General features: G+C 40.1%; 1 protein-coding gene and 1 pseudogene across 1 annotated transcript; both read left to right on the forward strand.

Annotated features, from left to right (window-relative positions):
* The first annotated feature begins 34,380 nt into the window (after positions 1-34,380).
* On the forward strand, positions 34,381-97,353 carry HTR2A (5-hydroxytryptamine receptor 2A). Its single transcript, XM_007102517.4, has 3 exons — positions 34,381-35,736; positions 38,715-38,915; positions 94,530-97,353. Exons 1-3 carry the CDS (start codon positions 35,325-35,327, stop codon positions 95,327-95,329), a joined length of 1,413 nt encoding a protein of 470 aa, XP_007102579.1. The 5' UTR covers positions 34,381-35,324; the 3' UTR covers positions 95,330-97,353.
* On the forward strand, positions 69,498-69,893 carry LOC102994491 (prefoldin subunit 4-like; annotated as a pseudogene).
* Positions 97,354-114,568: the final 17,215 nt, after the last annotated feature.

A 114,568-nucleotide genomic window follows, 5' to 3' on the forward strand; every position in this document is an offset into this window, starting at 1 on the left:
GATCCTCCCGGACCGGGGCACGAACCCGTGTCCCCTGCATCGGCAGGCGGACTCTCAACCACTGCGCCACCAAGGAAGCCCTAAGCTATTCTTTTTACAAGAAATTTTGGGTTGATAATTTCCTCTCTCTTACTCTTCTTTCCTTCCTTTCTATCCTTTTTGTTCTCCGCATTATCAGCTCCTCCAAGAGGAGAGGATGGCAAAGCCCATTACTCCTCAAATGAGAGTTGCTGAAAGTAGGGTTAAAGGGGAGGTCCATTGGACACATCAATGAGAACCCCTGAATACAGCCTCCCATCAGCTTCCACTAGATGTGAAACCTTAGGCAGGTGGAAGTCTCAGAACCTTTAGGGATGTCCGCTTTACACAACATTGACCAGACTTTAGTCTGGAATATGAAATTGAAAATTACCGTTAACCTGACAGATCTCCTCTTGAAATCAAGACAGTACACCTCTGCCAATTCTCCTTGGTTCTTGGGATCTTACCAGACTGTTTCTTTGTGTTCCCATGGTGAAAAATGGAGTTACTGGAATAATGCTTAGGCCTGAGAGGCAACCCAAGTAGACCCTCATACACATTTGCTTCCATACTTGAACACTGGCTGAGTTTCTTTGGTCAAAATATACGTCTAATTGACTTGTGTGGCCTGGAGACAAATGTTAAAGAATGCTTCTGATTAACCAGGACTAGTAACAGCAAACTTTGCTGTGGTAAATAGTAAATACTGTGCTGATATGTCTACATTAGTTAGTTAGAAATGTCAGTCTTGCACTATGAAAGCATTATCCTTGTCATTCTCTAGGACGACACCTGCAGAGATAGCTCCACTCAAGTATGCTTATGTATCCAGCTCAGATAATGAGCCAATTAGCTGTCCCACCCTAACCCCATCAAAAATCAACACTGAGCAAAGACATAGGTAATTAAATCTCAGCCAAGAACACCAAATAGCTCAAAAGAACAAAGCCAAGTAATGAGGTCATGAAGAGGGTAAGACTGCAACTTAGCCTACAATTCAAGAAGTAAGCCCTTAGCACTTAAATGCCTAGTAAATGGGAGCATCAGAGTTTTGAAATCAATCAAAATAAAACAGCTGGTAACTCTCAAGAGTTCTCAGCATCCAGGCTAGATTCTGACAGTGAAATGATAAATCTTTTTACACTTCCTAGTGCCGTTCCACATCCCTACTAAACATCCTTCACTCAGTAAGCATTGCATTCATTACCTAAAACAGAGATTGGCAAACTAGGGTCTGCAGGCCAGACACGCATTTTAAAATAAACTCTCATTGTAACACAGTCATACGATTCATTTGTGTACTGTTTATGGTTGCTTTTGTGCTGTAAGAGCAGCGTTGAGTAGTGGTAACAGAAATTGTATGACCTACCAGCCTCAAATATTTACTATCTGGCCCTTTAGGAAAAAAATTCTCAATCTTTAAATTCTCAGCATAAGTTTCTGGTTCTGGGTAAGATGAAGTGAACACACTCCTCACTGTCTCTTCCACGGAATTCAGTTTTAAAACCTGGACAGAATGCACGAGCCAACTGTTGGGAAACTCTGTAAAGTAATGACAGGTAGATTGGGGTAAATACTACAATTCAAAGTAGTACCAGACCAGTGGTGAGTTTGCCATTTTCTCCCATCCATTTGGAATCCCCACCATCTGTCCCCATATGTGGATGCAGCTATGGACATCTATGGTAGACCAGGATAACTAAAGCCCCATATTTCTGGCAAAAAGACTGAAAAAGGAGATTCCCCAGGAAGCTGCAAAGTACTGAAGAGATTGTAGTGGTGAAGAAGCTCATGAAAGTGACCTCACAAAGTTGTTTATCGATTCCCGGGATACGCCCTGACCTGTGTACATATGGATAAGATCTTAATCAGAAAATAAAAGATCTCGAGAACTGATCTAAATGACCACCACCCAGATCCCAGACTGGCCATTGGCTGATGCACGCATGTAATACATTCAAATATCGCTGCAAAGGCTTTGAAAACTGAGTTAACATCGGAACCACAGTGCACTGAAGGTAGTTTTAAACTTTCAACCTGAACCTAATCAGGCTGCTAAAACAAAAATATCAACATTCACCATAGGATTTAACAAGACCCAGAATCTCACAACCTGATATCCAAAATGTGTCAGATTTAATCCAAAATTATTGGGCATACGAAGAACCAGAAAATCCTCCAGCCCCATGTCACATGGGAAGGACAACCCACAGACATCAACACTGAGATGAGATGGATGTTAGAACGATCTAACAGACTTTAAAGCAGCTATTATAAAAATGCTCCAGCAAGCAATTGTAAACATTCTTGAAACAAGTGAAAAAATAGAAAGTCTCAGCAAATAAATAAATGGATAAAAATCTGAAATTTTAGAACTTAAAAATATAATAAAAGAAATTTAATGCAAAGAACTAATAGTTGGGGGAAAAGAAAGGACTAATAGTTGAAACTGTCCTACCAGAGTCACTAGGATATATATATATATATATATATATATTTTTTTTTTTTTTTTTTTTTTTTTTTTTTTACAACCCATACACACATCCCTTCACCAAAATAGTATAATTAAAAGGTCTGGGTCTCAAATTCTACAAAATATTTTTTAAAATCCATTGTTGCCCTTTTGATCTACCTCTAAGATAAGCTTACCAACCACAAAAACTTTGTTATTTTTACTTTATACTTACATATGGGTTTGCTGTTTCCTTGCTTACTTTAAACAAAACTGATATCACCAAGCTCAGTTTTTCATCATATACAACAAAGCTTTCTGGCAAACACCTGTCGAGTGTTTGCCACATTTATTGGGACATTTTGTACCAGTTAGAATATATCAAAGACAACTGGGCTGTGTCAAGAAGGTAAAAGAGCTAATTAGAAGGAGTTTCTATCAAAAAGTATGAGTGCAATTGGTTGGAAAACAATGAATATTTTAAAATCCATGAATTAGTAATGCTAATGTTAAGTGAGATACAGGGAAAGACAAATAACTCATTGAATACCTTTGGAAGAACTGGGTCAACAATTCCTTATTCTGAAAGCTGGCAATTAGAAATTAAGAGGAAAGAATTAAACAGTCATTCTGCCTTAACCTACATGAACTGTATTTCAGGATAACTAAATAGTCTTAATTAATGATGGAAACCTGTTAAAAATCACTATTTTGCAGTCCCTAAGTGAAATAATTGAGTCAAGCAACAAACATCAATGGAAAGAAAGCATTAAACCATGGGTTCACGGGGGTCTTCACAAAGGAGGGATCAGGATTTCAGGATTAAAACAACCAGACATCACTGTCTTCTGATGTGATGCAATAGGGAGCCTATAGCATCCATCTAGTGAAGTATCTTGTCAAAAATGTTGAGCCAGAACCAAATCAAGTGTCTAATGTTAATTTTAAAAAAAAAGGAGATAGAAAAACGTTACATGACACCAAGATTAAGCAAATAAAACTATTCTAAAATTAGGATCTTCTAGAGGTTTCTGTTGACGAGTCACTGACCAGGTGTTGCAACCAATCAAAATGTCATGAAAATGAAAAATAGGAATGGAGTCAATATAGATGAAAAAAAGTCTTAGGAGACATAATATCCAATGCATAGATCTTGTTTGGATTCTGACTTGAAGGAAAATTTAAAAGAGACACCTTTGCACCTTTGAAACAATGGTATTCTATGATACTAAGGAATTAATATTTTATTAAGATAATGGCATTGTAATTATATTAAAGATATCCCTTTTAGAGATGTACACTGAAGCATGAAGGTGTAAAATGACATGATGTCTGATATTTTCCTTCTAACACTTCAGAAAGGGGGAAGAAAAAGAAAAAGCTATAGATAAAGCAATATGGAAAAATCCTGATAACATAAGTTGATGTTGAGTATATGGAAACTCGAACTAGTCTCTCTACTTTGCTGTATGTTTAAAATTTATTTATTAAAAATATTTTCAAGGGCTTCCCTGGTGGCGCAGTGGTTAAGAATCCGCCTGCCAATGCAGGGGACACGGGTTCGAGCCCTGGTCTGGGAAGATCCCACATGCCGTGGAGCAGCTAGGCCCGTGTGCCACAACTACTGAGCCTGCGCGTCTGGAGCTTGTGCTCCACAACAAGAGAGGCCGCGACAGTGAGAGGCCCGCGCACCGCGATGAAGAGTGGCCCCCGCTCGCCGCAACCGGAGAAAGCTCTCGCACAGAAACGAAGACCCAACACAGCCAAAAATAAATAAATAAATAAATATTTTCAAGAAAAGTTGCTACTGATGATATCATAAAGATATTCCAAAGTCTGTCAGCTAAGTTCAAAAAACATCTCTGAAAAGGAAAAGATTGGGGTGCATTTGCACCCTCATTCAAATATGTGGTTGTCCTCCCAAGGTGAATATTTTGAAGGAGCAAAACTCTGAGTTATAAGTTCTAATGTGTTTTCTTTAAAATGCAGTCACTTTTATCTGTAGTCTTAATAAGTCTTACTGTTTACTCCAAGGTAAAATCATCGTATCTCTTAAAAAATATAAAAGCCCAGATGCTCCATTGATAATGGAAAAGAATGTGAGGTGGAAGAGAGAAGACTGATGCCTGTTCCTCATAACCATCCCGTTCACCCAGAGATGGACCTTCTTATTACTTACAGCTGCTTCAAGGAGGACTGCCACTCCTGTTTAATATTCTGGCCTAGATCACAACGTAGGACCCTTTACTTACATCCTCAAGCAAAACTGAGTTAATACCGAAACATTTACACAAGATTTTAGTTAAAATTTGGAAAGAATTAAAAGAAAATAGGCACTAGGAGTAACGTAAAACTAGATCAGGGCTACTCAGACAGTGGGGAGGCACCAGCATCACTTGGGAGTCTGTTACAGATGCAAATTCATGGGCTCCCCACCCCAGACTTACTGAGTCAGAATATCTGGGGCTAGAGCCCAGGAATCCTTGTTCTAAGAAGTTTTGATGCGATTCTTTTGTAAGTACAAGTTGAAGAATCACTGAACTTGATAACCTCTCGAGATTCTGATTCAGTTGGTTTATGATAATCATTCGCAAACTTGGTCGCACAACAGAATCAGCTGGGGAGTTTTACAAGTCCTAACACCCAGACCTTACAACAAACCAGTTAAATCAGAAACTCTGGGTTCTATGCCAGGCATCGGTAGCTTTTAAAACTCCCCAAAGAATTCCAGTGTGCAGCCAAACTTGAGAACCATTGGTCTAGAATATGGCATGACCCAGACATCAGTATTTTTGTTTTGTTTTGCCACTTGGCTTATGGGATCTTAGTTCCCCAACCAGGAATTGAACCTGGGGCCCAGCAGTGAAAGTGCCAAGTCCTAACCACTGTACTGCCAGGGAATTCCCTGGACATCAGCATTTTTTAAGAACTCCCCAGATGATGCTAAGTGCAGCCTGAGTTGAGAACCAATGAATGATATGGTTTAAATACAAGATATATCATGTTCATTTCCAAAAAGAGGTCTAAGTCATCTCACCGTCTGCCTTCACATGCCATGGGCCATTTTTTTCCCTGTATGCCAGGAATACCCACAAGCATACCTCGATGCTGAAAAATTCAAGGGAATAAGAATGAAAACAGTGATAAATTCCCTCTTCTACCTTTTCATGTGTGCCTCCCAAGTTCTAATGATTTGCCTTCCACAGATGGGTGATGTCAGGAGTATCACCCTCATTTTGAGAGACCCCACTTCTTACTCATAGGGAAGAGAACTTATCCCTAAGATATCAATAGAAATTATATCAGAATCTGCCTCAACACAGTAACTTCAACATTTCAACATGAGACACTTAGAATATTAGAAAAAACATTTCATGTTCTCTATATACATCAAAAATAATGCAAATAAATATTTGAGCATCCAGGAGTAGAGAGGTAATTAAAGATATGCATCTACTACACATATGTGTAAACTACTCTTTAGTTTATACTTTAACTGATTATAGACCCTATGGGAATCAAATACTTTTTTTCTTAGCTTTTTTTAAACATCTTTATTGGAGTATATTGCTTTACAACATTGTGTTAGGTTTCTGCTGTATAACAAAGTGAAACAGCTATACATATACATATATCCCCATATCCCCTCCCTCTTACATCTCCCTCCCCGCCTCCATATCCCACCCCTCTAGGTGGTCACAAAGCAGAGCTGATCTCCCTGTGCTATGCATCTGCTTCCCACTTGCTATCTATTTTACATTTGGTAGTGTATATGTGTCAGTGCAACTCTCTCACTTCATCCCATCTTATACTTCCCCCTCCCCATGTCCTCAAGTCCATTCTCTACATCTACGTCTTTATCCCTGTCCTGCCCCTATGTTCATCAGAACTTTTTTTTTTTTTAGATTCCATATATATGTGTTAGCATACAATACTTGTTTTTCTCTTTCTGACTTACTTCACTCTGTATGACAGACTCTAGGTCCATCCACCTCACTACAACTCAGTTTAGTTTCTACTGAATTAAATACTTTAAATATCAGTTCCCAAGTTTTCTGACAGCTTTAGGTCCTAAAGAACAAATCTATCTCTGATGCCATTCTGAACTACCAACAGAGAGATACTACCATTTAATTGGCTTGTGTTTGAGATTTACACAGATCTTCGTTTGAACCCAAATCCACCACTTACTAGCTATGTGATCTTGAACAAGTCAAGTCATCTATTTGAACTTTGATCTCATTTATAAAATGAGAATAATACCTGTTTTGAAGGACCTTTGTGAGAATTTATGTATGTGATACACTGACAAATTGCTTAGCATATGATTTGTGGTCAACAATGGGTAGCTATTATTGTTTCCAGAATACCTGTGTCATTTCATGCCTCCATGATTTTGCCACACCATTTCCTCTGCCTGGAAAGTCTTTCCCTTTTGTCAACCTGGTTCATTCACTCATCTAGTATTTTTTGGATACTATGTGCTGGACCTTATTAGGCACTGAGAATAAATTAAGCAGACAGCCCATCCTTCATGTAAAGATAACCCAAATTGACAAATGCTATGAACGTAAAAGTATAGAATAAAATTTAAGTGTATAAAGGGGACTTCTAGTCTGAGGGGTCATCACCAAAGAGTGTAGGTTAAAAGCATGGACTGTGAACTCTGCAATTCACTAGTTGTGTGACCTTGGGCAAGTTATTTCAGCCTTTGTTTTTCTGTTTCCGTAGTACTTAACACATAATGTTGTTGGGACAATTAAATGCTGTGCAATCAACGTAATACCTGCCACATAGCAAGTACTTAAGTCTTAATCTGGTGAAAAGCGTCTTAAGTGTTACATTTTCTATGAAACTTTTCCTACTATTAGTGTACGGCACATAGTATAACCACAATAAATGTTTGTTGAAAGAATAAACTCCATATGTACTGCAAATAAGTCAGATGCTTGCACCAAGTTATATAAATAGTACTTCAGTTTAGCAAGGAAACATTCGTTTTGACATCTAGCTCAAGGTCTTCATTTTAACCTTCATATAATAACTGCTGATATGTTCCACTGGCACCCTCTCTAAGGGTTTCAAAGGGAAGTTAAGTTTTAACAGAAAATTCTTTGTTTGAGGATAGCCTTTCTAAGAATCTACTTGCAAATTAATTTTGTGCCTGTCCATAATACTATCTTTTAATGTATAAAATTATATTTATCAATGCTTAATTTGATTTTCTATGATGGGTATTATTATAATTCCAATTTTATAAAGGAATCAATTACAGCTCAGAGACTAAGTAACATGTCCATGTGTGGCTACTAAATGGCACAAACTCCCTCAAACATGTTTCTAAGTTTCATGATCTTTCACCTTCTTCCATTGCAGCTATAGAGCAAAAGACCCTTGTCATATTTAAAGCCATCAATTTTTAGTAAATGATTACCAGCATCTCCTAAAAACTCCAAAGCCTACTCTGAGTCTATCTTTATCGTACACAGATGTCAATGCTCCACTACAACCAAGCCCCCATATCATTAGATTATGTCTAGCAAATCAGCCTTGGTATAATTATAACAATAAATAATTCTTAACATTTAAATTTATTATGTGCAAGGCACCATGCCAAGCACTTTACAGGCATTACCTCCTTTAATTCTCTAAACACCTCTATGAGGTAGCCAGTACCATTACCCTATTTCACAGATGAGTAATTTGGGGCTTACAAAGGTAAATCTAAGTGACAGAATTCAATTTTCACCTTACATTTATATAGTTTCAAACCTCTAATTTTTAGCCATTGTTTTCAGTCTTCTCAGCCTATCTGTGTTCTTGGTTATGGATATAATAGCATCTTAGCTTTTCTCATTCCCAGTCTTCTCTGTTGCTTGGAACTGTAGTTCCCTGCTTCAAGGTTATTATTCTGTTTGTCATAAATTGCCTGTGAAATTTTTCCTCTAAGAAGGTCCCAGACTGGCTTTGAGAATCTCTGTATTAAATCTGTCAGTTCCCATTCCTAAAAAGTGTGTCTATCAGGGATCTGGCCACAGGTGACTGAGATATAATTCCTAAGCTATGCCTCATAGTCAGACCTCCATGAACCAAAAATACATCCTCACCATGACTGTCAAGCAGATAAACTCAGAATACCCAGAAATCAACTTGAATCAAGTCATGATGCCCCCATGGGCATCACCTACAAGCTTGATGGAAACTGTACAGCTATTTTATCACCAGCATCACAACTGCTGGGGAAATGTGCTATTAGGTATAGAGTGTTACAGATGGAGAGTCAGATACATGCATTACTCTGCGAGTTACCATACTGACGAAGTCTCAGAAGAATTTGCAGGCAGGAAATTGTGTGTAACCTAACCTCAACAGAACACAGGTTCCTAAGAAATGGAGACTTTAAGGAAGGAGAGAGGAGGAACATAGCAGATATGTCTTGGCTAATCCAACATCCCCACCCTTTTTCAACTACTGAGGCAGGATTGCTTAAAGACAGAACTATTGCTGGGGCTAGTCAGCGAGCAGACAAAGGAACCATGCCATGGCAAAGCTACATGCCATCAAAAACCTTCTCGGGAAGAACATAGCCAGGAATTAAATAAGATCTGCGCTGTGTGTGTCACTGAATTGTTACTGGAGTATTTAGTCTTAAAGGTAGCACAAATTCTTGGAAATCAGGTAAATTTTTGTAGAGCAGGACATTAGAAACTACATGTGCTCTCAAATCCACAAAAGCCTCCATTTCCCTGGCAAGACACCAAATGACATTTGAAGGATTATGTGGTAACAATGTCAAGAGTCTCCTTTAAAATAGCATGAGAGAGGTACCATGCAGAAAAACAAAACTGGATCCCTATCTTACATCACTCATAAAAATTAATTGAAATGGATTAAAGACTTAAACACAATACTTGAAACTATAAAACTCCCACAAGAAAACATAGGGGAAAATCTCCCTGACATTGGTCTTGGCAATGATTTTTTGGATATAACACTAAAACACAGAAAAAGACAAAGATCAGCAAGTGCGACTACATTAAACTAAAAAGCTTCTGCACGGCAAAAGAAACCATCATCAAAATGAAAAGGTAACCTATGGAAAGGGAGAAAATATTTGCAAACCATATATATGGATAAGGGGTTAATACTCAAAATACAGAACTCATACAACTCAAAATATGATTTTAAAGTGGGAAAAGGAACTGAATGAAAAACATACAAATAGCCACCAGACATATGAAAAAATACTCAACATCACTAACCATCAGGGAAATGCAAATCAAAACTGCAATGAGATATCACCCCACACCTATTAGAAGGGTTATCATCATAAAGACAAGAGATAATGTAACCATTGGCAAGGACATGGGGAAAAGGGAACACTTGTGCGCTGCTGGCAAGAATGTAGGCTGGTTTAGCCACTATGGAAAACAGTATGGAGGTTCCTCAAACAATTCAACTAGAACTACCATAGGATCTAGCAATCCCACTTTTGGGTATATATCCAAAGGAAATGAAAACAGGATATCAAAAAGATATCTGCACTTCCATGTTTATTTAACTTCCATGTTAAATAATGTTGCAATAATATTGCAACATTATTTGCAGTAGCCAAGATATGAAAACAACCTAAGTGTCTGTCAATGGATGAATGGACAAAGATGTGGTACATTACACACAATGGAATATTATTTAATTCAAGAGAAAAAAGCACATCCTGCCATTTGCAAAAACATGCAGGGCATTATGCTAAGTGAAAAAAGACAGACAGAAAGACAAATAAATACTGTATGATACCATTTATACGTGGAATCTAAAAAAGCTGAAATTATAATAACAGTATAATGGTAGTTACCAGAGGTTGGCGAGGGAGATTTGGGGAGAAGTTGGTCAAAGGGTACAAACATATACTTATAAGATGAATAATTCTGTATATCTAATACCCAGTACTGATTATAGCCAAGACTGTATTATATACTTTAAAGTTGCTAAGAGCCTAGATTAACTGTTCTCACCCCAAAAAAGAAATGGTAATTATGTGATGTGATGGAGGTGTTAGCTAACAGTGGTGATTATATTGCAATATATAAATGTATCAACACATTATACACCTTAAATTTACACCATGTTATATGCCAAATATATCTCAATGATAAAAGAGAGGTACTCCATATAAGGGTTTAGTATCCAGAGAACTCTGCAGGAGACCACAAGGAGGAGACCTGGTAGAATCGAGCACAGTGGAAGCACTCAGAGAAGATGCTATTCCTAGGAAAGCTTATGTGGAACAACTTGGATTTCAGCGATTGAATTCTTACCATTAGTGGAGCAAATGAGGGAAAAGAGGAGTGCAAAATTGGTTGCCCTCAGGGAATAAAACAAGTAGTATAAGGTCAGCCTTGAAGAACTGGTGATGAGACCAAAAGAGCTTAGCTCCTTATAAGTCAAATCCTTGGCAAGTGAGGCCCTTGGAACCTGCTTGGGGTCAGGTAGGAGGCCAAGCCCCATAGTCTACTTCCACCGTGACGGTGTTGGTAGCAAGCTGCAAAACTATGACAAAGTAGGCGCTAACGCCCAGCTCCTTTCAGACACAACTCACGTGGGGCAGATCCTAGATCCATCCTGGGGTTGTCCAGGACATTAGGAGGTGGTAATGCCCACCTACCTGTTTCAAATGTAATGAGAAGGAATACACGGGGACAGACAGGAACAAGGTAGTTTTCTTCTTGTGAAAAACAGACAAAAGGCAGCCTGGATGCGGATTCTGCCCACCTGCTGATGTGACTGAGTTCGACTTAATACTCACTAATTTCAAAAAAAGAAATAAATAAAACTCAATCTCCAGTCCTTGAAGCTCCCCAAGGTACTGGCTTACCCACAGGGCCACACACCTGCCCGGGGTTGTAGCAGGAGAGCTGTACCCGAAGGCGAGAGCACAAACCTTCCTAGCATCTTAACATTCTAGACTGAAGAAGGTCGCCTCACGGAGCTCCTGAGATTAGCCCTGCTCAGCCCTGAAGGAGCTGCGGAGGTAAGCGGCACGGCTTAAGACATGGAGCTGAATTAGGAATTTTCGTCAAAAGGAAAATCATGAAAAACCAATGAATATTGCATAGGCCTCTCTTTATTTTTTTAACATCTTTATTGGAGTATAATTGCTTTACAATGCTGTGTTAGCTTCTGCTTTATAACAAAGTGAACCAGCTATACGTATACATATATCCCCGTAGCCCCTCCCTCTTGCGTCTCCCTCCCCGCCCCCATCCCGCCCCTCTAGGGGGTCACAAAGCACCAAGCTAATCTCCCTGTGCATAGGCCCCTCTTCAAACAAATATATCTCCCTTATTCCCTACTCTGCACCAAGGGACATGCTGAGGAGCAAGAGGTATTCTGCTTGGGGCTCAAAGGGGTACGCAGTCTACGGTGAACAGGTGCATTACTCTGGATAATGGGGCAATTTTATACAGATGGAAGGACACATGCACGGTTGAGCAAAAACCAAAGGAACAGATTTGTTTACTGGGGAATTCTGATTCATTTTTGTTACATGGTGTATGATGTAGTTCTCTCCTGCAATTCCCCCATCCCCAAAAAGTACTTTCAGAAAAACTACGCAAGTATGGAGTTTGGGGGCTGTTTGTGGAGGAAGGAGCAGGGAAGGTAGAGCACAGGAGGCAGCCACACGGCAGCTGCGCGAGGTCCTCCCGTGGACCAGTGAGAAAATACCAGACAGGGGCTTCCCTGGTGGCGCAGTGGTTGAGAGTCCGCCTGCCGACGCAGGGGACGCGGGTTCGTGCCCCGGTCCGGGAAGATCCCACATGCCGCGGAGCAACTAAGCCCGTGCGCCACAGCTACCGAGCCTGCACTCTAGAACCCGCGAGCCACAACTGCTGAGCCCATGCACCTAGAGCCCATTCTCCGCAACAAGAGAAGCCACCGTAACGAAAAGCTCACGCACCGCAACCAAAAGTAGCCCCCGCTCGCCGCAACTAGAGAAAACCCGTGCACAGCAACGAAGACCCAACACAGCCAAAACTAAATAAATAAAAGTTTTAAAAAATAAAACCTCACAAGATTCTAATTCAGTGTTCTTGGATCCATGTCACCTTCTAGAGCAAGCACAGAAGTGAGAGATGGAGTCCCACAACCAGCCTGGCTGGGTCCTGAGCTCACCCCAGAGGTCAGCAGGCAGTAAAACAGGTCCATCAGAACCCTAGGGTTAGGAGAGGGCAGTTCCCCCACTGAAAGATGGGTAATGGGTACACAAAAAAACACATGTCCATGTCACGTGATCAGTCCTGTGTTTGGTTAAACTGGAAAGCATGTGTTAAAAGAGATAGTGAAAGAAAACGCTTTAAAAAACCAACAGTTTACAATGCATATAAAATATAAATATTTCATTCTTTTCTATGCCGTTCTAATCTAATATTATTTTGCTGTATTTTTATCCTATTCTAATCCCCATCTTATTCTACTATATGTAGAGTATGTTTAAATGCAGCTGCAACTATCTCTTCTCTCTTAGCACTTCCAGTGCCCTTGTTGTGGAATCATTACTAACCTCATACAAATATACTGCAATATTTTCCATCAGAAACAGGTCCCCCTCATCCCTCCTTATGCTCCAGCTACTGCATAGTTTCTCTGCTCCTCTTTATAATCCCAAGCTTCATACCACGGCCCACAGAGCCCTACGTAATCTGATCATTGCCTATTTCTCCAACCTCATGTTTCTCTCCCTCACGTCTCATTCTGTTCTCAATCTATGCCAACCATACTTTCATCCCACTGACATGCCCGACACCCCTCTTGTCAACAAGGTCATAAAACAATGTCTATTTTATAATTCTCAACATTGGATGCTCTCTGGTCATCTTGGAAGACTTTCTTCTATTGGACTTCACAATACTTTTCTGTCCTGAGTTTCCTCCTATCTCAGTGGCCACTCCTCCTCAGTTTCCTTCGCCAGCTAGCCCTCCCCTTCTCTTACTGACTTCTCTTCTCTGGAGCACCCCAGAGCTCAGTCATATCTGCTCTTCATCTCGACTTTTTTCTTAGGCATTTTTTTCCCAATCCCATGACTTCAAAGATCACGTAAATGCTGAGGACCCTCACATTTATACTCCAGTCCTAATCTCCATTCCAGGCTCACATGTTCAACTGCTTATTTACTATCTATGTTTGAGTGTCTAAGAAGCACCTCAACTGAACAAATTTAACATTTGCCCTCCACCCCAAAATATGCTTCTCCCATAATCTTTCACTTGTCAGTAAAAGGCAACTCTATCCTAGTTATTTGGGTCAAAAACGTCAGAGTTGCCCGACTCCTATCTTTCTCTCACACCTCATTCATGCCATCAGCAAGTCCCACTGGCTCTACCTACCTTCATAATATGTCCCAAATCCAATGACGCCTGACCATGTCCACCAATACCAGCCAGTTCATGCCTAGATTATTGCAACAACCTCCATCTAGACTTTCTTCCACTACTTTTGCTTTCTTCAATTTCTACACAGCTCAAAGCATTTGTGTGTTCTTAAGCTTCAAGCTTCTTACCAGGACCTGCACAGCTCCACGTGATCTGCTAGTTGCCTATTTCTCCAACCTCATGTCCCACGACTCTTCCCCTCACCCCTCCACTCTAGCTACACTGGACTTTTTGTTGATCCCCAAATATCCCAAGTCAATCCCACATCAAGGATCTTCACATTCGCTTTTCTCTCTGTCTGCAAAGCTCTGTTGCCCCAGTTCTCATCAGAGCTGGATTCTCCTTGTTATTCAGCTCTTAACTCTAATATAACCTCCTCAGAAAGATCTTTCCTAAGAATACCATCTAAAATACTCCCCACTCTTCACTCTCTATCCTCTAACACGGTACCTTTGTTCTTTTGGGCACTTATCATCACCTGGCCCAACATCACATACTAGTATGTATATGGTGATCTACCTTCCCAAATAGAATGGAAGCTCTATAAGGGAGAAACATAATTCCACCCTATCCACATAAGTATACCCAAATTCTAGAGCACTACCTGGGAAATGGAAGGCCCTTAAGAAATAGTTAATGGATGAGGAAAATGCCAGAAGCTGTTTAAGAAAAACGGGGGCGGGAGGGTGGGAATGAGGAACTGTCAGGGTAACTGGAACTGGAAAGAGGTTACAGAAAACATCCCTATGTTCAATTAGAGAGGTTTTTTTTTTTTTTTTTTTTTTTTTTTTTAGCAGAGACAGAACATCTCTAACCTAATTACATTTGCAGGAATCGAACTGATTTTTAAATACTGTTAAAAATGCACAGCAAACACTAGAGAATGTCAAACCCCTGACACGAAAATGACAGCTGAAATTTGTCAGGAATATGTAATGAACATCTTCTGACAGAGTAGGCTATGATTAATAGACTATATTTTAGAACTAATATGTTGAAGTAATGCATATGGAATTTGCATTTGTATCGTTTCAAAGATTTACTAAGATTGTTATGTGGTAATTCTTCCTCATTTACTATTAAAGATTATTAATATCCACGATTTATTGATAGTTTAAACTTTAGCACTTACAATCTAAAAGAAATATTCAGTCTATCACCTCATGTCACTTCATATTTAATGTGTTCATTTATACACAGTTTTCGGACGGCCCAAGTATTGCTAAACTTAGCAACCAGCATCTCTTCTCAAAAATGGAACACATGAGGAATAAGGTAATAGCTCTTAAAAACCTTAAGAGTCTATATAGTAACCATCTCCCAGAATATCAACCTATTCAAATTCCCTTTTCAGAGGCTCTGCTTCCACCATCCCAACTGAGTAGGTAATAAGCCATGGGGCTGCTGACCTCCCTAGAGATGAAGAGAACAGAAGTGGACAATTGACCCCAAAATGGGCCATTCAGATGGTCTTTGCCTGTAATTCTGAGATGGTCTTCAAAAATTCCGGCAAGAGAACTTTCATTTCCAGGAATAAAGAATAGATGTATTTCTCCCTATTCCTTCCACTAAGCATAAATAAAAGCCCTAGATGTTACACATAAAATGAACCTAAGACTCTGAAAGGTAGAAAGTGGGTGGCTGAATGACTAGGGTCCTTGAGACCCAATAGTGGAACACCACGGTTGTGAGTATCCTGGGTTTTATTTTGGTCTCATATAACCCAAACTGGGTGCTGGAGAAGCAGCAACCTGGAAACACCAATAGGGATAACCAAGAAATGCCTCAATCATAGCCTCTCTCTAGCCGAAGGATCAGAAAAGCAACAGCCTAGGAAAATAGAAAACTTAGATAATAACCACTCTACTTCACACACCACAAAATAAACTGTGCTCCCATCCAGCAAAGGCTGAGTGAAGAGACTATACTTCCACCCTAGCCAGGCTGTAGGTGAGGCACTCTAAGGTGGTGCTAGAGAAGACTGAGTAGGTCTCTAGGACATTTATTCTTACCTTAGTGTCAGTGGAAACCACACAGGAACCTGGACTTCTACCCACACCTGCAGAAACAAGTTGCCCTCTCTCTCCCCTGATGAGGTGGTATCCTGGGAGGCCTAGCTGGAGAGGAAGGATGCTCACCACTACCTACTAAAAGGCCATCTCTCCCCACAGTAGAGCATATCCTGGCCTATAAAACAAACCTCAAGAAATTGTAAAGAATTAAAGCCATACCAAATCTGTTCTCTGACTACAGTGGATTCAAACTAGAAATAACAGAAAGATAACAAGGAAATCTGAACACTTGGAAACTAAACTGCATGCTTCTAAATAATCCATGGGTCAAAGAGGTTTATTGGATATAAAAGGTAATTGAACTTAATTAAAATGAAAATACTGTATATTAAAAATTGAAGGAGGCAGTGAAAACAGCTCTGGGAGAGAAATTTACAGCATTAAAGGCATATGTTAGAAAAGTCTCAAGTCAATAAACGAAGCAAAGAAGAGCAAAATAAACCCAATGCAAAGAAGGAAATAAGAAATCAAGGGAAATGAAAAGAAAAAGAGAAATAAATCAATGAAACAAAGAGCTGCTTCTTTGAAAAGAAAAAAACTGACAAACTAGCAAGAAAAAAAAGAGAAGACAAATTACCAACATCAAGGATAAAACCCAGGATATAACTCAAACATTGTAGGTATCAAGAATAAATAACTACCATGAATAATTCTAAACACATACATTTGACAATTTAGATGAAATGGATCAATTCCTTGAAAAACACAAATTACCACAACTCACCCAATAGCAAATAGTTAATTTTATAGCCCTATAACTATTAAGTAAATTGAATTCTTTATTTTAAAACTCTTCAAAAAAGAACTCTTAGCCCCAGATATGTTCACTGCAGAACTCTAACATTTAAATAATTAACATCAATATTATACGATCTACTCCAGAAATAGAAGAGGAAAACATTTTCCATATTTTATAAAACTAGTATTACCCCAATACAAACACCACACAAAAACAGTACAAAAATGAAAAACAATAGATCAATATCCCTCATGAACATGACACAAAGATTCTTAACCAAATATTAGCAAATACAATCAGCAATATAAAAAGAATTAAACACCATTGCCAAGTGGGGATTATTCCATGGCTGAAAGACTGATTTAAAATTAGAAAAAAATCAATGTAATTTCCTTTAACAGGCTAAAGAAGGAAAATCACACAATCAGACCAATGGATGCAGAAAAGGCATTTAACAAATTTCATGACTAAAAACTCTCAAAAAGTTGGAATGGAGGGAAATTTCCTCAACTTTATAAAGCACATCTACAAAACACCTACAGCTAACATACTTCATGGTGAAAAACAGGATTAAGGCAAAGATGTCCACTTCTACCATTCTAACTCAACATAGTGTTAGAAGATCTACCCAGTGCAATAAGGCAAGAAACAGAAATAAAAGACATACAGATTGAATAGGAAGAAACAGAACTGTTCCAATTTGCAAATGACATGATCATCTATGCAGAAACTCCCACTGCATCTCCAAAAACCAATCCTAGATAAAGAAATGAGTTTAGCAAGGTCACAGGATATAAAGATGCAAAACTAAATTGTATTTTATATACTACCAATGAATAAAGGACACCAAATTCTAAAATGCAGTATCATTTACAGTCACTCAAAAAATATAAAATAATCAGATATAAATCTAACAAAACATGCACAGGACTTGTATGCTGAAATACAAAACACTGATGAAAGAAATCAAAGATCAAAATAAATGGAGAGATCTAACACATAGATGATGGAATAAAGAATTCAAAAGTAGTCCCACACCAACATGTTCAACATTTTTTTTTTTTTTTTTAACAAAGGTGCAAAATATTTCCATGAAGAAATAGCCTCTTCAACAAATAGTAACTAGAGCAACTAGGCATCTATAGAGAAAAAAAAAAAAGAACCTCTACCTAATCTCACAGCTTTACAAAAATTACTCAAAATCAATTACAGACAAACAAAATGTCAGAGTATAAAAATTTTAGAAACAAAATAGAAAATCTTTGGGGTTTAGGGTTCAGTAAAGAGTTTTTAAACTAGACACTACAATCACAGTCCGTGAAAGGAAATCTTTATAAATTTGATCTCATTAAAATCAAAAGTTTTGCTCTGTTAAAGATCTATTAAACATGAAAAGACAGGCTATGGAGTGAGAAAGTATTTGCAAGCCACGTATATGACAAAGGGACAGTATCTTCAATATAAAAAGAACTGTCAAAAGTCAACAATAAGAATTCTATTTGAAAATGGGCAAAAGATGTGAGCAGACATTTCACTTAAGAGGGTATACAGTTGACAAGGAAGCACATGAGAAGATCTTCAATATCGTTAGCCATTAGGGAATTAGAAATTAAAAACACAATGAGATATCACTACATACCTATCATAAATGGCTAAAATTAAAAAGTGACAGCACCAAGTGCTGACAAGGATAAGGAAAACCCAAACTACTCGTGCACAGCTAGTGTGAATGTAGAATACTGCAGATACTTTGGACCATATTTTGGCAGATCTGTGAGACACATTCTCCTGTGTCCTTCCAGTTCAAGTTCCTTTGGGCTTAAGCTAGTACAGGCGGGTTCTATTTCCTACTGCCAAACAATTTCTAAAGAAGACAGCCATGTTCACAATTACGTCAACACTCAGAACCAAAGGGAATATTTTTTAAATGTGCGGGATACACCACAGGTACATACCTTACTGTTTTAGTTCCACCAGGGTACTAATTTTAAGGCTAATATAGTGTGATGTAGTAAATTTACATAAATGTTTATATTACCAGTATTGATTACAGTTGTAAACATGCACCTGCCCAGATTAATTAACCTATATATTAACCTATGATGTAACTATATAATGGCATTGAGATGTTCCATTTCAGTGGGAAAATCATTTTTCCAGTAGTTGAACCAAGCTGTTTTGATTCTACCTCACTTTTCATCATTAAATTAGTTCATCTTCAATAATTAGAAAAAAAGAGGAGAATATTTAAGAGAAACATGATTGTTTGGAGGGCATCTGTTTTTCGAGCTGGATAGCATAAGTGGTAATCAATTTATTTATATTTATATTACTCGGCTGTGTGGACCATGAGTGAAACCCAATTTTTATGCTTTGTACACTTATGCCCTCAATGCGCCCACAAATAATTGCAAAAGGTGATTCAGATCCTGTCTTAGAAAGAAATGATTCAATTTAAGACGTAATCCTCTCAGAAGCATTTTTCTCAGGTTTATTTAAAATAGCAATTATCCCGCCCTCTCATAAAATCCAGATTCACAAAAATTAGCCATAACTGTTTCAGAACACATTTGTTATACATAGCGAGGAGCACTCATCCACCCAGGGATGCATCTATTTAACACGGTTGTGGTCCTCACACTGTTACACACTGAGCTAGATCTATCAAATACAGCTAGTCCTTAAGACCCTCACAGACAATAGGGTACCCCATCTGCAGTGGGCCTGTGAACTGCACCTCAGCCTTGTATCAGTACATGAGTAAGTATTCTGGGATGTGCAAAGGTAAGCAGCAAAAATTACTCCATTCAAAGTGAAACTAGTGTGGTTGTACGGATGAGTTTGTGTGTGAATCTAATAGCACTGACCTACCTCAGAGCCTGCTGTATGACAGCTGAAGGTAAGCTGGAGCCTTTAGGAAAGTGTCACGAACTAGTTCTATCGAGATTAAAAAACTCAAACCAAAAAGCAATACAATAGTTTAGAAATTAGAGACCTTGTACTATGACACTCGAAGTGCTTTTAAATAGGGAGATGTGAACCAACAATGCGTTATACTCACACAAGCTGTGAATACCAGGATGGAACTTTGTTATTTATCTGCTCGTAAGAGAAGTCTAAACCCCAGAAATTTTCCCTTCAGGCAGCTTGACATTTTAACTCACCAAATTACAAAACCATCATCCCTGACATTTTCTGTGAGTGGGACAAGCGTCCAGCTTGCTTCTACTCATGTGCAAATAAGGATTCAAATGGAACAGACATTTTAATAAGATGAGTAATGCTATCTGAGAGTATCATACAAAGTACCTTCCTTTCTTACCTCATAAAAGTGCTTTGTTATGAAAACAGATTAACAACCCTCATAATTATAATCCTAATTGTTCTGTTTATTGAGTGCCCATCACATGCCAGGTCCTCTACTCGGTACTCTCCAGGCGTCATCACATTTAATCCTCACAATAATCCTATGAGGTAGAAGAGGAAATGGAGGCTCAGAATGATTAAACTAGCCTAAGGTCACAAAGCAGAATACCAGGCTGCCACCAAGAAAAGTCAAATATCTCATGAATGCTTAGAAAAAGGGAGGAGAAAGATAGTGGCTGCCCCTGGGAAGTGAGCGTGAGAGGTGGTGGGTGAACGAGTAGAACTTTTATTCTTACCTTCTATATCTACTGCTTTTTAAAAAAAAAAAAAAAAAAAAGAGGAGAATGGATTTTTATAATAAAAAAAAACGATTGAATTCCTTGATCTGATAAGACACCTGTTGTATGAAAACATCAAATCTCTTGAGTGCTGAAAACACAGTCGGCAGTAAGTAATTACTAGACAAAACTGAATTGGGTTAAAATATTTTATTCAAGAAAATGACAGGTAGGTGGGAAGCAGCTGCATCGCACGGGGAGATCAGCTCGGTGCTTTGTGACCACCTAGAGGGGTGGGAGGGAGACACAAGAGGGAGGGGATATGGGGATATATGTATACATATAGCTGATTCACCTTGTTATACAGCAGAAACTAACAACATTGTAAAGCAATTATACTCCAATAAAAATGTTTAAAGAAAATGACAGCTAAAAACAGAAAATTAGCAAAGTATAAATAATGTGCTTGTATAATATTTATAAAGTATCATTAGGTTATACAAAAAAGTACATACTGTATAATTCTACTAACAAAATTTAATAAATGATAAAACTCATTTTTGTTGTTAGAAGTCAGGATACGGTTACACTTGGAGTGGATAGAGAGCGACTGAAAGGGAAAATAAAGTGGATTTCTTAGGTGCTGGAATTTTCTCTTTCTCAACCTAAGTTCTGGCCACATGGGTATGCTCATTTTAGGAAAAATTAATCAAGCTGCACACTTACAATATGTGAACTTTGCTGTAATATATTATATAGCAATATAATGAAGGTAAAATAAAAGTGTCCGTAGCAAAATAAATAGCAGTTATGGCACAGTTTAAAATTTAAAAGCCAAGACATAATAAAATTTAAAATATATAGTCAAAGAAAATACGATGTAATAAAAAAAAAGAAAGAAAAATGGAGACATGGGTTAAGATCCCAACTCTAGCACTGGCCTGTGAGATCAAACTTGGGCACATCTCTTGACTTCTGAGGGGCATTTGTGTCACAGACTCTTAACTTCACCTCTCTCGCAGAGTTGTTGCCAGCATTATATAACATGTATGTAAAGCATAATACTTGGCACATGGCTCCATAAGCATTCATTTCTCTTCCTTGGTTTTAGAACAAGATAAGACTATAAGTTTCATACAAAAGCATCTGCTATTATTCTTAAACGTAGCAAGAGTTCATAACCAGTAGTATAACTCAACATCAATGTGGACAAGCATATTACAAAGGAATGTTCATGCCAGCTTAGAATTAGACAATTCCAGAGGATTTTTAAATATTTCCAATTCTACATGCTTTTCTGGGGTGGGAAAGCAAATGGTAGGTGGTGACTAACCTACCAGGCAAACAGATATGGGTGTATAATGTGCTGTATGAAGGAATACTGGCTGTGATGCACTGTTTTTAACATCCAGGAGCTGTGATCCTGACTCAGTGGGGTGTCACTAAAATAAGTGTCATTGAAGGAAGAAGTGATGATGAAACTCCAGGACCCAAATTCAAATGCAGCAGGAAAAAAGAAAAAGACCTGAGTATTGTAAGATTTTGAAATGCATGGCAATCAGTGCTAGCATGTTTCCATTTAAAAGGCAAATCATCATCAGACTCGGTGAGAGCTGGCATATCGTTTGGCATGGTGCACTGACTGAACAGCTACTGTGTATGGAGCCTCTGGCCTCACCACCCAGTTCTCATCTGGGCTCCAGAACAGGTGGAATTTGGAGAAGATCGAGAGGAGCAAAGGTTGAAAGCAAAGAGAAATGAGCAAAACTTAAAATCACCCAGCATTATTCACGCAAAGAAAAGTAGTGGACAATTCAATGACCATCTTTAATTGTCTGAGTTAAAAAAATCAAGGATTTAGGGGGAAAATAACAAGTACATTGTCAACAAAATCAAACATGCTGCATGTTTAGTGCCCTGCTTATTGGTTCCATTACTGTTCTCCCAGGCAAAAATGATGCCTCCCCTACTGGCTTTATTTTGTTTTCAGAAAAGCACGTACAGGGTATAATCACTGTAACTTCTGATTACAAAAATGAAAAATATGCCTGGAAATGGAAGCCAAAAAGTAGAATGGAAAAGAAAGGCATGGTTGGGTGAATAAATGTGTTTTATGTTCTCCAATCTTCCATTACATTCCTTGGCCAATAGAGTCAATTGTAAATGGCTCTAAAAGTCATGGATCGTGACCACCCCCTCAACCAGATACTAACAAAATTTGGGGGCAGTTATACAGTCATGAAAGATTGATATATTACATGACAGACTACTGAATATCAAAAAGGATGACCAATAGTAAAATAATCTAACTTTGCTCTTTACCTTTAAACCTTTAAAAGTTTAAAGTCTCCCGAAAAGTGAATTGATGGCTTACAAAAATGTGGTCAAGTCCATGGCTAAGAAATAACATGAAACGTCTGTTTACATGCCAAATTTTCACATGCTCTCTACTGTGGGGACAGAGATGAGAAATGGAAGTTTCTGGCTTATTCTTAGAGTCACTACCATAGAAAAATTAAATGAGACAATTGTGAGGTGATAGAGAATTAGTTCTTCTGCAGTAGGAATCAGCAGACTTTTTTTTTCTGTGAAGGGACAGATAAATATGTTAGAATATGCAGGCCAAATGATTTTTTTCACAGCTACTCAACTCTGCCATGTAGCATAAAATAAGCCATGGACAATATACAAGTTAATGAGCATGGCTGTCTTCTAATAAAACTTTATTGAGAAAATGGGCAGCAAGTAGTATTTAGCCTGAGGGCCACAGTTTGATGACCCCTGCTCTAGACAGCATCACTAAGACCACCTTCCTGTTGAGTGGAATACATCAAACAACCTTTTAACTGAATCTGGCCAAGAGACAGAGAGCCAGACACAAACACACACAGAGATGGAGAGAAACAGAGACACACACAGAGAGAGAGAGAGAGAGAGAGAGAGAGAGAGACAGGGATTCAAGAAGAATTTAATCTACACATTAAAAGAGCACACTATGTTTCAAGAAAAACTGACACGGAACAAGAATAATACATTTCCTGATAAACTTAACTAGACACCAAAAGCTTAAAACAAATGAAAAAAGTCCTTTGAGCATCAAGACAGAAAGGGGAAACAATCTCACTAAACTCATACTTCTACACAGCCATATTCAACCCCAGAAGTCGGTAAGACAGTATGTACAATGCCCTCTTTACAGTAGCCAAAACACGGAAGCAATGGAAGTAAACGCCCATTGATGGGAGAAGAAAGAAAATGTGATATACACATGCAATGGAATATTATTCAACCTTTAAAAGGAAGGAAATCCTGCATTTGTGCCATGAATGAAACTGGAGGACATTATGTTAAATGAAAGCAGTCAGATACAGAAGGACAAATACTAGCTGATACCACTTACACGAGGAATCTAAGAGTCAAACACAGAAGCAGAAAGAACGGTCTTTGCCAGGAGCTGGGGAGGAGGGGAAAACGGGGAGCTATTAGTCAAAGGGTACAAAGTTTCAGTTAAACAACATGAGGAAGTCCTGGAGATCTGTTATATTGCACAGTACCTACACATAATTGTGTTGCATACTTAAAAATTCACTAAGAGGGTAGACCTTAAGTGTACTTATCACCAAAAAAATAAGAGGGCAGGAGGAATCTTTTGAAGGTGATAGAAATGTTTATGACATAGATTATGGTGATGGTTTCACAAATGTGTACTTATCTCCAAACTTATCAAGTTGTATACATTAAATATGTACAGTTCTTTTATGTCAATCATACCTGAAAATGGTTTTATATATATACACACACATATATACATGTACACAGTGTTCAAGGAAAGAAAATGTGACAAGAATTTTATACTAAAGTGTATGAGAAATGTTTTTGAGCTATTAAGCACTCAGGGAATACAGTTCCGTGACTCATTTTTAAGAACCCGCAAAAGAACAATCTTCAATCAACCAAGAAATAACTAGACAGCAATGGCAAAACAGATGTTGGTAAGCGTTCATGCCAGCAAACTGTAGGACTAAGCCTAGAGCAGATGTGAAGATTATGATCACAAAATGGATTTAAATTATAAGCCCCAGAATTGTTTAGAAATGATATAATCACAAAACTGGAAGGAAATATCAGAAAGCAAGAAGTAATGTGAGCATGATGATTTTCTCTTCCTTTATAGATGTTATGTAATGCTGATAAAGGTACACACACACTTAAGTCAGAAGCGCTGTAAAGACTGATCACAGACACAGCTCCGCACAAGTCCTATGTGTTAAAATTTCACAGTGCATTAGTAGGTGAAGTATTTTCTCCAAACACATTACAGCCTTTGACTTTAATGGCAAATCATCCAGAGAAAAGCACTTGATCTTTGTAGAGAAATTACCTGGAACCAAGTTACTAAAATGCAGTTAAAATGAACATTGATGGAAATGATAAAAGCAGACAATCTCCAAATGAGGGATGAAGATACTCCAAGTGAAAGTCAGGGTTTTTAAGTGGCTACTAAGACAGTGGCTTCCAAAAATTGCTACGTTTTTTAGGCCTCGAAAGTTGATACATAAGTGAAAAGAAATTTTTCCTAAGTAACAATACTTCATAAACGTTTATATTCATAGATATCTTCATTAGAATAATTTTGTTTTCTAGTGAGTCAAATTTTATTAGAGTAACCAAATGGTGGTTTGTAAGATGTGAAAATGTTAGAGCTGCCAATTTAAAGAACGCTGTGTTAGATGTGGGGAAAATATTAAATTGTTGGTGGAAATATAAATTAACATATTATTTTGAATAGATATTTGGTGGTATCTTTGAAATTTAGTATTTTCAATCCTAATACATTATTTGTCTATCAAGAGGAGACTGGTCAAATGAATCACGGCGTGTCCTTCAGAAGAATTCTATTGCCTATATTTTTTAAATTGATATATTTAATTAAAAATTTAATATATATTATATACATATATCACACGTATGCATACATATTATATATACGTCTATATATCGCGTGTATGCATACACTCATGCAAACACACTTGCATATGCAAAGAAAGTATGTGAGAGGATCTAAAATATGGGCAGTATGTTTGGAAGGGAGATCCTTTTCTACATGGTTTTTTAACAATAGGCATGTATTTTATTAGTTAAAATAAAAACCAATTTTAAGAGATAGTAATACCTAAGTATGACTCGGGCGCCAGAGCCTATATGACTGAATAAAAACACATGGCAAAAAAAATAGATAAGCCAAGTATGACTTTCCAGTAACAGAGTGGATAGTCATCGTTTTACTAGTCTGGGAAGAAATCCTTATTTGGGAAAGGGGTCCATTCCATACAGTCCCAAGGAAGCAGTCAATCACTTTGCCTTGACCTCTCCCCCTAGGAATGGGCAGGTGGCAGGTCCCAGACTGGCCAATTCGAGGGCTCCATTCCTCCCAGACACCATGACTGGTTCAGAAACGGGCAAGTGACCCATGCAGGTCCAGTCAGGGTCTTCCCTGCATGTGATAAAGGAATGTCACAAAGTTAAATCCTGTTTCACAACCTTCAGTTATGTAAAATCAGAACTGCCAACAACCATCTTTCCCAGTCCCATGAAGGAAGCCATGTGTAGTAGAAGAGAATCAGGTCAACTGAGAGGAAAACAGATTTCAGAGATAGAAATAGAGTCTGCACCTTTTCAGCCATTAAATCCAGCCATGCCTGAAGTACCAGTTCCATTCCTGGACTTGTCAATTACCTAAGAATCTCCTTTGACGCTTCTTCGTCTTGGATTTCTGCCATTTGCCAATAATTATCCTGAATAATACAACTGCTATGCCTAAAGAGAACAAGCTGTTGTTTTTTTTCCTTTTAACATCTCACCTTGAACCCAGTGCATCCCAGTCATGGTTAGAATAGAAGATTATCCCTGGCTCTCTTCCTATGACCTTTAATTAAATATTTTTAAATTATTTTATGTTTATAAATATAACACATACGTGCTTCAGAAATTTTATAAAATCCAAAATAAACATAAATAAGAAAAGAAACCACCATAACTCCTTGGCCCAGGTGATTACTGTGAACGCTTTCATGTATTTCCTTTCAGTTTAGGACCAGGCACATGTGTTTTTTAAAGTTGAGGTCATACTCTTTGGAGTTTTTATCCTGCTTTTATTTAACGTGTGAGTAACTTCCCACATAATGAAATGCTCTTCAACTATATGACTCTTAAAGCTTCACGGTGTTTCATTTGCCTTCTCTCCTCCTTGAAATATTTTCTTCTAAGACCAAGGGAAGAAAATATTTCTCTGTGTTTCCCCCTTCCTCACCACGCCTACACACCAGTCTCCTCTGCTGGTTCTTCCTCACTTCTAAATATTGAGGTATCACTGGATTCAGCTCTCCAACTTCTTTCTCTCCTCAGATGTGGGGAAATCTCATCCTATCTCATGGCTTTCAATACCCTCTATACACTGACAATTTCCTAATTTACATCTGCAGCCTGGACTCTCCACTCTACCCTGGACCCTTATATTCAGCATAGTTATTTGTTTGTCATAGACATCTCAAGTTTGACATGTCCAAAACTGATCTGATATTCACCCAAAACTTACTCCCCATTGAAGCACTTCAGTGAAGGGTAATTCCATCCTTCCAGTTACTCAGATCTAAAGCCTCAGTTGTCCTGTCATCACTCTTTCTCACATGCCACATCCTGTCTATCCATCAGCAAGTACTGTTGGCTCTATTTTCAAAATATACACAGAATTTGATCACTTCTCACAAACCCATTACCACTACCTTAGTCCAAGCCACCATTCTCTCACCTGAAACCAACATCCTGCTTCCATCCTCCCCGCTACTCACCCCTCATTTCATTCTGTTCTCAAAGCAGCCAGAGTGATAAGTTTAAATGTATGTCAGACACAGATGTAGAGAACACATTTATGGATATCAAGGGGGAAGGGGGGGATGAATTGGGAGATTGGGATTGACGTACATACATACATTACTAGGTATAAAATAGATAACTAATAAGAACCTACTGTATAACACAGGGAACGCTGCTCAATCCTCTGTGGTGACCTCAATGGGAAGGAAATCTAAAAAACGGGATATATGTATACATATAACTGATTCACTTTGCTGTACAGCAGAAACTAACACAATATTGTAAAGCAACTATACCTCAATAAAAATTATTTTTAAAAAAAGGTATGTCAGAGCATGGCACACTTCTGCCCAAATCAAATGGCTTCCCACGTCACTACGACCAAATGCCAAATCCTTTGCCCACAGTGACCTGTGGAAGGTTATCCACAAGACTCCCAGACCACTCATGTTGCTCCAGCCACAATGACCTCATTGTTCTTTCTCACCCACCCCAGTCAGGCCCCTCAAGGCCTTTGCTCAGAGAAATTTGCCAATCTTCACCCCACTCCCCATATATCTGCCTGGATCATTCTCTCTCCTATTTCAAGTCATTGATCAAAAACAGCCTTCCCTGACCACCTACTATTACAACCCCCACTCCAGTGCCTATCCCCTCCCCATGCTTTATTTTTCTCCCTAACACCCATCACTTGGAGACACTATGTCATTTATATCCTTCCACCTCACACTCTCAGAACTCACCCTGCTCACCACCACCACGTTGCTCTTGTACATTTTAACATTTTCGATGAAACTGTTTATCAACGTCACCGATCAACCCATGTTGCCAAATCCAACGGACCCTCCAATGCCTTCATCTAAATAGGCATCCCATTTTATAACTTAAGTTACGGTATTTCACTCCCTGAAACCCTAAGTGACTTCCCACTGTACTTGGAATATAATCCAGACTATTCATCCTGACCCAAAAAGCCTTAATGATGCCTGACGACCTCTCAGGGTTCATCCCGAACCAATCCCCCAAGTCCCAACCAGTCCTCAGAACCTCGCCTCCCCCCGCTGCACCAAGCCTGGTCCAGCCTCAGGGTCTCGCCACATGCTGCTCCTGCTGAGAATTTTCCCCCATCTTCTCATTCTCCTGATCTCAGCTCTGATCAGAAGACCACAGGAGACCCTCCCTGATCCCCTTATAAAAAATGTCCCTCATCCTTTCTATCACAACACCACTTCCTCACAGAACTTAAATGACACAAAAATGTATTTACTTCCTCCCCTAACTAAAATACAAACCTCATAAAGGACTCTGATCATCATCTGACATCAACACATCTACCAGCTGCCTGTATCTGAGCCCACATATTGTCTTCTCTCCTGTTATGATGGAGGAACCCCCCTTCCACTTGTGTCCTTGACCCATCCCTTTTCATCAAGTCAAGGACATAATTGCAGCAATTATCTCCTGCCTCTATTGCACTGTCAATTTCCCCCTTTCTACTGGACCATTCCCATCAGCACAAAAACATGTCATAATTTATCCTATCTTGAAAAAGAAAGTCTTTGCCTCTTATCACCCTTCAATTGCTACTGCATTATTCTGCTGTGTTTATTTTTTAAATCCTCAAAGTAGTTCTTTACATTCATTGTAACTTCTCCTCCCATTTTTTCTCAAACCCACTTAGGTGGACTTTTACTGTAACCACGCCATTGGAACAGGTCCAGTTAGGGCCACCAAAGGCTTCCATCTTGACAAATTTGATGGTCATTTCTTAGTTCTCATTATACTCAGACTATCAGAAGCATTTGACGCAGTTGAGCACCCTCTATTCTCGAGAGTCTTCACCTGACTTCCAGGACATCACTCTCTTTTTGCATCCCTCCCTACTCATTGGTTGCTCCTTCTCCATCGACTTGACTGGTCCCTCTACAACTCCCTAACTGGAGTAATCCAAGGCTCAGTCCTCAGACCTCTTTCTTTTCATATCCCCATTCACTCTCTGGATGATCTCGCCCAGTTTCAGACTTTAAATACCATCAACAGGCCATTGACAGCCCAGTTTATACCTCAACCCTATACTCACACTTGCTACCGCCAACAATTCCTTAAGTGAATGATTTAAGGCAGAAACACTGTCCATCTTCACGGTGTTACTCAGCTCCTAAAACAGTGTCTGACGCAGCACTTGGTAATTAACCATTAAATTTATGAATATTGTTAAAACTAGACACCACTGTGGGAAAACTGAAAAGACAGATGACAGTCATTAGCAAATTTCAAGTAGTTGTTTCTTTTCACACATGCCAATGACATTAACACAAGGCGATGCAAGACACTGCTTTCCAAGCATGCAGTGGTCAAGTGGTCTGGCTTGTTCCAAACCTCAGAATTGGAACATCCAAAGGAAATGATGGATTACATATCATTCAGGAAATCTGGGAAATTCTTTTTCTCATTCTTAGACCATTAGTAAGATTTGATTAATAGAAATCTCAGGGACATATTGTGAAGAATGAACTTCTGAAATAAATTCTATGCGGCCAATTTAGAAGAAAATCAGATACAATTGAGTGGAGGTTAAGGTGGCCATTGTCTTTAAAAACAAAGCCTAAAAAGAACAGAAGAAGGATCTAGTCTATCCTTCTTTGAATAAAAATAAGTGATTGATACCCCAAATGTCCAGGCCATTTAAGTTTCCCAGACTGCAATCCATTAAAAAAAAAAAAAAAAAAAAAGTTTACTCACAGCAATATGAATCTTACAGACATACAGTTAAGCAAAATAAGCCAGACACAAAATGAGCATGTACTACATGCTTCCATTTAAGTGCAGGTCCAAAAAGGGCATAAGGGAACTTTCAGAAATTATGGAAATGGTAGATGTCTTGATTGGGTAATAGTTATATGGGTGTATAATATTTATCAAAATGCATTGAACCGTTTAAGATCTTAATATTTTAATGAGTGTAAAATATAACTCAATTTTAACAAATAAATTTTCCTGCAATGAGTGCTCTGAGGGCTGGAGGGGGAGAGGAAAAAATTTTTTAAAAATGCCTTCACTGCAGGATCTCTGAGCCTTTAACATGCTTCTGTGCACTGTAAATCTGAGAGGCTACAGGATGCTGTATGTTCCAGATTCATTTGCTCAAGGAAATTTATGTTTTTCTTACATATATTAACATCGCTAAGGCACTAACGTTTCAGAACCCAGTAACTTTAGTCTGGAAAAGTTCAAACAAAGGAGATAAATACCACTGCAGTCTCTGAAAAAATAAAATCAACATTATCTTTTCGTGAATCCCCCCAGAATAAACTAGTTGCAAAACGTACCCTTAAAGAAAGTCCAATTAAGTACTGGAGTAATTCTGTCCAAAATAATAAATTTCATTTTGGAATTGTTGACCTCAAATTCCCTCTCGCAATTATTAGACAGTAAAGCCAGTTGTCTGTCAAACAGTTCCAAGTTTGTGTCAAGAAAGCATACCACGATATAGACAATATTTATCTCTCTGTTCTCTGTCAGACATGCAACTCATCCAGAGGTGGCATCAAGGCATTGAAACACAAGTTTAAAAATAGAAGTCTTAGGTTGGGTTCCCTAGGAACCCTTGTGTACAGATTTCCTGTGGAAAGCTCCAGACCAACACCTGTCGGGAAACAGGACTAGGCAGGGGGAGGAGTGTAACTGATGCAACCCCAATGAAGGTGGGGAGCTCTGGAACCAGGGCAGCCCTTCAGTGTTGTCCAGCCTTGAGGCAAGGGGGCCAGACTTCTATATCCTCACAACAGACCAATCACTGTATGCTGGCTGCCCTAGGAAAGGGGCACAACTATGGGCACAGTGGCCTCTTTGAGGGTAATTTCCACAGGGAGGATCAGCTGCGAGCCATCAGCTACCAACACTTCCAGCAGCAGAGAGAGTGAGTGCCTCAGCCTTGAAGGGGGAGAGGTGCCACACACCAGTATCCACTACAGCAGCCAATACACACCCCCTTCACCAGGCTCAAAGGGGTGTCTGATCTGCAAGAAACCCTCCCGACCAAATCTAATTCTCAGGCTATTAATAGACAAGCTCTAAGTACCAGAAGTCAAGGACTGAGATTTTGCCCATATTGCTTTGTCCTTGACAAGCATTCACAAAACTGCAATAGAAACTGCAAATAATCTTAGATGGTTACTAAAAAAATTCTCTCACAATATAAACTATACACCGAGAAACTCATATGACTAGCTTTGCCATGACTGGAAACCTAGCTGTTCTTCAGGAAGAATAATGGCCCGAGAGCATCAGATTTCTTTAAGAACTAAAAAACAACAATCAGTAAAACAAGATTTAGCATCAAAAAGATTTAGAATCATTTTCCAACACTGAAGTGTTTTTTTTTCATATTTTCCTTTGCCTTTTCTTTTTTTTTCACTTTTTAAAATTGAAGTATAGTTGATTTACAATGTTGTGTTGGTTTCTGGTGTACAGCTAAGTGATTCAGTTATATATATACATTTTCATATTCTTTTCCATTATGGTTTATTACAGGATATTGAATACAGTTCCTTATGATATACAGTAGGACCTTGCTGTTTCCTTTGCCTTTTTTTAAAAAAAAAATTTAGTATCCCATTGGACAAAATAATTAAAAAGCATTTAGAGGAGTCTCCCTGAGTCTGCTTTTTAATATATGCTAACAATCAATTCATATATTCCTTCAAAATGCACCTACCAAGGACATCCCATTAAAGGACATCATGTTTGGTATTGAGGGTATAGAGATGAATAAGAAGTTCACCATCTAGCAAAGATGACAGACATGTAAACAGGTAATTATAAATCATTCATTCATTCAAACATACCTAGGCACCATACCTTGAACAACAAAAACATAGTCTTTGCCCTCATGGGGCTTACATACAGTGTGAGAAGTGTTCACATAGAAGACTGTAGAAGGTGCTATAGTCTCTGCCTACACGGGGAAGGAGTGCCACAGAAAGCTTTCTAACAGTAAGCTTAACAACAATAACAATTAACCTTTCCTGAGGGTGTAAAAGGTGCCAAGCATATACCTAAGTTTATTTAACCCTCAAGTCAGTCCTCTGAGGTAGGTATTATTATTATTCCCTATTTACAGGTGAGGAAATCACAGCACAGAGAGGTTAAGCAGCTTAATCAAGGTCACACAAGTGGTAAGTGGTGGCCTGGGATTCTCAGAGGACCTAACACTGGAACTGAGCCTTGAAAGCCGACTAGGAATTTGCCAAATGGACACGAAAAGGGGGTGGTGAGAGTATTCCAGACACAGGAAACTGCAAGTACCAATGCTTAAAAATCATCAGAAACTGGCAAGTTCATCTGCATGTAAGCTGCCGGTGGGAGAGTTACAGGAGTCCAGGCCTGAAAAGGGGGAGCGGTGGGCTTGGGCAAAGACAGAATCCACGTGCCCTCCAGAGACTGAGGGAATGCAAGCACAAACTGCCGGGGTTTTTAGTGATATCAATACGAATATTCATAAGAATTAAAATGGCTAACATTCTTCAAGAGCAGCCCGACATGGGCTACATAGTTCTACTTGTTATCGCATTTCAGCTTCATTACAATCAAAGGGAGCAACTAGCTTGTCCGGGGTTCTGCTGCTTATGAGTTACAGAGCTGTGGTTCAAACCTAGGCAACTCTAACCCCAAAGCCTGTGCCCTCTCAGCTGCTGGGTCTACAACACGTGGCAATCTCCCCTTACCCTCACCCACCCCACCCCTACTCGGGAGGCAGAGGGTCAGTGAAGGGGGAACTCATGCCCCAACCCAGGAGACAATGATGCAGCCGCCTTTAACCAAAGAAGTGAGAGCTGGGGGCTGGACAAGAGGTTTGAGAAATACGTACACAGAGGTGGCACTGGAGACTTCTTAAGATCGGGCCGTGAGAACGAGGGGATAGATGTGGAAAGAGATGGTGAATCCTAAACCAAGTGAACGGGTGGAAATAAGCACTGAGAGGTGGGCAGCAGAATGGGAGGGGAAAAGAAGAAAAAGAAGATGCTACGGTCAAGGTCTACCTAGGCTAGAGATAGAAGGGCCTGCTGGGCAGCTAGATATTTAGGTTGGGAGCTGAGAAAAATAATCCACCGTGAAGGTACAGATTTGGCCAAGAACATGTTGAAGGCATGGGAGGAGGTTAATTTGTCTCGGGAAAATGTGAAGAAGAAGATGGACAGAAACCCAGAAAACATCAACTATTCAGGAAAGAATCCATTTTCCCACCTGTAAAAATAAGAAGATACACACACACACACACACACACACACACACACACACACACACACAGCCCCTGACATATCTGCCTTCTTTAAAAATCTGAGAAGGAGCTTTCTTAGAAGTAAAGCTGGTTGTCCTTAGTGTTATGTCTGGAGAAAGCAACTTATTCGCTTCCACATGTGAGGTACTGAATTACGTCTAGGGAGTATATTTCTGCTGAAGAAAATAAGCTGGTTGAATGATGTATGTATTTAATCATAAACAGTACTGATAGTTTACCAGCGTTATCACCAAAAATCTGCTCGGCCACTCTGAGCCCAAGTCACCGATGTCAGTAATCCCACTTCAGGCACAAGCTCGGTGGGCTCTGCGTGGAAGCACCGATGCTCCTAGGATATACCATTCTCTGGCTTTATTTACATTCTCTCTTCACCCTTCACCCTAAAAAACGTCACAGTGGGGCTTACCTGCCTTAGGGATCTGTACAAAGGGCGATTTCTCCCGTTTCTCTTTTTTAAGAACAATGGAAAACTTCCCACTGTTTATATGTAGCAAAAAGAGGGAAGAGAAAAAAAAAAAAAAAAACAGCCCCGTCTGGTCCGCCCTCCCCGGCTGTTGCCACCTTGCAGTTCATGACACACAGATGAGGGAGGGAGGGAGGGCTGCCGGCGTGAGCGAGGCGGCCAGGCAGCAAGCCCACTCCCGGGGAAACCACGAGCGCCCGTGGGCAGGCGCCTCTGCCTACTTTGTGCCCTGCGATGGCTTCTGTGCGACTTTGAGAGGGGCTGGGGACGATGTCTCACCGCGCGCCCGGCCCAGGCGAGCCCCGCGGGAGGGAGGGAGGGAGGGGAGGGAGGGAGGGACCCAGCCAGGCGGGCGCAGAGGGAACCGCCGCGGACCTCGCAGCGCTGGAACTGGCTCGACTCTCCCAGGCAGTTTCTGAAGTCAGCAAAACAGAAATCGAATTACTATGATGCTGGTGGCCGACGCTCAAGGGAAAAGGGGCTTTCTGCCGGCTTAATCGCCGTGAGAGATGGCAGCGAGTCACAGAACAGCCAAGTGCGTCTACCGTGTGGACCCTGAAGACCTACGTAAGTTGTAAGGCGCTCAGGCTGCTGTATTTTATCGCTGTCCAATTCTCTTTCCGGCTGGAAAGGCTGCTTGGCCGAAATGTAACCGTTTCAATGAGGATCTCTAGAGCGGAAAGTTGTCTGCTGATCTTTGCTGAAGACTTTTTCCTTTCTTTGGTTAACTAAGCCACATGATACAAGCTGCCATTCCTGCCGGCAGCCGTGGCGATTCAACCTAAGGCTGACGGAGAACTATTACCCAGAGTACATGCAATGACTATGGCATTAACCCTGGATATATTTTTAATTGACTGTCAGTGTAGAGTGCCTACAGCCCCACTGTTTTGGATTGCTTGCCGTTTTAATGCTCCTCTGGCTCAACTAGTAGGATCAGCATAACCAACCGAATGAGACAGAGCTAAGAGAGAGTCCCCGTAGTTAGAAAACTTTTCTTTTTTGGCCAGGATCACATTTTTCTCCCCGACTGCTAGAAACTCAGCAACCTCTATGTTAAAAGTTCATTCTGCTTTTTTGCCCTTGCTTTGGAGACAAAAATCAAATCAGACAAAGGATTCGACTGAAACTGTGAAGGAAGGAAGGATAAGGAAGCCACCGCAGTTCTTTAACTACTATTGTAATAATGGGAGAAAAAAAGCCAACCAGAGGAGCCCAGCACGTACGCCAGCCTCAGTGTGACAGAGCATGGAGACGTAAAGCTGAATGGTGAGCAGAGCCTGTAACTCAGTTTTTCGGCACTTCATCTGCTACAGGTTCCGGCTTAGAAATGGATATTCTCTGTGAAGAAAACACTTCTCTGAGCTCAACCACAAACTCCTTAATGCAATTAAATGATGACACAAGGCTCTACAACAATGACTTTAACTCCGGAGAAGCTAACACTTCGGATGCGTTTAACTGGACGGTGGACTCAGAAAATCGAACCAACCTTTCCTGTGATGGCTGCCTGTCACCACCCTGCTTCTCCTTAATTCATCTCCAGGAAAAGAACTGGTCTGCTTTGTTGACAACTGTAGTGATTATTCTAACCATTGCTGGAAACATACTCGTCATCATGGCAGTGTCCCTAGAGAAAAAGCTGCAGAATGCCACCAACTATTTCCTGATGTCACTTGCCATAGCTGATATGCTGCTGGGTTTCCTTGTCATGCCCGTGTCCACATTAACCATCCTTTATGGTGAGTGGCGTTGGTTTCCCAGCTGTACCCACACTGGAAACAAAGCATGTGCATGTCATTAGCAGATGAGTCAGGGCTCACGGGACAAACTAAGCGCAAGGCTTTGTTTGTACAGGAGGGTCTAACCATGTTATACTACTTAAATTTTACTTTTAAAATGAGACCTCACATTTTAAGAAATCAGACAACCTGTTACGTGTGATCACTGGAGAGTTGTGCTTTGAAACGTATATTTTATGCAGGGAGATAAGGTGTTGTGCTGAAAAACATGTACATTTTATGTAGAATTATAAAGGTCCCAATACAGTCAGTTTTGTGCTTTGAAACGTATATTTTATGCAGGGACATAAGGTGTTGTGCTGAAAAACATGTACATTTTATGTAGAATTATAAAGGTCCCAATACAGTCACGAAGCAATGACCTCTGTCGTTCCGAATCCACTTGGTTTTCGCTCCTTTATATTCTCAACCAAATATCCCAGCCCTCAAGACAGGACAGTTTTATCTTTGTCACACTGTTTTCAGCACTTCTAATGAAGGGGTAAAACTTTCCCAGTTACCTTGGAACATTTGCAGAGAGAATATTAGTGGTGCAGTGGGTTTACTGTTAAAATATGGAGTCTCCATTAGAATAAATGAATTACACCAGTTTTAAATTGTTCCCTGCCCGGAGAAGCTAATTTGGAAGCGTGCCTTTGAATTATAACCTCAACTCTTTAAAAATGCATAGGCATAAACTCCTCCAGTCTGGTTTGGAGGAGCGTGGGAAACACATGGGAAGAGATTAATCTTGCTTTCTTCTCAATAGAGTTTGAAAGAGTCAGACCTCTCAGCAAGTAGGCAAACACTGGGATGGCTTCAGCAGGAAGCAGAATGTGATATTCTTTACAAATTATGAGTAATACAGCTAGATTTCTCTCTTTAAAAGGGGGCAGAGAATCTTCAGACTGCTGATACAGGCACACCAGCAGTCACCCAGAGCTAGAAACAAGTTATGAGCGCTGTCTTTTAGAAGGGATGTTCTGGCCAAGTCTTAAGGGTTAAAAAAAAAAAAAAAAAAAAAAAAATCAACCCAGCCCCAAGGAATATGGAGGAGGAAGGAGGTGAGCCATGGAGCGCAGGGGCGCCGGTTTGCACAGGGTCGATAGTGCTCTTTGCAAGGCCAGCCTCCGCTTGACCACTCACAATATCACACCAGGATGATTTGATTAAATTCGCCTGTCATTTCCCAGACATCCTGGAGAGATTCCCGCTTCCTAAAACCCCGCTGCGTTGAAGCAAAACTCCAGGAGTGGGAGATGACTCTAAGAGGGCCTGTCCGGGAACCAAAAGCCCGGTGGGGGGAGGGGGAGGGCGGGGGGACCCCCCCCCTCCCCGCGCGGCCCGCGGGGGCGGGGACTCTAAGAGGGCCTGTCCGGGAACCAAAAGCCCGGTGGGGGGAGGGGGAGGGCGGGGGGACCCCCCCCCTCCCCGAGCGGCCCGTGGGGACGGGCACCGGCCAGCCGGGTTAGGAAGCCGAGATCTGCCCGGAGCCTCCGGCTCAGGGTGCAACGGCGCCCCCTGGCGGCCACCACTCCGCGCACAGCTGGTTCCTGCCCAGAGATGCCCCTGTCCCAGAACTGGTCCTCCGGACACCGCTGGGTGGGTGAGGAAATGCCCCCTCCTTATCCCCGCCACGGAAACCCAAACTACGGCCCGCGGCTGCCTCCTTGCAGAGAAAACTCCTCCCAGGGTCAACGTCCGTTCCGACCAGGCAAAGCGTGGCTTCCCCCGCTCCCAAGGCACTGCTAAGAAAAGTCTCTCCTTTTAGCTCAAGCTCTCTGCAAATGGCATGAAAGGCACCAAGTCCGACTTGTATCCTGCACCCTTTACTTTTCTAAACATCGGAGGTGGCATTTTGGTAGAGAGTATGTTTGTGACTAGAGAGTTCGTTCAGCTCTGTGGGTCCAGAATGCCGTGAAAGAAAGGTGGTCTTCATAATTTTCCTTCTCACATGTGCACAGATTTAACACCATTGCTTATACTGTCATCAAAACTAATTAAGGTTTATATAACCATTTGATCTCCCTCTAAAACAAACAGAAACAGGAGACTGTGTGTCCATAAGGCATACCCTGCCTTCCTAGTGCAGCAGGGGACTTCCTGTAGTGTGTCTCACAGGGGAATCCCCTGGGTAGCTTTAAATCACTTTAATGTTTGGGGCGCCCTCCACCCACCCTGCGGGCATCAGGACCTACCGAAAAGCTGTCCAGCTGATTCTAACGTGCAGCCCTGGGGGAGAACCACTGCCCTGAAACAGTTCTCAGGACAAGAATGCCATGCTTTTCTTTACCACCGTCTTCATTTTCACCCCACACCCCCTAAGTTTGAGTTTAACCCCCAAAGTATTATTAGGTAATTATTTTTCGTTTTCACAAAGAAATTCCCAATCTGGCTTTTTAATCATTTCTTCATTCACACCAGTAGCATTTTTGAGAGACCACTAAATGCCATCACCATGCAAGACTGAGCAGTTGTAATAATGGCTGAGAGATGCCCTGACCTCAGGGAACCTACAACCTGTGAAAGATATGTGAATAAATAATGACAGTACACTGCAAGAGGTGCTTCAATAGAGGAACCCACAGTACCTCATAGCGCCTGACCTAAGTCATCAAAAACAAACAAGAGGTAAATTTCGTTAGGCAGAGGAGACAGAACGAGAGAAACCCCGGGGAGACACAACCTGAGTTTACAGCACACCAGCATGATTCCAGCCACAAGAAGTTTTCTAACCTTGTATTCAGCCAGTGCAATCTTACTGTAGTTAAGTACAGTTGCCAGCAGGCTTTTTTGAAATATTGAAAATATTAATATCTTGTGTTGCCCTTTGCGGTTACCTGAGCCTTTTCCCAGGATGGAAACTGTTCAAGCAGGGTAAATTCCACACACCAGAGAAGGTCAAGGTCGCTAACTGACGCTAACCTTTTGCATCATAGGGTACCGGTGGCCTCTGCCTAGCAAGCTCTGTGCCGTCTGGATTTACCTGGATGTGCTCTTCTCCACGGCCTCCATCATGCACCTCTGCGCCATCTCCCTGGATCGCTATGTTGCCATCCAGAACCCCATCCATCACAGCCGATTCAACTCCAGAACTAAGGCATTTCTGAAAATAATTGCTGTTTGGACTATATCAGTAGGTAAGTAGGAACGGTATTTTGCAATCTCATTTGCAATGACAGTTCATGCCTTCTAAGTAGGCTTGTCCTGTTTTGTTGCACTGAACCCTGACACCCTGAATGTACTGTTTTGCTTGTGGCAAGACATGTTATAGTAATTATTAGATTTGCTTTAGGAAAGAAAAATCTGTTAATGTCACTGGCTGACAACATAAATTTGTATTTTTTTGCACAGGTAAAAACATATACACCGATAGAGCCAGAAGTGAGAATAACTGTGCCGTGGCCACCTCCAAAAACTTTCCCCATCTCACACTTTCAAATTCACTCAATGCAAGTTTCTAAATTCCTAAATCTTCAGTTTCCCAGAGACCTCAATGTTTATAATCACTGGACTTGTGGTCAGTATAAGAATACAGAGCATCATACTGGAGAATACACAGCTTCTGGGGGGACAGAGCAGGTACCAGGTGCCATAACTCAGAGGGAGAAAGAAAGTGAGGATAGAGGATGGTGGCAGGACTTGCTCATAGGGTACCCAGCACTTCCGTAACCTCCTTCCTCCTCTTATGATAAAACATGCCAGAGGATTTCAACCCACTTCACTTAGGTTGATTATACACCTTCACCTGTTGCCAGTATTGATCTTCTCTCACACGCCTAACAGCCAGGGAAGCCCAAGTAGTGGAAGCTAAAGGAACAGTTCCCAGGCAGCTAAGTCAATTGCACCTGTCCCCTAAGCAGGCTTGGTTCATAACCAAAAATTCCCTGGGATTTGTTTTAAAGTTGCCGAGTGGGAACGATGTGCCCGCTTGCGGCCACATGGGTGCCAGTACCTACTAACATGAGAAACTATGGGATTTGGTGGCAGGCTTGACGTCAAGGACTCCAAACCCTGCTTGTACTGCTGAACTTAAGTTCCTTCCTGGGAAACAGATGTCGCTCCCAAAATATGCTTGTAGTTTCTGGGCCCGTGCAATCTTGGACTCATCGTACTAGGATCAAGAGAATGAAGGACTCGTGGTTCTCCATCCCAGCTGCACATAAAAGCCCTGGGGAGAGTTCTGATTTCATTGGTCCATGGCAGGGCCTGGTGACTGAGGTGCAGCCAGGGTTGAGGACTGAGATAGACAGTTGCTGAGGGAAATGCAATTAGAGGGGCAAGAATAACGTGAATGAAGCGAGCCAAGCTATTGTCAAATTTACTTGGCTTTACCCCTGGACACTGTCCCATTGGCGAGACAGACGCTGGGAGAGTCACCCAGTCTTTTACCCTCAGCCACATGCCACCCCTTTCCCTGCCTTAGTCAAGCTTAATAATAGCGCTAGTAGTAAGGGCCGTTTCTGAGCAATGACCAGAGACACAGTCGTGTTCAAAGCACCTTATGGAAAATAAGCTGCAGAGAAATAAGTTGCACAGGATGACATAGCTCATAACCAGGAATCACCCCGGGTCAATCCTATTTGAAAGCCTACACCCTTACTACTGCCCAGTAAGACAGTCTGCTTCCTGCTCTCTCCAGCCTTCACCCCAGGAGGCAGGCAGGCTGGAATGAATAGTCGTGGGGTGACGGTCAGGGGTCATGATCCATTTGGCCAAACTTTTACTGCATAACTACAATGTGCTTGGCACTGAATAGACTAAGGTATGCATTCAGAGATCTCTGACCATGTGGTCAGGGAAGGCAGATAAGAAAACATAAGAAACGCTGAAGTTGCATAGGCTCTATACCACAAGTCTGTGAGATGTGTGCCTGAGAAGTTGGTAAAGGTAAAAAAATAATGTCTGTTCTAGTGAAGGGGCTTCGCATAAATATCCTCCCGAATTGTTTTTCTAGTGTTTCTATTTCCGTTGTTGTTTTTTGTTGTTGTACATTTAAACCCTTAGGCTAGAATTTTTGTATATGATCTAACATGTTTTCTTCTACCAATTATTAGAGCCTTTTCAGTATCTATTGATATCAGTTTTTCCCCTTCAATTTCTTGATGTATTGCGTTTTCTTTGTAGATTTTAATATTAAACTGCCCTTGCATGCCTGGAATGTATTCATGAATGAAATTGGATTTCTATGACTTTGTTAGTTGGTTTATTATTCTTATAAGGTTTTTTTATGTAGCCTTATTAAATTTGGGAGGGTTCTGATTTTCCCCTAAGGTCTTGAAATATTTAGTAGGAATGTACTTTAAAGGTTATATAGAACTTAGTTCAAATATTTCTCGTCCTGGTGCCTTTTCAAATGGTGTCTTTAATTATATCACAAACCTCTTCAAAATTTTTCATTTACATTTTCTACATTGTATGCAGCTAATGACCCAAAACAAAGTTTAAGTTATCTTTTGTATTGATTCTTTTATCATTATTAAATGTAATGCTATTTGTTTTAAAGTCTGCTTCATCTGATATTAGTATAGCTATGCCAGTTTTTTTACATTGTCATTTTCTGGATATATCCTATTCCATCCTATAGACTGTCAAAGTCCTTTCTGACTTAATATTAAGTACACTGTTTGTAAGAAGCATATAAAGTTGTTTTTGTTTTTATCTAGTCAATCTTTTGTTTAAACGTTTTATTGAAGATTGCCATTTTTTAAAATAAATTTATTTTTGGCTCTGTTGGGTCTTCGTTGCTGTGCGCGGGCTTTTTCTAGTTGTGGCGAGCAGGGGCTGCTCTTCATTGTGGTGCTTGGGCTTCTCATTACAGTGGCTTCTCTTGTGCAGAGCATGGACTCTAGGCACGAGAGCTTCAGTAGTTGTGGCGTTGCCGAGTGGGAACGATGTGCCCGCTTGCGGCCACATGGGTGCCAGTACCTACTAACATGAGAAACTATGGGATTTGGTGGCAGGCTTGACGTCAAGGACTCCAAACCCTGCTTGTACTGCTGAACTTAAGTTCCTTCCTGGGAAACAGATGTCGCTCCCAAAATATGCTTGTAGTTTCTGGGCCCGTGCAATCTTGGACTCATCGTACTAGGATCAAGAGAATGAAGGACTCGTGGTTCTCCATCCCAGCTGCACATAAAAGCCCTGGGGAGAGTTCTGATTTCATTGGTCCATGGCAGGGCCTGGTGACTGAGGTGCAGCCAGGGTTGAGGACTGAGATAGACAGTTGCTGAGGGAAATGCAATTAGAGGGGCAAGAATAACGTGAATGAAGCGAGCCAAGCTATTGTCAAATTTACTTGGCTTTACCCCTGGACACTGTCCCATTGGCGAGACAGACGCTGGGAGAGTCACCCAGTCTTTTACCCTCAGCCACATGCCACCCCTTTCCCTGCCTTAGTCAAGCTTAATAATAGCGCTAGTAGTAAGGGCCGTTTCTGAGCAATGACCAGAGACACAGTCGTGTTCAAAGCACCTTATGGAAAATAAGCTGCAGAGAAATAAGTTGCACAGGATGACATAGCTCATAACCAGGAATCACCCCGGGTCAATCCTATTTGAAAGCCTACACCCTTACTACTGCCCAGTAAGACAGTCTGCTTCCTGCTCTCTCCAGCCTTCACCCCAGGAGGCAGGCAGGCTGGAATGAATAGTCGTGGGGTGACGGTCAGGGGTCATGATCCATTTGGCCAAACTTTTACTGCATAACTACAATGTGCTTGGCACTGAATAGACTAAGGTATGCATTCAGAGATCTCTGACCATGTGGTCAGGGAAGGCAGATAAGAAAACATAAGAAACGCTGAAGTTGCATAGGCTCTATACCACAAGTCTGTGAGATGTGTGCCTGAGAAGTTGGTAAAGGTAAAAAAATAATGTCTGTTCTAGTGAAGGGGCTTCGCATAAATATCCTCCCGAATTGTTTTTCTAGTGTTTCTATTTCCGTTGTTGTTTTTTGTTGTTGTACATTTAAACCCTTAGGCTAGAATTTTTGTATATGATCTAACATGTTTTCTTCTACCAATTATTAGAGCCTTTTCAGTATCTATTGATATCAGTTTTTCCCCTTCAATTTCTTGATGTATTGCGTTTTCTTTGTAGATTTTAATATTAAACTGCCCTTGCATGCCTGGAATGTATTCATGAATGAAATTGGATTTCTATGACTTTGTTAGTTGGTTTATTATTCTTATAAGGTTTTTTTATGTAGCCTTATTAAATTTGGGAGGGTTCTGATTTTCCCCTAAGGTCTTGAAATATTTAGTAGGAATGTACTTTAAAGGTTATATAGAACTTAGTTCAAATATTTCTCGTCCTGGTGCCTTTTCAAATGGTGTCTTTAATTATATCACAAACCTCTTCAAAATTTTTCATTTACATTTTCTACATTGTATGCAGCTAATGACCCAAAACAAAGTTTAAGTTATCTTTTGTATTGATTCTTTATTATTAAATGTAATGCTATTTGTTTTAAAGTCTGCTTCATCTGATATTAGTATAGCTATGCCAGTTTTTTTACATTGTCATTTTCTGGATATATCCTATTCCATCCTATAGACTGTCAAAGTCCTTTCTGACTTAATATTAAGTACACTGTTTGTAAGAAGCATATAAAGTTGTTTTTGTTTTTATCTAGTCAATCTTTTGTTTAAACGTTTTATTGAAGATTGCCATTTTTTAAAATAAATTTATTTTTGGCTCTGTTGGGTCTTCGTTGCTGTGCGCGGGCTTTTTCTAGTTGTGGCGAGCAGGGGCTGCTCTTCATTGTGGTGCTTGGGCTTCTCATTACAGTGGCTTCTCTTGTGCAGAGCATGGACTCTAGGCACGAGAGCTTCAGTAGTTGTGGCTCACAGGTTCTAGAGCCCAGGCTCAGTAGTTGTGGCGCATGGGCTTAGTTGCTCCATGGCATGTGGCATCTTCCCAGACCAGGGCTCAAACCCGTGTCCTCTGCATTGGCAGGCAGATTCTTAACCACTGTGCCACCAGGGAAGTCCCCAATCTGTCTTTTAATTGGAATATTTAGTTCATTTACATTTAATGTAACCCAGATATATTGGGCTTTAAATTTACCCTCTTACAGTTTTATTTCCCATTTATTCTATATTCCAGATTCTCTCCATTCTTGCCTTCTTTTAGACTAATCAAGAATTGTTCATTCATTATTCCCCTTTATAAGCTTGTTAAGTTATCCCATTCTTTTAAATCCTTTTAGTGATTACAGCATTCATTTTTGACCTAAAGGAGGCTAACACAAATTATTTGTATCACGTTTGGTTGTTTATTTATTTATGGCTGTGTTGGGTCTTCATTGCTGCACACAGGTTTTCTTTAGTTGCAGCGAGCGGGGGTTACTCTTCATTGAGGTGCACGGGTTTCTCATTGCAGTGGCTTGTCTTGTTGCAGACCATGGGCTCTAGGCACGCAGGCTCTAGAGCACAGGCTCAGTAGTTGTGGCACACGGGCTTAGTTGCTCCGCGGCATGTGGGATCTTCCTGGACCAGCGCTCAAACCTGCGTCCCCTGAATTGGCAGGCGGATTCTTAACCACTGTGCCACCAGGGAAGCCCTTATCTCTTCTTAAATGATGCAAAAACCTTAGAATATTTAACTCAATTTTGTTATTTTTATAACAAAATACTTTTTATAACATTTTTATTTTGCCTTCATTTTAAGCATATTTTTGTTCAGTATAGAATTCAAATTTGGCAGTTATCTTTTTTCAGCCATTTATGGGTAACATTCTGAAGTTCTAGCTTATATTGCTTCTTTGTGAAAACTCTGCTGTCAGACTTGTTCCTTAGAACGGGGGGGGTCCCCAACACCCGGACCATAGACCAGTACCGGTCTGCAGCCTGTTAGGAACCGGGCCACACAGCAGGTGGTGAGCAGTGGGCGGCGAGCAAGCAAAGCTTCACCTGCCACTCCCCATCGCTCACATTACCGCCTGAACCATCCCCCCCTTCCCCCTGTCCGTGGAAAAATTGTCTTCCACGAAACTGGTCCCTGGTGCCAAAAAGTTTGGGGACCGCTGCCTGAGAAACTACCGTCTCTTACCACCCTCTGCTGCTTTGGGATTTTTTCTTTGTATTTTAGCAATTTTACTATGATGTGCCTAGATGTGGGTTAGTTCTGGTCTTAACCTACATGGTGTTTGTACTGATTAAGTTTGTAGCTCAATGCCTTTTGTCAGTTGGGGAGAACTCTTGGCCATTATCTTTTCAATATTGCTTCTGCCCCATTCTCCCTTCACCTACCCACTTCTTAGACTCCAATTTCTTGTACGGTAGAACTTTTACCCATGTTTATGACTCCTTAAATGCTTTTCTACATTTTTCACCTTTTTTCAATTCTTACTTTAGTCTGGATAATTTTACTGACTTTTCTTCTCCTGGGTTATTAATCCTCTCACCAGCTATTTCTAATTTGCTATTTAAGTCTATATATTTTTAGTTTGGTACTGCATGTTTCAGAATTTCCACTTGATTCTTTTTATAGATTCTGGTTCTCTGGAATAACTCTCCATGTTTTCATCTATTTTCTTAAATACTAATCACAGGTATCTGGGTATCTGAGTTACCTGGGAATTTCTATTTTCTGGGGTCTTTTTCTGCTTTGTCCGTCAGCTGGTAAGCCTGGTAATTTTATTAAACACTGACAATGGGGGAAAAAATTGTGGATACTCCACTGATGTTCTCATTCTTCAGACAGGGGTCCTTTAACTTTAGCAGGCAGTTAGACTAGGTCCCCTAAATCCAATCAGGGATTAAGCTAGGCTTAGGCTGAGTTTTTGTAACAACTGGTCTGTTTTCAGTTTGCCCTTACACCTGGGATATATTCCTGCATGACCTCAGATGGAGGACCAAGGTGTTGTCCATTTTAAAGAGCCCTCAACTCCAGTTTTTGTCTCCTCAGCACTATAAAGCTGCTGCTAGCTTTTTTGAAAAATTTTTAATTGGGAGTATAGTTGATTTACAAAGCCATGTTAGTTTCTGCTGTACAGCAAAGTGAATCAGGGGCTTCCCTGGTGGCACAGTGGTTAAGAATCCGCCTGCCAATGCGGGGGACACCGGTTCGAGCCCTGGTCCGGGAAGATCCCACGTGCCGCAGAGCAAATAAGCCCATGCACAACTACTGAGCCTGCGCGCTAGAGCCCGCAAGCCACAACTACTGAGCCCGTGTGCCACAATTACTGAAGCCTGCACACCTAGAGCCCGTGCTCCACAACAAGAGAAGCCACCACAGTGAGAAGCCCGTGCACCGCAACAAAGACTAGCCCCCGCTCACCACAACTAGAGAAAGCCCGCACACAGCAAAGACCCAACACAGGCAAAAATACATTAATTAAAAAGTCAATCAGTTATCCATATCCACCTTTTAGATTCTTTACCCATATAGGTCATTACAGAGAATTGAGTAGACTTCCCTTCTATATAGTGTGTATATGTCTTTACTCAACCTCTCCGTCTATTCTTCTAACAAGTTGGTAAACGCCTTAAAGGGAAAGGAGGCTCATACTATTACCTTACATTTTTCCTCTTTCCTTCACTCCAGAATCCTAACCTTCTATAGAGTAGTGTGTATATGTCTTTACTCAACCTCTCCGTCTATTCTTCTAACAAGTTGGTAAACGCCTTAAAGGGAAAGGAGGCTCATACTATTACCTTACATTTTTCCTCTTTCCTTCACTCCAGAATCCTAACCCCTGAAATCCTGACTGCTTAGACAGTCCTAACTCCAATTTCTGATCTCCCAATCCCCGCTGAGACACAGTTTGGGGCCTTGAATTTCGCTTTATTTGACACTAGTATTCCATGCCTCCTCCTCCTCGTTTGAATCTTTCCAGTCTATCTTTTCTCACCTCTTCATTTTTAATATCTTTGTTCTTTTGTTTAATAAACATATTTTCACAAGTAACTTACAGGTGGATTTTTAAAAATAAAATCTGACAGTCTCTGCCTTTTGATAATGAAAGTCAGCCTGTCTCCATTTACTGTGACAACTGACATAATTGGTTTTATTCCTCCCATTTTACATTCATCATGTATCTTTCTTTGCAATAGTTCAATTTCTTCCCCATTTCATATGTTTGCTAACTTACACAATGTTTTCATTTCCCTCGCCCCATCCCAGTTAGTTTGAATTTCTGCTTGGCTTGTCCATTCCTTTCGTGATTATAGTCCCATCCCAAATAATCATTACACTGATATTTCTATTATTATATACAAAATAACCCCACTAAATTGTTTTATTTCCTCATTCACCCCGAGTCCCAATTCATAGGTTTTTCTATAATTTTTAAATAACCTAGTGGCACAAATAGATCTTTTTTAAGCAAGTCAAAAAATGCAGAAACCATAAAGATCAATATAGACTTAGCTGACTACACTAGAAATAGTACATTTTATGTGGCTAAAATCAATATAAACAAAGTCGAAAGAAAAATTTCAATGTCTGTGAATAACAGACCAAAGGTCGCTATCCTTAACATACAAAGAGCACATGCATTTTGATAAAAAATGAAAAGACAAGCAACCCAACAGGGAAATAAGTAAACTATACGAACAGGCAATTCACAGAAAGTTAAAATGGACAAAGCTCATGAAAACCGCTCAGCCTTTTTACAGTCATGGAAATGTAATTTAAAACAATAATGCAATACTACTTTCACCCATCTGATTGGTAACATTAAAATGAGTGAAAACACCCATTGCAGTTTTGGATGTGGTGCTCTATGTAACTCAGATTCTGTGTGTGTGAATTTGAATTGTTTGTTCTTGGACAATCTAGCAAGAGTTATTCGATATTAAAATTTGACCTACCAACCCCACTTGAATCTGTTCTACAGAAAAACAAAAGTACATGTAAGAATCTACGGGAATTTGGGGAAATAGAAAAGTGGAAAGGCTAGGTCATGGCTGAATGTATTTTTATCTAAATTACGGAATTTTTGCAGCTCTTAAAAATATCGAGTTGGGGTTATTCGATATTCAACCGAAGGAATGTTAAGTGCAAAAAAATAAAATAAGTTTCAGTGTGGTATGCATGGTCTGGGCCCATTCGGGTAAGATAATAGTAATAATATATGGAGACATTTACATATTAGCACTGAGAAACTACTGAAAGACTTCACACTTTTCAAGAAGGTAAAATTAGCCGTAAGAACGAAATAATGCCATTTGCAGCAACATGGATGGACCTAGAGATTGTCATACTGAGTGAAGTAAGTCAGACAGAGAAAGACAAACACCATATGATATCGCTTACATGTGGAATCTAAAAAAGGGTACCAGCGAACTTATCTACAAAACAAAAACAGTGTTACAGATGTAGAAAATAAACTATGGTTACCGGAGGTAAGGGATGGGGAGGGGTAAATTGGGATTGACATATACACACTACTACATATAAAATAGATAACTAATAAGAACCTACCATACACCTGAAACTAACACAACATTGTAAATCAACTACACTCCAATAAAAATTTAAAAAGAAATGTATACAACAAAAAAGGTAAAATTAGAAAGAACGATAGGATTGTTATATTTTCGCTTATATATTTCTGTATAGCTTTGCCACAAGTATGATGTTGAAAGTGCTTTAGATGATCAAGAATGAAACAGTTACACCTGCATCATGGGAAGGGGGGCTCTATGGAGGTGGTGGCTGACCCTCAAAGTTTGCGAGGATCTAACAGACAGCAACCTTGGTGACCACATCATAGATTACTCAATTTTCTTGCACTGGGTATTTCTGACATTAGCCTCTTCTTTCCCCTCCTTACCGCAAATGGCTTGGTCGTTTTATTTTTGCCAAGGCTTCTATCTAACTCTGAGGAAAATGAACATAATTACAACTCAGTTGTTTTCTATTTGTGAGCTTCTCTGAGTAAAGAAGTGATAAGAGTAAAGATTGAAGCATTAGATTAAGAATGATCCTGAGGTTCTCTGGATTTCATTTTGCCTTCATAAACCCATTTCCCTTGATCAAGGGAAACCGTGACTTCAACTACAACATATAAAATGAGCAAACCTTTTCCTCATGATGATTGCCTTGCTAATGCCATGTGAGAAGATGAAGTAGATGCTACTTATTCCTTGACCATCTTTAGCAAGTTAAAATACATATTAGATAGAAAACGTGAAAATGACTATTTTCACATCGTCATATCCTGACAAGAAAGCAAAGACACCAATTTTTTTCTTGTGCTTATTTCATTAGAGAAATATATTTGCAGCTCACAGAGTAATTTTGAAGTATCGTGTGTAAATAAGATTTTTTTTCCTCAAGGCTAAGCATGACCTTGTATTTTATGCACTATTACTTTTATAATAGAAGAGACAAGCTGTGGCCATTTATTTTGTCCTTTGCCTTCACCAACTGGGACACCACACATAGAACCCTAAACTAAATGCTTAGATCACTGGGTCCAACCTCATGCCTTCAGGCAGGTCAAAAAACCTATCTTCCTAGACAGTGCGATTGAATAAGGCAGGTTTGAGGGACAGTGAAAAGGATATGTCACTATAGTTTTAAATTGTATATCTGATCCTATAGTATTCTGAGGATCTTTTCATGTTTATGAGCAAATTTATATGATGTTTTCTATGGTTGGCTGCTTATAGTTTTTGCTGTAGAATTTGGTGGTTATAAGCAAAAGCCTGGAGCCAAATATCTGGCTCTGTCCCCATAAGCTGTGTAACCTTGGGCAAGTTACTTAACCTCTCTGCACCTTCAGTTCCTGATGAATGATAATAACAGGACGTATATTGTGAGGTTGCTTTAATGATTAAATAAATACAGCATTTGTCTTATAAATGTTAAGAGCTTACAACATCATTTGAACTCCTTTCTGTAAGGTTCTTGGACTTTTCCTAACATAAAATAGATTAACTTTTTGTATTTTCACAATTTATCTATGTATTCCCAGTGTGTTGTCACTTGCCATTATTTATAGTGGTTCCCCCCGCCACAGACTTATTTTTATATAATTTTATCTATAAATGTTCTTTACTCCTTTAAGGCTGAGTTCTGAATCATTACTAAAATTGACTTTCCCACTACAAAGTTATAAGAGGAATTCTTCCATATTTTCTTCCATTATTTTTATGGTTTTATGGTTTTACTTTTAATTGAGGATATGTAATATGGCTTTTATTATCTCTTACATCTAGTATTCCTTCATTGCTTTCTTTCAGACTTTTCCTGACCATTTTCATTTGCTTTGAGTTTTTTTTTTTTTAGGAATGAGCTTCTATCTAGTCCCAGAAAAGAAAATATTAGGGCTGCGTGTAACTTTTTAAGCCAACTTTCTAGACCTTTTTCCTGGCATACCTGTGTACTATTTTTGGTCTTATTTTTTGTGGTTTGTAAGCAGCCTCAAATTCTATATGGAATAAAGTGAAAGTATATAAACAAATAAAACCTAAAATTTTAGCACTTAGGTTTAAAAAATTTTGAATGCATGTTTAGGTCCAAAAGGAATAATAGTGAAATATGTATGTTGAGTATTCCTATCATACCATATCTTCTGGGGGAAAAAATGGCTTGGAAAAACACAAAATAAATTAGCTGAATAAAATGGGCTCAAAACCAGATGGCTTTCTGTTGCCCTTTAGAATGGGGGACATCCCTAACTCCACTGTCAGAAACAAATATATCTGAGGACCCCACTTTGGAGTCTCTCCTCTAGGACTTTACAGGTTTAGGCCCGAGTTCCTTACTGCCAGGAGTCAGCCTAGGAACTGCGTTTCAGATACTCATCATGCAACCAGGACAGGAAAGGACTTGGGTTACCTGTTCTCTCTCCCACTGCTTAGAGATCACATTGTAGGTGAGCACCTACCGAGATACAAAAGGAAACTTGTGAAGAATTAGTCTAAGTCGCCTTTACTCTCTCTTCTAATTTCTCTCCTGGGTGAAGTAAAATCGCCTCCCACTTTTTCCCCATCTTTTGTGTCCCTGCCACAATGCATTAGCGCATCAGAGGTCCAGGAAGGAGCTCTGGGCACTGCCGCAGCCTGCAGGTTGGTGTCCAGGAGCAGAGATGCTCACAGCCTTGGCGAGAAGGGCTGCTGGCCTTCCCTAGGGTGCTTCAGCACCAGAGAGCTGCCAAGGAGCCAGCTGTCACTGTCACTGCCCTGAAACAAAGCCTCTGCAGGGCCGCCACTCAGCCCATCTCCTTCTCTTGACCCCCGAGGGCAGCGGTCCTGTCCCTTTCTGTACACGGGTGCAGGGAATTTAGGGACATCTCCCCCACCAGACCACCTCTTCTCATACTTAAGCACACAACATCACGAAAAAGACTGTGCTCTTGGAGGATGTGTCCTTGGTTGTCCTTCAGGACACTGTCCCATGGGTAAGAGGAGACTTACTGGCCTGGGCAGCTCAGAGCCTTCCAGAGTGACAGCTGACTTGTCTCTGCATGGCAGACTCTAGCCATAGCCATGGGACGACATGCTGAATAAAACAGCACTTAGTAGCATACACTCTCCATGGCCACGGGAAACTGGTGGGCAAAATTAAGAAATGACCCAACGAAAAAGAATCGCTTTATCCTTTGTTAATTTGACCTTCGTCATAGACTGAGTTTCTTGGCTTTTGGCTCATCATTCTTCCAAGGAGAAGAAGTTAGAGGAGGAAGCACAGGACTGGGACTCCTATTGCTTCTGGCCACTTAAAGCAGAGGACTAACATCCACATATCGCCCCCTCCTGCCCTTGGACTGTGTCAGGAACTCGCAAGCTGCGGAGGCATATCCTTGCTCCAAGTCTATCCATCCCTTTTGGGCCCGCAGGTGGGAATCTTCACTAAGTCAGGAGCGATAGCAGATCATCTGATCCATTTGTTATCACCCGCACTCTGTGCCCTGGTACCTGTTCTTTCAGTGGCCTAACAAAACGTCAACCCTGCACAACCAGACTTTACTGTTGCTGTGCTCTGTAACCAAGCGCTCCTGGAGAAAAGTCACAGGCTGTGAATCGGACACCACCTATCTGTGGTTTCCAACCTTGCCTCGACTCTCATTGCTATCAATCCTTTGCTTTGTCCTTAGTGGATTTTTTTCAAGTCTTTTTCCTATTCAAGTCTTCTTAGCAAGCCGAGGTGCCATTCTCTAAGCAGACAATCTTATTCCCTTTTGCCCTGAGAAGGGGCCATCGGGCGCAATTCGTTCTGTTTCTACTCCCACGTGCCAATTCCACTTTCAGTTCTCAATTTCCAAATTATCCCAAGAAGACGCAGGTTCTTCCGTACATTGTCTCTACCCCCTATCCCTCCCAGAAGAATCTTTCTCGACTTCTCTCCATCTCCCTCCCTGATTTTAATTCCCTCTGAAGATTCTACTCATTTGCTCCATTTTGTCACCTCTCGTTTATACCTCCAAGCGCCATCTAGCTTTGACCTCCCTCCTTTTTACTGTGCTTCAAGGTCACCCAAACCTTCCTGATTCCCAATTAAATCCACAAGATTGTTTCTATTTTAATAATGTACTCAGGTAATACATGAATACATCCTCAATGTGAGAAAGTCAAACGGCTCCCACTATAGGGAATAAAAGTGAATTTACCCTTCATCGCTCCCTGTGTCTCCAGCCCAGCACCCACAGGTACTGTGCAGACCTTGAACTTCTCTGTGACCGTTCAATGTGAAGCATAAGCAGGAGAGGAGGAAGTCTTGCCAAGCAAAGCCCCCTCAGTCCCCTTCCACTGGTATATCCTTCGACTCTGGGCTTGCGTATCAAGCTGTGCCCTCCAGACCCTGCTGACCTCTGCTGCAGTTTTTTCTTTCGTTTTGGCCCTTTCTTCAACTTCTACTTCTGTCTAAACCAGGTACAATCTGCTGTCTTCCAGAGATTCCTCCATCATTTGTGAAATACTAACGAGATGACATTTTCATGGGTTGTTATAATTTATTCTGATCAATGTGCTTTATCTTTTTTAATCATTAAATGTCATTTTAGGAGGGAGTAGAGACACATGGGCACGTGCTTGGATACTATCTTGATCCAAATTTTATTTATACATCTCATACCTTATCTACTATTCTTTTATGCATTTATTTGTGTGTATTGACGTCTCCTCTTCAAAACTGTCTCCTTCCTCATCCTCTCCTCCCTCTCTGATCTGTTGCTTTTGTAAGCTCCTTTTTCTCTTATTCCTTATATGGTAGTGTTCTCTAGAGATCCATTCTCTACCTCATTTTTTCTCCTCCTTGCTTTTGCTGGGTCCTTTCCATAACCATGGATTCAGCTATTAACAGAACACTGAGGAGCTAACAAATCTGTATTCCAGCCCACAGCGTCCCCCAGGGCTTCAGACTTCTGCATCCAACTATGTGCTGATTGCTTCTAGCCAGAAGGCCCACGGGAACTCCAGTCTTACCAGATCAAAAGCTGTGCTCATCGTCTGCCATTCCTCCTCCTGAAAACCCTACCTTAGAACATTGCATTAATATCTGCTCAGTCACTCGATACCCAAAAGCCCTCCCCTTCCTCACCTCCACATCTAAGCAACTGACTAGTCCTTTGGCTTTTTGGTTTTTACTTGATAGTTGTTGCATACATCAGCCTTCTCTCCTTTCATTCAGTGCCATCATCTGTCCCGTGATACTGCACACATTTCCCTGTCCACAGGGTTTTGGGTTTTTCGGGTTTTTTTTTTTTTTTTTTTTTTTTTTGCCATCAGTCTCCACCTTGTCAGCAAAGTCACCTTTTTTGCCATCAGTCTCCACCTTGTCAGCAAAGTCACCATATGAAATAAAGGTTTAACTAAATCACTCTTGTTGGAAACCCTTGAATGACTTTGCTGCCCATGGATTATAGATTCTTTAGTGAGAAACACAAGGCCCTGTAAGTGTGGTCCCTGTCCACACCTCCATTTCATCTCCCACCATACTTCGCCTCACATTTTCTTCTCCAGTTACAATAAACTGCCTCTAATTCCCACGTCATTTCACCTTAATTTTTGCATCTTCTGCTTCAAATGCCTTCTCATCTCCTTGCTTGGCTAATTTCTACTATTCTTTTGGCACCACCTCCTCCAGGAAGCCTATTTTTTTTTTTTTTTTTAATTTGGAAACAACCAGCATTTTATTACCTTTCCAACTCTGCGGGTTGACTTGGGCTCCCCACTGGGTGCTTTTCTGCTCTACGTGTTGTTGGCTGGGCCTCTAGTCGACAATCTGGAAGCTTTTCTGAACTGGACATCTACCGTGGAGAGCTCACGTGGTTGGTGGTTGCATCCAGCTGTTGGCTGGGAGCTGAGCTGGGGCCAGACACCGAGGGTCTCGGTTCTCCTCTCCAAGGAGCCTTGGGCTCGTCAGAGCATGGCGACTGTGTTCCAAGGAGTGGAAGCTGCCAGGCTCAGGAAGCCTTCTTGATTTCTCCCTTTTCTCCAAGGATTAGGTACTTGCCCTGCTTGGAGTCTTACACAACCTTTACATGTATTATCTTTTCACATACTATAATCATCTGTTTATTCCCTCACCAGATGAGTTCCCAGAGAAAACAAAAAAATATATACTTCCTCTTAAGCCCAGGTTATATAATAGATACTGCCTATCCAAAAATTAATTTCTAGAGTCAGGGGCTGAAAGCATCTTTAAGAAACTTATTTCCTTGTGCACTTGGTTTCAAAAAGCTATTTTGAGATTGCTTTCCCCATAATCTATGAAAGCCTAACATTTACATAAAATAACTTTTATTTTTCTACTTAATACCAATCATGTTGTGGTTATTGTAAATGCCTAATTAGTAGGGTCTGTAAGAAAGATGTGGAATTTTTTCCCCACCAGATGGTGAGTTTTAGTTTGAGATTTTAAGACCTATTTGGAAAGTGTAGGACAATTGTCCCACTCCTAAGCCCAGTTCTCTCATGTCAGAATCTACATAGCATCTCAGGGTAGTTTTCCATCGGCTGCCTTTTTTTTTTTTTTTTTTTTTACTCATTATGAGAAGGCAGGTAATGTGTCTCTTAGAGGCCTCATGGGTCTCCCAGGCAGAATCTCACCGTTGCAGCTGGACATCAGTGGGGTCTCCACATTCTACAGTCCAGACATCAACTTTGCAAGTTCAGATTTTTTCCCTGCTTTGCCCAGGAAAAATCACACTCTGGCAAGTTCACTTACATGAGTCAAATACCAGTAAGCTAACTTATTTAATACATAGGTAATATATACCCATTTTCCTGGACCCAATCACCGGCCTGGGAGTCTCCTTCCTGGCAGGGCCATCCTTTCAGATGGCCGTACAAAACAGCAACGTGAAGTAAGGGAGGATCCATAATGGGCCAGAGGCAGTACAAGCACGTGAGGGACACAGTGAGAACTGAACAAATATACAAGCATGTAGCAAAGGGTTTGACGCATACATTTAAGCTTTTTTAAAACGAGAATCAAAATATAAGTACACAGCAAAGGGCTTACAGTCTAATGGAGCAAGATCTATAACAGAAACCAGAATTTGCCATTATAATAAAAATGCAAAGAACTCAACAGAATTGGGGAGGAGAGAAGGTTGTATGAAAACAGACATTTGAGTTGAGCTTTGAAAAAGGGGAAAAAGTTGGGAAAATGGAGAATGAGACAGAACTCCCCAGAAAGAGAATAATGCAGGCAAAAGACATGATATAGCTCAATAAACAAAGGATTGAGACATCAAAATATCCTTTAAAGGATGTCTAAATTCATCTAACTCTAACTGATGAGTTAGATGCCCTTTTCCACTCTAGGGATATTTGTCTTTAAATAAGCAAAACCGGTCATCGAGAATCAGAACATCTTTCCCCTGGACAGCACTGAAAGAATGCTGAAGATTCTTAGCTCTCGGACTCTTTCAATATTTCATCTCAGTCATCAAAACAGTCCATTATATATAAACGTTATGGCTCTGAGATTGCTTGCATTAGTCATGTTACAGGTGCTGGCTAAGAGAGGCTCCTTGGAGTCTCGGATAAACAGGAAGATATGTTTTTATCAGAAACATTTTCAAAACTTTCTTCTACAGAGTTGCTTCTAGGAAGAATTCTGCAGATGAAGAGTTTCATCTATTTTATTATGATCCTTCTTGATTTTAATTCTAGAAGGTGGCACCTTATGATCTTGCCCTGTATTCTGCTCTCTTGAGTAATGAGGGGTAACAGCCTTTGTTTTGGCCACAGAGTCCGGAAGTATGAAGTATGCCGGTACTTTAAAATGTCTTCCTAAATTTAGTTTCTAATCTAGCCTCATATTTCTTATTTTTTTAATTAAAGCTTGATTTCAGGAGTTAGGACTGTTGGTTATGGTGGGGTGTAGACGTGGATAGAAACTTCTTGCTCAATTCCTATTAGAATATGCCCATGAGAACCTTTATGATAAGTTATCAATGCTTGCCATTATCTTAGATTTTTAAAACATTTCCAAAATTAGTTAAGTTTCTCTATATTCTATAGGATGGATTCTTTTTCATATTCCTATTCCTTTTCAACTCCCAGATGAACCATTGTAAAGGTTTATATGGGTGACCTTGTTTACAGGCTGTACTCAGATGGTTAAAACATGAGCAAGCTAATGCCCACTGTGTGTCTTATTCAAAGGAACCACCCAGTTTTTACATTTGATATAGGAATTTTGGAAACCACCCAGTTGATATAGAAACCAAAAGTCTGTCTACTCAGGGTTTCTCTTTTTTCCTCTAATACAGCAATGAACCCACCTATTGGGTAAGGGCTGTTGCTTATTAAACTTTTCGTTTCATCCCATGAAAGATATTCAAGCCTGTCTGGAAGAAAGCTGATCTCCATTTATTGTCTTTGGCACACTGGTTATTGTGTCTATTTCTGTTTTAGGCCCTGGCTTCTGAACCACTGGTAGATGTCCATGATATACCACAAACCATGTACCTGTGGTTTCTCTACTTAAAGGGAAAGGAGAGATGCCTTTTATGTTTCTCAGCTACCTCAACTCTCCAACATCTTCCCATACAAGAGTCTGTCAGCGTTCAACCCTGCCCTTCTATCAGTTTGTTTAACTGACATGCTCCCCAGATATACTTGAAGACAGTATCCCAGTTGGTTTTGTCTCCTAAAGACATCTATCTGACCCATGTAAGACAGGAGAAAAGTCTAGATTTAACCACATATAGGTGCTCAATTATGCTTGTTGATTGAATAAACAAATGGAATGAATGAACAAAGAAAGGAGGGGAAAAAGCAAGAAGAGGATAGGAAAATAAAGGGAGGAAGAGAAACAGGGTTTCCTAGAAGCCCTTGTAATTTTTCCCTGATAGCAAGTCATCTTTAGAATGTCCACCTGTGCCCATTTTGCAACTGGGGGCATAACCTGGCAAAGGACAGCAAATGAAAATTTACAAGAACATCTCGATTGTAGCTTCTCTAGTATTTTCACAGATTTAATGTGTTTCCATAGAAACAGGTTTGGCAAGACTTGTCGTAAAAGCTAAGAATGAGAGACACATACCATGAAAATTTCACATTCTAACTTCAAGCAAAGCTAACTCGTGGTTTTGTCTTTTCAATAACTTAGTGCTTTAAACGCAGCATCAGAGAGCCTTATTAAGAAGTAGTTTCATTACATTAATGAGGGTTTCATTTTTGACCGTTTATGTTTATCATAAAAGTGAAAGCCATTACAGGAGCAGTGTTACCGGAGAATGTCCTCGGGGGAGTGGAGAACTTTGGGATTCCGGGTATGGCCTTCAGAACGAAGCGTCCACCAGCCACCCTTCCCTCAGTGAATGGTCTTAGCCAGCACTTGCTCACCTGCCTGTTTTGTTTTCTTCACGTTTGGCTAAACCGTTTATAAGTGTTAGAGAAAACTGAGTGAAAGGCTCAAAGATCAACCGTGAACTAGCTCTCTAAGCATCCCTCATAACCACTCTCAGACCCGTTTCTGAAACAATGTGAAAGACACAAAAACAATGACCCATCACTGAAGACCGTTTCACCCTTGGATGAACAATGTGAAAGACACAAAAAACAATGACCCGTCACTGAAGACCGGTTCACCCTTGGATGAGAAACTATCGCTGTAAAGGATGACTTTTCTCTAAGGAAACAATGGAAGTGTGTTAGAATCACAAGAAAGTGCATATTCTTAGGGCCCACTCCCAGATAATCCGATTCAGGAGAAACCAAAGGGAAGCCCAAGAATTGGTGTGCACCAGGAAGCATTGTCTGAACTATCAGTTTAGAATTGGGATGGACTTTTTAAGGTCTCTTCTCACGGATCGCCTCACATATGCACCTTCTAAAATTTCAGATAAGTACACTGCACGTACCCTTGTTTGCAACGAACCAATGATAGTGTTGCACAGAGCTGTCAACCCATGCAGTAGAGCATACTGGGTTTTTAACCTCTCAGGTGCAGGGAGGGGTCATGTCTTATCGTCTTTGATTCACTCATCACTAGCACAGTAGGCACTTGACAAATTCTGGCAAAACTGACCATTAATGAGCCAGTCCTGATTTCCTCAACCAGGTGCATTGGCCTTGATTCTTTATAATCTTTTATCTTTGATTTAAAATCTAGATCTAAGAACGGTTTTCATTCCAAACTGGTCAAGGTAACAAGGTACCGTCTCACATTTCAAAGAGCACCATATTTTAAAGCTATCATCGCACATCATGAACTCAATACCAGAATTGAGGAAGAAATAAAAGATACAACTGAAGTGATTTCCCTGGAGGTCTTTTGAAATCATAAGACTTATGTGGGATTTGTCTAGAATTAAAGCATTTTGATAATCCTTTCCGGCTCTATAATATTTTCTACCGTTAGGTCTCAATACCTAAGATTGTCAGCAAGCTGCTGAACAAACAGGCTTTTGTCTGGTACAGAGGGATTCTATTCGACCTTCGGAATTATGCTTAGAGCAAGTTGGGTGTCAAGATACAGAGAAAGGCACTGAAACCTCTTACTGGCCTGACCAAGACAGGTGGTGTTACCTCCAACTCCCATCCATTTGCCTACCTGGAGAGTTTACTAACACGTTGTAATGATCGATAATTTGAAATAGAGTTGGCTTTGGTCAATAAATCGGACCCTACCGAGAGAATAACGCTAAAAACTCTATTTTCAGAATGATTTGCTTGTTTTTCTTTTTCCATAATAGTTGAATGCAGAGCAGACAATTGATTATTTAGCAACCCAATCAGTGGCTCCGCAGCCTGAATTCGGCCAGGAGGGGACTGATAGACCAGAAGGGGTTCTCTTTTAATCCAGCTTCAAGTGATAAAAGACAGGGTTTTGTGACTGATTTCCTTTTTTGTTTCTCAGGTCAAAAATGGACCTGTTTAGTTTATGGGCTTTTAACAGATTTTTCACAAGATATGAAATATGAATCAGGTTGCATTTATATTCCTTTAGAAAACTTTTTCTGCGTTAAGCTTCTAGAATGCAGAAAAGTCTAATTACCGATAAGCTGAAATAATTCTCAGTGTACACTATCCTAAAAGTTGAAGGAGAGAAGGGATGATAGGTTTGGTTAATTTAGTATTAACAGCAATAAGCTAACAACATTTTGAAGATGAATCTTCCAGCACCAAGCTCCTCTGGCTATAATACATTGTCATGCACGTGCAGCACTGGATATGAGCAGAGTATTAAGACCCAGGCAACCTGGGCAACTATCCGGCTTTCTCCAGAATACAGGCTGTGTATATGTTTCTTCACTTGTAAGATGAGTTTGGACTACCAGTTTCCTAACTCTACAGTCCTACAGTTATATAAAAGGAACCCTGAAGTCTTGGCATTAAAAGAATATTTCGTGAGATACCAAGCCACACTTAATTGGAGTTTAACTTATAACACCTTTAAACCACTGATTTAACTCTGTCATTAATTGTAGCCCAATTTAGACATAAGTCTTCAGACTAAAGTTGAATATAATTGATACAGCTCCAGGATAAAGGGAATCTAGTTCAAAACACCAGCATTACTTTGCACAATAGGTAATTACGAGAGAGAGAAAGTATTGAGCCCACCAATATATTTCACTTTTCCTTTTTTGAAAAAAATTAGAACAGCATTAGAAATATTTTATTCCTAGAACTGCTTGTTTCGACTCCCACATAAAATGTATTTTAGCAAAGATATTGTATACGCTATTCTATATTCTGATATATCATATAATGTTGTATTAATGCTTTTATTTTTCCATATGGGCTTCATAATTATGATTTTAATGGCTACAAGTTATTCCCTCATGTTGATATATTATAGTCTATTAGCCATTTTCCCAATTCTGTTTCTAGTTTTCACTAATAGTGTATTCAAAACAGTAGTTTGGCATATAATTTGATCTTGTTCTATCCCTACAGTAGTCTATTTGTCCTTTTAGTTTCACTTGCCTATAATTACCTCAGATATATTTACTTTGGTCCCAATAATTTTACTTTTTCAGCTTTAAAAATCCCTTGACCAATTTGGAAGCTTAATTATTTAAAAGTCACAAACGAAAGGTATGTACATTTAAACAAATTATGGTTAAATAACAAATTTGCCATTTTCAGTATACAATTTAGGAGTATTATATTCATAATCTTATGCAACCATTACCATTATCTATTTCTAGACTTATCAGCCCAAACAGAAACCCTGGCCATTAACCAATTATTCCTCGATCCCTCCTTCCCCAGCCCCTGGTAACCTCCAATCTACATTGGATATGAATTTATCCATTCTAGGTATTTCATGTAAGTAAAACTTTGTCCTTTTTTGTCTGGTTTTTCACTTGTCATGTTTTCAAGGTTCATCTATATTATAGCACGTTATCAGAACTTTATTCCTTTTTATAGCTGAATAGTCCATTGCATGTACATTTTATCTGTTGGACAGTTGGGTTGTTTCCATCCTTTAGCTATTGTGAATGATGCTGTAATGAACATTGGCATACAAGGATCTGTTTGAGTCCCATTTTCAATTTTGGGAGTTTACTGAGGAATGTAGTTGCTGGGTCATATGGCAATTTTATGTTTAGTTTTTGAGGAACTGCCAAACTATTTTCCACAGTAACTGCATTTTTCCATTCCCACCAGTAATGTACAAGGATTCCAATTTCTCTGCATCATCGCCAAAGCTTGTTATTTTGTTTGTTATAGCCACCCTAGTAGGTGTAAAGTGTTATCTCACTGTGGCTTTGATTTGCATTTCCCTAATGATTAGTGTTATTTCATATGCTTATTGACCTTTGCATATCTTCTTTAAAGAAATGTCTATTCAAGTCCTTTGTCCATTTTAATTGGAATGTTTGAGTTTTAGGGATTCTTTATATATCCTGGATAGTCAACCTTTGTCAGACACAATTTGCAAATATTTTCTCCCATTCTATGGGTTGTCATTTTACTTTCTTGATAGTGTTCTTTGATGCACAAAAGTTTAATTTTGAGGAAATCCAATTTTTTCTTCTGTTGCTTGTGCTTTTGGTGTCATTGCTGTTCTTTGAATCTAGTTTCCCTTTTTACTCCCTTCCAATTCCTTAAAGTGACTACCGCCTCAAGTATTACTGTTAAATAGTAATCCAACAATAGTTATCTGAGAATAAAAAAAGACTTGCAAAAAGTGTTTTTCCTATAATTATTTTAAAATATTTTAAAGTACTGAAATTTCTATGTGACAATGTTAAAAGCCGAGAATAATTTTTCCATCTTTAGAAATGGCAATCTTCCAGTTGTTAGTGAAAGTAGATTACTTTATAAGCCCTTTGGGATATTTCAAGGATGAATAGCCACCCTAGACTTCCTTGGGGAAGTGCCTGAAGATAAATGATGTAAATTTTGTATAAAGGATAAAATAGAAACTCGGTCAAATGTAGGGAATTTAAGGTATACCCCCTGTGATTAGTCTCTCTCAAAGAGCTAGGTATAATAGTTACACATCTTTAAAGGTGCAGTTCCCTAATTTAAGGGGAAAAAAAAAATCCAATGATGATATGTTAGGGAAGTGTTAGTTTGTAATTTTTTTTTTTTTTTTTTTTTTTCGTGGTACGCGGGCCTCTCACCGTTGTGGCCTCGCCCGTTGCGGAGCACAGGCTCCGGACGCACAGGCTCTGCGGCCATGGCTCACGGGCCCAGCCGCTCCGCGTCACGTGGGATCCTCCCGGACCGGGGCACGAACCCGCGTCCCCTGCATCGGCAAGCGGATTCTCAACCACTGCGCCACCAGGGAAGCCCTTTGTAATTTCTTAAGTAGGAGTTTGCTTTTGGTCATATGGTCAATTCCTCCAAATACATCTTCTGAATAGTTTTGTTCTTAGCCATGCCTTCACCCTCAAAGACCTTGTACAAACGTTAAATCTCAATACCAAGCTGTCAGAGTTTTGCCTTCCATTTCATCTTCAAGCTGCATTTCCAGCCACACAAACACATTCAGTAACTCCATTCAGCTTGACTCTCTGCCCTGGCTCTGGCAGCATCGCACACCCGAGAATGCTGAGCATACAGATTATTCACATGTTATGTGCTCCCTGAAGTCTGACCTCTTTAGGGAAAACACATCCCCATACCTTTAGAGATGGGGAAAATAATTTGTTTGAATATGGAAACTTTCCACTGATAATATAAACTTGTGAACTTAACTGACTGACTAGGTTCCCAGTTGCCTAAGGAAACCAGCTACTTAAGAATTGACCCCCTCTTTGCAACAGTGCTGAGACAGTTGATGAACTATTTCCTACATTATCTGGGTATTTTGTACTCAATCAGGACCAAGTTAAAATTTAGACTTCAGGAAATTCAGTAATTTGTTTATAAGGTATATCATCATTTCTTACATTCCTTTAACTATTCCCTTGGTCTAACGAAATTGCTAATTCATTCAAAAAGTGCACATGAAGATTGAAGGGTGCATCTTACATTTTACTTTACTTGCAAGGTAACAGGTTAGCCTGCCAGTTTCATGGATGCTGGCAGATGACATGAGACTCTTGGACCAGAGACTCCCGGCAGTAACAGCCAGAGTATCATCATTTTCTTGTTGCCTGAGCCCTGTTTCACTCAGGGCAATGCCAAGGGAGCCACAGTAGATTGCACAGAGAAAAGGAATCCGAGTGTAACAAACCCAAATCCTTTACCATAGGCAGTAAGCAACCTCCCCCTTTGCTTCAGATGGATACACTATATCATCCAAGGTTGTTCACTATTCAGACATCCTTGAAAAGATACTCGGGAGAAATAGCAACTCCAAGTTCCATGAAGAATCGTCTCCACAATTTTATAATACATCGTATTCACATTAGTACCAGGCTCTGTCATAATGTTGATATAAATTCATAAATGGTAGACTGTAGAATAAGACATGCAAATTGAAAATGGCCCCTTCCCCGAGACTGGGAATTTGTTAAGATTTGGGGGTTAACCTTCACTTTCCAGGATGAAGGTCAGCTGTAACCAGCTTGTAGAATAGATATATTTTAGATATAAGATAGATGCCAGATAACTTTAATGTCTACTACATGATTAGCATACAGTAAGCATTTTAAGAATATGCTCATCATTGTTATTAGTTCCAGGCAAGGGTCAACAGTTTTTAGTTTCCTATTTTCCCGTTTCTGGACTCAATTTGCAAAGTTCTTCCCAAGATAGGTACATATTCTATTAGGTACATGTTCTATTGCCTCATTTGCTTTAAGCCTTTGCTCAAATGCTTATTTCTTGTGAGGCCTACCCTCATCTCCCCAGAGAAGTTATCACATTCTCGCCCATCTAGTCCCCATCCATTTTCCCCCTCTACCTTGTTAGCTTCTGTTACATATTTACGTATGTTTTATCTTCAGCTGAAATGAAAGTTCCACGAGGGTAGGGGTTTGTAGTCTACTTCACTGAATTTCCAGCCCCACATACTATACCAAGCCCAATAGGTGGTGCTCAGTAAATTTGTTAAATGAGAACTAGCTCAAGGAGATTAAATAGCTAGTCAGGATTTCATAATTAAGGCAGAATTGGTCAAACGCACGTCTTCTGACTTGAAGTCCATGACTATTTCCACTGTGCAGCACTGTCTTTCCTCAGCCTCTCCCTACCCTAAGGCCTTTAGGCAGGTCTAGGTTGGCTCTGCCCAAGAGCTGAGAGACCCCAGGAAAAGGAGGGAAGCAGAGAAGGGAGAACTGTGAGGCCAGGCTAAGGCTGAAGGACGGGTCAGCCTCACAGGTAAGCACATCAGGAAGCAGATCACCTGATCCACCTGTATCTGTGTGAGCCAGCCTCCTGGGCTAATAACACAGATGCATTTCTCCGAGGCCTGGCAACGCGAACTGTCAGAAGTCTAATCTCTCCAAGTCAGGACTGCTCAGAGTAATAAACACTTTATAGAGAATTTTCATCTACAAAGCAATTTATAAAACTCTTACAAAGGAATCCTCTTAGGATTCCCAGGATGTGGGCAAGGTACAGACAGCAGAACTTGAAAATAATGAAGACAGCAAAAAGGTCTCATGAGACGGCTGGAGGAAGCCCAGAAAAGCTTACCTTGTTCCGAGCTTCCACACGTTCCCATTGCTGCTAACAGCTTTTAGGAGTGCCTCACCTTCAGTCTGTGTATCCTCCAGTCAGTGATAAATGTTGCCAAGCATTCCACACTTCAGATTTACCCTCCCCCTGCCCCCAATAGCACAGCTGTGTATATACATACACGTACCCATATATACATGTACTCTAAGTAAATGACCCAAAAAGGTTTTTGCCTTGAATCCAATAGTTCTGAACTGTAAGATAGCCACTAGACATGTCTATCGCTATTTAAAGGTCCTATCTCCCTGGACGATGGCATTTCAAAGGGTTAGCTCCCTGGTTCTTGGGAAAGACATTCCTAGTTGTAAGACTTGCAAGAGGCTTTTTAAAAGATTTAAAGCCCAAAGCCAGAGAAAGAATTTACAACTTTACAAAAGAAAATACTCTAAGAGAAGGGAAGGGAATGTCTCTTCCCTTATTTGTAATAAGGAGTATTTATCCTCTTGCTTTTAATTTGTATTTGCCCTTAAAGTCCATACAGGTAATATGCTAACTCAAAGTTGTATGACCATTTATAATGTGACTGTATTTGACTAATTGCTGGGAAAATAAGTCTGAATTAAAGAACCTAAGTTACAGATTTTAAAAGAAACTTTTACTCTCAAACATACATGGTAAAACAGGGTTATACCAAAGAAACTGTCAGTATAGAGGTCCTTGATATTTTCTTTGAGGATTAAATTGAGAACTTGTATAGTGATTTAAGTCATTTACCCGGAAAGGACCAACAAGTGCTTAAAAGCATTCTACTCTTTAATATTTCCACCAATAACTTGTTTTATTTGTAGAACAAATGTCATTTTATAAGTAGTACCAGTATTTTTCTACATAGTCCAAAATAGGGATATTCAAATAAAGTGTTATAATGAACCAAGCAAAGAACTTAAATTTTCCTTGGGTGTATTGCCTTACTATAGTTCTTTGCCTCATGTGTTGTGCTATTGAAAATGTTGCATATAACAATCATATGCTCTCACCAGCTTCCATTATAACTTAGGAAAACTAACCCCTATACTATTTTATTAAAAAGTTGGATTTCAGTACTTGATAAGATTCACAATCAAGAAAATCATACCATTATCTACGTCAAGGAAAAGTCAGCTGTGGTCTCCACGTACTCTGTATATTTCATTCTCATAAAATGCCTTCATGGTAATCAGCTGGTCACAAAGGTGCCAAAATTGTTTATATACTCATTAATACATACACCTATTAACCCAGTTAATTTGTAGATGAACACTTGAGTGTTTAAACCACCACAGGTTTGATTCATTATTCAAGGGAATTGAGAGGTAGGAGCTATGTAAGTAAAGACCTTTTAATAACTTCTCAATGGCTTCCCATCTCCCTTAGGATGGCTGTGAAATGCTTTCCTTAGGCTTAAATGCTAAATAAGTCCTTCTGCCCTCAGGCACCTGCCCATTTCTCCACCCTCACTTCACCTCACTTGCACCTTATCTCCCTTAGGACGGGCCTACTCTTCCCCCAGTTACTAGACTCTTCGGCTTCAGGGTTGAAATATCATTTCCGACCACACCCACCCACCCTTCACTTCTTACTCCTTCCTGTAGGCCTTGCCTCCAAGTTCTGTAAAGTGGAGTATTTCACCAGCGAATTTCTTACCAATTAGAGGACACTCTTAGGAGTTAACTGACCCAACAGATGTTGTAAGTTGTCTTACAAAGACTTCATTTAATAGGAGTCACTGACAACTGCATCTCCCAATCAAGGGTAAGCCAGTTTTTATTTCCCCATTTCTCTTACCTATTTGGGTGGTTTCTCTTTGGGGGCCTCCATGTCCCTCAGAGCCACCCTGGATCTATCCCAAAGTTATACAGTACTTTTTTCCCTGTTAATTTTCCTTGTCCTGCTTATATTTTATTAAACTTGATAGCATAGTTTGCCTTCCCTAATACATTAATGTGCATAGAGCGTATCTTACACAGTGCTTACCTCTATTCTTAGATTGTGGTACCTACAGAATAGGCCCTTAATGACTCAACACACGGGGGAAAAAAATGTTCTTTCAAGGAGCTACTTGCTGTGAGTCATCTCCTCTAAAGTGTGAAATGCTTAAATTGATTGATTCAAAACCATATGCATTGCCTATATACTGTGCACCAACTGCTGGGTTGAAGTACACTTACAGAAGGTACAATAATTTAATTCATTGTAATAGTCAGATCTGACAAGGAACTTCTTTGCTGTCATCTGGTTCTCTATTTTGCATCCTTGCACAGGGGTCATTTTGAAGTCCGCAGCTAATTTCTTATGTCAGAAATTAGTAGGATCCTGCCCCATCTCCCAGGAACTAAAGGGCAGGCAACAGCAAGGCAGCCTATTTTTGTCTTCTAAAGGGGGCTTGTCCCCACATGTATCCAGTATTCCTCATTACCTTGGGCTCTTTGGCAATAGGCAAAGGCATAAAACAAACTGACTTCAGTTCGGTAATTAGTGATCCAGGAAGTCTGGGCAATAGAGATTAAGCCAGAGAAGGAACGTCCTGTTCAGAGTTGTTAGAGGCGCACAAATGGGCTTTTCCACCTCTGCAAAGTAGCACTTGGAGGAGGGGAAATTTCTCCAGAATAATTCATTCCATCTGCTTCAGCCCCTACAGGACTTCTATTTGGGATAAGGTTTTTGTTGATAAGAGCTAATGGGTTCTAAGTTATCACCCCCTCCAGAAATGGGTGCATTTTAAGTAGAGAGCGCCAGAAAGATCAAGACGTGCGATATAAAGAAATGAATCTGTGATGGGAAAATTGGGGGAAGGTGGGAGAGAATTTGAAAACAGACCTTTCTATGTCTCCCAAACTACATCACAAGGGCAAGTTTACTCCGTGGCCCACAGCTGATTGGGGATGGGGGAGGGGTGGTGGAAAGAGCTGTGTTGGTATTTGTTGCCGGGTCATGTGTCTAGAGGTACTGAAAATTTAATCATGGTTTTGGGGATAAGGGAAGGACATTTTTCACAATCTAAAAGTATGTCAGTGAGAAGGAAGCTGCTTAGGAGAAAAAATAAAATAAAATCATATCCTTTGGAATCCCAAACTCCAAGTTTCAGAAATGCTAACACTCAATAGGATTTCATCTTTTTCTCCTTTTCTTGCTGCTAAGCTTTTCTCCTCCATTTGGCTCTGAACCTGGTTGCTTTCCTTCACTTTATCATTTTGGTTCAGTTTCCTACCAGCTGTTATGAAATGACTAGGACCTTTTAAAGGGATAAATTCCTATTTTTGCATTTCTGCCTACAACAAAAACATCCGGTGATTCTAATATTAAGTAATCAACCTTTCAACATGGTGATTAAAAGACATATATCTGAATTTGCATTCATTTGTAGAAATTCTTCCCGGGAGCCATTCATTTTTCATCAAGTTCCCTGTGCTTTCCATTACTTCCTTCCATCTCCCTGTGGTCAACCTGCCCGAGTAAGCAGCTCTATTTCACTCCAATCTCTTGCTCGGCAAATGCAAGACCATTAGCAAATGTTAATAATAGTAACCCATCAGACTTCATTATTTCAGTAATGGAATCTGTCAAGGTCAGCCACCGATAGCTGTTAATGACCACTTTGTTAATAAATAGGGGCTAACTGCAACAGTATTCATTTTAAGCAAATAAAATATGTTCCGATTAAGAATTCATTCTGCCTGGTTGGAATCCAATTAAGCCAGCTTCTGGAGAAAGGCTCACTCAGGATCTCTCTGCTTAAGAATATAGTCAGAGAGACAACATAGTATAAGTTGGACTTCTTTCCATAAGGCTCTTCCTCTCTTTGGAAGCAGTAGAGCTTTCCTTCATCCTAAAGAAAATAAAGGAGAACGCTCTGCAATCCTCCTTTGCCACAGACCTCCCCATCTCAGGCCCGAACACAAACCTACACCCACACCCCCTCCCCGCCAATTTACCATAACTGGCACCATGGTTTTGCTTTAATTTGTTCACGTTACCATTGGGGATTTCTTAATTAGTATGGAGGTTTCCATGTATTATATGGGAACATAAAGTAGACTTAGACCTCAGATTAGAAGTCCAGCCAGGGGAACAGTCAAAATATTTAGTACCCTTTATGACACAGACACCAACCCAGGACCCTATAGTACAGTGAGAGACAAATATGTAAACAAAATATAATTTGAAGCCGATAAAAGTGCTATGAACAAACAGAACATAGTACCACGATAGTAGTAATGGTAATTATTTAGAGAAGATGTTCAGAAAAAGCTTTTCATTTTTATAGCAGCTGCAACTTGGAAACTGAGTAGCCATACAGGAACATCTCGAGGCCTTGGACAAATTATTAAAAACCTTTGGGTCTTAATTTCTTTTTTCCCGTAGTATTTTTTTTTTACCCTGCATGTTGAGTATTGCTGTCTCCTTAGAGAAAAGCAGTTTTTCAGAGTGAAAAAATTCCTGAGCCTTAATATTGAGAAAAGGATAATGTGACATCACTACAAATACTTTACTGCAGATCAAAGTTACAATTGTTTCTTGTAGTGAACAAGAATTCCAGTCTTTTAACAACTCATGGCTTCAGTAGAATGAGGAACCAAGGGTTATGGCCCATCTATCCTGCTTTTCTCCATAGCTGCTCCTTCTCTTCACCAATCTTGTCTAACTTATCAAGTGGCCAAGTCAGAATCCTGAGCATCATTCTTGCCATTTTCCTTACCTCCCAGAGTCCATGGTCCTGTCTATTATTTCTATTGCCTCAATATCACCTGATTTCATTCCTTTATCTCCACCCCCTCTGCCTCCGCATTCATCTGAGACTTTACCTTTTTTTTTTTTTTTGCGGTACGCGAGCCTCTCACTGTTGTGGCCTCTCCCGTTGCGGAGCACAGGCTCCGGACGCGCAGGCTCAGCGGCCATGGCGCACGGGCCCAGCCGCTCCGCGGCATGTGGGATCTTCCCGGACCGGGGCACGAACCCATGACCCCTGCATCGGCAGGCGGGAACCCATGTCCCCTGCATTGGCAGGCAGACTCTCAGCCACTGCGCCACCAGGGAAGCCCGACTTTACCTTTTGACAGGAATCGTGCTATATTCTCTCAAGTGGTCTTATTCCCATTTCTAGTTCATACTCATGTTAGTGCCCAGCCTAATTTGTAAAGCACAAATACAACCAGGTCTATCCTCTGCCTGGAATCTTATTGGCTCCTTCCTAGTTCCTTGTGCATAAAGCATGACATGGAAGGCTTATCAAGAATTCTCACAGAATGGTGGCCACCATGAAGAAGGCGGCTGCAGAGGATGTCTATGTTACTTTTGAAGATCAACAAAAGATAAACAGATTTGCACAGAATGCAAACAGATTCAGAGCTGAAGGAAGAAAGAGAAGTAAAAAAGAAACAACTCCAGAATTTAGAAGATGCTTGTGAGGACATCATGCTTGCAGACAACGACTGCTTACTGATACCTTATCAGATTTGTGATGTTTCCATTAGCCATTCTGAAGAAGAAACACAAGACATGTTAGAAGCAAAGAAAAATTTGCAAGAAGAAACTGACACCTTAGAATCCAGAATGGAATCAATTCAGCAGGTGTTAGCAGATTTGAAAGTAGTTATATGCAAAATATGGAAGTAGCAAACCTTGAAGCTGATGAAAGTTAAACATTTTATAATACTTTTAAAAATGTTTAATAAACTTGAATATTCTTTAAAATAATTTCCCTTCTCCAAATGATGTGGAAAGCAAAATTTTTTAAATTTTCATTTATTTAATGGAAACTTGCCTATTTTCAGGTCTTGCTTATTTATACTTTTAAAAGAAGACAGTATTCATCTATGTATTTTGCATAACAATTATATCAAGTGTAGGGGCTTTGTCATGTTATTAAAATCAGTTAAGCAATCATTTACGTTTCTGTATCATTTAGAATATTTGTTCAATTTTTATTACACGAAAATTTAACAGTTAAAAATTATTCTCTGCCTTTCTACTCCATCTCAACCCTGTTATGCTACCGGCAACTCCTCATTGCGTCCTAGTCTCTTTCCTCAGGATGCTTCCTCTCTGGAGCATCTTCCCCTTCTTTATTACGACCACTACTGTTCACCCTTCAAGACTCAGCTCGGCACTCATTTCTTCCTAGAGTCCTCCCCTGACAGCTGTCTGAAGGGCTTGTCCTGGAGGAATCCTTAGCACCTTCCTTGTCCAGACCCATATCTGTTTACCAAGAAGCTCCAAATCAATGTGTCCAAAACTGACTTATTACTACTTTCTCCCTAAAACTTGTTTTCTATTTCAGGTTCCACACCACAAAGCTAAAAACCTTCAGTCTTCATTTTTCTTCCTGTACCCACACCTAATCACTAAGTTCCACCAACTCTCTTAATGTCTTATGAATCCCCCACTTTTCTCTGTCCCCACTGCTGTCTGTCACTTTCTCACCTTGTGTACTGCATCAGCCTCTTTACTGGTCTAGCTCCCTTCTAATCCATTTCACACTGCCAGACCTTCCATCCGATCATTTCCACTCTCCGCCTTAAGTCATTTAATGGCTGCCCATCGCCCTCAGGATAAAGTTAAAACTTCTCCAGATGGCTCACAAGGCCCTTCAAGATATAGCTCTTGCATACCTCTTCCGGCTCATCTCTCTCTGGAGGATCCTTACCTCATATTGAATTACTTTCAGTTCTTATGTGCTGTGCTTTCTTGTCTCTAGGGAATGTATCCAATTTGTCTGGATAAAGCCTCATTTTCGAGGTCTCGGTTTTTGATCCCTTTCTACAGAAAGTTTTCTTGATCTGTCCCCAAATCCAAGTGCCCTTCTGTGCCCCTCATTGTAGCCTGAAACTGCTGCTACCCTAGGATGTATTACCCTGTTAGTAATGCTTTCTACTGAACTGTAAACTCTGATGTCAGCGACTGTTTCGGCCAAGGTTGTATCGTTAGTGCTCAGCATTATTCCTGACACTTAGGAGACATTCAAAAATTATTTTCCGGGCTTCCCTGGTGGCGCAGCGGTTGCACGTCCGCTTGCCGATGCAGGGGAACCGGGTTCGCGCCCCGGTCTGGGAGGATCCCACATGCCTCGGAGCGGCTGGGCCCGTGAGCCATGGCCGCTGGGCCTGCGCGTCTGGAGCCTGTCCTCCGCAACGGGAGAGGCCACAGCAGAGGGAGGCCCGCATACCATAAAAAAAAAAAAAAAAAAAAATTATTTTACCCATGAATAAGTAGTTAATGATATCCCTTTAAGTTACAAGCCTTTTCATAAGAAACCCTGATCCCAGGATGAAAGTACTGTGAGAGAGCATATATAAGAACCACCATACTAGATATACCAGTAGCCCCGTTCGCCCTAGTATTTTGTACTAAGAGTTGAACAGGCTCCACTAGAGAAACGCAAGCTGATCTTACCTTTCACAAACTTTAAAGGTATATATAAGTCTCGTACTGACTTAACAGATCGATCTTCCATAAGGTAGAGGGCTAGCCATCCCCCCAGCCATTTAGAAGACTCATTTCTATTCAAAACCCTGCTGCAATTTTTATCTCGAGTTCCATAAGCTCATAGTGAGGTAACATTCCTACGTCTTTACTTCCTACCTGTCTTTGTTGGGGAAAAGAGAGGTTAAGTAATTAGGTTTATTGAGAATTCACTGGAAAGATAAAGTTGTACCTAGTGTTTGCATTTATTTCAAGTCTTTTCTAAATTGCCTATTAGGTTGATTAGAAAGCCATGAGGGATTACTGTTTTGCTTTATTTTAATGAGGGATTTTTAGAGAAAAACTATTCAAATTGGGTACTCTTAAAAGGAGGATAAGAATCATATTAGCAGGACACAAATGCCTGAATCTTGTTTTTAAACCCACAGTTAAGTGTTTAGAACACTGTCAGTTTTCCAAGAGAAATGTATAACCAGAGAATGAAGCAGGACAAAGGATTGCTTTGTTCTACCCCTTTTGTCCTAAATCCAGTCTCTTATCTTGAATGTCAAGAATATACCAGCAAGGAAGAGTTATAAGTATCAGATGGTGGTAGCCAGAGGAAAGACCATTTGCCCCAGTGCCCACGGTTGTTTAAGACCTTTGGTAACTCTTACTTCTAGAGCCTCCACCCACATCATCTTAAACATGTATGTTCAATGTGGCATATTGATGTAGCCAGGTCAGCTCTGATAGTTAGATGTTACATTGTATCGACACTTACATGTTTATTTGGAAAACGTTACATATGTGTTTGGGATTTTTTCCAGATCTTAAAATTTTCACAGGCCCTTCAGAACACCAAAATGTCCCCACCTGCCACCCCACCTCAGACCATTTTAGGGAAAGCAAGCTTTGGAGTTCTGTCCCTTGTTATAGTTTGTCTGGCTACATGTAATAAAGAGCATCCACAGAAGCATAAGCAAAAGCCAAAGAAAACGGCGGCCAGGATATCTCCCAGCTGGGAGCCCCTTCACACTCCAGACAAGGGAAGAAGTGGAAATGCGAGCCCCCCTCCCACCCTAATGAGATTTATTTAGGGTCTCACACAAGAAAAAAGTTAGGTTGGATCATGTGAAACTGTACTTTCTGCAGGTCAAAGGCAGCCAAGTATCAGCCTTCTTCATGTTTCAACCTAATAACTCAATGAGTGTCCTTGAATCCGACCAATCCATAGCATCACTTCTCCGAGGAGGTAGAGTGAAGGAAAGAGGGTGTACTAGTTTCCTAGACTGCCATACCAAATGCCGCAGACTGGGCGACTCCAACAGAAATGTATTGTTTCACAGTTCTGGAAGCTAGAAGGCCAAAATAAAAGCATCGGCAGGGTTGGTTCTTTCTGAAGGCTGTGAGGGAGAGTCTGCTCCATGGCTCTCTCCCAGCTTCTGGTGTTTTGCTGACAATCCTTTGCATTCTCATCTTGATAGATGCACCACCCAATTTCTACCTTAATCTTCATGCAACGTTATCCCTGTTTCTCTGCACCCTAATTTCCCCTTTTTATAAGGTCACCAGTCATACCGGATTAGGGCTCATTCTCATGACCTTATTTTAACTTGATCATCAACAAAAACTATTTTCAAATAAGGTCACATTCACAGATACCGGGAATTAGGACTTCACCATCTTTTCCAGGAATACCCTTCAACTAAAACCGGGGGTTGCGGATGGGTGGCAGGGGAGAGTGGGACGTAATCTATGATCTTAACCAAACGCTGTGATCTGTTTTTCCCTTAATCAAATGTTAATTACATGATCACATCCCTGAACCTAGGGAGTCTCTGCTGACTTCTTTTTATTAGTGACGTACACCATAAAATCCCCGGGAAAATTTCAGCCTAGAAAGAGTTGAAGTCAGGTAGGGCCCGACCTGGAATAGTGATATTTTATTCTAATAGAGGCAAAAAAAAAAAAAAAAAAAAGACAAAAGAAAAACAGACCACCACTGGAATTCCTGACAATAAAAGTCAATTCTAGCAGCTTCTACCTCAAGCCAGTACAAGCCTGAAACGAGCTAAATTGTATGAGCTCTATTATGTGCCCCTCTTATAGGCTAACAGAGGAGTCTAACGAAGTTTTAACAGAGTCTAAAAGCAATCGTAACAGATGAGACTACTAAAAGTATGGCTCACAGCTACGGAGGAATTCCTAAGCCTTTGATATTTGTAACACCACCTGCTAGACGATTCTCTTATTCTCAGAGCATTGATCCTCCGGTCACACATCCGTTAATGAATGTTTCTGTCCTATTCACATCACAAGAGTTCAAGTTCAGCTAACATCTGTGAGCATCTCCTAAAAGATGTCACTGGGGACCTTGCCACTTTCTCTCATTTAATCCTCACAACAACTCGGAGGGATAAACTTTGTTAGGAAAAAAAATCAAATCCCAGACTTGACACTGTGTCCAGAGCCCTCCCCCTACAATTTGATAATGTTCTGAAGGAAAAATATATGCGCTGCTGATGACCAGGACCCTTCTGGCTTAGTTCCTCAGGCTGGTTTCCCTTTAGTCTTCCAGGTTGAAAAGCAAAAAAGGGCCTCCAGGTGCTATGACAAAGGCAGATTCACTGGGACTGCAGACTACTTCTTCTAAACCTAACAGAAGAGGGGAATTGGGGAATCAGAGAACTAGCATAAAAGCTATGAAAAAACCTCTAGGAGGGCTTCCCTGGTGGCACAGTGGTTGAGAGTCCACCTGCCGATGCAGGGGACGCGGGTTCGCGCCCCGGTCCGGGAAGATCCCACATGCCGCGGAGCGGCTGGGCCCGTGAGCCGTGGCCGCTGAGCCTGCGCGTCCGGAGCCTGCGTTCCGCAACGGGAGAGGCCACAGCGGTGAGAGGCCCGCGTACCGCCAAAAAAACAAAAAACAAAACAAAAAAAAAACAAAAAAAAAAACTCTAGGAAAACAGAAGGTGATCAGGGCCACACGTGGGAGACACATAACCCAGAGGGGAAAAGCGCTGAGAGCCACAGACAGCATAGTGGGCTCGCCGTTAGAGCCACTGCCCTTGGCAGGGACTGCTCGCCTGGTGACCAAACAGAGACACAGCAACCTTGGCTGGTACCTCCTCCAGCCGGTGGGCTAAGTTCAGGCCAGGGCTGCAGCTCTTGGCCTTGGCAGCACATAAGGATCACCTGTGGAGTTTTAAAAACCTTCTGTCCTAGGCCTCACCTGGGGCTCAAAGTCAGACTATAGGTTCAGTCCAGGTGTTAGTATTTTAAAGCTCCGAGGTCGTTCCAATGTGCTCCAAGGTGGAGAACCGCGGAATCAAAGCACAGAGAAAGGGAAGGAGCAGCCAGCTGGCCCCTGAGCTTTCTCTTCTCCTGCCTCCTCCCAGCCCAAGGGATAGGGGATTGGGGGCTAGAGCAGCAGCCCACGCAGGTGCCGTGGGGGCATCCAGGCAGGATGTGGGCAAATGGGGGGGGTCTCTGAGCCCACATTTTAATGCTAGAGGTCCTCTGCCCTAAGGTCCATCCTCCCCCCCGCCCCCCGCATACACTCACCAGGAAGCACACAGGCTAGGGCGCGAGCCGTAAAACCCCTCCTCCTGCTGTTCACGATCAGCTGTGGCAGCTTAAAACCTCAGCACAAACTCAAGAAAAAATACTTAGGCCTACGAGAAGCAAATCTATAAACGAAATACTAGTAGCCCAACCTTTACCCGACAATTCAGAAGTAACACAGCATGCAAAGGAATCACCACCACACAGATTGACACAGGCAGCAACACTGGATGCAAAAAACATAAGAATTCCCAAGACCTTTATGACAAAAAAGCCTTAAACTATTACAGACAAAACAATAAGACTTCGCCAGTTAAAAAGATATAACATGTTCATAGTGGGATCATTTGACATCGTAAACTGCAGAACTAAGATGTTAGTCTCCCCCAAAATTAAACCCAGTTTCAATTCAAATATCAAAAGGATTTGAGGAACTTGACAAAGTTATTGTAAATGTTTATGGGAGAACAAGTCCATCACATGCGTAGCTTGTATGAGGAAGAGGTAAGGACCAAGGACAAAAGGCAGAGCTTCGGCCCCCCAGTCTCACGCTTATTTCACCCCAGGTGGCTACAGCTGTGAATTGCACTTTAATAACAATAAATAAAGGTGAAAGGCAAGGCTGCTTTTCACGTTGTGGAACAGTTTTCTTCCTCACAGGAAGGTTTAAAAGTTCATACATGAGCTTGGATGGCATCAAAACCCATCAAGTTTTGACGAGTTTGCCGGGTGCATCTCGCTCCAAATGAACAAAGGCAGTGCCATCAAAACAGTGGGGGCAGAGTGCGCTGTGTACAAGCAAAGGCTGGAGAGGCCCCACGCTCTGAATGCTGCCTACTTACAGCAACAACCCCGTCTCAGAGAAAGGACAGGTCCGGGCAATGCGTGTTCCCTTACCTGCTGCTGCAGTAACAATTACCACAAACTTAAGCGACACTTCTGTCAACTTCAAAAAAAAAAAACAACCACACAAATGTGTTACCTTCAAGTCTAGTTAGAAGTCCAAAATAGGTCTTACCGGGCCAAGTCAAGACATCAGCAGGGCTGCGTTCCTTCCAGGGGCTGGGGGAGAAAGCATCACCTTGCCCTCTCCAGCTTCCAGAGTCCACCGGCCGCCATCTTCGAAGACTAAATCACTCTGACCTGGCTCCCCCGCCTCCCTCTCCCTCCTTAAGTATGCTTGTGATTTACAGTGAGCCCACCTGGATGATCCAGGATCCTCGCCCTGTTTGAAGGTCAGCTGATTGGCATCCTTAATTATCATCTGCAACCTTAAGTCCCCTTTGCTGTGAAATACAACGTATTCAGATTCCCGGAGTTAGATGTGAGCATTTCAGGGGATCATTATTCTGTCCCCCACAAAATGCATCAGTTCAAGAATTTAGTGGGCTGGAGCTGGTTAAACAGTACCTTTGCTACTGTCACGAAGTTTAGAAAAGCAGTGAGCGTATCATCAAGAAGTTCACAGTTTATTAACCGGATCCACCACTACCCCACATGCCCAAAATGTTGTTAAAAGGGGCGTCTCTCTCTCTCCCACTTGCTCTAAAACCATCCTACCCTTGTAAACTGGACAACTGAGCAATTTTTCAGAATTTCCTGTTTCCATTGTATGAAAGTTGTCTTTTGTCTATGTGAAAGTATTCTTTTGGTTTGACTTATTCTAAGAATTGCTTCAATTTTAACACGTATGTAACTGGCAAATTACCTTCTCCCCAGGATACTAACGTGTTTTGTGGTGTGTGTGTACACGTGCGTGTGTGTGCATGTGTTTTAACCTGAATACACAATTCATCAAAAAGCTCATCCTTTTATCATTTTCCTGCCTTTCCTTAAAATTAACTGGCTCATTAAATTTTTGACTGTGACTTGTGTCTCTTGATGTGTTTTTAAAGTATAAATTGCTTCCATATTCTAAGAAAAGCACTATCCAGGAGATATGGAACTGTGAAGCTGTGATTTTATCAGGAGGCACATACACACACACTCTCTCTCTCTCTCTCTCTCTCTCTCACTCTCTCACACACACACACACACACACACACACACACACACACACACACAAATGTAGCCTTTGTATATCCAGGTTCAATGGTCCAGAATCATTTTTGTGTTACAGAGTATTGCCAGATTACCTTTCCCCTGAAAATTTTACATAGTCAGAAGAACATAAACTTTTGCATTCATTTTCAGAGGGTTTCTGCCCCACCCCCATCCATGAAATCATCTAAAGGTTAACTTGGAAGAAAAACATTCAACATCAGTGCAGGTGCAGGATATCAATCAGCTGCAACCCAGGGAAAGAGAATGAGTGTAAAAAAATAGTGGAGGAAATTGTAATTTAAAAAATGTTAAAATTGTTCATGTTAATGTAAAAATGTCAAATTAAAAAAACTGGGAAATGTGCATTAAAGACCTATAGTAGATAATTCCTCCTTAACTTTAAGCTCCTGAACGACAGGTTCCATATCGTATCTCTTCATTATTGTTTCTCTCTTATGGAAAGCCATGACTGGCCTTCCCGTGAATAGCACCTAAATGGCTCTCAATGTGAAATTTATATACAAAGAAAGAAGGAGGCTTGCACTCATCAGCATGTTTCAGAGCTAGGGCCCAGCATGAATTTCAGGATCCAGACCTGATGATGCAGATTCCAGGAGTGATGTGATTTGTTAAGTAGCAGATTTGCTGAAATGAGGTAGTTTGACCCCTCGAGCCTGCGTGCCTGACGGCTGAACTGTGCTGAAACCACAGAGCAAAGACACATACACACTCTGGAGCCAGACTGGCTGCATCTCAAAATCCTAGTTCTGCCACTTACTGTGTGACCTTAGGCAAGTTACTTAACCTCTCAGTGCCTCAGGTTTTTCATCAGCAAATGGAGATAATGATAGTACGTATCTCACAGGGTTGCTGTGAAAATTAAGTGAGCTAATTTGTGTAAAGCACTTAGGACAGTGCTTAGAACATGGAAAATATCATACAACTATTTGCTACTACTATTATATTATTATTATTACCATCCCTACCACCACTACATAGTGTCCCTAAAGAAGCGTTAGGCTGTAAAGATGAAGGAGCTTATTAACTGCAGGGTATTAGAGAAAGGTTGCTATCTCTTGAAAGCCCTCATATTTAATAGCTTTACCTTCATCACCTACAGAGACCTAATTTGACTAGAATTTCTAGTGCCCCAAATGACCTATATTTGGGCAACCTCTTGCCCTTACCCCTATAACCAAGGTAATGAGAAAGTCTATTATCTAATTATAATTGCTTTCTGTTCTTCTCTTTATGTCTCAAAGGCCTCTGAATTTGCTTGTTCATTTATTCCACAAATCTTTGTTTAGTTTTTAATGCTTAGATACGATGTGCCAGGCACTATCTTGGGAAAAGTCCCTGATTTTTATGGAGTTTACATTCATGGAAAAAGACAAACAATAAACAAGCAAATAAATAGACCAATTTTAAAAATTCATATAATGACAAGTGCTATAAAGAAAACAAATCAGGGAAATGTGCTATAGAGTGACTCAGGCAGGGTGAGCAAGGGCTAATTTAGGTTAAGTTGTCAGGAAAGGGCTCACTAAGGAGAGGGAATTAAAACTGATGCTGAATGATAAAGAAGGAGCCAGCCATGGGAACATGGAGGACATGCTCCTGCCAGTGGGAAGAGCAAGTCCTAAGTCCTATGTGGAAACCAGCTGATGGGGTTGAAGGATCAGAAAGAAGCCAGTGCAGCTCAAGCAATTCATCAAGAAGCGATGAGTTGAGTGTTAGGAGACAAGGAAAGAGAGGGAGGCTGGGCTGATAAGAGAAGGCCTTGCAGCCAAGGTAAGGAGGTAGACGTTATTCTAAGTGCAATGGGTGATCTCTGAAGGGTTCGAGCAAAGGGTTACATGGGGAAGGGTGGACACAGTGAGAGCAGTGGAGAAGCTCTTGCAGTAATCCAGGTGTGAATCTTAATGGCTTGGAGTATAGAGATGGCAGTGGAGATAGAGAAAGGTAGACAGATTTGGATATAAAATATATATTGGAGGTAGAATTAATAATATGTTGGTGAGTTTTTTGCAAGCGTAGGATAATGAAAGGAATGACTCTAGTTTCTAAGCTGTGTACCTGGATGGATGGTAGTGCCATTAACTAGGATGGGGAAGGTGGAGAAAGTTGGCGGAGCAGTGAGGGATGCAATCCAGAGCTCCACTGTGGCCGTGTACAGTTAGGATGCCTATTGGAGACATCCACGTTGCAAGGCCAGGAAGGCAACTACATATTTGTTTATTGCTTATTAAAGAGTTATTTGTGACCTTGAATAGGATACTTGTATTGAAGAGCCCTGAGAGTGAAGTCTAGTTATATCAATGGCAATGCACAGCCCTTTTGTTTGTTTTCCACTTCTACCTCCTGTTTCTATTCCTACCTCCAGTGTATAAGGTCCCACATAATATTCATTTGCTTCTCAAGGCTCTTGTCCCATGAACATTCTTAATCCCTAAAACTCAAAAAAGTATTAGTTATAAAGTGAAAGCAGTGAAGGAGCTAACCAAACATTCTGATGTAGTCAAAAGACCACTAGCCTAGGGACCATGAGGCCAAGGTCATGACAAAAAGTGAGGTACAGGGGGTGCCGGGTGGTGGTAGGATGAATTGGGAGATTGGGATTGACATATGTACACTAATATGTATAAAATATGTAACTAATAAGAACCTGCTATATAAAAAAATAATTTAATTTTTTAAAAAACCATATAACCCCAGACTAACCATGAGAAAGACATCAGACAAATACCAATTGAGACTCACTCTACAAAATATTTGACCAGTACTCCGCAAACTGTCAAGGTCGTCAAATATAAGGAACGTCTGACAAACTGCCACAGCCGTGAGAAGCCAAAGAGATATGACCCCAAAATGTAGTGTGGGGTGCTGGATGGGATCCTGGAACAGGAAGAGGACAGTGGGTAAAAACTGAAAAGATGGGAATCAGGTATGAACTTACAATAATGTATCCATATTGATTCCCTAATTGTAATAAACATACCATAGTAATGTAGTGTCTGTAACGGGAAACTGGGTGTGGGTATATGAGAACTCTCTGTACTATCAGCACATTTTTTCTGTAAATCTAAAGTTCTTAAAAAGTAAAGCTTATTAAAAAAAAAATGGTACAGAAGAAAACAGATGATTCCTAGGCTTGACTCCTAGCTCATTCCTTTACTAACTGAAAAACCTAGAGCCAATTATAGAATATTTTGGAACCTCAGTTTTCTTCCCCTGTAAAATGGGGATAATAATTCCTGGCTCATTTGTGCCTTGTGAGGATGAAATTTGCTAACATCTGTGAACACCTACACAGTGCCTATACTATCTATGGTGGACATCTGTAAATATAGGTTTTTTCTCACTCTTTTTACTTACTATCTCTCTACCTTGGTTCATCATATGTAAAAAGAAGATGCTTCGCTAGATGATCATTAAGCTCTACTTCAGCTCTTTAAAAACCAATAAACCATCCTCTTGATAACAACTGGATAAACTTCTTGGTTAAAGCTACTTCTTAACCCAATATTAGTACATCTTTCTGCAAGCTTAGGTCACATTTAGACTAGCGAAGATGCAGCGTTCAGAAGCAGGCATTAGACCAGAGAAATGTCTCTCCAATGTTGCAAAACAAAATGTTTTAACACCTTTATTGGAGTATAATGGCTTTACAATGGTGTGTTAGTTTCTGCTGTATAACAAAGTGAATCAGCTATGCCTATAGCTATATCCCCATATCCCCTCCCTCTTGCGTCTCCCTCCCACCCTCCCTATCCCACCCCTCTAGGTGGTCACAAAGCACCGAGCTGATCTCCCTGTGCTATGCGGCTGCTTCCCACTAGCTATCTATTTTACATTTGGTAGTGTATATATGTATGGTTTTCTCAGGGTATATGCCCAGTAGTGGGATTGCTGGATCATATGGTAGTTCTATTTTTAGTTTTTTATGGAACCTCCACACTGTTCTCCATAGCGGCTGTATCAATTTACATTCCCACCAACAGTTGTTACAAAAATTTTATCTCCCCCAACATCAGTAAAATTTCAGGGTAGGAATAACCTTGTAGAAGTTAGAGTAAATGAAATCTCACAGAGTGGTACTTCTAGTAGCACTTGCTGAAAACACAGTCTAGGAGAATCAAAACCCAAAGCTCTTCATCTCAGACTCCCTTAAACTGGATGGGAAGTTTGGAGGTCTGGGCCAACCAGATGGATGGGGGATAAGAGTGGGAAGCTGTTAAGAAGCTTCTAGTATCCTACCAGCTCAAAGAGAGAGGGGCTAAGACAGGTGGGCCATACAAAAGACCAGCTCAGGTTAAAAAAGGGAGTCACTAGTTAGGGACTTTCTGTGTCCCCCTCCTCCAGGGACACCTGTCACAACAAGAGCTTATCCACCTGTGTGGCAGCAGCACGGATCTGAGTCCAAGGAGAGTGCATCTGCAACCCACGCTGAGAAAGACGCTGCTTGATCAGAGGACACGGGAACAAAAATTAGAATGTGTTTGAGCCTTATGGTAGAAACAGTGTCGGTTTATCAGGACAGGGACAGTGACCCCAAGAACGAGGCCAAGATGAGAAGCCTATAAGAGATGTGAATAAAGAAGAATCCACCCCAAAACACTTTTTAAAGCTCCAAACCTATGCCAAGCTAATTGAAAAATGAAAAATCGGTCTGGCCCAGAGATCTGTTTGGTTCGGCTTGCACAATGTGTTTTTTCTTAATTGAACGCAATTGTCCTGTTCAGTTTTCCAAGCACCACTCTCCGGTCATCTTCTACCCCAACCCATAACCCAGCTATATGACTACATTAGCCCCGTATGCATTCAGGTTCACAGCTACCGGTATGTAATTTCCAGACTGACTTACTTTTAAGTATTAGATACTTGAACATACACTGACTGCAGGGATGACAGAGAAAGACAACAATCATAGGAAAAAGAGGAAAATAGGAAAAGGCCAGAAATTCCAGCCTTGCCGTCTTTGGACGAGGCATCTCCCCACACCCAGCCCAATTAAAACAGCTGCAAATCGGGCCATACCTAGGTCCAGTGACATGGGTACCTGGCATAGTCATAGCTGCCTGTCCCTTTCAACTAGCCTTTCTATATTTGGAGAAATTCCCAAGAGGCAGAACTCAAATTCCCAGCCTTCCTGGTAGCTAGGACATTGGTTCATGGTCTAGGTTCCTCCAAAGACCATGGCAAAACTGTGGTTCCTGGCAAAAGTGTGATGTGGAAAAGAGCAAAGTGAACAAATATGATGTCTTTGCCAGCATGGAGGTAGCTGGGCCACCAGGTTCCCAGTGGTTGCATAATTGCTTCCCTAGTAAAGAAGTGACATTGACGAGGCAGGAGGCTCTGATGTTAAGTGGACAGAGAAAACAGCAGAAGTTTCCTCATCAGACCAGGTCAGCAATGCAATTTTACTCCTGGAATTTTAGCCTGGAGCCCAGCCCTCTCAAGAATTCTTTGAACTACTCGGTATCATTTTATTAAACTCATTTTCTGCTAAATCAGCCCAATCAGCTTCTATCGCTTGAAACCAAAATCCATGACTGATAAAGCAAGCAGTGGTAGATCCATCTTTGAGAACCTTTCATTGGGGCTGCCTTGGGAGAAAGCCATTCGTGCTGATTTCCACGAATCCCAGCACCTGTGGAAGAAGCCCCAGATGTCATCAGGCCGCCCTTGTTCCCACAGAGGAAGTGCACAGGAGAAAACTCTTTTTTATCCTTGCTCTGTGAATCCTAACATGTACTTTCTGAAGTCATATCACATTGCACACCCATTACTCAGTACTCGTGGCAGTTGACTGAATTGTCACCATCTGCAGAAGAGCTCGTTAAATTTTCACCACTTGCTACTTAGTCAGTTGTGGAAAATGACAGAGCAGAGGAGTCTGTTCTCAGCCAGTCTGAGAGGTGGTCTTGCTCTACATGGCCCTTGTAGTGACGAGTGAACTGGTTCCCTCTTCTTGGACCTCTGTGCAAAAGAGGCAAAGCAAGACATAGATTTTTAAGCTAAGCTGCAAGGATGACGGCAAGCTGGGTTTCCTTTCTGTTAGAGCCAAACAAGGGATGGAGGAGTTTTCAGCTACAGCAGGGATTTTCAGACAGAATGAAGGACTCTGCACACTAAGAAAGGCTGTCGAACATTCTTCTCTATTATTTCTGTCTGCTAGATAATTCTGTATTTACTACAAACAGTACAGCAGTTCTCATTTATGGTCCTCATGAGAATCCTTTAATGCGGGTACTATTAAATCCCCCATTTTATGGGAGAAAAAGCTCAGACAGATTAAGTGGCTTGCTTAAGGTCATAGGGGATCCAAACCTGAGTTTTCTGATTCAAAGCTGGTGGCTTTTTCTTCTACACGTCAGTGGCTTTCAATGTGGGTTCCAGGGATCTCCGGGATGCTTTCGGGAAGCCAAGGAGGTCAATACTATTTTAATAATCATAATAGTAATAATAATATCCAAAGTAAAGGAGATCACTATCTCAAAGAGGTATCTACACCCCCATGTTCATTGCAGCATTATTCACAATAGCCAAGATATGGAAACACCTAAGTGTCCACTGATGAATGGATAAAGAAAATATACGGTATGTATATTTGTGTCCTGCCTTTTGTGACAACATGGATGGACCCTGAAGGCGCTATGCTAAGTGAATAAATCAGACAGAGAAGGACAAGTACTGTATGATCTCACTTATATGTGGAATCTATACAAACAGAGTAAAATGATGGTTACCAACCCCAGGGTTGGGGGAAATGAGGGTGTAAACTTTCGGTTCTAAGATGAATAAGTTCTGGACTCTAAGGTACAACGTGGTGACTATAGTTAACAATACTTATTGTATACTTGAATGTTTCTACGAGCGTAGAGCTTTAATGTTCTCACTGTAACAACAACAAAATGGTAATTATGTGAGGTAAAGGATGTGTTAACTAACCTTATTGTGGTAAACATTTCGCAAAATATATGTGTATCAAATCGTCACATTGTACACCTTAAACAGACACAATGGTATATGTCAAATATATCTCAGTAAAGCTGGGAAAATATAAAGTGTCATTTGCCCTCTTCTGTTTCATCCTTTTATGAGGGTGCAGGGGAATTTTCCAGAGGATACCTGACATGCAGTATAACAGACTGAAGCAGAAGCATATGTGAGAATCCAGCTGTCTTCTGTTAAGCCAAACATTAAAGAGATTTTCAAAACTGCAAAACAGTGCCGCTCTTCTCACTGTTTTGTCCCGGAAAACAGAAGTATTTTTCATAAAAAAATATTATTTATGTTAATATATAATGGGTTTATTCGTTTTATTTTTAAATGGATTGATAAATTATCTTCAGTGTTCACAGCTTCCATGTCTAATACAGCAAATATTTATAGATGTAACCCACAGAAACAAAAACACTTTGGAGTCCCCAATAATTTTTCAATGTGTAAAAGAGTCTGGAGACCATAACGTTTGAGAACTGCTATCCTGCATTGTAGCTGCCTTAAAAAAAATATCCAGGGTAGATACAGACTTACCTTGATTGCATTTTAACAAATTGATGCCAGTGCTAAACCTAGATTTTCTGCTTACACCTCGTATGCTCTTCCTCCTAGTCTTGATTTGGATTGATGAGTTCGTGAATGACAGCCAAAAGACTCGAACTGTAGTGATTATAGACTCAAGCAGCTTCTTCCTCTCAATTCCTAAAGTACCTAGTTCACTGTATTTTTTATTTATTTACTTTTTTCTATTTGCTCACTGGATGAATGACTAAAACAGATTGCTATCACAGATAGAGGACCTGCTTAATGCCTCTGATGAGCATGTGCGCTTACTCCCGAGTTCAGTTGCCTGACAAACCCAGCTCAACTCAGCCCTGGCAAGGCCGGGTGCACTTCGGCCCCGGATGTACAGCGATCGTACACCTGTCTCCCTGCCTTTGGACCTGACCCCTGTCCAGAGTCTATTCACCCACAAGACCCAGCTTAGCCATCCTGTCCCCTACACAACTCTTTCCTGGAGACACTAACCCACAATGATCATCACATTCTGACATCGTGTAGGAGTGTTTATCCATATCACCTGTTTTGCCTCTTGATCTCATTCTATCCTGCACTGCGGTCCTTCTAAATCACCTGCGTCTATTTCGTTTTCCCTGCAAGATCTTAGACTTCACGAAGGTTCTCAAAGGTCTTCTGTGGTACCCACAGAATCAAGCATAGTGCCAAGTTAATTATAATCACTTTCAACTTAAAAGTTTACAAAATAATTGACACATCACCTCACCATTTTCTCACCGAAGCCCTCTAGGTAAATTAGGGAAGGCCTCATTTTATTATCTCCACCTTACAGAGGGAGGCTTTAAAATTAAGCAGCCTAAGGTCACTCAGCTAGTGATGGTGCAAACCTGTGTCTTGTGATGCCCTATTCTGTGCTTTCCCCACTGTATCATGCTCTAGTTTCCTAATACATACCTATTTAATTTACTTGAAAGAGAGCTTTGAGAAAAACAATAGCTCTAGATCTATGAGTTAGAACAGTCAGGAATAAACCCAGGTCTCCTGATTCTCTCTCAGGTGCTGCATTTCACAGCCATCTTTTTCCCTTGTGATTTTAGCTGTTAAGGTAGTCAGCACATGTGCTGGTTAATCCTATACATAGTTCTCTCACAAGGTATACAAGTTAAATGTCACATAAATATCCGTTTTCCCTCTTTCTGCCCTATGTGGCTAACTGGTAACCTCATTTACTCATTTGTTTTTTGGGCAAAAATGAAGGAAAATATTCTGAAATAATCCAGTAAATGCAAGTTGTGTCTATAAAATTGATTATACTTTACATTTATAACTCCTTATCTTTTCTCTTCTTCTCATTCATTTGCTCACTAATCCCACAAGCATTTACTAAGCTCCAAGTATGAACAGAGCTGCATGATGCTGGAGGGACCTGCAATAAGTAAAAGAAATTATATCCCTGCCATTAAGGAGATTATCATCACATGGTTGAAATGACATTTCTAGAGAAAAATTCTAAGGCATTAGAAGGGTGAGTTAGCACAGTGTAAATTATTTATGGAGGTGATGAAGGCCTAGAGAGTAAGACAAAAGGAGTTCTTATTACAGAGAGAAATAATTTGGGGAAAGCTTCATACAAGGGATGTCTTGAAAGAAGGAGGTCATGAGATATGTCTCAAAAGAAATGTAGAATATGGTCTGGGAACATGATCTCCATCTACAGCCTCCAAACCACCCCCAAATAATCAAACAGTCAAATTAAAAACAAATGTAGCCACAAGACAGGTTGCCTGGCTCCCCACACCCAACCAGCTGCCACCCCTAGGTCCTTGATACAGAGAAAGTCCGGAGCCCCCCATGGGCTGGTAGAGCATTTCAGGGGAGCGGGTGGCATCAGAACTGGTCCAGGGCAAAGTGAAAAAGTGAGTCCATACCTCCCAGATACTATGTACAGTGCATCTTTCTTCCCCCATGGTGCTCAAGTCTTTTAGGAACCACTCAACATGCCATGGACACCACATTCCTCTCTGACCTGCATCCCAAGCTATTCTCTGTGTCTCTCTCCTACGATGGGCTTCTTTCCGATGCCCATGCCCTCAGGAGTTTCCCCTGCTGTGCATCTCTGTGCCTCTACAACTCAAGTTTGGATTAATAGTTAACCCACCGAGGTACTATAGGTACGCAAAATGGGACCCTTCACTCTAACAGCGGGACACTGTAGTATACCAAGCACGCCACTGGGGGAAGACACACTATGTGATTAGCTGGAAAGTCAAGCTACGTGCAATACCCTCCTGAATAGTTCAAGATATAACATAAAGAAGAGAGAGCACACCACATGGTTATGTCAAAATCGAGAAGGTTGAATAATGACATTAAGACCACATCACAGAGACCTTGTAGGGTAGGGTGGGCTCCATCGTTGGTAATGGCTCGATCATTAGGGACACTGTAGTTCTTCATAACGTAATGTGATAAATGTGGTGCTCTGCGAAGCCGTGGATGAGAGAGGCTGGGGGAATAATGGACTCCCCACAGGCCTGGATTATGAGGGCACCTGCTACAAGCTCACTTTTCAGACACTGTAACCATTTCTACACACACCTCCTAGTCTCTGAAATGAGGTGTCACATGTGAGTTTCCTTCTCCAAGCTTTCAGAAGGAATCACTCCAAAATCTACCCCCTTTTAAACAAATGGAAGGATGGAGTTCTTTAAAGATGAGGTTCCATCATGTGGGACAGAGATGAATTTTTTTTGGCAAATAAACCTTTGCTCATGAGCACGTTGCTACATATGCAGTCTAGACAAGAATAGTTTTCTGTTGATGGATAGGATGATACCCACTTATTACAGATGACAAGTTGAATGGAAGAATTTGAAAAGTAGCTTTATTGTGATTCCAACAACAAAATGAGGCTCTGATAATTTTTTCAAATTCCGTTGCATCATTCAGATTCTATTTGGGTTTCATGAAATATTCTCAGGGGAAGAAGGTGGTGGGTGGACGCCAATCTGCCTGGGATGAGAGATGTGGATGGACTTTCAGGTGTCCCAGTGAGAGCTGACAATCCATGTTTGACAAGTCAGAATTCAATCTCTTTACCTTTCAGTGCAAGATCATCGCATTAAAAGCCCAACTTCTGGGGGGGACGGGAAAGAATAAATCAGGAGTTTGGGATTAACATATACACACTACTATATATAAAATAGATAATCAACAAGGACCTACTGTATAGCACAGGGACGTCTACTCAACATTCTGTAATAACCTACTTGGGAAAAGCATCTGAAAGGAATGGTTATATGTATGTGTATAACTAAAGCACTTCAGCTATACGCCTGAAACTAACACAACATTGTAAATCAACTATGCTCCAATATAAAATAAAAATTAAATTTAAAAAAAGCACAATTTCTGGACTATGAAACACAATGGGAAAGGAGCGAGGGTCAGAAGAGCAAGAAATCGCCTTTCTAGGAAGCAAGGACCAGGAACCAAGGCCACCAGCTCTGGCAGTGAGTGCACGACGGCTTGTACCGCAAGGAGACTTTGAGCATTTCTTCCAAGTATCATGCATGGACTAGGGCAGAACACAAGCTTTAAAAGCTTTTTGGAGATTCAGTCATAACAGTCAAAGAATTGAAACAAGGACTTGGGGCTTAACATAATAACCTCACTCAACACTTTTTTTTCCCCCAGACAACTCCTGCAGGAAGGGGGAGGGATAAAGGGCAGGTTTCTTTACTTCTCCATCAATTCCCCATGTTCCTTTGCTGTTTGCTGCAGGAAGTTAGCCTGAGCCCGTTGGAAAATTAATAGATGTGTTTAACGAAGGCAAAGGGCAGAATTGTAAAACTTTACCTGATTTGGTTTTATTTTTAAATAAACACATTTTTACTACACTTTTAATCCTATACCTCTTAGGTTCTCGACACTGGTTGTAGATTAGGATCAGCTGGGTGTCCTTTTGTTTTGATAATAATGTGCCTGTGGGACCTGAACATTAGTATTGTTTAAGGTACTAATGTCAGAACTTCTGGGAATGGAGCCCAGGCAAAGTAATTTTCAAAAGCTCCCCAGGTAATTCTAATATGCAGCCAAAGTTGAGAATAACTGCTATATTGAAAAAAAAAATCTAGATGTTGGTTATAAGGATTTCAGTTTTAAAATATCTGTCTGGCCTCAAAAATAATATCTCACTGGAGGAAATTTCGCCTTTGAGATTAAAGAATGAAAAAGAAAGTATCAAGGTGTAGAGAATCATTGGTGTGTGTGTGTGTGTGTGTGTGTGTGTGTGTGTGTGTGTGTGTGTGTGTGTATGTTCTATAGTTAGGGTGTTGATATAATTCAGTAGTTATTAACAGCCTTGGGAGCAGAAGCTTTTCTGATAATCTGATGAAGGCTCTATCTTCTCCAAAACAGAGTACATATATGCAAATTTTGCAGATTTTAGGACTATCACTCTCTTCCTAAAACCGATGTTAAGGACCTCTGATATAATCATAGACTTTTATAACTACCATGAAAGAAACAAATAAGCAGATAAAAATAATCAGCCATAAGATTGAGAAACCTAAGACTGAGTCTTGATTTTTCCCCCTAAGTTGCTGTGTGATTCTAAATAAATTACTTAAGCTTGCTAAGCCTCAGTTTTTCTATAAAATGAAATGTTTATCTGCCTATAGGGCAATGTGGTTAGTATTTTTACAATTTTGTAAAAAAAAAAAATCAATTCAGAGTAAATAAATACATGTAAAAGTACTTTGAAAAGTTACGATTTCTTGTCAGAGATATTCAGAATTAATCTAAGAAGAAACATACAATTTCTTGGGTAACTGTATGTCTCGCTTTCACTGCTATGTACACCTGCCCTGTCAGCAGACCATCAGTTATAAGGAATTCAGCAACTCTTGAGCTAACTCAGAGCTAACTCTGTATTAGATGGATGGTGAGTCCCAGCCCCACTTGGCCTATATATTCAATCTCTCTCTCCCTGTGGTATGATAACCAGCCTTTAGTATTCACTTTCTGTCAAACTGCTAGTAAATCCATTCTTATAACTTGAAAAACTTCAGCATGTGTTAAAATGCAAAGGGAAAGTAGTAGTTTCAGGGGAAATTAAACCTATGAACCAAAATTTGGTCTTTTTCACGGGAGTCCTGAGGTATTTGTTTCTTTCCTCCTACCTGACCTGAGGACCTGGGGATTCCCACCGGTTGCCTATCAGAGCATCTCTCCCTAGTAAATCAACCTTCTTATTTCCCAAGGAAACACTGTCTCAGAAGTACCTTCAGTCCCAAAATATTAAGGTGTAAAAATCTAGGATTAAGAATAAAGCTTGCTTTTCACAGCCAGTGCTACAGGGTTAGGGCCATTTATACTGACTGTGGTAACATGTTAACCAGAAGTGCAAACTTTATACGCAAACACTAGGCAGGGCTACCCTAAAAGAAAGACACCAGCCAAAGCCTTCATGTTCCTGGGTGTCAATGTTTCCTATTATTTCATTGTCTTAGTCTGAATAAAAAGAAATAAAAATGAGCAAGGAGGATCCAATACTCATACTGAGTTTTGATTGCTGTTTTCCACTCCTCAGAAAAATATGTTAAACAAAGTGCAGAGTCACATAGCTCAAGCTACTGTCTGTTTGTTCATAAAGGAAAACGCTTTATATGCAGAAATTTCAAGTGAGAGGAGATCTCAGGTCTCCAAAAGCAGCTATTATCAAACAAAGCAATCAGAAAATTAATGCACTGGAGATGGCTGTGACCGCAATCTTGGCTATCAGGGAGCGTCTTCGTCTCTCTTGGTAGGAGCTTGTTTTTGAATTGCTTGTTGTACCCACAGAGTCTACCTAAATGTTCTTTGCCATAAATTCCTCCCCCTCTTTTATAGAGTATTGCTTTAACTGTCTAGGTATTCTTTCCCTAAACCCTTGCTTACCATCTACTATGAGTAAGACACTGAAAAGAACAGTATTTGAGAGCATTCAGGATATTTTTGCTACATATAAAGAGGAATGGGCCATTTAAAGACCTAATCAGTTTGATTCTGCCCCTCCAAACCAAGGTCTCCCTAGTAGATGACCTACCTGTGCCCTCTTGCCCCAGCTGCTTTAAAGTGGCTCTTCATCCCAGGGAGCTAATGGAGGAATCTGTACTTCAGTGAAATGGCTCCATCATCCCTTTCCCTCCCTGACCACAGAAGTTGGGCCATTCTGGAGGGGTGTGTGTGTGTGTGTGTGTGTGTGTGTGTGTGTGTGTGTGTGTGAAAGAGAGAGAGAGAGAAAGTATGTCTTCTCCTCAAACAAGGGCACGGAACGTATCTGAATTCCAAATGACTGAAATTTGGTGTTTTAGGTAATCCTATATTCTGGTTAATTGAGAATTGCCACTTATATAAATTACCAGGTCACAAACAAATAGGGCAAAAGGCTCTCAAGGTGGTGACTTCCTTTGTATTAATCAGGAAAATGCACACCCAAGAGTTGAATAACAAAATCATATACTTTTTTCTTGGACAGTTGATATTTTGTTTCTGTATAGCATGACTAATCATAATGGCTATAATTCATCACATTAGAAAAGCAATCAACAGTTCTAGCTGTACAAAACTAAAATTGATTGAGACCCTTTGTCATCCTGGCAAAAGATAATAATTACATCATTATTTATTAACTATAGAGACTAGCCAAAAGTCTTTTTAACTTCTTTTGATTTAAGATCTATTATACATTATAGTCCAGCATACACAAGCAAAGCAAAATAGAACAAAATTAGAGAAAAATCAAGTTAGTGTATTTAATCTGAATAATCCTGCAAAGAAAGCTACTCTCATGTTTACCTACCATTGGTAGAACATCTACTCTGCACTAAGCACTGTCCTAGGTGCTCTGCATATTTGATTCATTTTATCCTCACCACATCCATGGAGGCATGTTGGTTGCATCCGTTCTAATTAGTGAATAAATACACTAACAAAGATCCTGTAGATTAGTACAGGCAACACCTTTCACAGATAATATGTTCAAACATTAGAAAAACAAAACACTCTTCTTGGAAACCGTGTCTTAACTTTTACAATCAAGATTTTTTTGAAGGATAAGCAAAACTGACGCTTATCCAGAATCTCAGAGGATGTCCCTCTTGGAGCCATATTTCTTCTGTCTCTTCTTGGCCCACAGAATGTTCCCAGAAACAGGCCAGGGACAGAGAGGAATGAAGGAAATGAAGAGCCATCAACCACACTGAGTGTCCTTAAGAACGGCTCTGATGTCATTTGCCTCCACCTTCCAAGAATCCTGGGATGGCCCTGCACACACAAGTGACAGATATTGACAACTCAGTCTGTGAAGATAGTGGTGAATGTCACTGAGGGAGATTTGTGTTAAGCATTACATTAACTCAAGCTAATGTACCCTCCTTGCAAGGATGGCCAGTGTGAGGTGACGTGAGGTTAGGACAGTCCGATCCATAGTTGGATGGAGATGAGCTCTGTTCTGAGTATGCAGAAGTTAGATTATAGATCCTCAAAGGAAGTTTTTCCATGGATAGCAAGAGTCGAGCAAGCAGTAGCTCCCACCTCTGGAATGAACCTGTGTTCCTGGCTGGATTGTGACCACTTACTAGACTCTAAAGGGTGGTCAGAAGCAGGGACCAGGACACTCCCTATTATACAGTTCATGAAGGAGCTGAAAACATGGTATCTACCTTTCACAAAGGAAGCAACCTTAAACTAAGTTATAAAGAGTATTTGATTGATGTTTCCTCTCCTTTCTCCATCATCCTGCTTCTTCCTTTATGACAAACACATGATTGCCTGGCCTGACCAGTCCCAGGCCAGTAGAGGAAGACATTCCCACGTCCCCCAAACTGTACAGTGGTGGTTGTGGCCAGCTGGTCCTATCATCATGGGGGAGAAATTAGCATGATTAGAGGCCAACTGTTGCCTTCATTCCCTCTTTTCCCTCCTCTGCCTGAGCCTAAGACCTTTACAGGTTCCCCAAATGTGAGTGACAAAGCAACCGACCATGGACTCACGTTCCCATATATTTGTCCCATTATGTACCCAAATTTGTATTTGTCAATAAGAAACGTCTCTGGCTGCTTATCTGTCTGTAATCCACCCTTTGGAATCCTCTACTTATACAAATATCGTTAAAAATACATAATGACTTTTATGGGACATGGGAAATGTGAACACCAACTCTATATTTAATGATATTAAGGAAATATTAAATTTCTATTTAGGAGTAGGAATGGTATTGTGATAGTATTATGATTTTTAAGAGTGCATAGCTTATATATATGTATATGTGTATATATATATACTAAAATGTTTACAGATTGAATGATATGATGTCTGGGATTTGTTTCAAAATAACATGGGAGGGTTGCAGCAAGTAGGGATATGGGAGAAACAAGATTGGCCTTGAGTTGATCATTGTTGAACCTGGGCAATAGGTTCATTGTGCTGGATTTTGCTTTGTTTTGTTTTGTGTTGTTTGTATATGTTACAATTTTTCCATAATAAAAAGTTTTTTAAAAAAGAATCAAAATTAGTTAAAGTTAATTTAAATTCACATTAGAAAACATATTTTTCAAAAATACTTTGATATGTGCAATTTTATAATTTAATGTTAAATGGAATAAGAAGATATAAAACTGCACATAAAATATTGCATGCACATATATATATGCATGGAAATGGAAGAATAAAACTACACAAAAAGTAAATTATGGTTGCCCCTGACTGGCAAGAATACATGTTATTATTCTTTACTTGTTGTTACTTTTTTGCATTTTCCAAATTTTCTAGAAAGAAAATATATTTTGTTTTTGATTTTATGAAGTTATTTGTATAAACCATGCTCATGATACATAAGGTGAAAAACAGTGTTACAGAACTGTATATGAAATAGAATCTGAATTTTTTTTTGTTGTTTTTTTGTGTTTTTTTTGCGTTACACGGGCCTCTCACTGTCGCGGCCTCTCCCGTTGCGGTGCACAGGCTCCGGACGCGCAGGCTCAGCGGCCATGGCTCACGGGCCCAGCCGCTCTGCGGCATGTGGGATCTTCCCGGACCGGGTGAATTTGTTTTTAAATGTGCGTGCATGGTGTGTGTGTGTGTACCTAAGATAAACATCATCAAATTGTTAATGATGATCATCTCTGGGTGGTGGCATCATTTGGTCATTTTTATTTTTTTCTTTGTCTCAGTATGTTTCTTCTTCAGTTAATAAGTATAATGTTATAATCAGAAAAATATAGCATGAAAAAAATTAAACTTAGATTTATTGTATTTCTTTATAAGTAAAGTATTAGGGCAATGTAAATATAAGGAACTATGTAATATATATTTATAAAACAGATAAGTAAGTCCAAGGGAATTTTAATTCTCTTTGAAAGCATATGTTAAGTTTTTTTTTTTTTTTAGATTTTTTTTTTTTTTTTATGTGGACCATTTTTAAAGTCTTCATTGAATTTGTTAACAATACTGCTTCTGTTTTATGTTTTGGTTTTTTGGCCACGAGGCATGAGGGATGTGAGCTCCCCGACCAGGGATAAGACCTGCACCCCTTGCATTGGAAGGCAAAGTCTTAACCACTGGACTGCCAGGGAAGTCCCTGTGTTAAGTTTTGAACAATGCTAATATAAAATCCTGTGAACAGCCATTATGTGGTGATGCTCCTGCCTTCATACACTCAATTCCTTAATAATCATGTTTCATTTTCTGTCCAACTCCAGGTATATCCATGCCAATACCAGTCTTTGGGCTCCAGGATGATTCGAAGGTCTTTAAGGAAGGAAGTTGCTTACTCGCCGATGATAACTTTGTCCTGATCGGCTCTTTCGTGTCCTTTTTCATTCCCTTAACCATCATGGTGATCACCTACTTTCTAACCATCAAGTCGCTCCAGAAAGAAGCTACTCTGTGTGTGAGTGATCTTGGAACACGGGCCAAAGTAGCTTCTTTCAGCTTCCTGCCTCAGAGCTCCCTGTCTTCAGAAAAGCTCTTCCAGCGGTCCAGCCACCGGGAGCCAGGCTCCTATGGCAGGAGGACTATGCAGTCCATCAGCAACGAACAGAAGGCATGCAAGGTGCTGGGCATCGTCTTCTTTCTGTTTGTGGTGATGTGGTGCCCCTTCTTCATCACCAACATAATGGCCGTCATCTGCAAAGAGTCCTGCAACGAGGATGTCATCGGAGCCCTGCTCAACGTGTTCGTTTGGATCGGTTACCTCTCCTCAGCAGTCAACCCTCTAGTGTACACACTGTTCAATAAGACCTATAGGTCGGCCTTTTCCAGGTATATTCAGTGTCAGTACAAGGAAAATAAAAAACCATTGCAGTTAATTTTAGTGAACACTATCCCAGCCTTGGCCTACAAGTCTAGTCAACTCCAAGTGGGACAAAGAAAGAATTCAAAGGAAGATGACAAGACGACAGATAATGACTGCACTATGGTTGCTCTAGGAAAACAACGTTCAGAAGATGCTCCTACAGATAATATCCACACAGTGAATGAAAAGGTTAGCTGTGTGTGATGGACTGGTTGCCATGGCAACTGTGGAGGGCACACTGAACAATCTTCCCCCTCTCTGGGAGGAAAAAGAAAAAAGGAAAAGAAAATAGGGAGACTGGAAAAAATTAGGCCAGTCTAACGGAACCAACAATAATATCTCTATGCCTCATTTTACTATGTCAGTGAAAAGCAGGGTTCAATGCTACAAAACGTGCACTTCAAAACTATTCTGACAGCATTTCAGCTGTGAGCTTTATGAAATTATTTTTAACATTGTAAATTATGTCTTTAAAATAATTAGCTTTTATTGTATAATTACAATGAGGCCATAAATAAATCTAAATTATCTTCTATTTGCAAGTGAAAACCTTGCTACTATGTTGTTAATTGATGGCATGAGTTGGTACCCGACGCTGTAAACAAAAATAGCTCTAAATAGTGAAACACTGGATGAATATAATGGCCTCTTACATAAAGAAAAAATTCTCTTTAAAACTTACCATGATACACGTTTTGGATGACAACAACAAAAAGACACTAAAGACAGTGTTATGAAATCTGTATTGCTAAGATACTTAAAAGAAACACTTGACAACTTTTTCAATCCTGCTTTTTCATAGATGCCATTTTGCAATATTCACAAAGTTGCTGGCATTTGCTGCACTTCAAATTAATTCTTCTCAGAAGTGAACAAGATTTTAAGTGTTATTTAATAACTATTGCTGCTTTCTCTTCTACTACTTGTGCTTTATTCTGAATTTCCAGTGTGGTCTTGTTTAGTGTTTGCTCTATTAGGTAAACTATCAAAATGATAATCAAACATTACCAGATACATTTCTAGAAATTGCTTCTCCTAACAGCACCACAGAAGTGTTTGGTAACTTGCTCTTTAATGACTGCATCATGCCTGCACTCCTCTGAGCAGTAAGCGGTATTGATGTAACTGTGTCAGGATTGAGGAACAAAGTCAGGTTTTTGTCTACTGACAGCAGTAGAGTCTTAGGACATCTCTGTAAAACGCAGGTGACCCACCTGTTGGCACCCATCAGATAAATCGATGCTTTCAGATCAATCTATATTATTTACTAAAACTGTTCAGCTTTGGATTCACAATCATTGATTGAGTGTTCACCATCTGTGAAGAAATTTCCTAGGTACTAAGGATATAAAAATAATTAAAACAAGATCTTTGCCTTTAAAGAAAAGGACCTAATTTGAATGGCACTTATCAAAATAGTAATTAACAGACATTTGGAGAATCAGTTCAACTGATTTCCTTCTCACCTGGCTCAGAAACAAGTTTATTTCAACTCCAAGGGTAGTTTTCTCAGTAAGTTTCCTGACTGGTTGCCAACAAATACCAACCAAACAAAGGAGGGGGAAAATACCGCTTGAGGTCAAAATCTGCAATTAATTTAGGAATATGAGCTTCAACCTGGACCCCAACTATGACTACCATAGCTCTGAGCAAAATTTTATTCCACTTTCTTGAAAACAAACTCATTTATTACTCACGGACACTGGACATCCCACCCCTCAAAAAGCAGTAATATAATATATCATAGAAAAGTTTGTTAAGGAGACAGAGATTAACAGCAGTTAATTCACCTTGATATTATTACTCTAGGTTAAATTGCACATGCTTATTGGAATGGATGTTAGATATGTGATTACAATACTGAAGCATTTCTATTGAATGAGAAACAGTTTTTGCTGTATGCCATGAGAAGAAACTATATATTTGAAAACTAAAGAATGGGGGAGATTCTGTTGTGTAATTTGGAAATGCATTAGGTCTGTCCTAATTATGTCCTTTTAGGTACATTGAAAGGGGTTTTTTTCAAAGGTAGAATTTATAATAAGCTGCTAGTATCTAGGCTGCATTTGAACTAAACTATTTTCATGATTATACCATACTAACTGATACAAATGTTAAAAAGTCTCTAATGTATTTTGCCTTAGTTTATAACTCTGCCCATCTCATTATATATTAAAGACTACAGATTCTACACCCATATACTCAATCTTGATGAGAATGAACATAAATACTGCCTGATAAGTCTTTCGACTACATATATATTACAAATGTGTTATGTTTTTTCTCTCCATAATTATCTATTCAAGTGTATATAGACAAACATGTATCTGTATTCCTGTACAGACATGTTCCCATGCACTTTATTCAGTATTTATATATTTATATGGAGGAAAAGCAAGTCATTAATGAAAACACAGTATATACACGTGTGCATGTTTGTATCATGTCAATTTAAATGTGAATTTCATGTTCTAATGTTTCTATGACCTTCCATTGCTGTCAAAGCAGATTAAAATGTAACAGAAATGTCAGCTCTTTAAATAAACTGGATGTTGACCTAATTTTGTGGGAAGACTTTAACACAATTCTATGAGGGTGGTGAAAACAATGCTCCTTTTACATAATTGATTGATCCTAAATAAAATGGTACCTTTGGGCCCTTTGTTTAGTCTGGGGACGTTCTGATTACTAAGGCTTTTTTTTTTTCTTTGCTTCTTCGGCCACGCCATGCAGATTGCAGGATCTTAGCTCCCCAGTGAGGGATTGAACCCGCGCCCTCGCCGTGAAAGCACGGAGTCCGAATCATGGGACCACCAGGGAAGTCCCCCTAAGGCTTTTTAACACACCCCTCACTCCAGTGAAACAGTCCTTGAATTATTTATGGATCTGTGATCAAAGGACTCACTCCTAGTCAGTATCGTTAGAGCGACCAACCTTATTCTACTTTAAGTTGAATGGTAGATTCTTCTAAGTTTAAAGAATAGAATTAAGTGCCATAATTAGGGAAAACCTTCAGTTTAAAGCATACTTAATCTACTTGGGCACAGCACCATCTCATGGTCATTTTAAAAAATGCTACCATGGCCAAATTGAACTGTTACTGTACTGCTTTTGCACAAGGTGCTTCTTCCATTTGTGCATCAATGAAACATATTATAAAGTGTTAAATTATTCTGTGCCATATGTAACAAATACAGCGAAGATTTTTATGTCATGATTTTAATCAAGGCTATTCTAAAAGATTTCAAGAAAGAATGAATAATTGTAAATAAAGTATACTCAAAAATAAATGCAACTTTTTGAGTCTATAGCTGTGTCCACTAAAGAAAGTTGCCTGAAACCTCCCATGTCATCAGGCTGGGAACTCCAGGTACCATCCAGGTGTCTTGAGAGTACAAAGCCTGTGCTTCTGGAGTTTGGTCATAGAGCTAGGACCCACCTGGTTGAGTTAGATTTATAGTAATGATCCCGTTTCTAGTTATCTGTAGCAGACAAATGTTCCATGTTTGATCACTATGTCTGGTTCCACCTGTGGGTACATGTGTACAGGTGTACCTGAAGACATTCACAGATACATTTATATACACACACACACACACACACACACACACACACTTTTTCAGGAGCTAGCTTCAAGAATTAAAGTAAACCAAGGAGACGTTATATCATTGAATAAACAGGAAAGTTGCTCTGATTCATCATTTCACCTCTAAATGTAGGGAAAGGGAAATAGGGACAGTATGTATCTTTTCCAGGTGTTTACAGCTCCATGTATTGAGTACCTATCATGTGCCAGGCATTAAGCTGGCTGCTTTGCTTACTTTACCTGATGGAATCCTCACAAGTCTACAAGGTAGGTATTATTATTCACTCTTTTTCATAGATGGAGAGACTGAGATTCAGAGCAGTTAGTAACATGCCTGAGGTCACACAGCTGGCAAGAAAAGTGACAAGTGCAAGCCTGACTCTGAAGCATAAACTCTTTCCCCTGCTCAATTCGGTACAGGAGAAACAGCACTGGGCTCAGAACCAAAAGATGCAAGTTCCCATCTTAGCTTCCCTGTACACTGGTTACATGAACTTGGACAAGTCATTGAATAACCCTGTGCCTCAATTTCACTGTCTCTAAAATGGAACTACTAGTACCTGTCCTGGCTAAATAACAATGTTGCTTAAATGAGATCATGGCTATGGCTGTGCTTGATAATCTGTAAAACACTGTATAAATGTTGTAAATGTGTTGTTATTAAAAAGAAAAAAAGCCTCTATACATTATTAGCCATCAGAGCAAATTCTAAACAAAACTGTGGGATAAGCAACATTGTTATTCAACAGCTTCTATCCTTTCTCTGAATGCTTCTCATTTTTTACAACTATTTGCTTCGGCTTTGTTCTCACCATAATGTAGAGTTCCCTTCATTGGTTCTCTGTTGCTTACATCAAAACCTATTTACTTTATGTGCCATTCCCTCAGGTTTCTCCTCTTTGCTAGATCACTAATAAGTAATTCAAGCTGGTAATCCATTGTCTCTCACTGAGATCCCTTTAGCTGTCCACCATGAAGATAAACCAAAAGGCAGGAACCAAAGGCAAAACTTGTAGGCACCAGAGACACAAGTGAGAAAGAAATTGGGGGGCAAGAAACATCCCCTGGTATTGCTCAAATGACCCGCAAAAAAAACAGGTGCCTTCAGACGCTTCATAATTTATATAAAGTTTTATAACTTAACATTGAATTTTAATCCACAATAATAACGATGATTTTGAAATATTTGTGACTTTAAAGATTTCATTCTAAACTGAGGACGATAATAATATTACTAAGCTTTCTTTCAATGGATATTTGCCCCAGTAAATATGCAGTAAGACACAACTTCTTTGTTAATTTTTGATTATCTTTGCAGGCAGTTTGCAAAAACAAATAGCTTCCTTATTTTCCCTTAATAGTATTCATGTCAATCTTAGCTCTGTTCTTCCTTTTTGATATTTAACACCAATAAGTGCACCTGAGCCAACACATTATGGGAAGTTTTCACATCCAGTTGGAGCCTCAGGATTTGATGCGATCCCATTGGAGAAGAAGACTGAGGCAGGAAACCTAGGTCTGCTGTTACTGTCTGACACTGGACAAGTCAAACCTGTTTTCCCTCAAGAGTATTACGAAGGACTTAGAGTCAGTGATCGTTTCAGGGTCTAAGTCTATGCTTCTTTGAGTGCTAGGGAGTCCAGTCAAGACAGCTTTGATGAACCTTGCACATGAAGACAGCTTCATGTGCAAGGAATATTCTGGAACCCACAATTCTCACATTTTCTTAAATTCTTTAGATGAATTTCAAATAAACGACAGCTTTAATTTTGTATGGGAATCTTATGAGAAAAATCAAGTTGTTAGTGATTTAAGGAGTTTCTAAGATACCAGACCAAGAGTCAGATATCAACAGGTAGGATTCCTGCTGTGGCGTTTTTCTCAAAGTCAGCCTTCCTTTTGTAGTTTCTAGCTGCTCCAAGATATCGGGTTACTCTTTTTAACAGCCTCTAGGCTTGTTGTAGAACAAATGTTCCCACTATCTGAGTCCTTCCGCAGTTAAAATTTAAAAGCCCAAATAGATTTAGAATGCACACTGCAGAGAAAATCTCTTTTTCAAAAGCTAAATTTTTGTTGAAAGTGAGCCAAGGTTATTTAAGTTTTTATTTATAATTAAGATTATGAGTTCTTAAAGGGGTGTTTATTCTGGCTTCTAGAGAACAGTACAATTTGTACTTCCTATCCTACACTTATTTCAAATGTTGAAAGGTAATAATATGTTATTATTCAGATGATCTTGTCTTAGCTGGGGTGACCCCAAGTGCAGAGCTGAGACAAGAACTTGACGGCAGATTGTTTTATGTGGGAAGTGATCCCAGGAAGCAGACAGAAATAAAGAAGATGTAAAATTCTAATTAAGGGTGTGGTATCAAGGTTACTGCAGACAGTTAGGACCCAATTCCACCAGCAGGAGGAGATGACCTGGAACTCTGCACCATGGGTACAACTAAAATCAAACGTGAGCCAACAGCACCTGGTCAAGATCTTGCATGAATGTTTTATCCAGTTGGTAATTAATCATGGTCTCAAAAATCATTATGCTTCCTTAATAGAAAGTGGTATTATTATGGTTAGTAACAGTTTTTAAATAAACATATGCTCGTATCACACAATCACATCTAAACTTACTCACATTAAACACTTAAACACAATCACATCTAAACTTATTTCTCTGGCCAGCATACATGTTTCATACAGAATCAAACTCAGAAGCATGCTGCAGATAATTCTTTCCAGCTCTGCTAAGATGGTTATGGTCAGCCAATATCATTTCTACCGGAGCTGTAGAAGACCTAAAAAAAGCACTGTAGAGTCTGAATATGTAAATGATAAATTCTTTGTATGAGTTCTATTTATTTAGCCCCATTTTTGGTATGAGTTCTATTTATTTATCCTAAGTGATCGATCTAAACTATTGAAATGGAATGAACAAAAAGAAACCTAGTCAGTATATTTAAGAGCTAGAGGAGCTTAGACACCATCTAGTCCAGGCTCTTCATTAGTGGAACTGGTGATGAAGAGCCAGGAAATTTAAAGAAATTATCCAAGGTCACCTGGCCTAGTAGCATCCAAGTCAGCTATGGGATTCAGACCTCCCTCATGGTACCCAATCTCTACTTTTCTCCTTTTATATGAAAAATGGGTCTACGAAGGGCCCACTGATTTATGGGCCATATGGTTTATTTGGTCATATCACCAAATATATATTTAAATCAGGTTGAGAGACCAGGATTGCAAATTCACTTATTCTCTCAACAGGTTTATTAGCAAGGGTCTACTATGTGCATGTTATACCTAAGACATTATTAAATGTGGGAAGTCTTTTTTTAAAGAATAGAAATAAGATGTTTCATGAGGAATTATCCTGTCTTCTTTATAAAATTCATGTTGATCTTGTTGAACTCACTACATTTGTCAAAAATTAGCCTAATTAATATGTTGATAACTTGACACACCTACCGAACGATGCCTCCTGAGAAACTGCATCTGATAGAGGTCCCCTGAGGCAATGCCACCACCTTTGGCAAAAGTGTTAAGAACATAGCATTTGGAAATTAGTTTTAAAGGGAAAAAAATTAAAAATTAGGTAAAATGTTTAGTATCACCTTCTCCAGGCTCCACTACTAAAGTTCTGCATTCTAAGACCCAGGGTTCACAATGGGGTATATAAAAAAGAATATCCAAAAGATGGGAATTAAGTCAACATAGAAAAGTAAACCAAGAAGAATTTTTTAAATAGCAGAAAAAAGAAATTAAAAAACAATGATAAAAAAATCAAAACTAATTTGCTCAGCATGCACACATTTAATAATATGCCTCTCTGACCTCTAAAAATGGGATATATCTACAAGTATTTAATTTCTAAAAATGATGTGATTTTTTTCTGAATTAGCAGGAAAATAGGAAGTAGTTATTCATGAGTGATTTTGAGTATGACAAATTTAGGAAAACTTAACATTTTTAAGACTGAAGAGAAAGAACAGTGATTTGCATGAAAATGTCACGTTATAGTCAGCCTTTAAATATAATCACCAGAGAACTCGACTATGATTAATTCATCCCTGTACTTGTCTGCAGTAGAAAGTGGAAGCTATGACCACATTTGTTCCTCTACCCGTTCACCAGATGGATCGGACCAAGTCCAGTAACCCATTAGGACCACTCAAAAGGAGTAAGTCTTGTCAACCTTAGAATTCGAATCATAACCAGGATGCAAATATCAAGTTATCTCAATTTACATTAAGCATAATAAATAAATATTGAAGCTATGGGTGCATTTATCTAATGTTCTTTAAGAAATTTGTTTTAATGACTTTGAAAGACAAATTATTTTCCCCTTGGAGAAGAATATTTTTAATTTAAATTTAGTAACAGCTAATGTTGCTCATGGCTTTGAGCAATCCTACTTGGTTCTAAGAATTCAGATGAAGTTCAACTACCCACTTATAGGTAAATGATAATGTGTACATAAAGCATAAATTAGCAATGTTTTGACCTTTTTTTTGGAAACAATTAAATTAAACCCAGAACCATCAGCCTACCTTCCTTACTAGAGGAGAGAAATGCAGAAGGAATGTTAAAAGAAGATACGGATGTAAATATTTATATACATTCCAACAACCATATGTAATCACAGTAACATCTATTTATGTCTCACTGTAACCAATGAGGAAACTGAGTCTCAGAGGGAAACTTGCCCAATTTCACCAAACTAAGGGGTAGAATCAGAACTCAAGAGCAGATCTGTATGACTGTTAAGTTTTTACTGTTTCCTGTTTCTACTACGCCAAAGATCAGGAAACATTTTCAGTAAAGAGCCAAACAGTATATATTTCAGGTTTTGTGGGCCATGTGATCTATCACAACCATTCAACTCTGCTGTTGTAGGGTGAAAGCAGTCACAGACAATAAGCAAATGAGAGGATGCCACTGTCTTCCAGGAAGACAGTATTTATAGAAACAGGCCAGACAAATCCCATGGGCCACAGTTAGCCAATCTCTGGACTACACTAATAATTACAACTAATATAACACTATAACACATACAACTACTGCCTTCACAACCATGTATTTGAGCCCTTATTGGATGCCAATTATTGTGTTAGGTCCTTTTATACATCATTTTATTTAATTCTCACAAAGCAATACTACATGCTTAACACTACTATCATCTCTATTTTGTATATAAGGACAGTAGAGATTAAGTGATGTGCCCAAGCTCACACGTAGTAAGTTTTAGAGCCGGGTTTTGAATCCACATTCATATTCTCTATTTCTTGCCTGATTCAGAAATGCAAGAGCACATGACCATCACGCCTGCATTATGTCTGAGTCTGCTCTGCCTCAGTTAAACTGAAGAATGAAGCTCAACAGAGTTCTAACCTTGTGAAGGTACAGTTTCTCCCAGAGTCCCTAACTTACAACACAGGTTAAATTAGACTTTGCTGAATAAACACAATTTCAACCCATAAATATAGTTCACCGTCAACATGATTAATTCTCTCTATAAAGGAGCATTCCTGATCTTATAACATACAGTCATGATAGACTGATCACTGTCTTTTCTCTTGATTCACCTTCTTGCCTGGAGAATATAACTAACATTAAGTTCCCCTTAAATGAAGGGAAAAATGAGTAAACTCTATGCCCTTCACCCAGTAGAATTATGTTCAAAAGTAAATTTCTATAGATCCTTTCTCGTTCTTGCACTAACAAATAAAAGAATAAATTTGGGCTGAGGGTACAAAGTACCATTTAAAATGAGTGTTGGCCTGCTGATTTGTTGAAAAATCTTCATCAAGTTCCTCCATCAATAAATGGAGTTTATTGTCAGGATATACACAAGAACGAGCAAGCGGGAATCAGTGATGTCAAAGAGGCCCCACAGAAGCCCAGAAAGAAAAACACAATCAGCTCTGTACCAAACCTAAGGCTGCCTGAGGTTACACAGGCCCAGGTTCCCAGCTTCTCCATGGGATTCAGCTACTCTCAGCCCGTTCCTCTCGGTGCCCCTCTCTCCTCCTGCTTCTACCCATTGGCTTCCTTAATTTTCTCCTTACTTTTCACATCCTCACTCATGGTCCATGACCTCATCCATCTTCTACACCTGCCACTCATTACTTGATCTTTTCTTTACTCCCCTGTTCAGATTTCTAAAAGAGGGTAATCAGGTTGGTCCAGGTTCTCTCGGTTTGGGCACAGATTTTGTTCTGAGCCCCTCTAATAGTCTTCTCACCAGATTATGGCCAGTTGCTGCAATCCAGCTAGCTGTGGTGAGCGGGGCAGAATGTTCCCCCTGCTGGATCCCTGGACAGAAAGAGTTTTTACACGAGGGGCTAAGAAGGGTCAGCACTGTGTCTAGCCAACACCTTCTCAAAAAAAGGGAGAATCTATTGACTCACTCTTCTGGTAAGTGTTGCTGTCTCTTTCAAATAGCACTCCCATTTCTTACTTTACATTATTTTCCTTCCAGTACAACTATTTCCAGTTTCCTATCTGTTACCTAATCTATAAAACAGAAGATTCACACTTTAAAGAATGTCACCAAAAAGTGAGCCAGCCAGTTTTCTTTTACGGCGCAATCTGCAACAGAGTCATTGCTTTAAAATACAGAAGCTTAAATATGAAATCCGGGAAATACAATGGACAGGAAATAAACCAAACTCAGGTGACGCTTTTCCAGCACTTGCCCTGGGAATCGTGATGTGATGACCTCAACACGCGATCACAGTGACCTGTGATTGAAATAGCCATGTTACAATCTAAAGAAAATTAGACAAATCAGGAGGAAAAATCTGCCAAGCCTGAGAGAGAAGAAAATCATTTAGCATTTGAATTAGAAACATTTACGTCATGGGACCGACATAGGCCTCCAACCATCTGATCCCCCAATGTTATGAAGATATACCTAGGAGAAGAAAGGCACGGAATGATACATGGACCTGCAGCTCTCAGGAATATGCTCAATTTACACCTGTAAGTAGAAAAGAGCATGGATTTAATTATCTACAAACCAAAACTCTACGAAGAAATGAGAGCATTAACTATAGGACATAAGTAAAAATAATCTAATAAAATACTTCCCCCTGCAGTGCAGCAAGAATTGTTTGAGTTGTTCCATACTCCTTAGGTTCACAAAAGCAAGAAGTTACATAACAGAGCTTGGGAACTTTATCTTAGTGAATTTTGCAATGAGTTAAAGTTCGTGGTAAGGCCATTAAGGGAAGGTCATATTTTAAATCTCATGCTAAAAGATTTAGGAACATGCTTGAAATTTCATGAGCTTTCAAGAGTTACATAGACATTACTTCAAATTCTGCCTCTGCAGGACATTCCTGGTGGTCCAGTGGTTAAGAATCTGCCTTTCAATACAGGGGACGCAGGTTCGATCCCTAGTCAGGGAACTAAGATCCCACATGCTGTGGGGCAACTAAGCCTGCATGCCACAACTACTGAACCCGTGTGCCACAATTACAGAACCCACGGGCTCTGGAGTGTCACAACTACAGAGAAGCCCATATGCCACAATGAAGAGCCCACATGCAGCAAGGAAAGATCCCATATGCCACAGCTAAGACCCAACACAGCCAAAAAATAAATAAATAAATATTTTTTAAAAAAGAACAAATTCTGCCTCTGCTATTTACTGGAAATATTAAAATGAAAAAATTACTTAAACTTTTTGATCCTCATCTGTTAAACGGAGACAATAATATCTTGTGGAGTTGTGAGAATTAGAGGTAGATCCTTGAACAGGATTTGGCCAATTATAGAACATGTGACAACTATTAACATTATTAGCTAAAGAGCAAAGAGGTAACTGCTTGTTAGGAGGACCTGCGTGACTATATCCCACAGAAAGGGGGACAAAAATGTAGGCAAAGGAACCTCCAGAGTTAAAAACCATAGGCAGGTCCCTGGTGGCGCAGTGGTTAAGAATCTGCCTGCCAATGCAGGGGACAAAGGTTCGAGCCCTGGTCCGGGAAGATCCCACATGCCGCGGAGCAACTAAGCCCATGTGCCACAGCTGCGAAGCCTGCGAGCCACAACTACTGAAGCCCGTGCACCTAGAGCCTGTGCTCCACAACAAGAGAAGCCACTGCAATGAGAAGCCCACGCACCGCAATGAAGAGCAGCCCCCGCTCGCTGCAACTAGAGAAAGCCCGCGCACAGCAACGAAGACCCAACGCAGCCAAAAATAAATAAATAAAACAAATTTTTTAAAAAAAGAATCATAGGCAAAATTTACATGTGAGGTCTGGCAACCTGTCAAACTAATCTATCCCCATCTTGGTTTTCCCTTGGTGTTCATATAATAGGAAAAAAACAACAACAATCTACTATTGTTTGGGACTCTTTTACCAATATGGACTTTAAAAGGAGGCATCTCCTTTCCTTACCTGCACCTGTCTCTAAAGGTCTGAGGTTCCTTCCCAGAGCGGGCTGGTCCACAGGCCTGTTTCAGGCGCACTGAGGGTGTGTCACGTCACATGCAGAGAGGCTGGGAACGAACGCTTTAAACTGCAGCTCGGAGTGATGGCTTATGCCAAGGTTTTCCTGAGACTCAGAAAGTAAAGGGGTGAGTACTTCTATAAGTGCGAAGGATCTGCCAGGTAGTAAGGCCTCTGTTAGGCGCCTTGCCAAGAGCACTCCAAGCCTGATGCTGGCATAGAGGGAGTGAGCTTTCCAGCCTCCCTCCACTGCACAGCCGTAGACACGAGCATCTCCAAGTTTCTGGACTAGGACCTGGATTCTTCTAAAGTAGGGGGATTGTTGCTTCCTGGCATCAGTGACAAAACTGGACTTTCACCAACTTCTGACAGGGGAAATCAGGCCCAGATTTATTTTTATTTAGAAAAATAGGTTATATTTTTCTCTCAAATGTTATTGTATAGAGAGGTAATAAGAAGGAAGAATGAGGGAAAGTTACATTTCCTTTTCAGATCTGCCTTTTGATGATAGACTATCAGTCCTGCCTGGCCGTGCAGAAGGCGGCCTCATTCTGTTCTAGGTAAGCCGTCCCTGGGCAAAACGATTCTGTTCTAACAAGGAAATTCTTACACCATGGCTGACACTTTCTTAGCATCGGCTGTCCAGCAATCTCATCATTCTAGAACAGGGCTATGAATAGAAATGACTAAAAAGAACTTCTGAGTAGCCATAGACCAACTCTGCCCTTTATTCCACAGAAAATGCCCTCAAACCCTGAAGCAGAGTCACTCGATCGAGATAATGAGCAAAATTCTCTCACCCACAACTTTTATAAACTTGAAGTCCCAGGCACCTCGAGATTGTTGTGAGGATCAGGGGATAATCACAGTCCACTGGTCCCTTGTTACAAAATAGGTAAGAAACAAGAGATTGGGAAATAGAGAGGAAGTCGGATCTAAAGAACAGTTGATGAATTGGGAGATTGGGATTGACATGTATACACTAATATGTATAAAATGGATAACTAATAAGAACCTGCTGTATACAAAAATAAATAAAATAAAATGCAAAAATTCAAAGAAAAATTAAATAATAATAAAGAACAGTTGAGGTATGGACTGCCACTGAAAAAAGTAGGCAGAAAAACTACAAATTGGTGCCAGTGGAAAGCCCTCTGTGGAAGGTGGAGCTGATGATGGTTACAACTGAACAGCACAGTTTTATCGAAAACAATGGTAGCAGAGGTGAAGAAGCACAAAATGTGGAAATTGTTTGCTAATATAAGGGATGAATCGGAGATGGGAGAACTGTAGCATCAAGCCCTCCAGAAACCATTACACAACAGGTTCACAATCTTTTAACCTCAATTCCAAAATCCTTTATTCTCAATTCCAAAGCCCAAAAGTTCTGGACACTAAAAAATAATTCTTAATAACTGAATTGGTGACAATACCTGACCTGATCTAAAGTCTTCTGTGGCAAAATCTGCCCTGAGCTATGAAACTATGCATAATTTTTAGTTACCCACTTGGTGTGACTATTCATGTTTCACTGCAGAAATATTAAAGTATATGATTCCTGGGAGCCGTTCTAGACCCTGTTGGAGACATATTTTCTGGAAGTATAGGGTTTAGATTACCTTTCTAAAACCAAAACAATCTGAGTTTACAAATACATAGCATCAGAGAGAAGAGGAGATCAACAAGACTTAGCCATGAACATGATGGAGAGGAAGAAATTTTGTTTCTGGTTTGGGTTTAAGACAATAAAGATTATCACTATCCAGAATGAGGAAGAAGGAGCCCCCCAAATTAAGGAACCTTCCACTGGAGTTTAGGAATTTTCCAATTCAAATTATTCATTTTTTAAAAAACAGTGTTAAATGCATCATTATACATATCTAGAAAACCGTGTCTGGAATATCTCAAACCTCTTCAAAAGCAGATAAGTGAGAAGGAAAACAATGCCTTTTATCGCTGTAGTGCTTTAGAACTTACAGAGCACTTTCCTATAATTATTGCACGGAGTCCTCTGAACCACAAGGCATTTTTGTATGCATGTGCTCACACTTAGCTAAATCTTAATTTCAAAAAAAGCATTCAGGGGCTTCCCTGGTGGCGCAGTGGTTGAGAGTCCGCCTGCCGATGCAGGGGACGCGGGTTCGTGCCCCGGTCCGGGAAGATCCCACATGCCGTGGAGCGGCTGGGCCCGTGAGCCATGGCCGCTCGGCCTGCGCGTCCGGAGCCTGTGCTGTGCAACTGGAGAGGCCACAACAGTGAGAGGCCCGCGTACCGCAAAAAAAAAAAAAAAAGAAATGCTTACATGCTTTATACCAGAGTTTCAAAATACATGAAGCAAAAACTGACAGAACTATAGGAAAAAATAGATAAATCCACAATCACGGTTATACATTTAAACACTCTTTTCTGAATAATTAATAGGACACTTTTAAGACTAGACAAAAATTAGTAAAGATATGTAATATCTGAACAACATTATCAACTAACTTGACTGCAAGAATATTTATAAACCGTACAATCAACAGCCCCATGATACATATTATTTTCAACGGCAGATGGAATATTCAGGAAGATAGACATTATGCTGGGTCACAAAAATGTCTCAGTAAATTTCAAAAGATTGCAGTCTTTCACAGTATGTTCTGTGACTGCAAGGGAATTAAACTGAAAATCAATGACAATAGATTGAGAAGATGAAAAGGAGAATTACAAGTATGGAAAGGGGGGAAGACTAGACCTATGATGTCGGATAGGAATTGGGGATCTCAGTATGAACCCATTAATTTTAATATGTATAGAGAAAAATATAGAAATAAATATAGAAATATATACATACAGGAAAGTGTGTGTGTGTGTGTGTGTGTGTGTGTGTGTGTGTGTGTGTGTGTCTATCCTAGTTTGGTCTCCTGAAAGGACCCAGAAGCTATTACATACCGGAAGCAACAAGCACACTTAGCTCCCAGATCTTAATTTATAGATACAGCCCTCCTTGGAGAAAAGTCTAATTCTAGCTCTGGGACAGGGATAAGCCTACAACATCTTGTTACTCCAGAAAGTAAGGAATTGCTTAAAGAATGATGGGAACATATCAAAAAGACATGGGAGCTGCTTGCAAAATCTGGCACAATTCAAGCATTAAAATAAATAATCTTAGTTGTGGATTACATAATCCACTGAAAAATAAAAATTAATGAGTACAATATGATAAAAAATAGTGAATGAATGAATAAACAAACAAATAAGGGGGAAGGGAAAGCTTTTCTTTCCAGTAGAATGTCAGCTAATAAATAGAGAAGAAATAACAGAGTTAGAAAAGCATCAGTGAGTACTAAAACTAGTGACTAAAAGCTTAACAAGAGGAAAATTACTCTGGTGGATGCTGTGATGTGCCTCTCAGATCCTACTTCAGGTGTGAAGGACTTTCTACCCCAGCTGCTAGAGGTCTGCGAGCAGGCCCAACTCCAGCTGTCAATTAGCCCTTTTTGGAAACTGCTCCAACCACAGACCCATCTCACCCAAGGTCATACCTTTTATTTTGGGCACCTGACAATCAATATCTAATCAATGCAAGTGTATAAAAGCCCAGCCCTCTCATCAACTCAGGACAACACTTAACAGTCATCCCATCTTCAGAATATCCTGTAGGATCCACTGAAGCCCATTTGAGACTGCACTGCAGTTTGACTTCTCTCTGCCCAGTCCTGTGTCCTTCCCTTCCTTTCCACAAGTATGATCCCAAGAGCATTCTCTGTTAAAACTTTTGCAGGCTAGTGTCCATCTCAGAATCTGCTCCCTGGGGAACTCAATCTTTGACATTTACATAGTCACAAGGCATACATTATTTCTTAATTACAAAGGTAAAATTATTAACTTTACAATCAAGAAACTTGGAGAACACCAACTTAACGACATGATCAACATTAATCACCGATATTGGAATAAACAAACACTATCTGCCTCTGTGCCTTCTGGTATGATGCTCTGAGGATACAACATTATTTCAGAGAGAGTTCTGCTGAAAATAAGAAGAAAAAGAGCCTGAGTATAATCATGAGATATCATCAAAAAATCAAAATTACAGGATATTCTAAGTCTAAAGTAACTGGCCTGTATTCTTCAAAAATATCAGGATCAGAAAAGACAAACCTGAGGAACAGCTCTAGATTAAAGGATACTAAAGAGATGTGGCAGCTAAATGCATGATACTGGACTGAGAGGGGTAGATACACACACACACACACACACACACACACACACACACACTCACATACGTACATGCATACACACTTTGAATAATCAAAGGGAAAACTGACAAAATTTAGATGTGAACTGTGGATCAGATAATAGAGTTATTATCAGTGTTAATTTCTTGATTTCAATAATGGTACTAGGTTATTTCAGAATTTAAGTACAAAGTGTCCTTGATAAAGCAAAAGGAGTAAATGATACACAGGAGTTTCTTATATTAATTTTGCAATTTTTCTGTAACTTTTAAATTATATCATAACAAAATATTACCCAAAAATGAATATCCCAAGTTGCTAAAATTCTTTTAAAAATCTCTTCTGCCACTTTTGCAATGCACCTCCTTGAGACTGGTTTCCCCGCCATGGTGCCATTAAAACAAAACGTAGACATAGTTTAGACATCCACTATCCCCTGTGTGTAACATGGTTATCAATTCATCCTAGATTAATAAGGTAACGCACAAGAAGCAAACTCACTTGCCACATTGAAACTTTTAGTATTGATATGCATTTTGTTCATTCAAAGCATGCATATAAGCATTTTATATATGGAAATCACTATTTGATTCAACTTTTAATTTACTTATGATTGTGGAATAAAAAAAGTTATTAGTGATTCTCTCTTATCCACCTATAGCAACATATTCAAAAAAGAACATTTTTCATGATTATTTTCTTTTGGGCTCTTTGTTGTTCTAATTATATTTACTGAAATGTAATTTACATCGTTGAATATAATAATTAAAACTTGGACCATGTATTTTGGCCTTTGTGGGTTTTTTGGTCTCATTTTACTAGAAAGTCATTTTTATTATATTGGTCAATGACACTGGAAGTTATATATGCATAGTTAACCACAGACAGTTTCAGAGGTACTGGTTGGTTAAAGGGCTGATTAATGCATAAACAAGCCAACCTCTCAGGGGTATTTGCTTTCTGAAAGGACCTGATCTCATTCACTAAAAGGACAAAGCATCCAATGAATTGGTAAGGACTTTTATTTGTTTATTTGCTTGATTTGAACAAGTATTCCCCACTATAACTGAATTATGCTGTCAGTAGTGTCCATTTTAAAGAGCGGCGCTAAAAGAGCCCAAATGTGTGGGTTTCATGTTTTTTTTTTAATTAATTAATTAATTATATTTATTTTTGGCTGTGTTGGGTCTTCGTTGCTGCACGCGGGCTTTCTCTAGTTGCAGCGACTGGGAACTACTCTTCCTTGCGGTGTGCAGGTTTCTCATTGCGGTGGCACAGGCTTAGGTGCGTGGGCTTCAGTAGTTGTGTCACATGGGCTCGGTAGTTGTGGCACATGGGCTTAGCTGCTCCGCGGCATGTGGGATCTTCCTGGACCAGGGTTCAAACCCGTGTCCCCTTGCTTTGGCAGGCGGCTTCTTAACCACTGTGTCACCAGGGAAGTCCCGGGTTTCATCTTTGAAAGGATCAGCTACCCTGGCTCATAGAGATATCGTTCAAGACCACAAAATGTATGCACACCTCTACAGCCATATGCAGTTATTATCAGGGGACTGTATACTTAGCTCAGTATTTGGGGGCCTGAGGAATGGGAAGTGGGGTACTGTTCAGAGGTTAAAATCATAGACTATTTAAATCTACATGGAAATTTATTTTTAATTTTGTTTAAAAGCCTTAAAACTCTTAAATCTAGTGACACTGTGCTAGGCCTTTGCCCTAGCAAGCTAAACCCAGTGGAGACTGGGTATTGTCTAAGGACATTCTGGGTATTATCCTATTCCATGGGGATGTGCATCTGTGATTGATGTTCTCTTGACTAGGCTGTTTTACAACCCTATAGAGGTAGAAGTTAAATAATAAAAAACTTATAGCAATGCAAAGAATTCCAGTTAATAGCAATGCAAATGATTTCTGTTCATAGTAATTAATATGAATTGATTTTATCTAGCAGAAAACATAAATCTCTGTAACTCAAGCTCCCATTTGAACAGTTTTAACATCTTACTGGTCCCTCATTTAACGAGTTGAATAAAATCTTTGATTCATGTGCAGTTTTTATTTGTATAGGAATCATGCACATAACCTTCTTAAAATTACATGGGAAGTACTATAAGGTAACAAGTGTTTCCTCTAAGGAAACCAAGGACAGCAGCATGGTTGAATGAAGAGGGAGGGGTGACACCTTTAACAGTAACAAAAACAAATTTCCATGCAGAGAAGTTAGGCTTATTGAAAAGGCTGAAACAGCCTAAGCATGTGTTGATCAAAGCCCCCAGATGAGGATGTAAGTCCAGAAAAATAAAAAGTGAGAAATATTTGTGAAATTCCATGAAAAAAATGCATCATGACTTGGCAATTGATGGGGGAGGTATTGATAGAATAAAAAGCAGTCAAATGTAAAATTGCTTGGAGTTTCTTGTTTGAGAAATGGGTGATACTATGATATTGAAAACTAAGCTAGAGACCTCAAATGATTAAGGGAACGTAAAGAGTTAAGGACTTTATTAACAGAAAAAGATTATGATTGGGTCTAATTCAATGGGAACATGACCAACCCTAAACTAGATCAATATTTCCCAAACCGTGTTCCAGACGACACAAATCTATCAGAATGCTCTGAGACAAAAACGGTACCATACCTCTCAATGGGAGATTCATAATGCACACTAGCACCTTAAATTTTCAGGGAAGCCACCCTTGTTTAGCCTCCCATTCTCATATTTAATCATAGAAACATGAATCTAAATAAAATCCTATGGAATTAGAGTTTCTTAATGTCACTTTGAGAAATGTGGGACCAGATTTATAAAGAAAGTCTGTTTATTAATCAAGTTTTATCAAGTGATGATAAAATTTAAAGTGACATATAAATTCTTATATCAGCTCTGACTTCACCTAAGTGTATTCCTGAAACATCCTAGCCTATAATTTTATATAACTAGTTTGTGAAAATACCAGAAATCTGTCAGTTTTGCAGGAATAGTCTTTTGTATACCAGGCAATCCAAATGTAATAATAAAATTATCACTGTTTTCCTTACCATTTATAATAAGTTCGAAATGGTCCTGGCATTTTTCTAGTTCTTTCATTTTGTTTTTTTTTTTGTTGTTGTTGTGGTATGCGGGCCTCCCTCTGTTGTGGCCTCTCCCGTTGCGGAGCACAGGCTCCGGACGCGCAGGCTCAACGG

This window comes from Physeter macrocephalus, chromosome 13, assembly GCF_002837175.3.
Source record: "Physeter macrocephalus isolate SW-GA chromosome 13, ASM283717v5, whole genome shotgun sequence".
In the NCBI taxonomy this organism is placed as follows: Eukaryota; Metazoa; Chordata; class Mammalia; order Artiodactyla; family Physeteridae; genus Physeter; species Physeter macrocephalus.

Bases quoted from the DNA above. Each gene is read 5' to 3' on its own strand.
- HTR2A (XM_007102517.4), top strand. From the start codon at position 35,325: ATGGATATTCTCTGTGAAGAAAACACTTCTCTGAGCTCAACCACAAAC. The intron at 35,737-38,714 runs GTGAGTGGCGTT...TTTGCATCATAG, and splicing joins CACATTAACCATCCTTTATG to GGTACCGGTGGCCTCTGCCT. The intron at 38,916-94,529 runs GTAAGTAGGAAC...GTCCAACTCCAG, and splicing joins TGTTTGGACTATATCAGTAG to GTATATCCATGCCAATACCA.